The 116,950-nt window shown below is 51.0% G+C and overlaps 5 protein-coding genes across 10 annotated transcripts; 2 read left to right on the forward strand and 3 right to left on the reverse strand.

Moving 5' to 3' along the window:
- Positions 1-3,054: 3,054 nt before the first annotated feature.
- On the reverse strand, positions 3,055-14,588 carry NELFB (negative elongation factor complex member B). The gene is made up of 13 exons (XM_040083543.2): positions 14,393-14,588; positions 14,095-14,258; positions 13,817-13,916; positions 12,054-12,284; positions 10,938-11,123; positions 9,836-9,948; positions 8,933-9,035; positions 7,899-7,994; positions 6,530-6,672; positions 5,570-5,676; positions 4,544-4,685; positions 3,718-3,826; positions 3,055-3,490 (listed from the first exon to the last, which is right to left on the reverse strand). Exons 1-13 carry the CDS (start codon positions 14,492-14,494, stop codon positions 3,353-3,355), a joined length of 1,734 nt encoding a protein of 577 aa, XP_039939477.1. The 5' UTR covers positions 14,495-14,588; the 3' UTR covers positions 3,055-3,352.
- Positions 14,589-16,099: 1,511 nt separating this feature from the next.
- On the forward strand, positions 16,100-28,598 carry LOC120761739 (ectonucleoside triphosphate diphosphohydrolase 2-like). The gene is made up of 9 exons (XM_040083353.1): positions 16,100-16,233; positions 18,245-18,362; positions 19,922-20,072; positions 20,837-20,996; positions 22,420-22,647; positions 23,716-23,985; positions 25,303-25,398; positions 26,411-26,542; positions 27,726-28,598. Exons 1-9 carry the CDS (start codon positions 16,120-16,122, stop codon positions 27,951-27,953), a joined length of 1,497 nt encoding a protein of 498 aa, XP_039939287.1. The 5' UTR covers positions 16,100-16,119; the 3' UTR covers positions 27,954-28,598.
- An 8,332-nt stretch (positions 28,599-36,930) lies between these two features.
- Positions 36,931-39,094, forward strand: TUBB4B (tubulin beta 4B class IVb). The gene is made up of 4 exons (XM_040083072.2): positions 36,931-37,090; positions 37,177-37,285; positions 37,362-37,472; positions 37,888-39,094. Exons 1-4 carry the CDS (start codon positions 37,034-37,036, stop codon positions 38,946-38,948), a joined length of 1,338 nt encoding a protein of 445 aa, XP_039939006.1. The 5' UTR covers positions 36,931-37,033; the 3' UTR covers positions 38,949-39,094.
- CIMIP2A (ciliary microtubule inner protein 2A) lies at positions 39,085-53,583 on the reverse strand. Its single transcript, XM_040083608.1, has 6 exons — positions 53,528-53,583; positions 50,018-50,187; positions 45,761-46,087; positions 42,832-42,926; positions 40,823-40,940; positions 39,085-39,173 (listed from the first exon to the last, which is right to left on the reverse strand). The coding sequence occupies exons 1-6, from the start codon at positions 53,581-53,583 to the stop codon at positions 39,085-39,087; spliced, it is 855 nt and encodes a 284-aa protein (XP_039939542.1).
- A 3,586-nt stretch (positions 53,584-57,169) lies between these two features.
- On the reverse strand, positions 57,170-114,068 carry LOC120761663 (discoidin domain-containing receptor 2-like). Of its 6 annotated transcripts, none has more exons than XM_040083144.1 (17): positions 114,015-114,068; positions 86,993-87,127; positions 82,944-83,046; positions 80,809-81,037; positions 77,788-77,935; positions 77,012-77,117; positions 75,700-75,886; positions 72,114-72,360; positions 71,025-71,117; positions 70,387-70,544; positions 69,940-70,135; positions 68,574-68,818; positions 66,074-66,195; positions 65,531-65,728; positions 62,122-62,356; positions 59,907-60,056; positions 57,170-58,818 (listed from the first exon to the last, which is right to left on the reverse strand). In XM_040083144.1, exons 2-17 carry the CDS (start codon positions 87,054-87,056, stop codon positions 58,678-58,680), a joined length of 2,622 nt encoding a protein of 873 aa, XP_039939078.1. In that variant the 5' UTR covers positions 87,057-87,127; positions 114,015-114,068; the 3' UTR covers positions 57,170-58,677. The 6 variants fall into 6 exon arrangements, with proteins under 6 accessions (XP_039939078.1, XP_058279069.1, XP_039939079.1 ...); XM_058423086.1 differs by having other exon boundaries at positions 86,993-87,124; positions 114,013-114,053; XM_040083145.1 differs by lacking the exon at positions 114,015-114,068 and adding an exon at positions 113,805-113,897 and having other exon boundaries at positions 86,993-87,124.
- Positions 114,069-116,950: the final 2,882 nt, after the last annotated feature.

The following is a 116,950-nucleotide window of genomic DNA, read 5'->3' on the forward strand; positions in this document are numbered from 1 at the left end:
CATTTTCTGCTGTGCAGCATCAGCTCCAGCCTTTATCAGACACTGCTTTCAATGTCCATCTTCCCTCCAGCCACCTGCACCACATCCCATTCATTGTTCCCAATCATTTTCCAGTGAGCCCAGCGCCCACAGCACCAAGAACAGGGGGTTCTGCCAAGGAGCAGATGCTTTGGAGCATTCAGGAGTGTGAGAATGCTGGACAGTGGCTTCAGTTGTCCAGTCCCCACCTCTTGTTATCCTGCAAATCACAGCCCAACTGAGCCTGAAGAGCCTCACTGAGCTCTAAGTTCCTCTGATCCCTCAGGAAAGCCCACAGACTTGAATTCTATGTAAAAATTCTCTCCACAGCGAGGCTCAGGGGTTTGGAGAGGATACACGGTTTGTTCGTGTCACAGGGATCACACCCCTGCTGTAAAGATAAACTGTCACCTCTAAGTGTGAGCAGGGAGCGAGTCCAGCTCCCCGTGTGCCAGTCGGGAGGATTTCAGGGCACGCAGGGCTGCACCACCCTCTAGTGCACACTCACAGCAGCGCCTCTGGTGTCCCCGCCGGGGCACTGTGGGAAAGAAAAGGCGCAAAAGAAAAAAATTCCGTCATCCAGCCCGGCTGAACCTGCCCCGGAGCTGTGGGAGCAGCAGGGAGAGAACTCCTCTGAGTGGGAACCCCAGAGCAGAACCAAGGGGTATCCTGGCCTTGGCACAGGGAAAAGCCACAGTCCTGCACCCCAGCACTCTGCACACGCAGCACTCTGCACCCCAGATCCCTGGAACCCTGATCCCAGGAATCCCAGACCCTGCACATGCAGCACTCTGCACCCCAGATCCCTGTATCCCCAGAATTGCAGACTCTGCACAGCCAGCACCCTGCACCCCACAGCCCTGTATCCCTGGAGTCCCAGAGCCTGCACCCCACAGCCCTGTATCCCTGGAATCCCAGAGCCTGCACCCCACAGCCCTGGATCCCTGGAGTCCCAGAGCCTGCGCCCCACATCCCTGGATCCCTGGAATCCCAGAGCCTGCACTCCAGAGCAGCCAGCTCAGCTCCTGCCATGCAGAGCTTTACCTGCACAATTCCTGGGTAATTCCTGGCACAGGAGTGAAACCTTTCTCATCTCAAAACACAGAAACAGATTTTCACTACCAAAACGTGGAAGCAGAAGGAGATGTTCACTGCTAAAACTGTTTTCTCACACTCTTGAGCAGCACCAGGCCAGCAGAGCAGCCACTCCCTCTCAGCTGCTCAGCTGTCTCCTCCTCAGCCAAACTTGCCACCAGCACTGGGAATGGCCAGTTCATAAGCTGGGATTCAGTCTCTTCACAGATGTGAAAAACTGGGGGAAGTCATCACTGTGAGTGTCAGTTCTGCAGGTACAGGCTGAAACACAAGAGACCTTTCTACCAAGCAATTAAAATAAAACAACCTGGATTACAAATTCCTGCTGCAGGAGAGCACCATGTCAGCCTCGGAATGAGGGGATCCTCAAGTGACCAAGAGAATCCCCAAAACAATCCTAAAATAACCTCCAAGTCTGAGCAGAGCATGGGCCTGAGCAGGTTCATGGCCAAGGTTTGGCAGCAGCCCGAGATGTTATTTTGTCTAAGTTATCAGGACAGTTTAAACAGTTTGAAACCAAAACTTTGCAGGAAATACCCAACTGTTACACCCAAGACCTGCTGCCAACAAATCCAGTATCAGAACTGCTGAGAGGCTCCCAAAGGCAACCCTGACCCTGGGAGCTGCAGTGGAGACAAGAGGAACAAAGGAAATGTGGGCTGCAGGACTGTGCACCTGTGTCAAACACAGAGACCACCTTTCCTGTTCCCCCACAGGATATCACATGCTCCTACACCAAGGGAGAAATAAAGCACCAAGGTGGTGAAGGGAGGGGAGTCACTGCCCTCACACAGCATTTCTGAGCTCAGAAAGAAGAAAACCACACAGAGGGGGAAGGAGCAGCACCAGGAGGGAGTTCCACCTCAACTTAACTACGGTGTTTGGGTTTTTTCGACACAGCTTCAGGAAACAGGAGAGTCTCCTGAGCATGACTTGGCACTCAGAGTGCTCAAGTCCCAGGAAACAAGAGCTGATGGGGGGAAGAAAAAGAAGGAGGTTTAGATCAGGTATCAGGACAAGGTTCTTTCCACAGAGGGTAGCTGGGCACTGAACAGGCCCCTGCACACTCCAGCTGAGGCAGCAGCAAAAGCAGAACTGCAACAGAAACAGGGACACAAGTGAGCCATGAACAGGCCTGCCAGCCTGGAGCTTTGGGGCGACCCAACTGCAACCTGCCAGTGCCTGAAGGGAGCCTTCAAGGAAGATGGAGAATGGACTCTTCACAAGGGCCTGGAGGGACAGGACACAGGGAATGGCTTCCCACTGCCAGAGGGCAGGGCTGGATGGGAGATTGGGAAGAAATCCTTCCCTGGGAGGGTGGGCAGGGCCTGGCACAGGGTGCCCAGAGCAGCTGTGGCTGCCCCTGGATCCCTGGCAGTGCCCAAGGCCAGGCTGGACACTGGGGCTTGGAGCAGCCTGGGACAGTGGGAGGTGTCCCTGCCCATGGCTGGGGTGGCACTGGATGATCTGAAAGGTCCTTTCCAACCCAGGTAATTTCTATGATTCTTTTTCAAAAACTGAATCTCACTCCACCTACTCTCAACCCCTACTGTCACTGAGGAACATCACAGTCCTGCTCTTGGTAACTGGCTTCACTTCAAGCTACTCCTTTGCAGAAAAGCTGGGAGGAAAGGGAGAGACTGGTTCATCTTCTGGCTCTCTTTGTGAAAGCCCATCTGAGAAAAGGCTGCTGGGGCTGGTGGCAGCAGTGGACATCTCTGAGAGTGCAGCACATCTTACCACATGCCACAAGAGCTGGAACCTCAAACAGGAACTGGTTTCAGTGGAACTCATCTCCTCTGACTCTTCCTTCTCTTGAGCATCTTCTCCAGGGACACCGAGAAGGCCAAGGGAAGCCAGGATCAGCCTCAAGAGCCCACACCACCTGCTCAGCCACACCAGGGCTCCACACTTACTGAGCAGAGTTAAACACGCAGGATGCCAAGCTTTAAAATATGTTGTTTGGTTTTTTTGTTTTGTTTTGTTTTTTTAATAAAATGTACAGTCAGATTTTAAGTGGATCTACAAGAAGACAGTCAGCTACCTTTAAGAAAAGTAAACCTTGCAATGCACTGCATACAGTTTTCTAACCAGCAAGAGCCAGTGAGCTGGGTGGGCTGCAGCATTTCCTGAAGGAGCTTCAGTGGCTTTGTTCTTGTTTCCACCACGTGGGCAGAGACACCCAGAAGGCAGCAGAGGCTCAGTTCCTCTCCCCTCAGTCCTGCCCTGCAGCTGCAGCTCAGCGTGAGGCTGGAGTGGGCACAGTGGGCAGCGGCAGCTCCATGGAGGGAGTCTCAGTCACTTCAGCTGGGCTGGGCTTGCGGAGCTCCAGTTTCTCGCTGAGTTGGTTGTAAAGCTCCTTCACAGCTTCCCCACTCTGCAGGATGAGAATAAGGGAAACAGGACAGTCACACTCCACTCTAGCCAGAACACCGAGTGTGCCTTCACTGTGTGTGTTTAACACAAACCAGCACAGAGGAGGAAGCCACAAGGTAATCAGGCCACAGCTTGGCACACTTGGCTCGTGTTCCATTCAACAACGTCCGGTAAGGCAGCTGCTTTCATTTGTAATCAGTTTTCCCTTTCTCCTGTTCCCCTTCCTACCTGCTTGGTGGGCTCCAAAGCTTTCTGGAGAGACTCTAGTTTGGCTGGGGCCACTTTGTGATGCAGATGCAGCAGCAGCCTGAGCACATGTCTGTGCACATTCTCCTTCCTGCAAGAGCCATTTGAAAGCTAAGTAACCAAGACAAACAAACCAGAACAAGGAAGCCACAGCAACAGCACCAGAATAATTCACCCCACCATAGACTGTTACAATTTTCCAAAACCCCTCAGAATTGGAGCTTCTGTAGAGGGTCAACTTAGTGTAAGCACTAACACTGCCTTAGACCTTCAAGGATTCAAGGAATTGTTCCCTAGAGTGGATTACCTGCACAACCATGAGGAGGGAGGAGATTTTAAGCACAGTGTGGAGGAAGCAGCAGCACATGCTGCTATGCCCCAGCAGTAATTTCAGCCACTTTTAGGAAGCTTTCTGGAGGCTGAGCTTGTCTGCAGGCCACCAGCTAAAGGAGTGAGTGGCCAGAGGTAACAACAGACTTCTGTGTGCTCCTGATACTGCAAAGAGCTGAAGTTAACTCCACATAACCGGAGCTACTGCAAAGCCTGAAGGATACTCTCCTTTGCAACTCCAACTTAGGGATAATGAATTGCAGTTTAGATAATAATTCGCAGTCAAGACATAACCATTTTGCTGATAAAAACTTCATCCCAAAACATGCCACCCTTCCTTGAAGGAAATCAGCATCAGGCTGATATTTCCACTGCCTGTGAAGAATCTGGTGAACTATTAAACTATTGTTCAAAGCAGTTAAACCTCTGTCAGGCATTCTGTGAACTCCCTCTTGCCAGTGAGAAAAATCTGTTTCACCTGGAGCAGGCAGTGAGGAAGAAGCCATCAAAGAGACTGGTGCAGAACTCCTCCAGTGCAAACTCATCACTGAGCAGGGTGAGGTTACCAGTGAGCAGATGCAGGAAAATGTCACTGAAGGCCAAGTCACTGAATGTCTCAACTACAAAACATGGGAAGAGACAGAGACTGACAAGGATGTGCCAAAACCTGTCCACACAGCTCCTGTTCCTGCTGAAAACCCTGCAGTGAAGTTTCATCATAGAATGGTTTGGGTTGGAAAGGACCTTAAAACTCATCCAGTGCCACCCCTGCCATGGGCAGGGACACCTCCCACTGTCCCAGGCTGCTCCAAGCCCCCATCCAGCCTGGCCTTGGGCACTGCCAGGGATCCAGGGGCAGCCACAGCTGCTCTGGGCACCCTGTGCCAGGCCCTGCCCACCCTCCCAGGGAACAATTCCTGCCCAGTATCTAATCAAAGCCTACTTTCTTTCAGTCATTCTTTTCTCATTTCCTTTGACAACAGGCAGCCCAGGCAGGTGGCTTTGATCTTTCAGACATAAAAAATTAGGAGCAGATTGCTTCAGAGCTCTCCTGCAACTCATCCCAGAGGAGTCAGTGAACAAGGTAATACTGGTGAAAAAAATTAAGGCTGTGTTCAGTCCTATTTTGTTACCAGTTTTTTTTACCACACAAAGCCAAGCCCCAGCAACTTCTGGCTGCCTGCAATCACTGTGGGCAGCAGCAGAACTGGGGCACCTGCTTTGTTATCTTTTAGATTCATTCCAAAGAGTTCTCAACTGATCTCATTGTTAATGGAGCCCTTGATGTAAGGAACCACTGACCTCAGCCACTGTCCCTAAACTCTCACATCAGCAGAAAACTGCAGAACCCAAACACTCCTGCCAAGACTCACCACTAAGTCACCACAAGAGCCAAAGGCAGGACATTATGTTCTGCCATCCCTTTCACTCCAGGTTTAGTGGCCACCCGGGTGTCCAGAACAAGGGAAACAGCCACAGAACAGATGATGAGACAAAAACTTACCCAGTGCTGGGAGGAGCCTCAGAAAAGCATTCTTGTTCCTCTGTTTGGTGATGTGAAGGATGTAATACAGCCCAATCTCACAAGCTATTCTGTTCTCCTGCAGGAACCTGTTATGGCAGAAAAAAAAAAAGTTTATTCATTAATAAAGCTTTTTTTAAAGTACTTTTGGGATAGTTATCAAGCAGGTACAGCAGTGGCTAACCTCACACCCACTGACAGGCAGCTGTTCAGTGAGTGAGCAGATGGATCATCCCTATGTTCGCTACCACACTCCAGAAAAACTGAACATTCAGCAAACAGCTGGATTTAACTGTGAACATTTCTAATGTATTCATGATAAAAGTGCTGCTCAAAATGGGGTTTAGAAGAAGCCCAAATACTCAAAAATTATATGAAGTCCAATACTGTTTTAGTCTCCCAAAAGTCAAACGTCAACACTGTGGTAGAGGAGAGCACAACTACCAGGACCCAGTATCCCAGATTCTGGCACACAGACAAGAATTGTGCTAACAATCAGTGGAAGATCTGAACACAACAGAGCACACAGAGGTTTTAATTATCTTTCTGACATCCCTGGAGTGACAGTTTACAAACAGAGAAAGAGTGTGGGTGTCAAAAATGCCAACTTTATAACTTCCAATAGTGCTCTTCAACACGGGTACTCATCCAGCTGCACCCAAATATCACCCAAAACTCAACATTCACTGCCTGGGAAGCTGAACAGAAACACCAAATACTCTCATATTGAATGAGAGAATGGTCATCACAGGAAATATTATTTTATGTAGATAAATTTTATTCGAGGGAGCACAAGGGAATCCTGTTTTGTTAAAGTTCAGACTTGATGAATTAGCACTGAACCTTATCCCAGGAAGCCTTGCCTTTACCACAGGCAGTTTTCCCCTGCAGGTGAGGCTGCTTTGGTGCCAGACCCTGCAGTGGGTGCAGCCAGGCACCTACTTGGTGAAAGCCTCGGGAATGGTGCTGGGGTAGGGGATCGGTCCCTTCTCCTCCGAGGGCAGCTTCTGATCCACAGTGAAGGTGTGGTCATCCACCACAAAGGACATCAGCAGGGGCAGGAACCTGGTGATCAGCTCGGCTTCCTTGGAGGGAGGGAAGGACAGAGGGAAGAGAACAAAGCCATCAGCAGTCACTTCATGCCACCTAATGGTCCTGAAGTGCTGTGACAAAAGCAAGGCAGCGTGAGGAACCTCATCCCACACTGAGGAAAACCAGACATCCAGTTCCAGTCAAAATTCCTGAATAATTCACTTCCACATGTTCCGTGGTAATTAGGAAAACTCTACTTCATCTCACTACAGAAATATTCCTGCTCAAACCCTGTCTTTGGACAACTGTGTAGCATTTCTTCTGAGAGACCCTTCCCAGCACTGCTGCAGGCATGGGACGTGTTCAGGATGACATCAAACTGCTGGTAGCAACAATTACAGACTCCCAGCATGGCCCAGGCCTATTTGTGGTAACACAGCCACAAATAAATCAGATTTTAAAGACTGATTCAGAGACTCCCTGTGGAAAGAAACTGAGCATTTTCCCTTATAGGTTCATGAGAGAGCACAAATCACAGTACCACCTTCAGAATGACTGGTCACTCTCACTGCTACAGTCCCAGTGTTAATGCACACCCTCCCTGGCATGGTTTAAACATCCCAGCAGCCAGGAGTGGGTGTATTTTGGAGATTTCAAATGTGCCCCTAGGTATTTATAAAATATTTACTGCTTTATAGTTCAGAACAGAAAGAGCAAATTCCTCCTGAGGAACAGCTCTGCTGTGCTCCTGAGGGTTGGCCCTCCTGCCCTCAGCTGAACTACACCAGGGATTCCTGTAATACTGGGAAAGGATTTCTAAAGCATGGAAAGGTTACAGTTCACTGTGGCACTACACTAAACTGCTGTAACAGAGAGTTGGGAGGGGAAAAACCATTTTCCTTGTCAATGAAAAGCTTCTAAACTGCTACCAGAGTTTGAGACCAGTCCTGGAAATCCTGCTTTCCTCACACACGACATGTTCTACAAACCCATCAGTTGTGTACAACTCCAGGAAAAATGAGAGCAATGAGCAACCAGTGGAGAATTTAACAGAGGAGGATTTTACACGCTGATTTTAGAACAGTAAGGACCAGGCACCCATGGAAACAAAAAGGTAATGGAAGCTCACAGCAAGTCCAGAACAGCTACCACTGTTTTCTCCCAAGAAACCTCTGAAGAGACATTTGGAGAACAAATGCTTAATCAGGAATGCAATAAAATAATAAACAAGTCGAAATTTGATTAATTGTGTTAAATTCTTAACATCCAAAGAGCTCACCATTTTTGGTTCCTTGAAGACTTGGCTGTCAATCATGTCCCAGGCCCCCTGTCCCAATGACAGCATCCTAAGGAGCAGCAGCAGATCCGGGCTTTCCTCGAATTTTAAGAGAAGGAAAACAGCTTTTTTGATCTTCACTTGAAATACTTATTTGGAAGCAGTGGTTTATATTCAAAGCTGTTCTGGATTAGCTTTGTCCAAGACTGCTAAAGGCATTCAGCTCAAATTAATTGAAAACTGATCCTCAAATGGGCATCAAGTAACCGCCACAGCTCAGGGTTTGTGGGGCGTTGTAAATTTATAATGCAGCAGGAAGTCTGCAGCCATCTGAGCACATCTTTTTAAAATGTGTCCAGCCCAATTAGTGCATTGGAATATAATGTGTGAGGGGACAAACCAAGTCACCTCAGCAGAAGAAAGGAGGAGAAACGGTGTGTAAGAATGACAATTTTTTTGTTTGTTTGTTTGTTTATATTGTGTCCTGAAATCCAAATGACTTTCAGTCTTAAATTGTCACAAGGAAGTTACTCCATGCAACAATAACCTTTAACAACTCAGGGATAAACCCAGCCAGCGGCTCCCATTGTTCAGACACCTGTAGGGTGCCCTTCTTTAACACCTCTGCACCTCCTGCAGACTCCACTTACAGGAACTGTTTTACCTCAGCCACCAGACCAGAACTGTGTGAACAAACCCACGGCATTGACCGTGGCAGGAGAAAGGTGCTGCTGTCAGATAAACCGATGGAGGGACAAAGCAGGGAGACACAGATTCTACACATCATTCTGTGTTTGCACAGCTGCCAGGCAGAATGAGCCATGCAAAGAATTTGTGGTCAGTTTGGAGAGCTCCAAAATGCCCATGTCCCAACAGCTCCTGCAGAGCTCTGCAGCAGGTGCAGGAATCATGTTTCCCTTGTTCCAGCTGCCATGTTTGGGAACTTGATGAGACTTGGACAGTGCCAGTCCTTCCCTGATGGCTGTCAGTCAGCCAGGACCACAGCTCAGGTCAGGTACACAAGCTGCAATGCTTACCCTGGGTAAGGTGTCCTGCCCAACCAGGTCTTGCAGGTGCCTTATGGTGCTCAAGGCTAAGGTGTTAATGGCAAAGGGATCACACAGGATCATGGATAAGTCCCTGAGAAGAAGTAAAAACCAAACAATTATCATACATAATAATCAATGTACAGGTCCAAACCCAGCTGTGTGCACCTGATGAACGTTCTCCTGCCTTGTAAAGAAATAACATTCATAGTGGTTTTGATGTGAAAGAGCACAAAAAACAACTGCTGAAAGTCTTCTGCACTGAGATCAAGCACAAAATCTCCCACAGCCAACTGAAGATCTGCTGGGTGACAGCCCACATGCAGTGGAGCTCTGGTGGGCACAGCTCTTTGAGCTGGCAGATTTTGACCATCTCCAGAGATGCTAAGGACAGAAAGGTCTCAGAGGCTTTTGAAAAACAACAGGTAAAAGTGAATTCTCAAATAATTTAAAATAGAGTGGACAAAATCTGAAAGTACCAGCTAAATAAAATACCGTGAGGGCACCTTCCAGAAACATAAGTGTACCAGATCACAGCAGGGGTGTCACTTGAAGCTAATGAAGTATTTCAACTGACAAACATCACCAGCCCATTCTCTGGGGGCTTAAAGCCAGAAAAGTCATTCATAATGAGTTATTCTGACTCCCTAAGAAAGGCTCCTGAATTTTGTTATGAGGCCACAGGGGAGACCCAAGAGTGGCAAGTGAAGCAGTGCAAGCTCTGCCACCAGGACACGCCCAGGGCACTGAGGGATGTTTGGGATGTGACTGCACAGAGGGGCTGCTGCAGGTTTGCTGGCTTTAGGGAGGAATTAACACCTACAGCACGTGTCAGATGTTGTGAGTCCTAGGAAGCCATTTTCAGTTTCCCAATAAATTGCCCAAGTGCCTTACCCCAACACTTGTTCTTGTCCTTTCTTCACCCCATCCAGGAATCCTTGCAATTCCCGAGCTCTCTTGTTGTCCACGAACTTCTCTCGAATGCAGGCGTCGAGGCACCAGGTGAACTGTCACCAAATGGAGGGAGCTTTATGAACTCATTAAACCAGCAATAAATCACAGAGGAAACAGGCTCAGAATGACCTCAAAATATCTGCAACTGAGATGCTTCATTAAGGCACCTGGGCATAGTACCCCACTGGTGACAAACACAGAGGTCAGAAAGGCCAACACCTCAAAAGGAGGTTAGGAATGCCCAGGGAAGTTAACCTGGGGTCACTTTCTCCACTTCCAGGGAAGGCATTTCCTAGGAATCAAGGAGCAGGCATTTATTAAATCCATCACTGCCCTGCACACCCGTGGATTTACATAAGTAGGAGACTAAGAAAGAAGCAGCGTCACTTAGAAATAAAATGTGGTTTATTTTGGCCATTGCAATAGCACTCCCACTCTCTAAATAAAGGAATATTGACAGTGGAGCTGTTTCTGCTTTAGAGCCGTATTACTGAACTATTTTTTAGGCAGAATACATGTAAAACCTAACAACTACTTCAGAGAAAAAGCCTTGTTCCAGGTCAGAGTGATGCTACCATGAACAAGGGGCCAGTAACAAGATCCTGCTGTGACATTTCCACATCTCTCACTTCCCAATATTCTAATTGTTTCATGGTTTCTTATAATTCAATATCCACAGTATTTACTGTCACACACACAGTTTACTGACAGATGGCACATATCCACAACTAAGAGGAAAGCCTGGAGTAAGAACCTGGGGCCAGCTGATGGTTTTCATTATTTTTGCAGCATCTACATAGAAGTCAGATTAGACATTGCTTTTAACACTGCCAAAGTACCCCAAATGTGAATGATTCATGGGTTATGAAATGAAAGCAAACTGCTGGTTAACCAAGATGAAGTTTTCACCTGAATTCCAAGGAATATAAGATGACATTTAGGTTCAAGGTCTGAACTCTCTTTACAGAAAGGACTCATCTTCTGTGGGCTCTTTCCAGAAAATTCTCCATAAATACCCCCATCTGTCCCACATGATTGGTACCTTGTGACAGGGGTCAACAGTGCAGATCTCACTGATCTCCAGGTCGTGCAGCGACATCAGGAGCTCTGCCCTCAGCGTGCAGTAATGGACATTCCTGGTGCGCAGGAACAGCGTCCTCAGGAACTGCAGCACCATGTCATAGAGCTTCACGTTCTTCCCGATCATCTGCGTCAGCTTCTGCACCACCTGAGCTCGGAGTGCAACAATGTGGCCTCAGTACCAAGAGATGCTCTCATTCTACTCACACACAAATGTGAATTAATCATGTCAGGTGATTTACCAAGACTGAAGCATCTGCAGGGACATGAGGTCCTGAAAAGGAACTGTTTACTCCCAAATTTGAAAGAGCATTCATTCAAGAGACGTTCACGAAATCCTCAACAGCCGTAACATGCTTTTTGTCTCAACCCACAAGTTTCTTTTTTCTACCCTTCTGATTCTCCCCCCATCCCCTCGGGGGAGTGACCAAGTGGGTGTGTGGTGCTGAGTGTGCAGCTGGGGTTACAGCACAACTCTGCAGGGCAAACCTGGAGTAAACTGCACCAGAGCACTGAGACCAAACGATTCTGAAACAAACCAGGCCTAAAACAACCCCTCATGTAACAGATGTGCTGTCCTCTATGACATTAAAGCTTTATACTGCCTTATAGTTAATTTAATTCAAAGAGCAACTTTTCTGGATGCCAATTAACTAGAACTTTCTACATACTTTTTTTTTTTTTTTAAAGCAACTTCGGTTGAGCTATATCTACTAAAAAGGTCCCAAGAAAGCAGATTTAACCTATCAGCATCCTCAAACTGATGTTAGAGATGTTTAGCCTTCAGAACAGCTGAAGTGCATTAAAGCCAGACTGCACAACAGAGAAAAAAAAAATCTTTTTTTAAAGTGCATAAACAGCTTAGAACATTCATCATTTATTACACAACAACTAAAATAATTCCTGCTGCCTTCATCAAGATGCATAGGAGAAAATGGCCTGGTGTTCCCTGTAAAAGTTTGTCCAGCTGAACAACTTCAGCAGCAAAGGTGGGCAGGGGAAAACAGACCCTGTTATGTGATGGTTGATTGGAAGCTGATAAATGCCCCTCACATTGTGAGGATTTCCTTGTTCTTACCTCTCCCTGGCGTCTCGTTTTGGGAGAGGGACTGAAGAAATTTTGCAAGAAGGAAATATCATTGCTGAAGAGAATGTTCTCCTTCTCCAGGATGTATTGCTTCAGCAGGGGTGACACCTCATCCCCAAAGAGAGCCTGGTTGTCCTGCCAGATCTGTCTCTTCACCTCCACAGCACAGGCCTTGTACAGGTCCTTATCAGCCATCACCAGCTTCAGCTTCTTCTCAGGGACCTGCAATCCACAGAGCAGTTCCACAGTGAGCAGCACCTGCCTGACTGTCCACGTAACACATAACTGACTACAGGGGGCATCTAAATCATGGAATCACAGAATCCTGAGCTGGAAGGGACCCACAGGATCATCCAGCCCCTGTCCCTGCACAGACCCCCACCAACCCCACCCTGGGCATCCCTGGCAGCGCTGTCCAAAGGCTCCTGGAGCTCTGGCAGCCTCGGGGCCGTGCCCATTCCCTGGGGAGCCTGGGCAGTGCCCAGCACCCTCTGGGGGAAGAATCTTTCCCTGCTCTGCAGCCTGAGCCTGCCCTGGCCCAGCTCCAGCCCTTCCCTGGCTCCTGTCCCTGTCCCAGAGCAGAGCTGGGAGCTGCCCCTCGGGAGGAGCTGCAGCCCCCGGGGAGCTCTGCCCTCAGCCTGCTCCAGCTGAACAATCCCAGCGCCCTCAGCTGCTCCTCGTGGGCCCCTCCAGACCCTTCCCCATCGTTTCAACATTTTCCAACAGCTTTAGACGTTTTTTTATCTTGTGCCCTCAATGTGAGGCTGCCCCAGCACAGAGCAGAGCAGGACAAACCTCTCCATGCCCTGATCCCCACCTCAGGCAGTCTGGGCATTCACCCACCTGGTGTAGCAGTAAACCAGCCCTAAGAGACTTCTTCAACAACCAAATCACACACCCTTCATTCTTTCAAAGAAGAAAAAAGATTTAAACCTCCAATGCTGAGATCTGAGGTGATATTTCCAAATTCAGTAACTTAGTGAAGTTCCAGCAGTGTTTTGAATCCATTACCTTGAGTGTAACATGATGCCTTTAGTAAGGAAACTCCTACTACAGATTTTAGTTTCACAGATCTGATTCTCCCTCCTGCCTACATTTAATTGCACTCTTCAAGTCTTACCTCTCAATTGTTAGAGATTTGTAAATCAGCTGTGGAAAAATTCACCTATCAGCAAAAGCAAACTTGACTTTTTAGGAAGCTGCACAGATTTAATAAAATAGGGAAACAGTCTAATCTGATTATGAAAATGTAAAACGCTTTTTGAATTAGTCCACTGAGTTAACAGCACATACAAGAATGTATTGAATCCTCAGTCAGTCCCTGACACTGAACAACAAACCTGCAGAAGGTGCAGAGGGAGCAGAGCCCACCTGCCAGAGGCACACCAGAGATGTCACACCAGCGACACCATGTCACACCAGTGACACACCAGTGACACCATGTCACATCAGTGACACATCACACCAGTGACACCACGTCATATTAGTGACACTGTGTCACATCAGTGACACACCACGGCACATTAGTGACACCACAGCACACCACATCACACCAGTGACAGTACATCACATCAGTGACACACTACTTCACACCAGTGACAGCATGTCACACCAGTGACAGTACATCACATCAGTGACACCACATCACACCAGTGACAGTACATCACATCAGTGACACACTACGTCACACCAGTGACAGCATGTCACACCAGTGACACCACGTCACACCAGGCAAACCAGCGCAGTGGTCCCACCTTGGGCAAGTGCTTCATGACACACATGACCACAGGCTGTATCGAGGGCATCTTGACCAGGGAAAAGCTCTTCTCTAGGAGATCTTCCAGCTTCTTGTATCTGAACAGATGGAAAAGCACGAGACTGAGTACCATGGAGCAGTAAGGGAAAAAAGTGGCCACCTCAAAGCCACTGGAACTCAGACCCTGAGGAACCCAACCTTCCTTTACAGAAGTCGCCCATCCACTGCATTTTCACACAGAATTCCCAGCTCACTCCAAAGAAACTGCTGACAAACCTCTCCTCGACCTTCCCCTCCAAAGCGATGGCAGAGACTCTCTCCAGCAGCTTCTCCCGCAGCTCATCGAACACGGACTGGTGGAACTCGAGCCGGGGGGTGCCGTGCAAGTCCAGGAAGGGCAGGGCATACTGCAGCGAGGGCAGCAGCACCCCGTTCTCCGTCTGCAACACAACCCGCAGCCGGACCTGAGAGCAGCACTCGGGATAACAAATAAAGCGAGGAAAAGCCCAGACAGCACTGGGGCCCGTCCCGTGCTCCCCGGCCCCGCACGGCTCCTCCGCGGCGCCCAACGCACCTGGAACTGCTCGATGGCCTTCAGCGGCTCCGTGCAGTTCGTGAGGGTCTCCTTGAGGTCCTCGCCGTTGGCCACTCCCAGCTCCTGCAGCCCCGCGTACATCTCGGCGTGGCCGGGTCCGCGGGGCCGCTCCCGGCTCAGCTCCCGCTCCTGATGCTGATCCCGATCCCGGCCCCGATCCCGCCTCAGCTCCCGCCCCGGCTCCGCGCGCTCCGCCCCAACCCGCCCCCGCCGCGCGCGGGCCCCGCGCCGCAGCACCAAGGTTCCGCTGCACCAAGGTTCCGCGGCGGCTGCCGTGGGTGTCCCCGGGCTCCCCGCGGCCACCGCGGACCGGGGAGCTCCGTGCGGCTCGGCTGAGCGCCGGGCAGGGCGGACAGGCCTGAAAGAGCCTTTGGACAGCGCTCTCAGGCACATGGAATCACAGAATCACGGAATGATTCGGGTTGGAAGGGACCATAGAGGGACATCTGGTCCCACCTTCCTTTCCAAGCAGGGTCATCCCAGAGCACACGGCACAGGATTGTGTCCAGACGGTTCTGGAATATCTCCACTGAGAGAGACTCCACACCCTGTCTGGGCTGCCTGTTCAGTGCTTGGTCATCCACACAGGAAAGAAATTCTTCCTCATATTCAGGTGGAACTTCCTGGGTGTCAGTTTCTGCTCTTGTCCACTGCTGGGCACCAGCAGCGTCTGGTCCGTGCTCTGACACCACCCTTTAGATATTCATTGATGAGGTCCCCTCTCAGCTGTCTCTTCTCCAGACTGAACAGGCCCAGCTCCCTCAGCCTTTCCTCGCATGAGAAACGTTCCAGAACCTTGACCAACTTGCTAGCCCTCCACGGGACTTGCTCCAGGAGCTTCCACATGGAGAGACTCTTGGGGGTGTCCTGTGCAGGGCCAGGGGTTGGACTTTATCCTTGTGGGTCACTTCCAACTCAGTAGATTCTGTGATTCCATGTTTCTACGCAGCAAAACTCAGGGTTCCTGGGAGTGTCTGAGGCTTCCCTCCTGGCTGATCACGGGCGGACAGCAATGAAAAGAGGAAACCACCAAAAACAGAGAAGTGTTCTTTTCCCCATTGCTGGTTTGCTCTTCAGATCCATGACCAGGCTGTGGACACGAGCAATCAGCTAATTGCCTCAGTGCAAGCAGCCACAGAGTTTTCTTCAGAATTTCCATTTTCGGGGATGAGACTTTGTGACACTGTCAGGAGAAAGCGGGAATGTGTTTCATAAAGCCTGAGCCTTGGTTCTTTTCCGCAAGGAGGCTGGCAGGAAGGGGGGCTCAGGCCCTCAGAAACAAAGTAAATCCAATGACAAGCAGTTTCCCCGCTTCTAATTTGGAAGCTCACACTGCCAGATGTGGAATACCAAAGGGATGAGCTTTCCCCGCTTTCTTCTTATTACACAGCTGAGTTCACCCCACATTCTGTTTACCTCAGCGCCGCTGCCTGGGGCAGTTTCGAGGTTGCAGCGGTGCCGTGGCAGAGCTCGCACTGGGACGGGCACGGAGCCCTCCTGCTATTTACGGACGGCAGCGATGGAGGGGAAAGAAGAGCTGCCTGACGCATCCAGCCAGGCCCACGCGTCCTTGTGGTCCCTGTGGCTTGGGGCTGGGCTGAAGTCAGAGCCTGGCCCCGACCACGCCTTTCTGCTCTTTTTAAAGGTTGTTAAAGCAGCCGGTGTCAGTTTGCTGCTTCCTCTTTCGTGAAGGGAGAAAGCTCTCCATGTCTTGGCGTGAGCTCCTTCCTCCCTGGCTGGTGATCGTGGCGGGGCTGACGGGCATCGTGCTGCTCTGTGTCTCCACCAAAGATGTGCCCATGGCCCCGCTCAGGACCAAGGTAAGGGCTCTCAAGGGGTGAGACAGGCAGCTGAACTGGGCTGGTTTGTTGCTTTTGACATTATTTTATTACCGAGCTCCTTACAAACCCAGGAGGGAACTGGAACAAGACTGTCAGGACAGGTTGGCATCTTCCAAGATGCTGTAGGTTTTCGAAGCAGAAACAAGCTCACCCCTTTGATTGGTCAGGGAATACAGGCTGGATATGTTCCATGGATCAGTGGAGACGCTCAGGGCAGGCTGAGGGGAGCAGCCCATGCCAGGAGCTGCCCCGGAGCAACAAAGATGTGGTGTCAGTGCAGGGAAAGAGTGAGGTCTCTCTCAAAAGTCAGTAGGAATGTGCCCCTGAACTGCTGCTTCTATCTTAAAGTGTCTTTCATGCCTTCTTCTCTTTGGTCCTACCTTGATTTCAATCAAAGAGCCAGCGTCCTCCTGACAGCTGGGTCAGGTCTGGGGAGGGGGGTTAATGCCCACTGCTCTGTCTCTTGATGCTCCCATTTCTGAGCTGAGCTCAGTGGGACACCATGGTTTAACCCAACAGAAGGAAGTTATCCTGCACATTTAGATAGCACCCTTCGTCCATGTTCCTCTCAGAAATAAAACTGCATTAAAAACCCCCTTATTGCTCCGCGTTCTGTCCTTTCCTGGTGTTGAGCTGGACATAAATGTGGTGATCCCTCCCCTTCTCCCTTGCGCTCTCAGCAGCAGCCTCTAATTTTCTGAAGGAGGAAAAAAAAATTCCATGTTTCTCCACCAATGCCATTCCTTTCTTCCTCTTCTGCGGCAGCCAACATGTCCCTGCTAGAAATCCGAGCTGTCCCTGATGTGGGAGGGTGCCAGCAGGCTTGGGCAGGGAGCTCCATCCTCCTTCCGCATTGCTGCTCCAGCCCAGCCCCACCAGCCGGTGGCCTGGGTGCAGGACTGGTGCATCTGGGAGCTGCAGGAGGGCAGCCGGCAGCCAGCCTGGCTCAGAGGCTGCAGCCAGCTCTATCTGGTGCTGAAACCCTTCTGGTGGCATTTAACATCAACCTCTCAGGAGCTTTCTCCTCCCACACAGTCACAGCTCTATTTGTGTGTGAGATGCAGCTTCGACCACGCACTGCCATGGAGCTCGTGAGTTCCCTTCCCGTCTGTGTAGGAGATATCCCAGACTGGGGTCGTGTAATAAGGGGCAGAGGAGCCCTAGGCTAGCTCTGGAGCTGTCTCTGTGTGGAGACATCCAGAGCTGTGCTGCAGGATAGTCCAGTGGCCTCCTCTAGCTCTCCCTCTTATACTGGGAGCAGCAAGGCTTGGTCAGCAGCAAACAGACAAGCACTGGGGACAGACACAGAGAGCCCTTGGCTTGGGCAATAGCAGAGTGGACAAGGGACTGAGCTGGTCATGTTCACTGCTGCTGCTCTTCCTGCCAAGATATCATCTCTGAGGGGCTGCTGTGCTGTATAGTGTCTGTGCTGGTTCCTGCAGCTCCCACAGCTCTGTCACATCAGGGCAAACCCAGCTTGTGTCACATCATTGCTGCAGCGGGACAGCAAAGAGACACAGGATACCCGTGTTCCTCAGGACAGGCGAGCTGCAGCCCTCCAACTCCTGCACAAAAGCTCAGCAAACCCATCAGCAGCAGAGTCCCAGAATCGGTGGAGAACTTGTATAGTGCCATCTCCCACTGCTTTAGGACCTGTTTTTCCTGAGTTCCAGGTGGCTCAGCTCTCAGGGGAAGCCCTCTGCCTGGTTTCAGGAGCAGCTCCAGTGCATGCCACTGTATGGCTGATGTGTTTCTGGGCGTTCCTCCACTCCTGCTGTTCCTCATGTATATTAAAAAATGCAGACGGTTCCCTGCAAATCCTCATCACCCTCTGGCTTCACCTGCTCTTTGGACGTAACAAGCAAACTCAAACTCTGCAGTGCAGGCCCAGGGGTCACCCAGAATACCCACATATGCTGGGTAACCCTACAATGTCAATCAGCATGCATTCAGTAGTGTTTTTCAGTAGAATGTCTTGGGGTTTTTCCAGTATGGCATTGTTCTGGATGCCGGCCCATCCCGCACCATCCTGTTCATCTACCAGTGGACAGCCACCAAGGCAAACCAGAGCGGGGTGATCCGAGGATGCAGCTCCTGTCCTGTGCAAGGTAAGGTGCCCATTTCCTGCTCTATGGTCTGTGGGACTGGCATGGGATAGATGGAAAAACAGAGACCTGTGCATGGACCAGTGCCACAAATTCCTCGGCTCCTTCATCACCCAGCTGTGCATGGAAATAGTGAAGCACAGGTTGCTTATTTTCAGCATGGCTCTTCTCAGCTGGGCAGATTTAGCCACACACAGCTGGACATCAGGCTCCTGGCAGTAGCAGATGTCAGGATTTTGGGGCTGCTGCAGGCAAGGGAAGCACACAGAGAGGATGAGGCTTGTCCTGGTGTTTTTATGGATCAGTGGTAGAGGCAAGGTTGCTGGAGCTTCTCACCCAGGAGAGGCAGTGAACAGCAATGGAGACAAATCTGACTGCAGGGTGACTCCTGGTTATCTTCTGCCTCCTCTTCACTGTGCCCTGGCCAGGAAGTGGGATAGCTGCAGCACAACACAGCAAAGACTCCAATCCCTTGTGTGGTGTTTGACAGCACAAGCATGAGTTCAGCTTGCCTTTAGGTGTCATGTTTCAGAGAATTTTGGGGGTTTTCCTCATGAATTTGAATCAGTTTGGCCCCACCAATGCCAGCTGAGAGGGTTTCATGCATTAATGCATGGGGTTTTCCTTCCCTATCTCCTAATCTTTCTTTGATGTTAAAGCCTGGTTGTAGCAGGACGCTGGGAAGGACTGAGCCCTCAGCAGCAGTGTGCTGTGGGAGGGCAGCTGCACAGCAAGCAGGGAATGGGGTTTGTGCTCTTGCAGGCTGTAAACAACACAAATCACACACAGAAGATGCAAGAAGGGCTCGCTGAAACCTTGTCTGTGTCCCTCATTCACGGCTGGGTTAAGCAGCAGCTCTGTGAGGCAGTTTGCTGTCAGCAGCAGCACAAGAGGCCCGGGCAGGTCTCCAGCCCAGGTGTGTGAGAGTGGCCCTGTCTGCATGGCTGCACAGCCACAGCCCTGCAGGGGCTGCAAGGAAACTGCAGCTCAGCCCTGCACAGGGCCTCAGAGAGCAAAGCATGTGGTGAGGGAATCAGGAGAGTGGGGAAGGGAGGCTCTTCCTGGGTAGCAGTTCAAAACCAACATTTAGGACCCCACTGACTTGCTGGAAAAATGAGTCAAGGCTGGCACACAGCTTCCCTCTGCAGAGCACTGGCTTCCTCCAGGGCACGGGGGTCTTGCTTGCTGGCAGGGGCTTGGTGGCTGGAGGAGATAGGTGACACATCAGCTTCTGTGTGTCCTTTCTTTATTTTTATAGCAACTTAAGCCACATTTCTTCCTCTGTGGACTGACAGTTTCAGCTGTAACAGCAGTCATGTGGCTGGTATGGATATCTCAGCTGCAGAGCTAGGGGAGTCTTAGTGTAATTTGGGATTTCTATGCACATGTGTTTTGGTCCCAGTTCCATATTGGAGTGGGATCGATACCTGGAAGACCTCCTTCATTCCACCTGTGACAGATTCTGTCTTAATGACATCCTAGGATAGCGATCTCTGGGGTAACAGCTCTCACAGTTCTCCCATAACTTCCCTTAAAATCCCATTCTGTTCTGTGTTCCTCAGGTCCAGGAATCTCCAGCTACTCAGATTCTCCTCAGAAAGCTGGGAAGAGCTTGGAGCCATGTTTGAACTGGGCCCAGAACGAGATCCCAGCAGAGCAGCACAGCCAAACCCCCCTGTACTTGGGAGCCACCGCCAGCATGAGGCAGCTGAAGTGAGTGAATATTGCAAGGCCACATGCAGAGATCAGCACACATCACTGGATCATTGTGCAGGCATCTCACCCTGTGTGCTCTGCAGTGTGAGCCATCCCCAATCTGCTAGTCAGGTAAACCTTCCTCAGGCCCTGAAGAGAGGAGCATGGCATGGCCGTGTCTCCACGTGTTGCCCCAGGCAGCCATGAAGATGACAGTCCTGCAACTGCTGCCAGGCCGGTCGTGTCTCCTTCACAATTACACTTTCACAATTAGTGCTTGGGAAAACACCCATCAGTCTGGAAGCTCAGATGTTTTCAGTTTGTGTGACAGCCCACATGGGCTTGCAGGAGTGTTTCCTGTCAGCAAATTGGAAATGGTGGTGGGAAGGTTCACCTTATTACACACACTTTTGTGGATCTTCTTCTCAGTCACCACATTACTGGGACTTTTATCTCCTTTTAGACACTGGGGAAAAGTAAGGTCTGAAGGGGAGCAGGCCAGTGGGTTAGGGGCCAGAGGATTTCCTCATTGACAGAGGGTACAAAAGTCCTAAATTCTGAAATGGTGGCACAATTGCTCAAACCATCCCTCTGCTGTTCTTGCCTCCAATGCCATGTGTGGGGAGAGGGAAGCAGCAACAGGAGTAGGATTGTCATTGTGTCTCTGGGCTACTACCCAAAGTAGGGAGCACAGCAGAGGCCCTGCAGTGTGCCCCCACTGCAGGCTGCTCCTGGCAGGGTACTGTAACATCAAACATGTCTTCTTTTTCTTTTGTGTTTAGCCTCACCCATCCCATCCTCTCTGACAGTCTCCTTGCAGCTCTGACTGGCACCCTGAAGTCATCCCCCTTCAACTTTCTAGGGGCACAAATCCTGTCCAGCCCACAGGAAGAGGCATTCAATTGGGTTGCTGTTAACTACGTCCTGGAGAACTTCTTTAAGGTAAAGGATGATGTGGAGCACACAGGGCTGGGCTGAGCAGCTCCTGTTGACAGACAGCCACAGAGACAAGTGGTGGGATGGGTAACCCCTGTACTTAAAACAACGTTTCAGCACAACTTGCACTGCCTTTCAGAGGAGGCAGCTTAGATGCAGCACCAGCTGGTAGGTGAGGTGGTGAGGCCCTGGCACAGGTTGCCCAGAGCAGCTGTGGCTGCCCCATGCCCCCATCCCTGGAAGTGTCTAAGGCCAGATTGGACGGGGCTTGGAGCAACCTGGGATAGTGGAAGGTGCCCCTGCCCATAGCAGGGGGTTGGAATGAGGTGAGCTTTAGTATTCCTCCCAACCCAAACCATTCTGTGATTCCATGGTCATAACTAAGCTGAAGAACCAAACCTCTGCTCTGGCCTTCCATGAATGCATCCATGCAGTTGCCCTAACAGATGTGAGGCTTTCTGGCCAGCACATCCAGGATGCTCTCGTAGATGACCTTACCCCCGGCCATGGGGCATCACCAAGAACTCCACTGCAGCTGTGGCTCAGTGCCTCTGTCAAACAGGAGTTGCTGCTGTTTGTGGAGTGCTGTGGGATTGCCACTGGAATCCAGCTGTGTCTTATGGATGGTAGAGAAGCAGATTCTGTTGCTGCCAAAGCAAAAGCCTCTCTCAGCGAGACACCAGTGAGACCAAGGAGGCCTGCACTGTATTTAGAAGGCACCTTCTAAACAAAAAAAAGAAAGTAATTTCAGTTTTCTTGTTTCACCCATCTCTTCTCAAGCCAAAGGGTCTCAAAAAAACTCAGACAGCAAGAGAAAGGTGGGTTAGACTGAGTTATTCCTCGCCAGGGATGTGAAAAGCAGCTCTGATAACCAGCAGCAAACACACACTGGTTAAGGAATTGTCAGACCTGTTGACAGCAACACGGCCTCCCCCAGCCAGGCACAGAGTGTTTACCCCATGTAAATTCTCCTGCCTGTCCTGCCAGCTTCGGCATCGCCAAAGTCAGTTCTGCAAGACTGCAGGAGATGATGCCACAGGGTTCTTCTGACAGAAGGATCACTTTAGCTTCAAGGAAGCACTTAAAACCCATTATGTGCCCTCTTGGAAATGTCCCTGCCACTCTCCAGCACCGTCTCCACTGTCCCCTTCTCCTGCCTGCTGACACCGCTGCCTGGTGCAGCCATCCAGGCTGGGCAGCCCTGTTTGCCCCCACAGGCTGTGGGAAGGCTCTGTGCAGGTGGCAGTGCCTGTACAATGGCTCCTCTGTTCCCTCCAAAGCCACTGGTTCAGCATCATGTCCTGTGGGCAAAAAGGAGTTGGGCTGGGGGCACCATCGAGCTCCTTTCTCCGTGTGTGCTAATGCTGGCACTTGGTTGTGTCCGAGGTGAAGTCTCAAGGATTGACCTCTCCTGTTCTTTTTGGGTCAGTATGACTGGCGAGGACAGCTGGTCCCCTCCAGGAAGGGAATGGCAGGAGTCCTGTCTGTGGGAGGAAGCTCAGCACAGCTCACTTCTGAGCTGGAAGAAGAGAAGCAGGCCCCAAAGGAGGGAGTGAGGCTGCAGCTCTACGGGCAGACACACAGGGTGCACACCCGCCAGTGCCCTTGCCACGGTGCAGAGCAGCTCCGCAGCAGGCTGCTCTCGGTGCTCATCCAGGTGAGTGCTCAGGGGCACAACATCACTAAATGACAGCTGCACGAGGTGTGGTAATGGGCAAAGTGTCAATCACTTTAAAGTCAATCCCTCTTTACTAGAGGCTGTTTGCATGTATTAGAAAAACACAGTGCATTTGTAAAACTTTCTCTTCCTCGAAGCAGACACACAGGCACCAGTTCAAGGGTTTCCTACTTACAGGTTCTATTTGGCTCCTACTTAAAACACAAGGACAAAATTACTCTCTGAGGTGTCAACATCACCTTCAGAGTGAGGAGAGGAAAGGCTTGCCTTGGTTCCCAGGAACTGCTCCTCCATCCTAGAATGGGAACACCCAGGAACCAACTGGGACCTTCCATTTGGGGTATTTCCTTTGCTGACTTTTAGCCTGAAACATCTTTAAAAGAGCATTATTTAATTTTGAAAACATGCAGGTGTTTTTGTTCTTCCAAACTTTATTTCACTTAGGGAGTGGGGTGGAGGAAAAAAGTGGTATAGGATGGTACAAACTCAAGAATCACTTTAGTCCTCATCAAAACTGTGTTTTTCAAAAATTAACTGTCCCCTGCCCATTCACTTTCCTCCCTATAAACCCCATTGCCCTCATTTGAGGCCTGAATGTCACACAGTGGACACCAAGTTCACCACAGTTATACTGGGAAATTGCTAGAGATAAGAAACACAGATTTTTGTGAGGTTGAACCATCTGGAATGCAGATCAGAACAGCGTCCTTCTTGCAGCTAGAAAGAGCATGGGATGCATGAAATTGTATTTGTGCTCTAAGGGAGGGTGGATAGGGCTGGGACTCATCACCTCTCAGCAGATCCGGTCACTGCACTGACCCTGAGCTCAGCAGGAGCTGGGACCTGGCTGGGCCTCGTGATTGACTCGATGCCATAAGATTTGGCAAAGCTTTCAGCGCCTCCCTGCTCGATCTCAGCATTGCTTGGGGAAAGCATGTTACATTTTGTAACCTTCCTAACCGTGTTACATTCTCTCTTCCTGTGTGAAGCACTGGGACACCAGTGTCCTCTCTTGCTACCTCTGTCCTTGTTTTATTCTGCCTCCAGGAGCAGAGAAGTGCTAAAACCGTGTCCAATCCCTGCTGGCCCCTCACCTACTCCCAGGAAGTGCAGTGGCAATCAGTGCATGGGCCTTGTGCTGCCAGTGATGACACACGGGACATCCCTGGCCCCAAGAAGGTCTTCAACATCACAGGCTCCAGCAATCCCACAGCCTGCATGAGCCTCGTGCAAAGCCTGCTCAATTCTTCCTCTTCCTGCAGCTTCTTCAGACATTCCCTCAGCAGTGCTCCCAAGCCCCTTCAAACCAGGTTTCTGGTGAGTTCTCATTTACACTGGGATAAGCAACTGGTATGAGGAACCCATGAAATGGGACCAGTTTGACCATTAATAAATACAGTGGGAACACCCAGACCATGACACTCCTGCCCCCTCTCCCTCATTGCCACACAGCTGTTCAAACATGGACCACTGGCTTCCCACAGTGACTGTGGGGGAGCTTTTTTCATCTATGTCACTTTAGTGTCTGCTGCTGAGACCAACGCTGGGGCTCCAGGGAGCCAGCAGGGATGGGACAGTCAGGAGCCGTGTGCTGAGCAGGTATTCCCACACCAGGTCTGTGGGAAAGCTGGAGATCCTCTGCCCCTCTCTCAGCAAACTTCTGGTCATGCTGCACCACAAGCACCCTTCTACCTGAGAAACTGGATTTAGTGGCCAAAGTAATTGGATTGTTAAGCCAGGAGTAGCTCAAGCTCCTACGACAAGCTGAGTGCATTTCCAGGGAGGGTAACTATGGAATTTTCCCCAGCTCCCTGCTCCTGAGTCTCCCATGGACATGGTGCCAATCAGCATCAGGATCATCTCCCAGTTCCCAGTACTGGTGAGGTTATACCATGAATATTGTGCTCAGTTTTGGGCCCCTTACTGCAAGAAGGACATTGAGGAGCTGGAGCATGTCCAGGGAAGAGAACAGAACTGAGGAAGAGGCTGGAGCACCAGGAGAGGCTGAGGGAGCTGGGAAGGGGCTGAGCCTGGAGAAAAGGAGGCTCAGGGGGCCCTTGTGGCTCTGCACAACTCCCTGACAGGAGGGGACAGCCGGGGGGGTTGGGCTCTGCTCCCAGGGAACAGGGACAGGAGGAGAGGGAACGGCCTCAGCCTGGGCCAGGGGAGGTTTAGACTGGATATTAGGGAAAATTCCTTCACCAAAAGGGTTGTCAAGCCCTGGCGCAGCTGCCCAGGGCAGTGGTAGAAATCACCATCCCTGGAGGGATTTAAAAGCTGTGTAGATGTGGCACTTGGGAACATCATTTAGTGCTGGGTTAATGGTTGAACTTGATTTTAGACATCTTCTGCAACCAATATGATTTTTTGATTCTATGACCAGTCTACTTATCCAGGCAGGGCCAGGAAGGCTGCTGGATGCACACTGGGAACAGACCTGATTCCATCTCCACACAGCAACAGCTCTGCTCATGTCCCTTGAGCCCTGCCAAGGCACTGGAACCAACCCTGCACACCAAGGGCACCCTGGCAGTGCCCAGCCACTGCCCCTCACTTCCCCAGGGGTAATTTCTCGTGTGCAGTGCAAGGACACAGCACAGCCCCACCTGATGATTATTTCTGCTGCTGTTGTAGGTGGTTTCTGAGGCCACGGACTTCATGAGAGGAACTGTACCTTCTCCTGACTTGGGTCAGGCTGTCAAGAGGTTGTGTGGGATGTCCGTCAAAGAGGTAACTGTGGAATGACTCGGTGTGCAGGGAGAGTGGGAAGCAAGTAACAGTTTGTTGCAAAAGCCCTTAGGGCTCAGACTGACAGAGCTGTAACTTACAGGCTCCCTCAAGAAAAAATTTGGATTTATCTGGATTTTGTGGGGTTTGGTTTTTTGTGGGGTTTTTCTGTGATTTTTTTTTTTTTTTTTTTTTTTTTTTGGAGGTGGGGTTGTTTCACTTTAAGGAAACAGGTTCCACTTACTCATTCTTCTCAAATCCCAGCTGCTGCTGGAAACACCTCAACCTAATTAAAAGAAAAGCCACAAATACCTTTTACAGTATTTTAAGGAGTAAACAGAAAGGCTGTCTACTCACTCCTGAACATCACCTTGTTCTTGCTGTTATCCTTCTGTCCTTAAGTGCAAGGGACAAGTCCACTCAGACTCCAGGGTTGTTCCCATTTCACCTGGGCCCACGGAGCCCAGGCCAGGGGAAGTTTGTCAGTTTTTTCCCTCACTTGGTGGTTGTGAGATCACCCTCATTTACACTTACACCGGTGGAACATCCACAGTAACATTCAAATGGGACGGTTTCTCCAGGGTTTTTTAATGAGCCCATAAGCAGTCCCCTAAAGCATGTTCCTCTGGAAGGAAGAGAAAGATCCCAATGTTCCAGTTGGGAGAAAGGCTGCAGCATCAGCTCAACTTAATTAGAGAGCAGGGAATCAATCCTACCAAGCAATTCACCAGCAAGGCAACCTGGCTGTCAGTCCTGCTGCTCTTGGATCTGGCTTAATAAGATGGGGAAAAAGCAGTAACAGATGACACTGATTTCTACCCCACAGCCCAGTGAATGCACGAAATGTGGTTTCAATCTGCACAGGATTGCAGACACAACCTCTCCTCCAGTCCCATAGTCAGTCTCAGAACAGGAAAGGAGAAGCTGTAGCAGGCCTGAAATTCAGCTACTGAGTATTTATCTCTTTTATTTTTCTCCCCCATCTTCTTTTATTTTTTTCTGGAAATGACACCAGCTAATTAGGGAGTCCCAAGCAAGCCTGGATACACTTGTTGATTACTGCACTGTGTCTGCCTTCATCTTCCATCTCAGTACAAGAGGATACACACTTGACTTTGACCAGCCTGCTTGGACTGCATTCCAGAAGGTCAGTTCCTACAGCACAGTGTTCCCAGTTAGCAGGAGGGCTGGTCCCAGTACAGCCAGCCTGTTCCCACACTGACAAGCCCTAACCAGCTGGGCTTCTCCAGCAGGATGGTTTTGCAAAATGAATTCATAGTTGTGATAAACAAGAAAACCAGTGTCAGAGAGCCAGAGATGACACTTGTCCTCTCTGAAAAAGACAGGAGTCAAAAAGCTTCTCTGGATCAACGCCATCTTCAGAAACCTGTGCTGGCACGGAAGGAAGTACAGCTTGATCTCCACTTAATGCTAAGGACAAGCTGCTGATAACATTTCCTGAGCCAAAAGGTGCTTCCCTACCTTTTTGCAACCACCTTTATTCTCATGAGGGTTGACAAATACCTCATCATCATAGCATCCTAGACTGGTTTTGGATTGGAAGGGAAATTAAAGCTCCTCTCATTCCACCCCTAGCCATGAGCAGGGACACCTTCCACTATCCCAGATTGCTCCAAGTCCCATCCAGCCTAGGATCCAGGGGCAGCCACAACTTCTCTGGGCACCCTGTGCCAGGGCCTCCCCACCCTCCCAGGGAACAATTCCTTCCTAATATTGAATAATGTAACCGAATCTCTAATAAGGTCTGAAATTCCTCCATGATCTGGAGGCCCTAAGGACACGGGGATTTGATTCAGGTCATTCCCTTCACAAAAGAAAAGAAAGCCAGACCCAGACCTCTTCACAGCTGACAATCACAGCCATGATCCCACTCAGCATGGCCAAGTAGTGACCATCAGAAAAGGCAAGGTAATGAGGTAGTCCAGGACCCCCAGGGAGCCCAGCCTGGGAAGACAGAGATAAGCAACCTAAACCATAGGTCTGAGGTTCAGCCAGGGCCAGAGAGATATCTATCCACAATGCAGATGTAAAGTAAAAAAAACCCCATCAGTAAGCAGAGAACTGCTCTCCCGTACAGCACAGCTCAGGAGAGAGGGGTGCCCAGGCCAGAGTGCCTGTGCCCATGGGCAAAGGTGTGTGTGGAAGTGCCATTAAGGCCTCTTGGTGTACTCAGGGCAATTCCTAATTGCAAGCCAAATCCGTGGATCAGTCTCAGAAAATACATACAAAGCCTTGGGCCCATGCACAGAAACACAGCTGGGGCCCAGGCCATCTCCTTCTCTTCTCACCTGTCCTTTTTATGTCAACAGATGGGTGATAGATCATCTGGCTGGACTCTTGGGTACCTGCTGAGTCTGACCAGCACCATCCACCAGGACAGCCCAAGCTTCCTCAAGGGGATTGAGCCAGGGGTCTGGTCCTTGCTCCTCATCCTCTTCGTCGTGCTGCTCATGGGCTCTTTCATGCGCATCTCGTACCGAGTGATGGTCAAGGAGAGCGGCTCCAGTCACAGGAACAGCAGTGTTTTTGATGACTGACGGTTTTCTGCGACTCAAGACTCTTGTCAGAGCACAGTTAACGGGGTCCAGACAGAAATCACAGAGGTGTAAGTCACTGGAGGATGCAAGTGATTTTCCTGCAGGGCTCCCAGCAGCTTGCTGGTACTTGCACTACTGTACTTTGAGACAATGGATCCTGCTCCACAGGAAGTCTGTGATTCCTGGTGGATGGCAAGCTATTCATTCTCCAAACAAGAACAGCCTGCATGGCTCTTCCTTGGGCTACAGCTGGGATTACTCATGTCAGACATGAAATGATGCCTCTGCAGGCAGGCAGGCCAGCCCTGAGCTATTGTGAAGTTAATATTGTATAATCCTGTCAAATCAGAAGAGGGGGTGTCTGAAAAAAGTGCTCTGTCCTCTTCTGTGGTCTCTTGAGAGATGATACCTGCAGTACTGCCATTAGTGAAGACTGGAAGGGTATTAAAATACAATCAGAATATAAGAGCCCACTGCTTCCATGTTCCAGGGAAAATGCAGGTTATTTTCTGCCAGATCTGTCTGTGCTTCCATCTCAGTGATGATGGCCATGTCTCCCTTCCTGCTGACCAGGAATCCTTCAAAACCAATCCTCCTTAGTCTTGGCCTCTACAAAATGCGCAGAGGATCAAAGGAGAAACAAAGGGCACAGGCACACAGCTCAGTTTTTGTGTCTCAGATGAGTCACAGCCACACAGGGTTAAAATTGCCAATTTAAACTCTTTAGCAAGGACTCAAATTAACACATTTAATTTTATATTTGCTAAAGCTGAGCTCATGCTGGGCTGAGGTTCACCTGTTTGTTCATTTGCACTGACCTGCTTCTCCTGCTGACTCTGGAAGTGTCTCAGCTGACACTGTACTTTAGACCAGAGCAGACTGAGGAACAGAAGCTTTCCTAATTGTCACTTTCCTATTAGACCATGACCAGACTTACTTTATGACCTAATAATCAGGATTCCCCTGGGACCTGGCAGTCATTCCAGCTCTCTGGTCTGCTCTGCACGTCGGAAAGGTGAGGTGCTGTACAAATTCTGTATTACTGTGAAAAAAAGGGATCGATTCACAAACACTGTCCTTTGACTAAGGCATTTAGAGCTCACTTCTCAACTGCTTCAGAGACTTAAAACACACAGACTGTCAAGAGCCTCAGGGACTAGTGTCTCCAAGGCTTTTCAGACCACTTTAAACAGAAATGTAAATGCTCGCAGATGCAGTGATGTGCCTTGCAAGATTTCTAAAGCTACCATGGCACCTAAATCCTTTTAAATCTGATTATTCATCCCTTGTGCTCCCAACTGATAATATAGGACACACACACACCCCATAATATTAGGGTATTCATGCATTTTCAGGCCAATTAATGAAGGTTTGGAACCTGCCAGTCAAGTTTAGAGGGGTGTGGAAACAGACTTAAGCTTCATATTCATTTCTTTGAGTTGCACGTTAGATATTTTTAATTATATCGTGTCATTAAAGATGTTTTAATAGACTGTCTGTGTTGTTCTTGGCAAGAGATCAAAGCAGGGGGGTTATTGTGAACACACAGTGTTTCAGTGAGCAGGATGGGGGTGCTGCTGCTGCCTCTGCTCAAGAGCCGTTTTGCTGTGTACTTCTGGGGGTACACAATGAGAATCCCTGAAGGCACTTTCTTTCCAGTGAAAGAAAAAGATTTCAGATAACCTGACTGCTGGTATTTAGTTGATGAGAGACATGCCTACACCTTTTGATGTGTTCTTTGCTCAAACCATCTGAAGAAGGTAGGAGGCATCCAGGCAAGGTGGCATAGAAAAAATAAAGAGGTTATCATGAAGTCAGCAATACCAGGGAAATTCCTGAGATCATTCATCCTGCACCTGGAAATGCCATCCTTTAACAGAGCTCTGGCTCAGTGACCTCACAGCATAGCGGAGAGCTCTGGGATTCCTGGCTGAGATTTGGAACCTGCCAAGGAAGAATCCTACCACTGTCAGAAATGAAAACAAGCCAGTGAGGTGCCAGGAACTCCTGGACTCCAGGTGCTCTGGCCTGTCAATCATTGCACCTTCTTGAACTGGAACAGATCACAGGGTCCAAGAGAAAAGGATATCAGACAGAATTTCCCCAAGCTCCTGTTTAGAAGCTTTAGAACTTCCACACAGGTAATAAGTGAGTAATTAGGCAATGAGCTCAGCATGGCCTCCTGACACTTCACCTTTGCCTTACACCTGCCACTGAATTAAATCCCTGCCCCTTGAGCCACCCTGACACTGAACCACTGCTCTGCCATGCAAAGACCTACAACCATTTCTTTTTCTGACAGATAAAAACATTTCTAAATGTATTTACTAGCTGATAAGATAGACTGGGATTTTAAAACTGGTATTTTGGTAACAAAAAAAGGCATAGGGGAACCTGTGAGAAGAAAGGAGACTAATACTGGTAACATATTCCTTCCACCCAGCTCTCTATAGAGCAGCTCGTTCATGTCAGCCCCACAATAAGTCTGCAGAATAAATCCCCAGATTGCCTGGACAGCAGAAATTTACTTAAAAGGAGATTCTAGATGAACTCACTCTGAAACAAAGATGCTTGCAGGCCTTTGGATACAATTCAGCTGTGGAAATGATAAATAATGAGGATTTTCTAACTGTCCGTAAATTCTTTATGTTTATAACTCAGGGTCCTCACTTCTCACTCAGGCTGAACTATGGCTGAGATCTTCTGGCAGATAATAAAGTCTGTTCATGTGCAACTGCAGTTCTGCTGCTTTCAGCAAATACCAGTAAGAAGGAAATAAAAAGTATTAGATACAAAACCTGACACCAGAAAGCACTTTCTCTATTTTAGCTCCAGACACACAACAGGGTGACTGACCCGCTCCTGGCTATTGGGACTCAACTGTCATTTAGGCATCCCAAAGCACCATGAATTCTCAAGCAGTACATCCCATCTGGGTTGTCCCAAGGAATTCCCATGAATATTGAGGAAAATAGTTTGTTCCCTACAGTTCCACTCTGCAATACCCACAGGGCCTGAGTTGTTTCTTTCTTCCCATTCTGACATATCCAGGCTCCCCGTGGTAGGAGAGAACCAAGTTGAGGCCTTGGAATCCACAACCAGTTGTGGTGCAAATTCAGAGGATGAGAGGAAAGCCTTTTACGGATGGCTGGATTTAGTATCAGTATATTTTCATGTTGTTCTTCTATCCTGCCTCTGATCCTGTATCTGAGTGTCTTTCCAGAGAAGCAGGCAGCCATATGATGTTTATATCCTACCTCATGGACTATCACTCCTACTTCAAGAGCTAATTCTGAACACACTGAAGAAGAACGGGTCTGAAGAAGAACTGGGATCAGAAAACCTGCAATTTTTGCCACAGCTTTCTTATATAAAAGTCCTTTCACAACGCCATCAAACCCAGGCAAGTTGCAGTGTTCTGGTGTTTTCTAAGTGCAGATATCACTATGTACTTGTACACTGAGGTGACCACGGTCCCTCCATGTGAGATATTCAGAGCCCTCCTGCAGCCGGATGCTGTCGGATCCCTGTGCAAGTCAGATAAACACAGAGCAGGAACTGCTGCTCCCCGGAGTAGTGTGCAATGCCAGGGATCAGTCACGAGAGGGAGGCTGGCAGAGCACCCCTCGGAAAGCCTTAGGAAATCTCTGGCACAGCCAGCGCCTTCTCCCACCACAAATGACATCAATTAGCGAGGAGACTTCTCTGTGAACGTGTTGTGGATGCAGGGGAAAGACACTGCAGTATGGAAATTCTCTGTGTGGGATGTGAAAGACACTCTGACCAGGGATTTAAGAGGCCATGGCATTGGAAGAAGTCCTCTATGCAGAGAGACAGGCACTAGCCTGGAGTATGGGTGAAGGCTCTTTTGGAAACAAGAGGGAGAAAGAATGATCCATACCAGGAAGAGGAGTGCCTTGGGAATGAAGAGGACGTTTGAGAGAGACAGAGGAATGATAAAATCAACTTTTGTGTGAAGGAAAGCTTATTTTTGTTCACAGCAGGGGTGTCACCATATGTGCACCTCATGACCGAATTAGTCACCACTTCTTGGTGGAAAGTCTCAGGAGGAACAAATCCTCCACATGGAAGAAGGCAGCAGCTATGAGGCTTATCACTGGACAAGGACCAGCAGCAGAGCTGTGGAACCTTCATGGGAGCAAAGGTCAAAGTTCACAGGTTTCAAACACGAAGGAGACGTAAATGACCAGTTAATGCTGAACATTATATACAGTAAAAGCTGGTTTAGCATTACCTTGTCTCACAGTATGATGGAAAATGTTAAACAGTCCTGAAGTGAAAGCTCCAAAGGGATGGACTCACAGCCTTGTGCATGGAGTTACTCAGTGGAAATCATCAAACCAAATGGAAGGAGCTCTTCTTCCATACAGATCATGGTTAAACCACAGGACTCATCAGGACAGGAGGCTGTTTATGCCAAAGTTTACATGGCTGCAAAAGGTGATTAGATAAATTCGTAATAACCCATTGGAGCTATTAAACAAAAAGTTGCTTGCGGCTAAAGAATTGCCCGAACCACCTGCCACATCCATCTGTTTGCCCTGTTCCTCTTTGGTACCTGCTGCAGAGCATTAGAGACAAGACACTGGCCTGGGTGGACTGTGGCTTGATCCCATTCAACTGATTTCCCTTAGGCATGAATCCCACAACTGCACCTCTCACTCACTGGTCTCTGGCAGCAGCCTCTCACCTCCATGACTTCAACATCACAGGAGCAATAATTTCTGGAAAGTAAGACTGTTTATCCTTAGGAGTAACAATCAGACGAGAATGAGAAAACACCTGCACATACCCACGTCTCAGTTCAGTGTTGCCATTAACCTGGAATGACCCCAACACCAAAAGCTCTCTGGTTCTGGAGGCAGCTCCCACCCACACTCATCCTCCAGTGTCCCTCCCTTAACTCAGGGATTCAGGTTTTTACCTACAGAAACAGAATTAGTTCTGTGATTTCTGTCTGGGCTCCTGCCAGCCCCAGGTAGAGTGTCAGTTCTGACTGGATCCTGTTTCAGACACACAGGCTGCAATCTCGCTGGTTAAGCACTAAGAGAGGAACAACAATCAACAGTTGCTGCCTGCCTGCTGAGGGGAGGGATCAGCTCTGTACACACACACAGAGAACTGGTTCAGCAAAAGGGGAAGGCAATATGCAAGAGTAAAAGTCCCTCCCCACTCTGTTCAAACCAGTTGTGTTTACAGAAAATCTGTTTCCAAGCAATCTGTTGCCAAAAGCAATACAGGTAGTTACAAAACCAAAACAATTACAATAAAAAGTTTAAAAACAAATTCTAATACATAATTCAACAAAACAGAAATGCAATTTCCAACTTGTTTTAACTTCCCTGTGTCTATCTTTGGGTTATACCCAGGGTCTTTGGCCACGTAACACCGTCCCAATGTTTTGTAGGACCCCTCTTACTGCATTAATTTGTGTAGCACTTACAGATGGGATCTGCACCGAAATGGGGTGAAACCTCCTCGCTTGTCACTCACAGTAGAGTTTGAGGAGAGCTTTCAAAGTAATCAAATAGCAGCTAAGACAGGTGTCTGCAATGAAAACACAATGTGGGAGCCACAAACATGCAAACTCAGAGCTGTTCCTTTCCCTGCCCTCCCAAACTGCTTTCCAGCATTCCCTACTCTGGCAAGCTGCAGCCTCTCCACCATAAACCAACGGCCATTAGAAATACACTCCAGCATTTGGCTCAGGCAGAACCATGGAATGTGCAGTTTTCTCCCAGAATTTGCCTCACACTCAGTATTCCATGCAGAGGTTTGCCTTGGGAGGAATGTTCCATGTGCGCCAGCGTTCTGGCACAGACCTGCCGTGGCACTTGCCAGCTCACCTCCTGGCACACACTAATTAATGCTGGCCTGCCACAGCATTAGAAATAGCAGGGCTGACATGGTCGGCAGCTCCAGCAGCTCTCCATGGAGATTCCTGACTATGTTCCTTCTCAGAGAGATCTCAGAAGTATTGGCATTTTACCTCAATTTAAAAAATGGAAAAATATTTAAGAGAGAATTGTCATTTCGTGTAGATGCGCATGTAGCTAAGAACAGAAATACTGACTGGGCTAGAATTAGCAAAAATTAATGTGGCACAAATAATTTGAAATGCCTCCTCCTTAGATATTCATGTGGCTGAATCTCCTGGGGAAACCTTTGGAAGTTCAATCAGAGAGCAAAGTTTAGCTCCTCCCTGGGGTCCTAGCCCTGCTCCACTGGGAGCGATCCCGCTGGTGTTCTGCAGACAGGTTCGGGAGCCTTAACCCAGCAGAGCATTTCCACTCTCACATTCCCTCTGGGAATGCTGGGGGTGGCAACAATTGCTCACTCCACACATTACAGAGCAGCTTCCCAAACATGAAAGGCAGTGCAAGCTGGAGTAGAGGCAGTGGGAAGCAAAAAGGCTTGGGATTGCTCCCACAGTGAGGACATGGATGGCAATAATGCAGAGGCCTTTGCTTTCTGGCCCTGGCTGAGAAAAAAACCAAACCTGTATCCGCATTAAATACAGCAGCCAGAAAACCTCCCCCAAGCCCTGCAGTGGCTCCCCTGCTCCATCTCAGGGCAGGTTTTCCAGGGTTTCCTGAGCACACGTGCCTGTGAACGCTGTGCTGAGCACACCTGATGAGAATTGATGCTGAATGTATCTTCACAGACAGCACAACACAGGCCACACACTCTACATTCCCTGGTTTTAACCAGAAAGAAGCCAGGATTCCTTCTGCACATTACTCTGAAGAGATGGCATCACATCCTGCAGGGAAAGCTGTCTTTACTGATTAGCACAGCCTTGTGTGAAATCTTGAGCAAGTCTTCCCCAGATTCATCCTGGCTGCCTTCAGTACCTAAATGATGCTGCAGTTTTTGGAACTGGTCACTTCAAACACCATCACAGAGAACAGAGCGTGTTGTCAGAGGACTGCTCTGAGCTGGAGTGGGCCAAGCCATCCCTTTCCACTGATTCCAGTGTGAACGCTATTCAATCAATGCCTGTAATTAGTGGGATAAATCTGGACCCTAATGCCTCTGCATTACTCAGCTATCTCAAAGGGAACTGCATAAATCTCCTGCATCCTGGCTGCGGATGTGCAGGATGAGCCGTGTGTGTCTCCCCAGACACCTGGCAGCCTGACACAGGCCTTTCCCAGGACCCTCTCAGGTCACTCCTGATGCTCTGGGGCTCCTCCCAGGCTCTCTGGGGCTGCTCCAAGTGCTCCTGGACTCCTTCCAGCACCTCTGCAGGAATATGCTGTTTACATGCCAGAAATATTGATCATCTTTATATTCAGCCGACTACCAGAGGCCATTCAACCTCCAGCTAAAGCCCTCACAGGGCTTCTATACCCCGCCACCTCCTCACCTGACCCAGCCATAGGATTGGATTATTGTTATCCAGGCACAGATTCCAGGATGTGTACAAGCTGTTTGTGTGTCGCACAGAGCTGGCCTCTGTCAGCAGAATTGAGGTCATGGCTGCGTTTGCCTCAGCCCACCCCACAGCAAGGCAGCAGGATAAGACTCCCTGCCTTGGGAGCTCCATTAGGAGCCTCTTTCAAGTTTTTGCTACAGTAAGAAAGAAGAAGAGGTGCTGGGACTTGTAGACCCAGCTAGCATCACAATATACAACAATATATATACAATATACAACCATAAAAAGATTCTGCTGAAACAATAATCAAATATGCTTAATAAAACTGCGACCAATGGATGCACTGTCTGGGCAAGAATGTGCTCACAAAGCTGGGAGGTAGAATAAGCGACAAGGAAAGGCGAGGGTGTTATTTATCCAGCATGGGGTGCCTGGCTGCCTCTTGACAGGTCTGTAGCACCCACACACAGCCCACGATGGAGGTGTTCATGTGGGGAAGCCTTGCTGAGCAACATCTACCTCAGACCCCCTCACAGGAGGGAGCCCCTCACTGGGGCCTTCCCCTCACAACACATGGGCCTCTACAGAGCTGCCACTGCAAGGCTCACAGCAGCCCTAAGCCCTCACAGCAGCCGGACCTCCGGAACCTCCACACTCCCTTCACAGCTGCCAGAGCCCCCATGGGCCTTCACAGCCCCCCATGTCCCCACAGCCCCTTACAGCACCCCCAAGCCCTCACACATCCTTGAGCCCCCACAGTCTTCTCACAGCTGCCAGACCCCCTGAGCCTTTAGGACCGCCCAAGCCCTCACAGGAGCCAGGCTCCCTGAGCCCCCAGAGCCCCTCTCAGCCTCCCAAGCCCTCACACTCCGCTCGCACCGCCCGCCCCAGCCCCTTCCATGTTGTCGCCATGACAACACCCGCGCGCGCGGCCCCGCCACCCTCGGGCGGGGCCGCGCGCCAGAAACTGCTGGAACGTCGCTGCAGCCCGCGCGTGCGCACGCGGGGTCCTGCCCCCACCCGCCGCGGCGCTGCGGCGCCCGCTGGAGCGGGATGGAGGGACGGGCAGGGAAGGAAGGAGGCAGGGAGAGCTGCCTGGAGGAAGAGGCGAGGGGTGGGGGGGGGAAAGCGCTGGGGACCCGCGGGGATCCCGCCCTGTCCCGCAGTGAGGAGGAGCCGCCGCCTCCGCTGCGCTAAGCGCGCACTCGGGTCCGTGAATGGGCGGCTGCGGCGGCCACCGCCCAGAGCCCGCTGCGGAGTCACTGCGACGGTTACCAGGGCGCTTCGTTCTCCGCCAATCAAACGCCGTTAGCTCATCCCCCAGGGCCGGCAGCCAATCAGCTTCGACATCAATCATTCAATTGAGCCAATCGGGAACGCCGTGAGCGAGCTGGGGCGGGCACTCGTGGCTCCCGGTCGCCTAACCGTAAAGCCAACAGACAGGCGGGCGGGGCGAACAGAAGCTGTCGGCTTGAGTGACAGCGACCTGGCCAATCAGATTTTCTCATTTGTAGAGCCTCGCTATAAGCACCCAATCGTTACTGCGAGTGGAAGCCTGGGCGGGGAAAAGGCGGCTGCGCGCGCATTCCGCTGCTATATAAGGGCTGGCGGTTGCTTCACGCAGTCAGAGTCGGTTGGGGGAAAGCTGGGGTGGTAAGGAGCGCTTGGAACCGCCGCCATCATGAGGGAGATCGTGCACCTGCAGGCCGGGCAGTGCGGGAACCAGATCGGAGCCAAGGTCCGGGCGGGGAAAGAGGGCGCGGGGGCAGGAGGGGAGCGCGCCCGGTCCAGCGCGGCCGTCGCTGACGCGCTTCTCTTTGGCAGTTCTGGGAAGTGATCAGCGACGAGCATGGTATCGACCCCACCGGCACCTACCACGGGGACAGCGACCTGCAGCTGGAGCGCATCAATGTCTACTACAACGAGGCCACAGGTAGGGCCCGGACCCGCCCCCCCAGGCTCCCCCCGGCCCCCCCGGCGCGGTGGTCACGGCTCTCCCTGTATTGCAGGCGGCAAGTACGTGCCCCGCGCCGTGCTGGTGGACCTGGAGCCCGGCACCATGGACTCGGTGCGCTCCGGGCCCTTCGGGCAGATATTCAGGCCAGACAACTTCGTGTTCGGTGAGTGCGCGGGGGCGGGAGGAGCCGCGGGGTGGGGCGGGCAGGGCACTGCGGGGCTGCCCCGCCGCACATGCTCCGAGGCACCGGCCCGGACGGGGCTAATCCTGGCGTGGAATACCGGGATTGCGGCTGGGAGCAGCTCCGAGGCGACACCAGAGGTCGTTGCTCTTGAGATTCTTCGTTACCGCCTCCGTGCGTGCCACAGGGAGAAATAGAGTGGCTGCTGTATCATTGATAATTAATGTTTTGCCTGTGTCTGCCGAGCCACTGCAGAGGTGCCTGTGTGAAACCACAGCCCTGCCTGCGCTCGATAAGATGAAAGCTTTCATGGAGCTTGATGGCTCTTAAGCTTTGCTTGCAAGCAATAAGCAGGAAGCAATGACCGTAATCTAATACGAAAATGGCTCTTTTCCAGGTCAGAGCGGAGCAGGAAACAACTGGGCAAAGGGCCATTATACGGAAGGTGCCGAATTAGTCGATTCTGTGTTAGATGTTGTAAGAAAGGAGGCAGAAAGCTGTGATTGTCTCCAGGGCTTTCAGCTTACTCATTCCCTGGGTGGTGGCACAGGCTCTGGCATGGGTACCCTTCTCATCAGCAAAATCCGTGAGGAGTACCCAGACCGAATTATGAATACTTTCAGTGTGGTGCCCTCCCCTAAAGTGTCAGATACTGTAGTAGAGCCCTACAACGCCACGCTGTCGGTGCACCAGCTGGTGGAGAACACGGACGAGACGTACTGTATCGATAACGAGGCGCTGTACGACATTTGCTTCAGAACACTGAAGTTAACGACCCCCACCTATGGTGATCTGAACCACCTCGTGTCTGCCACCATGAGCGGTGTCACCACCTGCCTGCGGTTCCCGGGCCAGCTCAACGCTGACCTGCGGAAGCTGGCAGTGAACATGGTTCCCTTCCCACGTCTGCACTTTTTCATGCCCGGTTTTGCCCCACTCACGAGCCGTGGGAGCCAGCAGTACCGGGCTTTAACCGTGCCAGAGCTCACCCAGCAGATGTTCGATGCCAAGAACATGATGGCGGCGTGTGACCCTCGTCACGGCCGCTATCTGACCGTGGCCGCCGTCTTTAGGGGCCGCATGTCCATGAAAGAGGTGGATGAGCAGATGCTAAACGTTCAGAACAAAAATAGCAGCTATTTTGTTGAGTGGATCCCTAATAACGTTAAGACGGCAGTCTGTGACATTCCACCTCGCGGCCTCAAAATGTCCGCCACCTTCATTGGCAACAGCACGGCCATCCAGGAGCTGTTCAAACGCATTTCTGAGCAGTTCACTGCGATGTTCCGCAGAAAGGCCTTCCTGCACTGGTACACAGGTGAGGGCATGGATGAGATGGAGTTCACAGAGGCTGAGAGCAACATGAACGACCTGGTGTCCGAGTACCAGCAGTACCAGGATGCCACAGCTGAGGAGGAGGGGGAGTTTGAGGAGGAGGCCGAGGAGGAGGCAGAGTAAAGCTATGCAGTTGAACACCTGTAAATTTTGTTTAAAGTTGTATGAACTCTCTCATTCAAAAGTTCTGTTTGTGTTGTGTTATTATTGCTGTTTCCGAGTCACGCCCAATGCTGTACAGGCACCATTAAAGCAGTTTTCACAGTGCACGTCCCCGTCTCCTCTGTTCGCACCGGTACGATTCCCGCGTGCCGTTCCCGTAAGTGAGCCCGCAGATGTCCTGCAGGTCTGGAAGAGAAAAAGTGGGCTTGGCACCAGCACCGTCACCTTGTCCATGGCAACCACCCTTCTCTCCTGCCCTCTGCCAGGTGACACCTCTTGTGTCACTGGCACGGTGGCAGTCCTGCTCCTGCCCGTGTGGGGATTGAAGAAATTGCCTGGTGTTCTCTTACAATCAGGTACTGCTGGAGGGGGGCACATTTAGCAGGGAGGGTGGAATTAACTCCAGGCTGTATCTAAATTTAGCTACCTGCCTGTGCCCCACTGCAGCCTGGCCTGGCAGGAGCTGAGCCAGGGGCCACAGGAGGTTTGAGCTGCCTGGGCACAAAATGGTGCCACAGAGCTGCCACCCAGCACTGGGTGTTCTGCAGCAGCTGAGCTGCTCCACTGCAGCTCCTCAGCACTACAAACCCAGCAGGGAGCCCTGGCCTGGCCCAAGGGTGCTGGGCACAGCTGTGACAAGTGACACCAAAGCTGTCCCATCACAGTCCTGCAATGATTTCAAAAATCACAGTAGAGGTTTTGATAACCAGGTGTTGGTGCAGCCTCTGCTTTTGCGGTGAGCTGAACACCTGCCCAGTGTCTGATGCTGGTTTGTCTCATTAGAGCTCTGTATTAACAGCAGGTTTTTATAGTGGAACCAGTTTGTATGTTTGGTGTCATTTCAAGTGACAAAGCTGTCACCGAAGGGACAGAAGGGAGCAGGCTCCTTTCCTGCTGGGGAAATTCTGTTCAGCATTCTAAATTATAACTGCTTTTGTTTAAAGGTTTTCTGCCTTAATTAATTTTCTCCACCCAGAGCTGGACTGGTTGGAGCAGTTAAAACCGTGCTGACTGGTGGCTCCAGAGGCAGGGAAGTGGGAATGTCTGCAGGAACAGGGCCCAGTGTCAGACCTGCACTCAACATTCTGCTCTGGGCTCAACATCCCCATCAGCCACAGCCCAGCCCTGCCAGGAGAGTTGTTTTCCCCCTCTGCTTTCAATCCTGCCATGTTTTATATCTTCTCCCATTTTCCCCCTCTGCACTGCAGCAAGGACAAAGCAATGAGTTCAGTTCCTCCCAGCTGAGCTCTGTGATTTCCCACCCCCATTTCTGAGCTGTGACCGAACACAGCAATGTTGCTGATTTGTTGAGATTTTTTAGCCTGGTACATTTATGCTTTCAGGTGCATGGACACACCTTCCCCTTACACACAGAATTCCTCCAGACCTCTCCTCCTTTTAGGCAACCCAAGACGTCACAGGGCTCAGGCAGGGACCTGTCCTGATGGCAAACACATTTCACTATGCTTTTTGTGCTTTCTCAACCCCTTCATACCATCTATCTTTTCCTTTTTATCAGACTTCAAGCTTTTTAGAACACATCCCTTTCCTGATACGTGACAGGTGGGATGTCACTGAGCCTCCCTCTTGGCGGGGGCTGGTGGCTGGAAATGTGAAGCCTGGGAGAGGCTGGCAGTGGGAATGCTGGGCTCTCCTGCAGCCAGAGCATGGCAGGGTTCCAGCACCTCTGCACACACCAGAAAAAACCCTGCTACCTCTGTGGAACTGGAATCTCAGTGACTGTTCACTTCTATGCCGCTCTAGCCAGTAATAGCGCTATTTAACCCAGTAATTAGTGTTAGTGACTTTCATTTTCACTCAGCTGATGAACTTACGTGGTACATGGCCTGCGTAGGCAGGGATGAGTCCAGCACGGCTGTAAATTTTGGTGTCTGGCCAGTGTGTCAGGGGGAATCTCGTGCCCAACGTATAAGGTGGATTTCTCTCCAAAAGCTGGAAAACAAAATGAAAAAAACCCCACAACAACATGGAACGATTTATTTTAAAACATACTATTTTTACCAAAGTCATGTGCTTTGACTCTGCATTATATAAAATATTTAAGCCAACATAAAGCAATTCTCTTTCCAGTCCTGCTTTCTTCTAATTAAGAGCTACGTTGCATTGTCCCTTTTTCCACTCCATAAATTTTTCTCCTGGCAGGTGTTGGCAGCAGTCCCTGGCAGCTCATCCCCCATGCCCGCAGCATGGCCCAGGTGCTGCCCTTGGGATCCCTGCAGACCGGGCTGCACAGACTTATTCCTTTGGGGATCATCCCCAAATCCCAAAGGCTTCATGCTCCTGCTCTGCTGTCCCTGCTCCTGTGCTGTGGCTGTGTTTGGGGTTGACCCCCTTTGTGTTCCCATGAGTCCCATCAACCGGAACAGCCTGGAATTCCCAGGCCAGGAGGAACAGGAAGGCTTCGGGAGCATTAACTAAAGGAAAACGTGTGAATCATCTCCTGCCCTCTGAGGGGCTGGGCAGCAGGGTGGGTGTCACAGCTGCGTGTCACAGCTCTGCAGAACCCCAGAGGTGTCCCCGGAGCCGTGCTTGGGATGCGGAGGGGATGTGGGTCAGGGAGCCCAGCACACCGCGGGGCCAGGAGCCCTTTGTGCCCGGGATGGAGCCCGGGCTGCGGCTCCTCCAGGGGATTTTTGCTGTGCCTGCTGCAGGCAAGTGAGCGGTGATCCATGGCACATCTCTCCAACAAAGATTTAGGGCAGGAGATTAGTGGCTTGAAGTCAGAAGCCATCTTAGCTAGAAACGTGGTGTGATTCTCCGCGCAGCGCGTCCGCTCCTCCGCCGCCGCCAGCCCGGGCTGCGCCGAATGCGCGGCGCACGGACACGTCCCGGGCTGATTCACGGCACGGCAGAGGCGGCCGCAGGCACCAGGGACAGACAGCCTCGGCTAACAGCACACTCAGGGAGAAACGCCCGGGTTGTGTTCTCATTGCTCCGTTTCCGTTCCCAATCACGGCAGCAGGGAAGGAGATGGATGCCAGCGCCGGGAAATAATTTCATCCAAAGCACAGCGCTGCCCTGCTGCTCTCCCCGCTGACTCATTTCTCCGAGCTGGGGATCCTCAGTCTTGGGCGGTTTTCCTACATCAGCCCCATATGGTCGGGGATGAAGGCTCGCAGTGTGTCCCGGGGAGCAGGAGGGGCTGGGATGTCTCAGCCTGCGTTCGAGGCGCTGGACCAGCGAGGTCCCGGGGATCTCGCTGCATCCAAGGACCTCACGCCATCCGGGGGGAGGGAGGGACGTGGAGCTCTGAACGCGAACTATCAACTGCTGCGGGAGGGATCTCGTTTTCCCATGCCGGAGGTTTATGTGGCATTGTATGGGAGCTCTTACAGCAAGGGGACAAGAGTTTTTCAGGGGGGGATATTTGTACATCATTTCCAAAAGGAGGAGAAAGAAGGTCGAGATTCCTTTAAGACAAATTGAGTTGGGAAAGGAAAAAGCCTTACAACCAATTAGAAGAGATATCACAGGAAGGCACCAGCACTGCCAACCAGACAGAGAAGATGTATTCCGTAAGGGAAGTGCAGATAGTTGCATCCTGTATTTCTGCACCCAGAGCAACATTTTTAACAGCCACTCTTGACCCAGCCCTCAACAGATTTCCTTAATCCTTTTATGAACTCATTCACCCTCCCTTAATGTCCCAAGGAAACAAGTTACAGAATTTAATTGCTGGTGTTTTTTTCAATGTCACCTAACAGAGTTTGATTTTGCTCGTACTTGCACCCCAGTTCTAATCCTATTACTGAAAATTCAGGTAGATCAGCATTATGCAGATTCTTATTTCAATACTTTATAATAATAATAATCTATAATCTACCTGGCGTCGGTCGAATTCCTTCATGGCTTTGTTCACAGACGGGATGAAGGTCATGCCCACGGTGTCGGTGATGCAGGGGATGAATCCAGCGTACCCTTTGGGTGGAGGCAAAAGAGAACATTTTCTGCTTGAGAACATACGATGATCATTTCAAGATCAACCGCTCTGAGAGTGGAGAAGCCCGGGATGAATATAAAACCTTAAAGTATAGGAAGGAAAAATTAATCTGTTCAAATTGTAAAATTAACTCTTACACGTGAGGTGTCTTCTCTGAAAGAGGCTTTTTTCCTTATGATTCCCAAAGAAAACACAATGACCTAGGCTGATTTTTGTTGGTCTGCATGATGTATGGAAAAACCATTTCATTATCTTAGTCTTTTTTTTTTTTTTAACATCTACAGCTCTTTCATGTTTTCTCCCAATTTATTACACATCCAGGGGCTAACAACGGGATGTCCAACCTTTTTCCCTCATCTGCTCTGCCCATCCAACAAATTCCCACAGCAGAAAATTTATAAAGTCTAAAACTACATAAAACCGAGCGAGGCAGAACCTAAAAGCAGCCCAAACTCCCTCTTTCCAAAGGAATGCTTTGGAGAGAGAACTTTGTACTCTGCACCCTAAAGCATGGGTGCTCTCTCATTTTAACTGAAATATTGTGATCCCTGTACTCCCGTGATCCAGTGCCAAGTGAAGGATCCCTGCACTCACACATTCCTGTGATCCAGTGCAGAGTGAAGGATCCCTGCACTCACACATTCCCGTGATCCAGTGCCGAGTGAAGGATCCCTGCACTCACACATTCACTCTCCACAGAGTGAAGGATCCCTGCACTCACACATTCCCGTGATCCAGTGCCGAGTGAAGGATCCCTGCACTCACACATTCACTCTCCACAGAGTGAAGGATCCCTGCACTCACACATTCACTCTCCAGAGTGAAGGATCCCTGCACTCACACATTCACTCTCCAGAGTGAAGGATCCCTGCACTCACACATTCACTCTCCAGAGTGAAGGATCCCTGCACTCACACATTCACTCTCCACAGAGTGAAGGATCCCTGCACTCACACATTCACTCTTCACAGAGTGAAGGATCCCTGCACTCACACATTCACTCTCCAGAGTGAAGGATCCCTGCACTCACACATTCACTCTCCAGAGTGAAGGATCCCTGCACTCACACATTCACTCTCCAGAGTGAAGGATCCCTGCACTCACACATTCACTCTCCACAGAGTGAAGGATCCCTGCACTCACACATTCACTCTCCACAGAGTGAAGGATCCCTGCACTCACACATTCACTCTCCAGAGTGAAGGATCCCTGCAGTCGGATCCTCGAGGGGGGAGCTCAGCCCCTCGCCCACCACAGCTCTCCTGCTGCACAGGAATGTTCTCCCACAGCAAGGAGTTACAGAACACCCCGGGTAGGACCGAGTTTATGCCTTCATGATGGTGCCCTGTGTGCGGACTCGGTGATTCAGGAAAACATCTGATTTCTAGGAGATGAATGATCTCCCCAGCAGGGTGGGGCAGAGCCCAAGGACCAGCTCTCCTCACCCCCTGGAGCTCGGCCCCGAGGTGGTTCCTGAATCCCTTCCACTGCCCATGGGCACAGGGTGACATCCACAGGGTGACAGCATCCCAAAGAAACGCCCTTGCAGGGAGAGCAGCAGGGATATTGTCCATCCCAAACAAGCTGGAGCCCCTGGGTAATGCCATGAGGTTTCCCCATGGAGGAGAAAGCGAAATTCCACATAATTTCCTCAGAAGTGGCCCGGTGCTGCAGGTGCCCTCCCTGTGTTTTACCTATAGTGACTTTCTGTTGGATGGCATTTGGGACAGGCAGCACTGGCAATGTGTGATCTGCTGTTGCCCCTCCCGGCAGGGCCACACCTCCTGTTTCCAGCTGCTGAAAATAAAAAGAGAAATGAAATGAAATGAAATAAAATAAAATAAAGCACCAGTAAAACCCTCTCCTTCCCTCGGCTCCACTGCTTAAATCACTGCCAGGACCTGGGAATGGCAACTGCCATTTCCAGTTCTTCCCATCTTTGCACTAAGAGCGACCCCAACCCTTTCTGGGAAAGTCAAATTACGAGAAGAGCAAGTAGCAGACCTAGAAGGGGTTTGCAAAATCCCCATGGAGAGCAAGGGGAGCTTTGGGCACTGAGCTCCTGTGCAAATCTGTTTCTGAGGGCAAGGAGCAGGAATGCCCCTTCTTGGGATTTACATCCAAGCCAGCTTTTGACTCCCTGCGTCAAACCTCTAATCCCTGCCTTCAGAGGATTTGCAGAGCCATGGCTGAAGGAATGTGACAAAGGCTGGCTCTGGATGAAATAGAAGTTTTTTTTTAAAAAAACAATAAATATAATAATTTTTTTTAAAAAACTAACAAAACCATAAAACATGTAGGTCTGGAGAGATATTTGGCTGTGCTGTGCCAGCAGTCCCCAGCTCCCCAGGCAAATCCCAGCATCGGTGTTCAGAGGAGAGGTAACGATGGTGGGAAATTCAGGTGGGGGCAGATACAGGGTCAGAAACCCAACCAAGGGTGCTCTCTTTTTGGGAGGAGGAGGAAGAGGAAGGCAGCATCAGGGCTCCAAGGACACCCTAAAGAACCCCGAACCTGGCTGCCCAGCACAGCATAACACAACTTTAGGGACTGGGGTTGAAGCCAAACCCACCCAATTGAGAAATTAAGCATAATTAATGACCAAAACCATCTCCTGAAGCTGGAGTAGATTTGCTGCTGCTGGAAACATTTGTGTGTGTGAGCTTTCTCTACACGAACTCTTTGTGCCCTTGGCACTCGCACGGGTGTGAGATTCTCTCCCCACACCCAGCAGCCCCACGCCCCCACCCAGGGCCGCTCACCGTTCTGCTCCCTCCACAGCTGCACGTTCCGGGCAGTTTTCCCAGCACACCGGCCAGGGGGGGCTCGGCCACCTCCCTCTCCATCTCCTCGGCGGCGGGGTGCAGGGCCAGCGGCTCCGGGGGCACCCAGACCTTCCGGACACCGGACACAGCCGTGTCTGGGGAGCACTGCCAGTGCCTGGGGTCCGTGGGGGTCATCATGGGCTCCTGGGGCAGCCAGCTCTGCTGGACACCGGGCACAGGCGTGCCAGGGGGGCACTGCCAGTGCCTGGGGTCCATGTGGGTCATCATGGGCTCCTCCAGCGCCGGCGTGCTGACAGGCTGTGGCCCCAGGGGTACTTCAGGAGGGCTTTCGATGGGCTGGTAGGTGACATATCCTGAAGGACAGACACTGAGTTAGGGGGTAGGCATGGCCCAAAGGGGGTGAGGGATTCCTGTTAGCCCCATGCCCCTCCGGGGGATGGGGAGGAGCCTGGAGGTCAACGGTGTAGAATCAGAATAGCTCGAGTTTGGAGAGACCACAAGGATCTGCTCCATGCACGTGCCGTGGCTGTGTCCTCAGCCCCGCCAATGAAGCAGCCTGCACAGAAAACCGGCACAAATCCCAGTTAAGTAACATTTATTCCAGCTGTCACCTAAATGGTAAAATATCACCAGGCAAGTTAAAAAGTAATAAAGGGGGAAAAAGCGTTCAATCCTAACTCCATGTGGCTGTGCCAGCCCACCCCAAACACAGCCCCCTCCAAGGAATTCTTGCTCTGGCACCGTTGCCGCTCATCAAGGAAAGGATCTGCTGTAACACTGGCTGGCAAAAAAATTACCTTATATCCAGCAAATGCTAAATATCTTCACTGTGAAGGAGGGACAGAGCCCTGTGATTTGAGATTCTGCAGGAACAGCTGAGCTTGGCAAATCTTGCCTGATTTCCCCTTAAAAATCCCCCATGACCTGGCTCCCCAGGTGCCCCAGCCCCTGTGACCCCCTGGCTCAGGCACTTTCTCTTGCTCTGTGCCAGCAGTGAAATCCATTTCCCCCCTCCTCTGCAGTTCCAGAGGAGGATCACTCCTCCACCTTTTCCTTACTGAAAAACTGTTACTATGTCAGCCTCGTCTTTTTCAAACAAACCAAATTCCTGCCATTTCTGTGCTCAGAGGTCATTTTTTTTTTTTTTTCCCAGGTCATTACAGCCTTCCTCTGAGCTCCCCTTGGGAGCACATCTGCATCCCAGGGCTGAGTCCGGGGAATGAGGCACCGTGTTCCAGCAGAGGCTCCATCTGCAGACACTCTGTTCATCTGCAGCGCTGGATTAGTGTTGGACTCAGTCTTAGAGGGTTTCTCCAAGCTGAATGATCCCATGATTTCTGCAAATCTGCAGAAATCAGCAAAACCTTCTCTGCACAAGTATAAACTTTTGGTGGGTATTTAGCTGTGCAGTCTGCCCGTAAGTACATAATAATGTGTATATATCCTGTATACAACTTTGTGAAATGTATATAATATGCTCTATGCAACTGAATTATCAAGTGTCCAGGCTGGCACCAAAATAAAGAAAAAATCGTTGATTAAAATGATTTTTCAACCCAATGTGCAAATTTTAAGGCAGGTTTATTTTTTACTTCATTATTAATAAGAATGTTGAATCTAATTTCTCCCACAAACCAAAAGAAAAGGAAACTTATGTTGTTCTGTACTTGAGAAATCCGTGTGAGCTCCTTTTTCATGAGCCTGGGGTTTGCAAACTGATTGATTCAAAAGGCTGCACGGTGAGGCATGAAGTGAAAAACCAGGAGAGCACAGTGCTTTTGATTTGAGTAAATATCCACATTTTCAGGTCAGGTTCCTGGGGAGCAGCTGCCTGCACACTTGGCCTGTGCCACAACCAGTGCCAGCATGGATGATGGATAATTCAGCACATCCCTGGCTGATCTCATGGAACCACAGAACCTCCTGAGCTGGAAGGGACCCACAGGGATCAGTGAGTGCCACTCCTGTCCCTGCACAGACCCCCACCAACCCCACCCTGGGCATCCCTGGCAGCGCTGTCCAAAGGCTCCTGGAGCTCTGGCAGCCTCGGGGCCGTGCCCATTCCCTGGGGAGCCTGGGCAGTGCCCAGCACCCTCTGGGGGAAGAACCTTTCCCTGATCTCCAACCTAAACTCTCCTGACAGAGCTCCAGCCACTCCCTGGTCACCAGAAGGAAAAGATCCCCAACAGCAGAGCCTGATTTCACTTCCAGCAGGAAAACAAACGATTCAACTGATAGAAATTAGCATAGTACTTGGTGCCCATCAATGAGACTTCATCAAAGCCAAACTTTGAGAAAAAATCTTGAGACTGAGTTTGCTAAAGGCAATCACAGGCCCGACCCTGCCATGAACTCTTTGATCACCATCATATAAAACACCCAGAAGGACACCAGGCAGCACCTGGCAGGGTCTGAGGGATTGCACAGGGCCAGGTGGACAGCAGGAGCTGTTGGTGACCTTCTCAGCACAGCCAGGGGTGGTTCCTCAGGACCTCACTAACGAACTGCAAACACGAGCGCTGGCATTGGCAACGAGGAGAGAACCAGAAAAATGAGAGAGCAACTCGGTCCAACTGGTTAGTTGGGTCTGTCCAAGCTGTATTTTAGACCAAGGAGATGCAAATTCAAATCTCCAGGAATGAAGCCTGTAAACACCACCTGTGTAGTGGAGGATCCTGGAAAACAGGGCCAAGAGGAGCAGAGAGGCCACGAGTTTGCAAGAAGCTGCACAGCACAAATTCCCAGTGAGAGAGATGAGAAAGCAACACTCTGGTGTGGCCATCCCCAGGGAAATAAAGACCCACATCCCACAGGGGCACATTATTCCTGTGTTCAGCCTGGAGAAAACTCACTCCCACTGCCCAGGGCATCCACAACAGCCACGGCTCAGCCACGGGACGGGACATGGCAGATATGTCCCCAAAGGACAGCAAACGTGTCCCCAAAGGAGAGCAAATGTGTCCCCAAAGGAGGGCAGACGTGTCCCCAAAGGAGAGCAAATGTGTCCCCAAGGGATGGCAGATGTGTCCCCAAAGGAGAGCAGATGTGTCCCCAAGGGATGGCAAGCGTGTCCCCAAAGGATGGCAGACGTGTCCCCAAAGGATGGCAGATGTGTCCCCAAAGGATGGCAGATGTGTCCCCAAGGGATGGCAGACGTGTCCCCAAAGGAGGGCAGATGTGTCCCCAAGGGATGGCAGACGTGTCCCCAAAGGATGGCAGACAGGTCCCCAAGGGATGGCAAGCGTGTCCCCAAAGGATGGCAGATGTGTCCCCAAGGGATGGCAAATGTGTCCCCAAAGGATGGCAGACGTGTCCCCAAAGGATGGCAAATGTGTCCCCAAAGGATGGCAGACGTGTCCCCAAAGGAGAGCAGACGTGTCCCCAAAGGAGAGCAGACGTGTCCCCAAAGGATGGCAGATGTGTCCCCAAAGGATAGCAAATGTGTCCCCAAAGGATGGCAGACGTGTCCCCAAGGGATGGCAAATGTGTCCCCAAAGGAGGGCAGACGTGTCCCCAAAGGATAGCAAATGTGTCCCCAAAGGATAGCAAATGTGTCCCCAAAGGATGGCAGATGTGTCCCCAAAGGATGGCACTCCAGTGTTGGAAGTGCACATGAGCCTGTCCCAGTGTTTGGTGGAGGAGATGGGGCCTGTTGGCAAAGTGGGAAAGGGAAAAGAGGGAAAGGAGGAAAGGGAAAGCGCAGGAGCCCTTCTGCTGAGCCGAGGAGGAGCAGCAAGGAGCAGAATCACTGCCAAGCTGTCAGAGCTCAGAGCAGAGCAAGCTCTGCATCAGGCAGGTGAGGTAGGAGAAGCAGAACTTCCCCAGAAATTTAGGGATTTTAGCCTGTGGAATTGTGCTGGGTTTGACTGGGATAGAGGAAATTTTCTTTGTAGCAGCTAACACAGGCCATGTTTAGGATTTGTGAGCAGGCAGCTGTGTGGGGTTTAGTTGCCAGCCAGGGTTAAACCACAACAGAGATTCTGGAAGAATTGGGGAGTGAGTTAATGATACACCATAAAATCACTAATCTTCATCTACTAAAGATAACCTGGGAACTGAAACTCTCCTCTCCACAACATGAGAATCTCCATCCTCAGGAGCTGAGGCCAAGAGCTCCAACTCCTCGCTCTGCTGCTCTCCAGGTGCCAGTGCTCCTACACCAGAGCTGAGATTGCTCCAAGGAAAATGTCCCATTTCATCCAGCAGCCAACCAAGAGCAGGTGGGCACAGACCCCACTGCTGGTAATTAACGCTGTGCTCATTAGCAGGGTCCATTTGCTTACCTGGATGATCGATGTGGTAATGGAGCTCAAGGAGGTTTTCCTGGTTGTCCAGTGGTGCCAGCAGGGAGCGAGAGCTCTTACTGATGGTGGGATCTAGCAGCAACCTGTGGGTGGTTCTGCCGTAGGTGTCCCCAAACCTGAAGGTGAACTGAGGAACGTAGCCCCCGTAGCTGAGGAGAAGAGCAAAAAGGAGCCGTCACTGAGATGGCACTGGGAGATGTAATCATGGAATCCCAGACTGGTTTGGGCTGGAAGGGACCTTAAAACCCATCCAGTGCCACCCCTGCCATGGCAGGGACACCTCCCACTATCCCAGGCTGCTCCCAGCCCCAGTGTCCAGCCTGGTCTTGGGCACTGCCAGGGATCCAGGGGCAGCCACAGCTGCTCTGGGCACCCTGTGCCAGGCCCTGCCCACCCTCCCAGGGAACAATTCCTGCCCAATCTCCCATCCATCCCTGCCCTCTGGCAGTGCAAATCTGCTGCAGAGCGTTTGTCCCCTGGAAAGGCCCTGTCCAGGAGCCCAGGAAGGTGATGGATGGGATGAGCCCGGGTGGAGCAGCAGCACCAGAGGAGAACTGAGACCACACGTGTGGTTACACAGGAGGCCAGGAGGGAGTGGCTGTGCTTCACACGCATGTTCTCCTCTGGCAGCACGAAAACTGGCTCACCAGTGCACAGGCATGTACAGGCACAGGCCTTTGGTTTGTGCAGAAACACGGGATGAGGTCAGGGAGCAGCACCTGTGGATGTGAACACTCCCAGCACAGCCTGGGCCACAGTGGCTTTGGCAGCACCAACATCCACCATCCCTCAGTAAATTAATACCATTTCCAGTTCAAACTCTGCAGGCCTCTCTGCTTTGACACACCGTGAGTAACTGAGAAATTCCCAGTGTCTTCTGTTCAGTATTGACACTCCAAAATCAGAATGATTCCTCACTTGCACCCTCCTCTCTCTGCTCACAGAGGGCAGTGGGCCCGGGCTGATGACCCACCCAGGCAGTGCCTGGCACAGGGGGGCACAGGGAAGGTGACCAGTCCCAGGAACAAACACAGCTCTGGTTTTATGGGATCTCTCCACTGCCCAGTCCCTGGGATGCACGCTGTGACTTGGTGGCCGAGGGCAGGGCAGGTGCTGGAGCTCTGGCTCTGCTCCGAGTCACCATGAGAAACTCGAGCTGTTCCAGTCTCAGATTTCCTAATGGTGATGCTATTCCAGCACTGGAGAAAGGTAGAGCAGCCAATTGCAACGGACAGCCAGAAATGTTCCATCAATGAGCCCAGCGTGGATCCAGGATAAAGCCAGATGATGCATGAGGATCATAAGATGATGAGTAAGTACTTTCCCTTCCAAATGGTTTAAACAACAGCGAGCAGAGCTGTGCATTTACTCTTGGCAGGTTTCCCCACGCTGCGTGCAGGATTCCTCCCTGGCAGCTCTGTGGCTCATCCCCGGGGATTCTCAATGAGTCTTGCAACACAGATGATAAAACTGAGCAAGGGCACAAATGACACAGCCCAAATAATGACAGGATGGCTGGGAGGGATTTTGGTCACGGACAAAATAATGGCTGGGCTGAGAAAGGGCTCCGTTCCCCTGCGGTGAAACACGAGGGCACCCAAGCGAGTCACTCTGGGTGCACAAGGAGGGATCTGCCACGGAGGGAGTTACAAGAGCTGCTGGTAAAAGCCTGGGGAAGGGCTCAGCCCCAGCAGGGCTCTTTGTGCCCCTGTGCTGGGGTGTTGATGATCCCCCTTTTGGGGATCCCTGTTTGGGGGCTCGGGCTGGGGAGCAGTGAGAACTGAGCCCATCTCACCCTTCCCTTGCTCAGCTCTATCTCCTCCATCACCACTCCCAGGCTGCCACCCAAAGCTGCTCTGCCTCCCTGGTGGCCAGCAAAGCCTTGGCCCTGGGCCCGTCCTCGCTCGTGTCCGAAGCGTTCCCAGCTGTGCAGAGCCAGGCTGTGCCCAGGATTCATGGACTGAGCCCCTCCCTGCCCACCCAGACCCTCCCAAGCCAGCCCACTCGTTGGGTTCAGGCTTCCCAGCACACCTGAGCGCTGTGGCGCCTTTTCAAACTCCTGCTGTGACCACTGCCTGGCCTGAGTGACAACAAGGTGCTCTGGTGCTGGTGATGCCTGGCACAGGCAGGTGCAGCACGTGGGACACCTGGGGACATCCCGGACACAAACCCTCCTGCTGTGACACTCCAGTGCTGGCGATGGCCTTCAGGCAGCTCCTCCTCACCCTCAGCACCCAAAGCAGAGGCAAAGCAGCACCCTCCGCACCCACGGGGGCTCAGGGGGTGCCCCGAGCCTGCACAGCACCAGCAGCAGCAGGATTTGCTTCCCCCTCCTGCCTCCAGAGGTGAAAGCAGCTCCCGAGGGGAGCAGCCCCAGCTGCTGTGTCCGTACCGGGGATTGGAGCTGCTCCTGCAGGCAGGCAGGGCTGACCAAGGGAAGGTGTGGAGGCTTTTGGGGCTGTAATTCCAGCCACAGCTCCCTCCTTTGCTGTCCCCTGTCTTTCCCAAGCCGCTGCCAGCACAGCTTTGATGGCGCACATGGAATGCCACAGCAGATGGTCACAGCAATGCAAAAATGAGTTAAAACCCCCCAGCCTCAGCGCTTATGTAAGTGGGGAGGTGCAGAGATCAGTAATGGAAGATCCTGCTGGTCACTGCAAGGGGAAGGGCTGATTGGGTCATCCCTGCAGGAGCAGCCTTGAGGAAATGTGCTCCGGGCTCTCCCTGTGGATGGGGATCTGCCCCCCCAGACCTGCCCTGCACCACAGCCCGTGGCTGGCATTCCCTGTGCCAGGGCTCACCACAGCCTGGGCTAATCCCAGGGATTTCGTACCCACAGCACCTGATTTCCCTTGGAGGCACCCAGCCCTCCCCAGACCGGGTCTCACCACAGGACCCCACACACAACGTCTGAATTCACAGCAAATCCCTCGTTCCTCCCATCCATATCTTACCTTCTCCCCTGTAACTCACTGCCTCATAGCCAGGGTTTCTTCTGTCCAAGCCCTTAGAGGGGAGTGTCACAAAGAGCTTTGGAAAGAAATCCAACTATTTACGGAGTAGATCACAGGAGTTCCCCGTCCCTGACCCAGCAGCAGGACAGGGCTCCAGCCCAGTGACCAGAGGGTCAATCTGTACAACCATTTAGCCAAAGGAGACTTCCAAAAATCCTTGATGCAAATGTTAAGACAGTTTGGAAGCCAAACCCTGCACAGTAGCCCTGGTGACATTTGGCAGCTTAAAAGAAATGGGGGAAAAGGGGGGCAAAGAACCATTTTGGCTTTGCTCTCCGTGTGCTATGGCACGATCTGCAGCTCTGCCCTTCTGTAAGGTGCTGTTTCTCCTGGAGCTCTGTCTCCTTCAGAGCACGGTTATATGGAATATTGAATAGTGTCTTTAAAAAAACCCCAAGAACATCCTGAGCCACAAATCCTCCTGATCCCAGTCAGAGCCATTTGCATTGGAAATGGATGTTTTGGATGAACTTACCCAGGAATGTGGTAGGGGTTTTGAGGGAAGATGTCGTTTCCCTTGAAGGCTGCCATGGTGTGGTTACATCTCGTGGTGGGGAGGGGGGAAGGAGGCACAGCTCAGCGCAGTCACCAGGGGAGCCTCTGTGATGTCAGCCCCCAGCAGGTTCCACCTGCAGCACAAACCCCCTCAGATTCTCCTGGACACGGCTCTTTCCTTCCCCACAGGGAAGTTTTGGAGGAGCACAGGGCTCTCCCAGCCCCGCAGACAGCGGTGCCAGGCGCTCCCGGTGAGCAGCGGGCACAAACACGTGTCCATGGTCCCCATCCCACCGCAGCACCCCGAGAGCCTGGCTGTGCCTGGCCCCAGGCCGTGTCCTGCTGCCATCAGGGACAGCTCCAGGCTCAGGGATGCTCTGGGCTGCAGTGGAGCTCAGCCACCCCTGCTGTGCCTGCTCCTCGCTGCTTCAGCGTGGGATGATCCTTCACTGCCTGCTTCCTGCAGGATAAAGGATGTGTCCCCATCCCCAACATCACACAGCCTTGCAGCTGCTGCGTTTCTCCCTGCCCAGAGCTGGGGCTCCTGTTTACTGAACAGCCCAGGATCAGCCCTTTGGGTTGGAAGGAACCATAAAAGTCACCTTGTCCCACCCCTGCCATGTCAGGGACACCTCCCACTGCCCCAGGCTGCTCCCAGCCCCAGTGTCCAGCCTGGCCTTGGGCACTGCCAGGGATCCAGGGGCAGCCACAGCTGCTCTGGGCACCCTGTGCCAGGCCCTGCCCACCCTGCCAGGGAACAATTCCTGCCCAATCTCCCATCCAGCCCTGCCCTCCTTCATCTTGAGGCCATTTCCCCTTGTCCTGTCCCTCCATGCTCCTCCTGTGCTTTGAGTTGATCAGCTCACAGATCTTTGGGAAGAACAACATGGAATGCTTTCCATGTGATCTTCGGACTGGTCACTGATGCAGTTTAAACTTCTTGCATATGAGATGTTTGAATTAAAATGAAGTGTTAATGAACGTGCTTGACTTTTAGACACCACACTGCTGAGTGTTCTTCAGCCCTTCAAAAAGTATGTAGTAACTTCTGAAGTTGAAAATCATTAACTTCTTTCTCCCTGAATTCCCCTCCCAGCTGACCGGAATTGCAATTGGAGCTGCAGTCACACTGCTAGTTAAGCAGGTGTTTTCTTTGTATGGTTTCTCATGTGTGGGATGAGATTATTAAGTCTTACTTAATTATCAAGTACTTACTACGTAAGTTTTAAAGCCAGTTTTTCCATCAATCTTGAGTCTTTTTGTCATTTTCTGTGGTAGTTGTTTGCTGTAGAGGTGTGGTTCTTGCAGGACAGCAGCTTTAAAGGATGGAGAATTTATGTTGGTTCACTTCCTCTGGCCTGACCCCAGAACTGCCACATGCAGGCCCTGGAGGTTTTATTTCTTTGGTGTATGAGCAGTGTCAGCCTCAGGATCAGTTGTGAATGATGGAGATGGCTTCAACCCTACTGTGACTTCACTGTCACAGGAAGGAGAAACGATTGAATTCGAGGCTTCCTTCAGCAGATGAAAACCACCCAATCCCTCTGTCTGTTTGGAGAGGCCTTTATCTCCTCTGGGGCTGAGGCAGAGCCCCAAGGCAGCCCTGCCTTGGTCTGCCTTGGCCAGAGCTGGGGAATGAGGGATCCCAGGGTGGTTTAAATTCCAAACGCTGCCCACGGGAGCTGTTCTGGAGTCCCCAAGCTGTGCTCAGGCGTTTTCCCAGTGCTAAAGGTGGTTTCTGATGGGATGCTTCTGTTTCAGCCACTCAGTACAGGTTTTTCCAAGAGCAACAAAGTGAATTTTGAGGGGCAGATCATTAAGAAGGTGAGGGCACCAGGCACAGCGGGAGAGAAGGAAAGATTAAAATCCATTTTGGAAGCTGTAAATTTTGAAATGCTTCACTTGCTGAGCCTGGCCCAGGTCCTTCAGCCTATAAAATCTCACTGGGATTTTGTGGATGTTTCAGAACTCCTGCAGTACTGACTGGATTGCTGATGGAGCAGCAGCAGCTTCTCTTTCTGGCCAAACCTTTCCTCTTTCAAGAATATTTGCAGCCAGTGAAGGCAGTAATAAATTGATTAATTCCTGTATGGAACTGATTAAATATCCCAGAATCCCAGACTGGTTTGGGGTGGAAGGGACCTTAAATCATCTTGTTCCACTGTCCCAGGCTTCTCCAAGCCCCATCCAACCTGGCTTTGGGGACACTTCCAGGGATGGGGCATCCACAGATGCTCTGGGCCACCTGTTGAATATCTGAGGGTTGTTCTTACCTGTTAAGGTGTGTCATTTCTGAGCAGATCAAAATGCTGCTTTGACTCCTGCCCTTGGTGCCTAAATGGAGAGATCTGGTATTTTCAGCCTTTCTAAAATGTATTTGGGGTTGCCCAAATACCCAAGCTCTGATCTGCCCAGGTCTGCAGGGTGCTGGCTCTGCCAGGGGACGATGGCTCAGCTCAGAGGGACACAGTGAAAGCACAAGAGGCAACAGCCACAGGATGCAAGGGAAGGGCCCACCAGGCACAAGGAAGAAGATCTTCATGGGCACAGAACACCTCTGGGACGGGGTCAGGGATGGCATCTCCAACCTTGGAAATTTTCAAAGCCCACAGCACCCCAAGGGAACTTTGAAATTAGCTCAGCTTTAAGTGGACAGGTTGATAAAGCACCTACAAAGGCTCCTCCCAGCCTAAAGCATCTGATTTTAACACTGAGATGAAAAAGCTGCTTATTGAAATGCAGCACCAACCAAAAACCCCAGGCCCATCCAGGTCCCACCAGCACAAGGGGATTTGGGCCGGCACATTTCCAGAAACTCCCTTCAAAACTCTCTCCTTTTAATGATCCGTGGCTGCTCCCTCCAAACCCAGGGGTCACACAGTCCCTGCAGAGCCACTGAACACCCACACCAAAATGCCAGTTCTCAGGGCAGACACCTGGGCACACAAAAAGAAGCGGAAATTCACTTTTGTCAAGGTTATCGTTAGAATTTATTGATATGAGACAAACTTTGTATGTCACCATGTCAATGGAGGAACAGCATGTCCAGGTGTCACAGAGGCACAGGGACACTCCAGGCCCTGGGAGCTCCCAGGAGACCACACACACAGCTGGGGGGCACTGGGGACGTTTCCTGGGGCAGGAACGCTCCAGAAACACCTTGGCTGAGTGGTTTGCCAGACAACAGCACCCAGCAGGCTGCAGCAGGGACCTGCTGGCTCTGACTCCCACAGGGAAGGGCAGCTCACCCCAAGCCCCTCTAGTCACAGGGGGGAAAAAAGCAAACCTGTTTTGGGGTGAGATTCCAGGAATCCCTGCAGAGAGATGAGAGCACTTGGGCCCTCTGGCTCCTCAGCCCTAAAGGGGTTGAGAGGAGCAGCTGGGGTGGGGACAGGTCCCCAGCAGGACAGCCCAGGCACGGCTGGAGCCTTCCCAAGGAGCAGACACAGCCATGCCACGCTCCAGCTTGGCATCTGCCCATTCAGAAGCAGATTTAGCACAATTATCCCTGTGTTGTAACCACTCAGACATTCCCCTCTCAGCAGTGCTCTCTTGCAGCACAGCCAGCCAGTCATCTATGCTTGTGGCTAAGATGAAAATTATCTTTATAATCTTTACTGGAAATACATTTTATGCTGGATTCTACTTTAAAAAAAAAAAAAAAAAAAAAAGCCAAGTGCTGAGCTTTCATCTTCTCCCAGCTTATGAAATATTTGGTTTGGTCCTAAGTATCTTGCTAAATGATTAGAGAGGGAATAGCAGAGTATTCCCCAGGCACCTGGTAAATCCACAATGGATTTATTGTAGAAACACACTGAATTCTCTAACTCGCTCCAAATGGATTTCAGAGCCCTCTAAAGCCCTCCAGAGAATGAGCTGTTTGTGACAGGACACACAAAGCACAACCCCAAGTTCAATGAGTAACCGGCCCGGCACTGAGATAAAGGACAGGCCACAGCAGGGGCCGTGCCAGCCCAGCCCTGGGGACTCGTGTGACAGCAGTGACAGAGCCTGGCCTGAGCTGCCCCTGCCTGGCACCAACCTGCTGCACACCTGGAGAGGGACCTCTGGCTCCAGACACACACCTGTGACCTGTGTGCTCCTCCCGTCCCTCCCGTGGGAGCTGTGACAAGTGACAAAGGGGGTTCTGCTCTCAGCCACCCGCTTCCACCGAACCTAAGTTCCCTCTCGCACGTAACAGCATTGATTCAGAGATCTCATATTGATGGGTAGTTATACAGGATTAATTGCACATCAGTCCATTGTGGCTACAAGTTCATTAGGTTAATAAATCTACGTAGTGACAGTAGTACAGTATCAGCTACTTCTCAATACAAACTCCCTACCCTAACCTTAATTTGTAGGTCGGAGGAAGACCTTTCTAACACAGTGACCTCCCAATGACCTTTAACATTCATTTTAAAAAAACATTTTTTCTAAAAAACAAACATAACAAAACAAAACAAAAAAAATCCAGTGTGGGGAAAACGCACATATATAACCAAAGCAGTGCTTAACAACCACAGGAAAACAGAACATCATCTTGGACTCTTGTTTCAGCATCTTCTGTGGACCCTGGCAGTGTCACTCCCAAAGGGTTCCCAAATGCTCCGTCAGTTCCCAAGTCCATTAAGCCATTTCCCAGCTCCAGATGTTTCTGGCCTCTCACCATTGTCTGTAGCAAGAGCACACAGAAACACTTGCTCATGTGCACAAGACTTCCATCAGATTCCATGGAATAGCTCTAGAAGGCTGCAGTCTTTCCTTCCAGAAACCTGTTCTCAAGTGGCAGCACTCTCACCGACCGGCGCCTTCTCTTCCAGCCAGGAGAGAGCTCCAAGTCCCTCCAAGTTTTATTCATTCCTTTTGCCCCAAGGTGTCTGGGCATCCAATAAAACCCCTCTCACAGTATTCCCAGGAAATGATTCAGAAGAGGAGATGATTTTTCAACCAAATGAGATCCTCTGGTCCTGTGTGTCAGACCATGGCCAAGAGAATGAGCAGCTGCCATGGACGTCCCAACCGGAGCAGGGCCCAGTCAGGGAGGGGAGCGAGGTGGCCTGACTGTGAGGGACAGGCAAAGAGACCCCAAAGTCACTCTGTTCTCGACAGTTGGCCTCTTTCCTGGAGTCAAATGTTTGATTCCATTTGTTCTAGCAGGAACAGGTGGATCATGTCAAAAGTGGGACGATCTTTGATATCCCTGCTCCAGCATTTCAGCATCAGGTCAAACACAGGGTTAGGACACAGAGGAGTCTGGGAGAGATAGATCTGAAAGGAAGAGAGTCACAGTGTTTCAGTGGGGTTCTCACAACAGAACTGAACCTTTACTAAGGTAACACCACAGGACATCAAGACACAGCCACCATGCAGTGCTTGGAATCCCTCCAGCCCCAGCCTGGCACTGGAGTCTGGACAGAGCCTCTCTCAAGCAGCACCACGGACACTTTGCCAACTTGTCTGATGAGCTGGTCACAAAACAGGCCTTTGTCCCCCAGAAAACACGAATGCTTCTGAGGGATTTGTCTCCCAAGAGACGGCAAAACACAAACCAAAACCAAATTTACCACAATAAAATCCAAGTACTTTCAACTCACCGCAGACAGCCCATGAGGCTTTCTAAGCATCGTGACAGCTTGTTAGCAGAGACAGAAAAAACACCTTTTAGAGCTTATCTACAGCACAGCTTGGCAGAATGATTTTACTTTTTAAATATGAGCCTCTCATTTTTTAGGCTCACTTCTTTCAGGCTCTCAGCTAATTATTAGCATTTGGGAGATGGTGAGTAAACCCCTCATCATTTTATTTCCCTTAATTCGCTGGTGCTCAAGGTGAATTTTGGGGAGAACTGTTCTGAACTGGTACTCCATAGCTTTGGGTACTGCACCATCATCTATTGAGGGCAGCAGCAGCGGGGACAAAATGACACCAAAGCCCTTCAGCAGCTGGAGATGGCCAAAGGCTTCTTGGCATATGTGGAGATACCAATCCCCTGGGAACGAACAACTGCTCCTTCCCACCACAACTCCCTCCTGCTTCCTCATCTTTCAGCTGGTGGGAGAGTGCTGACAGAGGAAAGGAGCGAGAGGATTGTGTGGGAGAGCCTGGAAAAGCTGCAGAGGGGGCAGAGCGAAGTGGCTTAGAACAGGAAATAAGCAGGACAGGACCAAGGGATTCTTCCAGTGGGACTCAGAGGAAAACAGGCGTAGGGAGCCCCAGGAAAGGGGGAGGAGAGGCAGGACCCAGGTGAGAAGCTGAGCAGAAGCAGAGACTGCTGCAGGTGAGCTGAGGCAGCAGGAGGCCCTGGGAACACGCAGCTGGGTGGGAGCGGCTGAGGGAAGGGAGGTTGGGCTCCTCACCTGCCTGCCCTGGCTCCGGAAGAACTCGCCCGTGTTCTCGATGACCTGCTCGTCCGTCAGGAGGCTGTAGGGCTGCTCCTTGCACAGCACAAACATCTCCCACAGGGTCACCCCGAAGGCCCACACGTCGCTGGCCGTGGTGAACTTGCCCTGCGGACAGAGAGGATCTGCTCAGCCCTGGTGCCCGTTCAGCAAAGCCCCTTCAGGATGCACCTGGGGAAACGCTCCAAAAAGAGCCAGCACAGCAGCTGAGCTGCTCCCAGCCGCTCCCAAGGGGGTGACAGGGCTGTTTGTAGGGCAGCAGTAGCACCTGGAGGTCCCACAAGCCCTAAGAAGGTGCAGCTTTCACAGGGGCAAAGCTTTGTAACAGGGAGCAGGTCGCAGAGAAGGCCAGAGACTTCTGTCCCTCCTGAGACAGTCTGTTTGCAGCAGAATAAAAGAAAATAAACTGAGGGAGGGGGGATAGTCACTGACTACCTCCACCCAAAACAGCAGAGCTCACAGAAAAGCCTTTGAAAGCAAAGCCCTCAGGGTGAAAGCAGAGCCAGAGCAGACTCCAGACTCTTAGAGAAAGGCCCAAGATAATTTTGATTTTTGCACATGTAAGAAGCCAGTGACAATCTTCTTGCTGTCCCTGTTTTCTGTCTTCAAAAAATGTGCCCAAACTGGCTGTGTTTGGAACAATGTGTTTCTGGAGAAGGAAAAAGATGTTTGCTCAGAAAATAACACAAAACACTTGAGGGGCTGGAGGGCCTGTTTGGGCAGAAAACATCCCAGCCCCACTTCACCCAGGCTTATCTGGCAACCCCTGCAGTCTGTCAAGGTTTGGAAGATGTTCACACGGGGAAGATGGGAGTAATTTATGGTTTAGATGCAGCCTTAACCAGGAAAAGAGGGTGGATTTCAGAGAGCTTGGGACTGTATAGCAGAGGTAACTACAGTTTTTCTGGGTACTTGGAGAGCATGGTGTAAGAAAGTAACTCACCAACTACTTCAAGAAAAAAAAAAATTGTTTAAATATCCTCTAGACTGGATGTATTTGGGCTGTAGAGCAATTTCATGAAGGGAGACAGCAGGACCCTTAATTGTGAAAAATCCCCCAACCTCAAACCAGACCTGGAACCTGAAACTCAGGAAGTTTTGTCCATGCCCCTCTCAGCTTCCCAGCTGGGGGAATAATCAGAAAAAGGCAACTTCCTTAAAATTCCAGGAGGAATGCCAGGCATTCGTGCCCAGATGAGGCCTGAAGGATGTGATGCCACCCAGGGAGACCTGGACAAGCTGGAGCAGTGGCCCAGAGGAACCTCAGGAGATTCCAACCAGGCCCAGTGCTGGAGCTGCCCTGGGTCAGGACAACCCCAGGATCAATCCAGGCTGGGCTGAGCAGAGGGAGCAGCCCTGGGAGAGGGACCTGGGGCTGCTGTGGGTGAGAGCTGGACCTGCCCCAGCCCTGAACCCCCTGCCCTGGGCTGAGCCCGGCCTGGGCAGCAGGGAGGGGGGATTGTGCCCCTGTGCCCGGGTGAGAGCCCACCTGCAGAGCTGCCCCAGCCCTGGCACAGCACAGGAAGGAGCTGGAGCTGCTGGAGAGATCCAGAGGAGGCTCCAGGGGGATCAGAGGGATGGAGCAGCTCTGCTGGGAGGAAAGGCTGGGACAGCTGGGAGTGTTCACCTGGAGAGGAGAAGCTTTGGGGTGACCTCGGTGTGGCCTGGCAGGGTTTGAAGGGGCCAACAGGAAAGATGGAGAGAGACAATTTACAGGGGTCTGGAGTGTCAGGACACAGGGAATGGCTCCCACTGCCAGAGGGCAGGGATGGATGGGAGATTGGGCAGGAATTGTTCCCTGGCAGGGTGGGCAGGCCCTGGCACAGGGTGCCCAGAGCAGCTGTGGCTGCCCCTGGATCCCTGGCAGTGCCCAAGGCCAGCTTGGACACTGGGGCTGGGAGCGCCCTGGGACAGTGGGAGGTGTCCCTGCCATGGCAGGGGTGGCACTGGATGAGCTTTAAGGTCCTTCCACCCAAACCATTCCATGACATTCTGTATTCCCAAGGGCACGCTCCTTGCCCAGGATGTGAATTCTGTCCAACACAACCCCCTGGATTTCTCACCAGGGGCCACATGCAGCTCAGATACCGGCAGTGCTTGGCTGGCACACAGCTCCGTCACTGCTCCAGGGGCACAGTGAAGATCAGAGGAAGGAAGGAAGAGCAGTGCCTACCAGCAGGATGCTTTCCCAGGCCATCCAGCGGATGGGCAGCACGGCTCTCCCCTGGATCCTGTAGTAATCCCCGCTGTAAAGGTTCCTGCTCATGCCAAAGTCTGCAATCTTGATGGTGTAGTTGTTCCCCACCAGGCAGTTGCGAGTTGCCAGATCCCTGTGCACAAAGTTGAGAGATGCCAAGTACTTCATCCCCGAGGCGATCTGGGTGGCCATGTACAGCAGGTTGGAGTGGCTGCAGCAAAGGGAAGTACAACAAAGAAAAAATCACTGGAGTTCCCCCACGCTCAGGAATTTATTGTATTTGATGTGTTAGCGACCTGTTGTTTTATTTTCTGCCATAACAGTGGAACTGAAATGTCTCGTCCCAGGGCATGAACAGCCAGGATCCTGAGCTGACTAAGCAGGAACAGACAGGCTGTCCCTGAAATTCAGGCCTTCACATCCTGACATCCTTTACATTTATTTCTTTTTCAGTATCAAACATTAATCTTGAGATTTTCAAAGAGTTCATGCATCAAAGCACCAACTTTTTGCAGAGAGACAGGAAAAATTAAGCTCAGAATCTCCTATCTTAAAAACCACTTAGCCTGGTATTTCAAACAACACCACTATTGAATATTAACATAAGTGTGTTGCTTCACATTAAAGAGAGTTGGCTTGGTTTTAAATATGCTAAATATTACTGAAAATAGAAACAGATGCATTTTCCATCTAATTTAATTTTAATTCCTCCATTAGCTAAATGAGTTTGGATTAATAAAGCTGCAGGATACAGAGAAAGTTTGGACCATCAGACTCTCAGCATTCTTCCCACACTATTGCCCTGTGCTGCTCAGCCTCTTTCCCACTGCTGCTGTTCAAATGCTTCACACGACCAAGTGCTCATCAGAACACATCTGATACACTGCTCACGGTTTGTATTTTTTCAGTAAAGGTCAGAAAAAGAGGTCTTTGCCATCAGAACACAAAGAAAAAGGAGACTATCACAGAATCATGGAATGGTTTGAGTTGGAATAGACTTTAAAGATCATTTAGTGCCACCCCTGCCATGGGCAGGGCCACCTTCCACTATCCCAGAGTGCTCCAAGACCCTTCCAAGCTGGCCTTGGACACTGCCAGGGATGGGACAGCCACAGCTCCACTGGGCACCCTGTGCCAGGGCCCCACCATCCTCTGAGGAAAGACTTTCTTCTTAAAAATCTAAACTAACCCAGTCCTCTGGCAGTGTAAAACCATTCTCCCTGTCCTGTCACTGTCTGCCCCCTTTTCCTACTTTTTATAGGCTCCAGAGCAGTAACTCTTCCATTCACCTGATAACCTGGCTGTTGGCCTGTGGCACAGGAATGAGCACAGCCTCCAAGACCCCGGGTTTTCCCCTCCCCTGCTCAGCTGTGGTTCCCTCCCTGCCTGGGGCTGCTCTCCCCATCTGAGCAGCCCCACCCTTCCTGTCCCACCTAAACCCTGGCAGGGTCCCATCAGCAGCTTCCTCTTGGCTCCTGCCCCCCTGCCCATGTTCCCAAGACTCCAGACAAGCAGCTCCATGAGCAGAGGGAAAGGATGGGATGGGACAGTCCTCAGCAGAGTCATGGTGGTGCCTGGGCGCAGCGCCCCAAAGGCAGAGGAGCAGAGATGCCTCTGGAAGAGCAGCAAAGCTGATGGAGAAGAAGCTGGGGGGCTGAGCCTGGAGAAAAGGAGGCTCAGGGGGCCCTTGTGGCTCTGCACAAGTCCCTGACAGGAGGGGACAGCCGGGGGGGTCGGGCTGTGCTCCCAGGGAACAGGGACAGGAGGAGAGGGAACGGCCTCAGCCTGGGCCAGGGGAGGTTTGGATTGGATACTGGGAAAATTTCTTCACCAAAATGTTGTCAGGTCTCAGCACAGGCAGTGCTGGGCTCACCATTCCTGGAGGGATTTAGAAACCACAAAGCTGTGGCACTTCTGGGACGTGGTGGCCTTGGCAGTGCTGGGAAAACATTGATGATCTTGGAGGGCTTCTCCAACCTGAATGATTCTGTGACCAGACAGCCAGAGACAGCAGGGAGATGCATTTCAAACACCAAAGAGCCAGAAGGACTTAAGGATGTGTGATCCCTGTGCATGAAAGGGCTGGTCACCACCTCTGAGGCACCAAATCCTGGCTCTGGGACACAGGTGGAGTGGCTGGACCTTGTCACGTCCATCAGATGCCCACGGGCACCAGCAGAGCCCTGCCTTGGGCAGAGGCACTCCGGTCACTGCCAGGACACAGTGCCCAGGACACAACCCCTGCAGAGCTGCCTCTGGGTGACACTCTCTGCCTGGGAGGGACAAAGGAGGAGGCTGAAGGATCAGTGAGAGACAACGAAAAACTAGAGGTAGAGCCAAGTAATGGAAAAAAAGGAAGAACAATGTGTGTGACAGTGCTGAAGTCAGATGAGAAGCAAAGAGGAGATAAGGAAAGAACATTTTGGAGGCTTTGGCTAGGAAAAAAGCCACAAGTCTAGAGGTGAATGAGGTTTCAAGTGGGCAGAAAGGGCAGGAGACTGGAAAGAGCTGGAATCTATTTCTACTCAGATGCAAATCCTCTCTCCTCCTACAGCTCCTGGCATGCCCTGACTGCAGGACACCAGGTTAACACTCTGACAGCACCACTGACGGGTCCTGGCAGCAAGGCTGCTGTTGTCTGGCCATGATAAGACCCAGCCACCTCCTGTCCAGCACATCAGAGCTGGCTCTGCCTGCCTGCCTTGTGCCTGAACCAAAAATCCAAGTAATCCTTGGGAGGAACACTCCAAAGGCCCAGCAATGCTGCAGCTTCTGGTCAGTGCAGGGCTCCTTATCAAGCAGAATATATCAGTCCTACACGACTCTCTTCTGAGGAAAGCATTTCTGCAATAGCAGAGATGCTTTTATGGCAGATTTGATCCTTCCATTGAGGAGGGAGACAAGTGCCACTGCGGACAAAAAGTGCTTTTCTTTGCCAAATAATCTCCTTCTGTTGGCTGCTGAAATCTTCTCCTTACTCAAACTCCACACTCAGCTCCTCTCATGCAATATTTTTTTGGGTACCAGAGAATGTATGAACCTTCTTAAAAGCCTAAGGGACATTCTTGATTTTTATCCCAAATTCTTGCTGTAATGCAACTGATTTTCATATCAATGAAATATTTGATGCAAGCCCACTAACATAAAGAGACGGTCACCTCAATAAATACACCTAAGCTGGTCTCTGTGACCAGAAGAGCTCTGGCAGGGACACTTCAGGGGTACACAGACCTCGAGAGGCCTCAGGAACAACCCCACACCAAGCAGGACATGTGCCGTGGCAGTGGCCAGGCTGCAGGAAGGTCCCCGCTGGGAAGGCACAGCAGATAAAACTGGCAGCTCTGTGCTGCTGATTTATCCCAACAGGACAGGCAGGTGCTCTTACGTGACACAGGGGATGTTGTTTGAAATGGCAAATTTGCTGTAGATCTCCCTCTGAGACAGGAACTGGTTGAGGTCTCCATTCTCCATGTACTCTGTGATCATGCACAGGGGGTCGTCCCGCACGCACACGCCCAGCAGCCGGATGATGTTGGGGTTCTTCAGCCGGGACATGATCTTGATCTCCTTCAGGAAATCATTCCTTGTAAAGCAGAAAACACCTTTGAATCCTCAGCTGGCTCCTTTGTCTGAGGACGGCACGAGTGGTGCGCTCTCAGTGCAGAGTCATTTACGCTTTGCACGCACAAGTGTCGGCTGTTTCCGAGCTCGTGTTCAACACTGACCTCTCCCAGCAAACAGGATTAATGCAGCGCTTCAGGCTGACATTCCAGCTTCCCCTACCCCCACTCCCTGCTGTGCTCTGCTCCTTCCACGTGGAACATACCCCACAGACACAGGACACTGCCACAGCAGTCCCCAGGGTTCACCTGTGCTTGGGCAGTGTTTGCTTTCCTCCCCAGCTGGCTGGCACTGCAGGTGCACTTACCTGGCTGTTTTGTTGACATCTGATCTCAGCATTTTCACTGCCACAAGAACCGGCTGGTGAGTGAATTCTGAGGATGAGACTCCCAGGAATTCCAGCAGGCCATCAGCTTCACAGAGGTGCACCTGTAGGGCAGAAGGCAGAGGCAGCCGTAAGAGCACAGAGAGGCAGAAAACCAGGGGAAAACAACATCCCAGCCAGGTCACTGGCTGGTCACTGCTGGCAGAATGAACAAGTGAATGATCTGGTGACACAGCTGTGATCAGAAATGACCCAAGGGTCGGCCCTAGATCCTGACATAACGTGCCCAGGGCGTGGGAGCACACGGGGATCAGAGCCAGAGGAGTCCCCAGCACATTGGGTTTACTGCACTGGGGCAGCCCAGTTCACCCAGCACCTACTGGGGATGCTCAGGAAGGCGCCTGAGCCTGAATGTGTCTGCTCTGCACTAAAGCATCTTGCACAACCTCAGAACCACCAAACCATGGCCTGGCTTGAGGCATTGCTCAGCCTTCAGTGAGATGCATCCAAGAACAACAGCCAGTTATCCAAAATCCTCAAATTCCAGAGGAGAAAAGAGGAGAAAAAAGAGTGCATGTGTCCCTGATATGAACACCTCACCTGTACATACACCCAGAGATAAACAGATAAATACTCTAATGACTACACACAATTCCAAATTTCTTCCAATGAATTAAAGATTAATAATATAAAATTACTGCCAAGGTTGTACAAGAAAGAGTGACAAGACACTTGCTTAAGAAGTTACCAGAATGTGCATCCAAATGGAGAGCTGGGTGGGGAAAGCAGACAGTCCTGAGGGTGTGGATAGGAAAAAGGACTGGAAAAGAGGAGCAGACTGGATGTGTCAGTCAAAGACTTGCAGCAGTGAGGGGAATGTAATGGGAGCAATAATGAATTTTGCATGAAGAGAGCAGCAAGAACTTATGTCACAAGCATGGTGAGGGGTAAAATGAGACAGCAGAGAAAATGGGACAAACCTGCAGAACGGGAACGGAGGTACAAAGCTGCTGCTGCAGTGCCACAGAGAAAGAATCTGCTGTGGGGAAAGTACAGTCATGAGACCTGGGGCAGGGAAGAGCCACAGCACTAAGCACAGGTAATTCCGAGGTGATGCGTCACCAGGGAGGGGTGGTGGTGCTTCCTTGGGAGCACGGATGACAAAAGACTGAAAGGAAGGGAAAGTGGAGAGCTGAAAGAAGCAATGAGCCCTGTTTCTAGGAGCACACAGAGCCAGAGCAGTGGAGCAGAGCAGTGATGGCCAGTTTGGGAAAGACTATGGAGGTGAGAAGGAGAGACAGCAAAATGCAGCGCAGCACATTTGCAAAAGAGCCTGTGATATATGGAAAGGAGCAGGCTCCGAATCCATCCTCGAGGAAAATGGAGATGAGAGAGCCATCTCCAATCAGAGGAGGAGTTATTACAATTGTTAGAAGGACAGCATGAGAGGAAAGGAGAAACCAGAGGCAAGCAATGAGAAAATCCTCTCTGTTCCACTTTTGGAACACAGAGCAGGCAACAGCAGAAAGGGCTGCACTGACAGCCAGGTGAGGAGACTGAAGATGTCAGCACCTCCTCAGAAAACAGTGAGCCAGAAAGAAGTGAGGGGACAGGAAAGGGGCTGGGCTAGGGAAGGTGGGGTGTCAGAACAGAGGAACCACAGAGATGGGAACATCACAGAGCAGGAAGCAGTCAGTGAAGGGCTGTGCTTGCCAAAATGTAATAGAGAAGCAGAATTTAAGGCTGTGAGTGAACAAAAGCTGGGAAGAAAAAAGACAGTGGGAAAGTGAGAGCAGGAGAGGGAAAGACCTGCTCAGGATGGAGCTACAGATGGTGTGAAAATGAAGCAGGGAGAGAAGAAAAGGCGAGGTGAAAATGTTGACAGCTTGAAAGGAGCTCCAGGAGCAAAGGGAAAGCTTGGCAGATGACAGATGTGTGCATCATCCTGCCTGAGGCTGCTGACAAACTGGGGCTTGAGCAAGCAGCAGTGCCAGAAAACATGAGGGTGCCACAGTGCCTGGGAAACGTCTTTGCCTGGGTCAGTGTGCAGAGCACCCCAGAACCTCCATCTGTGACTAGGAAAGCTGTTTGAGCAGCTAGGATCGGTTTTAGCTGGACTGTGGAGAGTTTCCAAACCCACATGTCCAAAGGTGGGTGACAGCCATCACATTTGAGATGTCCACGGAAGATGAGAAAGTCTGAATTCCCAGCCCTAGGTGGGAATTAACGAAGACAGAGATAGCAAACAGAAAAGTCTGCAAGATCACCTATTGACAAAGACCCCAGCAGAGCCTCACAGCTGCACAAGGCTCAGTGGCTTAGCCTGGGGCATATCAACTTTCCCCAAGGGGCAAGCGCACATTTTAACTAAACCACTGGAATATGCAGAACCCTCAGTCCCACCGGAGCACCACCTCAGAAGATTCCTCTCTGCCAGGCACCTCCTTTCTGCTGGAGGACAAGCAGCAGAGGATGGCTGTACCTCTCCAAACTGCCCTTCCCCCAGCTTCTCCTTGAGGCGCAGCTGCTGCCGGGGGAATTCCCCCACGGAGATGTCCTTCTTGGTGAGCGAGTCCACGGTCAGCGCCGGCACCGCGTACATGTTGTTGCCCGTCACGCCCTGCAGGTGCACGATGTCGGTCTCGGCGTAGTGGGGGACGTTGTTCTGGAAGCCTTGGTGAGGGGTGGACTTGGTCAGGTCGGGCTCAGCGTAGTCCCCGCTGCACACTAAGGGGGGGTAAAGGCAGGACAGTCACACGCTCGCTCCCTCAGAACCACAATGTCCCTGCTTGCACTCCTCCCAGTCCCACAGCTCTGGGAATTTGGCCACCTGCTGCCTTGTACTGAGGGACACCTCCAAGGGACACACTGCTCTGCTTTAACCAGAGCAATACCTGTGAGTGCCAGCAAATTCCTGCTCAATGCAGCCTGTTCTAGCCAGCCATGAGAGCTACAGTTCTTGTCCAGACAAGGAATCTGAAGTGATTTTGTGCTTCTGATTCATCCTAAGTACAATCAGTTCACGTTACCTGATGCAGGGATGTTGTTTGCAACGTCAGACTTGCTCTGGATTCCCTCCTGCAACAAGAACTGATCGAGGCTTCCATTTCCCATGTCCTCAGGTAGCAAACCCCTCTCCCTCTTACAGCTTATTCACATAAATATGGGATAATGCTTCAGAATTAACTCCCTGTAGGGTCAGCATTACACAGAACATTTGTTCTGCTTTGAATTCACACCCTGGCTCAATCCAATCAGTCTCCCTGTGCACAATAATGCTGGATCTTAGCAACTTGTCAGTGTGCGGAATGCAGTGCTGCCCTTCTATTCACTGATGAGCACTGCCTTCACTGAGTACAAAACCCTGCTGGAAACATTCCCTTCTGTGTGGGTCCAAAAGCTCCCCGGGGGCTGGAAGCCAGGACACCACAGACAATTCCCTGCTCTGTTCCCTTCTCATTTTTCTATAGGAATTCCAAAGAGCCCTGGCTGCAGAAAAAGGTGTTAAAGGTCTTCTCCCAGGAGTGCTGCAGGCAGCTTCTCCACAAACGATGTGTGGTTGCTCTGACTGCCCAAAACCAGCTGCTAAAAGATGACCTGGGTAATACATAAACAGTCTTCAAATAAAACAATAAAAGGCCAGCAGCCTCTAGTGGGACTGCTGCTCCAGCTGTCACAGTTCCATGCCAAGAAGTGCCAGTGTTCCACAATACTGCCTGAGGCCCCTGGGCTATTGCATTGCACAGGAGTCAAAGATGGAACTTAGACACTGACAAGTGGCACATTTTACAATCTGACAGAAATAACAGAGGGAGAAACATGCAGCTTCTGGAGGCTGAAGATGTTACCTGAATCCTCTGCACTTTGGGAGAGCTCTGGAAGCTTTTGGAGCAGCGTAGCTGGCTGGTGATATTCCAAATCCAGGGGGAAAGCTCGCTCATAGGTGGGATTTGACTGGTGGATCTGGGTCTGGTTGTTGGCAATGGTGTAGCTGTAGAAGGAGAGGCGGACAGTGGCATCCTCCTCCAGGATTCGACGTGGGGCCTGCAGAGGAGAGAGGAAAAAAAAAACCCAAAACACTGAGGCCATGCTCAGTTGTTAAGTAATGCCTTGGCTGCAACCACAGCAACTTCCAGTAATATCTTGGACAGGGCTGGCATCCTCCCCTGCTGTGAGAGCAGCTTTAGCTCCTCCACGGAGCTGGGCAAACCCTGTGCTTTCTACATAGTTCTGAGCTCATTAGGGTTAATGATTAGTTCTGAACTGGTGTCTGCAAAACAGACCCATTGTTTTACCTTTTCCAACCTTTTTTGAACATATTGCTTCCAAAGAATGATGATTATAATCAGCAGGAGCAGCAGAATGATAGCCACAAGGCAGCCCACGAGGATGGAGGTGTTGGAGTCATCTGCCTTCTCCCCTATCCAGGTGCTGGTTACAGAAGATGTTGTTCCTGCAGTCACAGAGAAGGAGAATCTGGGGTTAAAGAACCCGAGGTTTTCTGTGCCAGACAACTTCCTGCAGTCTGGTAGAGAAAAGATCTTGGGCAGCTCCCTGAACATTAACACCAGGTGTGATCACATTTTGCTCTTACCAGAAATTCTCATTTTGGAGGCTCAAAGAGCTAAGAACTGTGCAGAGAACTTCTGCAATCAAAGATTGCTGTGAGCAGAACAGATTCCTGCAGTGAATCCATCCCGGAGCAGACAGTGCTCAGAGTTTCACTGGCTCCACATGTCTCCAGCCCATGTTCTGAGGCAGCCCTGGCCAGCTGAGGCTCAGGGGAATGTCACACGGTGCCCCGTGCACGAGGCACTGACCAGGCCATCCCCAGATCTCCAGAAATGGATGGAAAGATCACATTAACTGGATGTTCCTGTGAAATTCCCCAACACTTGAGCCCTTGGCATGGCCAAGGGGCAGAAGTCCTTACCCCAGGTGCCCTCAGTAACGTTGTGCTCTATTTCCAGGAGATCCGTGGTGCTTGTGGCTACCGTAACAAAACTGGGATTCACACTCTCCATGTCTGTGGGAGGAAAGGGAAGCGTGTCAGCCCAACAAAAGCTCCTGCCAGCAGTCCCTGCCATCCCAACCCCAGCAGGAGGGGGCTGGGGTTCAGGCAGCAGATCAGGAACAGGAGCAGCTGCTGTCTGCAAGGTAAGCAACAAGCAGGACCCAGGGAACACCTCCCTCAGGAATAGCCTCTCACTACAGCTGATTAGAGACTTTGGAGGACAAAGCTACAGCCACACCTTCCCCTGTCAGTCCTGGTGGTTTTCTCCAAGACTTTTGTCCTTTTCCCTTTTAAAGCATTTCATGGCATTGACTTCTGCATCATAGTTAAGACTTAAGGAAAAAAAAGTTAGCCTCTCTTTTTTAATAATCTGCTAAACTTCATCTCATCATCTTCAGATATACTTGAATCATTCCAAAAAAACCCACTTGGTAAAGAGGAGCAAAAATCAATGTCATAACCAGCAGGTGGCTGGGGAAGGGGAGGCAGGTGCTGATCTCTTCACACTGGTGACAGGACTCAAGGAAACAGCTGGAGCTGGGCCAGACTCAGGTTGGATTTCAGGGAAAGGTTCTTCCCCCAGAGGGTGCTGGGCACTGCCCAGGCTCCCCAGGGAATGGGCACGGCCCCGAGGCTGCCAGAGCTCCAGGAGCCTTTGGACAGCGCTGCCAGGGATGCCCAGGGTGGGGTTGGTGGGGTGTCCGTGCAGGGACAGGGGCTGGGTGACCCTTCCAGCTCAGGATATTCTGTGATCTGTTTCAAAAAGAACAACTGCCCTACAGTGCAATTTTTGATTACCCTGGTCATGCTTCTGCTCATGTGCATCAGTACCAGCTTGGAAAGCACCCACTGGACCTTTCAGCCCTTTCACTGCCCTTCCAGCACCTGTACCACCTCCTCCTTCCCACAGTGCCACTCCCCTGTCAACCCCACATGTCCTGCGCTCCCACAACCAGCTCTTCTGCTCCCCGTGCTTCTCCAGGTGTGCCTGAGCGCAGGAGCACCCACCTGACTGGAAGGAAATCTCGCTCATCATCATCCAGGTGTCAGCGAAGAAGAAGCGGCACAGGATGGCCTTGCCCACGCGCTGCTGCAGCGGGACGGTGACAAACCTGGCACTGGGGTTTTTGTCATCCAGGACCGTGGCCACCCCCACGGGCTCGGGCTCCCAGTCTGCGATCAGGCGGGGTTTGAACAGGCACTCCACCCTCTGGAAAATCTTCACCCCCTTGGAAAACATGTTGTTACAGTGTACCTGGGAAGAGGAGAACGGATCCGTCAGAGAGGAGATTTACTGGCACTTAAATCAAGCCCCAAGGATGTTCCATTCACAAAAATTTTCCGTTCCCGGTGTCTCCCTGTGTGAATGCAGAATGAGGGATTTCTTCCACTGTGCAATGAGAACACAGGGCAAAAACGGTGAAACAACTCTGAATTTTACCTGCAAAAGCTACATAAATGGTCAGGTTCTGGCAGGCTCTTCAAAAGGCCCATATAAAAATCAATCAAGCAAACCCTGTACTAATCTAAAGCCTTGCAGAACAATTCTCTTCCAACATTTAACCTAAGAAGGGAAAGAAAAAACACACCTAAACTGTAAGTGTTAAAAATTTGGTATTATTTGAATTGCTTGATATAAGTAGCTGGAATTGTTAGGACACAAGTTGAACTTTATCTGAACTAGATGGTTCTGTTCTCCAAGTCAAAAGTGAACTCTGGAGCTAATAATCTGATCATTAATAATAGTAAAGATGGATTGTAGTGAAACTTGTAACAATCTGATCATTAATAATAGTTAGAATAGACAAAGCTGCAGCTTAAATATTACTCAATGATCAATAGCTGGAGTGGACAGCCCATAGACTGTGGTCTGTGAACTGTAACAACCATGTCAAAAAAAATGAACTTCTGAACACACCAAAACCCCCGCAGAAACCAGTCTGAGAGGCCAGGGTGGAAACAATGACCCAGCAGCCATTTGGTAATGAAACAGTGAAGCAATGAAGAGCATGGAGAATCCAGGCCCTAACACTGCTCTTGGAGACTTCTTCTATCCCTCTTGGCACGAGGGATCCCGGGGATTTCTTTGTCCTTGGTCCCTCTTTTGAGGTACCAGCCCGAGCTATGGCATATCACAACCGATCTCTGCCATTAGATGTGAATTGTGTCCCAAATTTCTTAGCATTTAGAAACTTTCAGCAGCTGCAGTCTAAGCTAATTCCTCCCAAAAACCACAAACCAGGACAACCCCAGGCAGATACTCCCCTGACACACACCTGCTCTGGCTGCACCTTGAAGACAACCAAGGATCTGAGTTGTAGGGAAAACATCACCTGAGCCTTCCTCCATCAGCTTGACTCTGTTACACAGACCTAAAGCTCAGGACCACAATATCTCAGCACTGTGACCACCCACCAGGAACCAGAAGAAATCAGGGGATTCAAAGTCTTCAGTGTCCCTCAGCCTGCTCTATTCTCACAGTCACGGCGCTCCAACCCTCCCCAGAGACCCCAGGAACCATCTCCTAGTGACTGTGGAGTATCTGCCTCTGTGACAGCAACAGTTCCCAAACCACCTACAGCCTTGAACCCTATTAATTGCCTGGCCTCTGAGGTCCTGCACTGAAAAGCAATCAAGCACTAATGAGGACGACCAGCCTGATGAGCAGCAAAAAGACAAAAGGAGGGTATTTGCATGTAATTATGACCAGATGAAGCTTAGACAACATTATTCAATAAGGAGAAACAGTCATTCATAAGCAGGCAGGAAAGCCTGATGCCTGGATATACAATTTGTGCCATATTTGGACAGGAGTTGGATGTGTTTCCATCCTGGACTGATACAGAGACATTTTCTATTGCAAACATCTCCTACTAAAGTCCAATTTTACACCAGGCAAGCCTATGAAATGCAGTTGCAATGTTGATAACATTTATTTTTAATATTTTCTTGGATGCTGGGAAAGCTCAGAGGACTGAGATAAAGCTAACAGGTAAGGGGATGCAAAAGTTATCCACAGACCACCTGGTCTGTACAAAAGAAATGCAAAGCTGAAGGAGGCAACATTCAATAAATAGTGAAGATTAATTTATGCTAATCAGAACAGCTTTCTAATTAGATGCTAGATGAAGTAGCTGCTCTTATGATCTGATGTGTTTGGTTTATCAGGATGGTTGTGTTTACAAAACAGATTTTTGGAAGGCATCTGTCCCCAATTAGCATAGTGTGGGCTCATGTATTATATTAATTTGATTAAACATTATGAACTAGCATGTCTGTCAAATTTTAAGGCACAAATTCTTTGTTTTTCTGACAGGAATGCATCCCTAAATCAAAATTACTCGCTACTTTTTTCAATGACCTGAGGGAGACAGCAGAATTGCTAGCAATAAGCTGAACTAAATGGGAGGGAGGAAGTTTCCTAAAATAATCTCAAGGACTGACTCATGTCAGGGTAGTGAACTCAGGGACAAAATCTAAGCGATGCTTTCCACACTGGACTTTTATCCTGGACACTAATAACTTGGAACTGATTTTTAGCACGATCCCACAGCCTTAATGACCACTGGCTCCCTCTCTCTTGGCCTGGAGGATTAATATCACCACAAGATTCACAAACAAAGAGGAATCGTCCAAAAGCAGGAAATTGGTACCATTCTTTTATGCAATTTGATGGAAAGCCTGCATCCAGATCCAGATTCTGTACCTCCAAAAGAGCAATCAGCAAAGAAAGAAAGGATCGGGTGACTGCTCCGAAAACGACCCTTGGTCTCACCAGGAAGGCATTGAGAAATCCTGCCAACTCAGTTTACTGAAGCAAAGATTAAGAGAGTGCTTTAATCATGGTTTAGAAGCAGAAGATTTCTGAGAAGGCAGAACTCTTATTTTTGCCAGCAAAAGCAGGCAAAGAGCCAACAGTTGCAAGTTAAAAATAGACAAAATAAAACCAGAGTAAGTAACCACCAAAACAATTTATTTAAGGATGTGGTGGGTTCTCCTTCATTTGAAATCTCTACAAGAAAAGCCACCAATCCTTTTTTAAAAGATCCTGCTGTTTACTACAGACTCAAAGTTCAGCTCTTGCTTTTCCTGTGTGTTTAAATAATTTCCCACAGCACAAGCACAGGCTGAGGCATCCAGAGAAATGTTTGGTCAAAATAGAAGCACAGCCACATTCCTTTATCTCAGGGGTCAGTAAATCCTACATCCTAAATCCATCTCAGCTGCCTAAATACTGCTTCAGGTGTCTGGTTTTCATTCCTTCAAGCCAAATACTGGAGGGAGAGTCTGAGCTCTGAAGAAGCAAGGGCTCACCTGCTTCACACCTTTCTACACTGGAAAACTTGGGATATCTCCTGCTCAAATTCTGCTGTCAGGCACTTCCTGTATCCTCCTGCTTTGGGAAGAGTACTCAAGGCCAGGTTGGATGGGGCTTGGAGCAACCTGGGCTAGTGGAAGGTGTCCCTGCCTGTGGAAGAGGGTGGAACGAGATGAGCTTCAAGGTCCCTCCAACCCATCCAATGCCCCAAAGAGGCAGCCTGGAAGCCCCCAGATCCAAAGCCTGTCCCCCTGGAGAGGCCCCACGCTGAGTTACCTTCATGGAGGTGAAGTTCCGTGGGCGGTCAAACTGGAACTCCATTTCCACAGCGCCTGTGCCGAAGCTCTCGTTCCTCCAGCCCACGTAGTCATAGCCCGGCCACACGCGGTACTGGTGGCTCTGGGTGAAGTCATCCAGCCCCAGCACCCCATCTGTGAGCTGGCCCAGCCCTCCATACAGGTGCCTGGCCAGGGAGAGCCAACAGTCAGCCAGAGCTCCAGTGGGAAACCACATGAGTCTTTCAACTGGTGCCAGCAAAACCTCATTTTCCTACTCTTGACCCATCCTGAACAAGGACTCGCTCGCTGTTCTTATGCAGCACCACCTTGATGTTGTTTGGGCTGGGATTTTAGCATCATTCACAGTTTGGGAAAAGGCAGAAGTTTTTTCACTGGTGTCAAGGATCAACAGCAAAGCTGAGCTACAGGCAGAGCCTCTGGAGAACAGAAGCAGACACTCTGGAAAATGACACTGTGTGTTCTCCCAACAGAGCTGGAGCTGCAGCATCTCACCAAGCAGCTGCATGGCAGGAACACTGCTGCATCCTGTGCTGGGGGAAGCTGTGGGGAAAGTCCTGCAGGCAGGCACAGAGGGGCAGGAAAATGGGAAGTGAGACCATGGGCAGCTCATGAGCCACAGCCAGCTCTAACCAGGATAATTTCTGGCATTGCCCCTAAGAGAAGAGCATTACTGACTCTTTCCAAGGCTGACTGGACTCTTTGCCAGGACCCTGCCTCATTCCACTCCTGTGTGAGGGTGCAGAGCCCTCAGTTTTCCAGCCCTGTACCGGAGTAGAAGATGCCAGTGTGGCACAATTCTGATCCCCTCTGAAAGTCCTTGGCTCTGCAAGTCCACCCCAGGTGAGCCTCCTGTCACTAGAGCACAGGTACACTGCAAACCAGGATTGACTGCAAACCAGGATGAACAGCCAGAAGAGGCAGATTCCTACCTCCAGGCCAGTCAGGCACATGAGCTAGAGGTTAATTAGTTTCAAAGAGTCCTTAGCAGGTTGTGTTTAGTGCCTACATCTGCAGCCCCTGACACTTCCCAGCAGAGCCAGGTTCCTAAGTTAGTGGACAGCTACATGAAACAGCAACTCTGTACATAAAAACCTTTTTTTTTAAATATCCAAACTCTAGTGTACCAGCCCAGCTTGAAACCATCAGATATTAATATATAAAGACATTGTTACCCAGCATCTTCTAACATCCTACAAGCATGAAGAAGTGTTTGGGATACAAGGTATCAGTGACAGGGTGAGTGGGAAAGAATTTGCACAGCGACAGGGAGAGAACAGAACTTCTCCCACCTGCGTTCCTGGTAGCCATCGTAGGTCGAGTCATTCAGATAAACGATGGGGAAGCCAGGAGCTGCTATTGTCCCTCCTTCAGGGATGCTGTAGGATGCCAAACCATCTAAAAAAGAAGGCCATACACCTCAGAAATACAGTAGCAGCAGCCTCCCATCCATGTGACACTTTTATTTATGACACAGACCCCCAGAAGCAGTTCCAGGGGCTGGGGATTGCCCCTGCACAGGTGGGGATGCAGGGGAGCCCCAGTGCTCGGCCTGCACAGGAGGAGCCCAAGGGCTGGGCCTGAGCCTGCAGCTGCCATTCCCAGAGAGCCCACCAGCAATGCCAGGAGCACCTGGGCAAGGCAAGGAGAAAGAGCTGAGCCTGAGGAAAAGCCTTTCTTTCTCCGCCCAGCCCCTGCCAGGCAGCTCCAGCGCAGGACAGCTCCCTCCGGCCCTGCTCAGCAGGAATGGGCACATGGCAGGAGAGATGCCCTTCATCTCTGGGGCTGCTCTGCCGGCCCAGGAGGGGACTGAGGGCCCCGAGCCCCCGGGCTGAGGGCTGTGCTGGCTGCGAGGGGACACAGGAGCTGTGCTGCTCAGGGCAGTGTGTGCCCTGCAGGGCAGGGCTGGCAGGTGCCACATCTCCCCTGCAGCAGGGCTTCCCTCAGCGCTGCCTCTCTCCCTCCCTGCCCGCGGCCCTGCTGCTGGAGCTGTCCCGGCCCGAGCTCCTCCCCGGCCGGGGCTGTGCCAGGGCTGCTCCGCGGTGCCAGGCGCGGGCAGGGCGCTCACCGTGCCAGACGCAGCCGTAGAGCTCCACCCTCATGCACACGGTCATGGGCGCCTTGGTGACGGGGATGAGGCGCACGAAGCGCGCGATGATGGGCGGCCGCAGGTCCTTCAGCACCACGTCGTAAGTGTCCGTGTTGCCGTCGATCACCTGCAGGAGAAGGAGCCTCAGCAGCAGCTTCTCCCTTGCCCAGGGGCCTGGCACCAGGGTGCAAACAGGCAAAAACACCCCTCTGGGTTAGGGTGAGAAAAGCCTCCCTCCCCCACGGGCCTTTGCAGCCACACGATGATATCTTTAAAGCTCTGTTTATTATTGGTTTGTTACGTTTATGTCACCCTGTTCACCATATATTCTCCCCTCCTAGAATGTTCTTCCTTCCCTTGAACCCCACTGGCTCTGTCTTCCTGCAGTGTTCCATCCCTGTTACCCTGTTGCTTCCCCCCCTGGTCCCTATTTACCCCTCTGCACCACCTTTCCTTACCCCTATTGAATTTTGACCGTCAGATCCATCCCATTTGTCTCATTTATAACCATGTGCTCTCAGCCCCCACCTCATTCTCATCCCTGGATTTTATTTGAGACTGTTCTGACCCCTGAACCTCTGTTCTCATCCCTGGACCCCCTTTGCTATCCCTGCTTGTGTCCCTGAATAAACAGTCTTGGATATCCAAACGAGAACCTGTCCCTTTGTCGGTGCCCTCATGTCCTGGGGTGACTTCATGATGCTTTGTATCCCCAGTCTGTGTTGGATGTTACGTTCTGTACCTTTGGGGCAGGTTCTGAGAGCAAAGTGAGGAGAAAGAGAAGCATGCAGTTTGTTTTCAGAAACTTCACTCCCTGCTCACATTCCACTCCCGGACTGTGCTGTCTGCAGCATGGACAGATAGCAGGACAGATCTCCCGTGCTTTTAGTTAGTTTTTAGCTGGCTGAGGCAGAGAAGCTCCCTGGACTGCTTTATTTCCCCTCTTTCTTGGAACTGTTTGGATCTGCTCTGGACTGAAAACCCAGAAGAGCACCAGGAGCTCACACCTGTGGCCACTGAGGCCCAGGACTGCATTTTCCAGCACCAGAGGGACTGATAAGAGATGGGTGAGCTGAGCTACAACCCACAACAAGGACTTTCTCAATTTTGCCATCTCTCTTCTGAATGGTGAGAGGTTTTATTGTTTCATATTATTCATTTTTTATGCTTGTGGGCATTTTGTTAAGTAAATATTTTTTCCACTTTTCTCTGAGGAAATTCCTTCCTGGGCTGGTTAGGGAAGGGGCCATTTGGGTTTGCTTTCCAGAGGGACCCCATTCAGAGGTTTTCTCCCAAATTTGCCCTAAACAGGGACACCTCACAATCCCGTGATCCCAGGCTGAGAGACACAAAGTCACTCTTTAGGACCCTGTGACTGCCCCTGCACATTGTAACACTCCCTGTTGCAGTGTGGGGCTGCAGTGGTGCTCCTGCACCCCTTATTTGGGACTGGGGAGCTTCCCCAGGTGGAATCTGCAGGGCAGGAGCCGCTGCTGCTCCCATGGCTGATGGGGTGTGAGGGACGCTGCCATTTCACCTCCTGCCCACTGCAGACCCCCCCAGGCAGCACTGAGGGAGGAGAGAGAGGCAGGTGAGGGTGAAGGTGTGAGTGGATGTTGCAGAGAGTTCCAGTTATTGGATGGAATCCCTTTCTTCAAGGGATCTGTGGGTTCCAGCAACAGGTAACAGCTTGCCCTCATCACCAGTTGCCTGGTGGAGAGTCCTGATGTCCTTTCCCCTCAAGCCAACACAATTCCAGAGGTGCTGCAGTGTTTGGAGCTGCACTGGAGGCACCTTGGACTGATGTGTTCAGCATCACCACAGCCACCCCACCCTGCTGCAGTGCAGTGACAGGGCAGGGACCCTCACCCTTCCCCTCAGTGCCACCATTGTGCTGGGAACACTCCATTGTTTATTCTGACCTCCCCTCCCATCCCACAAACACAGCTTTTATAGCACACGCCAAAATGTGAGGGATGGGCAATATAATGGTAATGGCCAAAAAGCTGATCAAAGGTCTGAGTGAGCAAATAATTCATTAACAAGATAAAAGCTGTTACCAAATATTGCACTGCAGACCCAGCTGGGACTTCCAAAGCACCCCCAGTGCAAGAAAACATCACCACACCCAGTACCTCTCTAGTCTGGCTTAGGTTTCAGACTCCACAAGCCAGCCTGAGGCAGGGTGACCAGATCAGAGGAGCTGCAGACCTGCAGGTGAGATTTCCAGGAGAAGTTTAAGAAAGGCTTGTGAACACACAGCTCAGAGCTCTGTGCTTGGGTCTGGAGACAGCGTGAGACAACTCTGGTGAGCAGAGGGAAACCTCTGAGTGTGTGGGCTCAGCACATTTCCTACTCTCTGAACTCCTTCCCCCTCAACATCCATACACCAAGCACTGCTATCAGACACCCAGAAACTCCCGAATTCCCTGCCGCACCTCCAATTTTAAATCCCAAAGCAAGAGTCTGCTTGGCAGCTTCCAATCTAGAAAGATGTGTCTAAGAGAAGGACGCCCATGTGATGTTTGGGACAGGCACAGACAGGCAGTGAAGAGCCACAGTTTTCCTGATTTGGGGGATCAGGTCGGGGGACATGGACAAAGAAAGAAAACTTCAGAATTCCCTCAGAAAAACAGCACCCATACACCAACTCCACAGCAGAAGAGCTGAGAATCCTGCCCATCTTCTGAGAGGAGCAAAGGAGATGATGCACCTTTGTTACGTGGCTGCTGTTCCTGAGCATGCCATTCCTCAGGGCCAGAAAACCCAACTCAGCTGCGTGGCAGACAAACCCTCCAGCACTTTCCAGTCCTGGCCACTGCTGATCCCAGTGCTCCCCACGTCAGGAATGCTGCAGCGCTGCTGGATGACACGCAGCAAGCACAGCCCCGAGGCAGAACACGCTGCTGCAGCAGAGCCAGGATGAAGTACGACGCAGCGAGCAGGATGAGGAGGACACGCATTGCACAGTGCAGCTTTCCAAGCAGACCCCAGGCTCACCTTCCTGCCCTGGCGGTCCCTCCAGGAGATCCAGCGCTCCCCGTTGCGGCTGTAGTCGATGCGGTAGGCGCGGGCAAACTCCTTGCCCGTGGCGCGGGCGTGCCGGCCCTGCGTGCCCACCAGGGTGATGAAGAACAGCTTGTGCAGGTCAATCTGCAGGAACTGCACGTCTTCAGGCTCCAGCAAACCAGCTGGGCACCAGGCTCCATCCCCCTCTTCCCTCTGTAACCTGAGGGGAAAATCACGCGCATTAGAAAGAATCAGATTTCCAATGATTAATTGAGGAAACACCCGGGACTTTGGTTGCTTCCTCCCAATCCTCAAACAACCAGTAAAGGCTACCAAATACCTCTGCCCTTTGGGATGATGGTCAGTTGAGAGACTCAAATCCTGCAGGTAGTTTTACCCTATGCAGAACAGCTCCTCAGCCCCACATATCTTTCTTTAACTACCTGGAGTAATTTCTTCCCCAGACATGAACTTCCACATGGAACAGAAACAACTCTGCTGCTCACTGCTCTGTAACACCTTGTTGCTAAACCCCACATGGTAGGGTCTGAACTTCTGCTTGACCACCTCCTGCAGCTCCACAAAGCTCAAAGAGGTGTCATCTTAAAAACACATTTTAGTGAGAAAAGCTCTGCTTGAAATTATTCTGGGCCATTTCAATGCATATTGCACAGTTCCTGCAGTCATCAGAGCTGCTGGTGTAGGATGCTGCCAGGAGAGTGGAGAGAAGGTATCTGCTCCTAAGCTGAACGTTGTGAAAGCTGTAGCTGTGAAAAATTTACCTGCACACCAAAAAAAAGAGTGTGGGTTTTTTAGCAACAGGGATTTCTAAGCCAACAGCAAACCCTTGAAGTGTCCTTGGCTGTCAAACAGCTACCTCACCTCCAGCTGATGGGATCAGGGAAGGTGGTACCCAGGAGGAGACACTGAGTCGAGGCTCAGGCCAGACAAGGTTTTAATCGCAGCTGTTCCTGCAAGACTTTCTTACACTGGAATAACAGTAAAAGAAGCTCTAAAAAAGGCAGAAAGGGTGACTGAAGTGACAGGGACAGACATCTGCATGGGACAGCTCTGACCTCTAACCAAATGAGGTCAGTTTCCTGCCTTCACCCTGTGGGCATCCAGCTGCCCCAGCAAAGAGAGATGGCAAGCGATGCCCAAAGCGTTTGCAGCACTACTCAGAGGAAAACCCTCCTAGCTTTCAGACCCACAGGCCTGTTCAAACAGAACACACAGCATCACTGCTCCACCACAGACTAAGGAAAAAATAGTATTTGAGCACTAGGAGAATTTTATGATTTGGGACTGCCTGAATTCATAAAAATGTAAGTATCATAGTTAACCTGAAATTCTTATCTGACTTGCACCAAAGCTGTAGGAATATTTGATATCACCACTACAAACAATTCTAAGGAAACTCACATTTGCAACTCTTCTGTGAATCAGTTAATCAGCTTTGAGAGAAATAAAATGACCAAAAAAAAAATGAAAGGCAAAGCTTATGATAAAGACTGTAGGCCTCCTTGACAGTGAAGAAAATCATTTAGCTGCTTGCTTAACAATTCCTTAACTCTGCATTTCCAAGGTTTTTGAGGCAAAGTGAGCACAACCCATTTCCTCAATTGCATGCTGTTGAAAAGTTCATCCTTGTAAAGGATTTCCTATGATTTAGATTAAAGCACTCCACAAGAATCCCAGGGGTACTGTCCCTGGCTGACCTGTAAGTCACAAATCCTTTGGAGATTTATTCACAGAGTGACTGAAAGATGGGGGTCAGAGGCAACCTCTGAGCCCCCAGTCCAGCCCCTGCTGATGGCAGGGCCAGCTCCAAGGCTGCCCTGTGCTCAGGCCTGGTACAGACAAGTCCCCAAGTCTCTGGATCACCGTCCCACTGCTTCATTCTCATGGAGAAGGATTTTTTCCCCCTCAACATTTAAGCAGAATTTCCTGTCTCACAGCTGTGACCACAGCCATTGCCTCCTGACCTTCCACTGTGCACTACCCACCCAGATTGAACATGGAAGCAGCAAACAAGGTTTTAAGGGTGGGGGATCTTCTTCCTCAACCACATATTGGGTATTTAGGGGGGAAAAAAGGACGAAATTTGTCGTCAGAGGTGAACCCACCGTGCATATTGGGGCCCTGTGGAGTCGTACCACTGGCTGGAAGCAGTGATGTCCTCATCCCGGATGGTCCCCTCGTGCATCCCCAGGGGGTAACGACAGATTGCTGTGAGTGGGAACACAGGCAAGCAAACAGCAAAGGTCAGCACTCATTTCCTCTAAAATCCCCAGGCAAGTTTCATTAAAAGGTTATCACACCCAGGGAATAAACATGGTGATGCTAAAATAAAGAATGCAGGAAAAAAAAAGGATTAAATACTTCATAATTATCATAAACTGAAATGATAAGTAATGCATTAACAGGATCATTCAGCAGGGCCCAGGCAAGGTGAAAATTTTACAAAGAAACATTTTAAGAGTATGAAATCCCAAACCATATTATTGTTACTGGTTGCATGGGCCCGTTTTACAATGACAAATTATTAATCAGTAAGGATGTGACATAAAAAGGAAGCTTTCGTTCAAGATTTTTCTTCCCCTGGAATAAACTGGATACTTGACTTCAAATGGGAACAATTATTACCTTCACCAGATCAGATACAAGGGAGAAGTTAAACATCCATTACAGATGACACGTCATGGAAACATCTGCTCTGTCCTGTCACTGCAGCCTGGAGTTCATACCTGGCCATGAGCCCCTGTCCATCCACCCTGCCTCATCCCAGGCTGTCCCTGCCTGCAGCCTCAGTGGAGCAAGCATTTCTCCCCAGCATAGGAACACTCCCAACCTTGGTGCCTCCAGGGAGCACAGGCACAACTGGCTCAAGCCATGGATCTCCAAAAGCTCCCCACACCAGCACCCTGCAGATGCAGCTGACAAATCCTAGCTGGCCTTGAGGTTCTCTCTCCTGACAGATGTTTTTAAACGTGTCCTGGAATACTAGAGATGTTTGGGAAAATCGGAACGTTTTCACTGCCACGCTGCTGCAGCCACAGGAGCAGTTCTGGCTGCCTCTCCCTCAGGCAGGACTGTCCTGGGTATCCTCCTGGTTTCCCAAAATCCCAGATTGGGCTGGGTTGGAAGGGACCTCGGAGATGATCTCCTGCCACCCTTGTACCAAACCTGCTCAACAGGAGTTGCACTTCAAGAATCCTCGTGGGTCCCTTCCAACTCAGGAGATTCTGGGATTCCATGAAATCCATTCAGCAGGCTCAGAAGCTACAAGACAAGACAGAGGGATGAAAACCACCTTGCTGTTATCACTGCCCAGAATAAAGCACCTGAGGCCTGACAGATCTGATGTAGAAATGCTTGCAAACAGAGGGTGGTGCTTCAACAGGGTTTGCCTGCAGCTGTTAGGCACTGTATCAGTGAATGTGTGATGTGCTAGTTGTTCCTAAATCCCTGGATAAAGGAGACAGCTGCTGAGGTGACATTTGCTAATGATACCAGCTTATTTAATATTAAAAAATATTTAATTTTTTTTTTTAAATCGTGGGAATACTTATAAAACAAACTAGAATTAGCATTACAGCACTGCCTGCATTCATGCTCAGATGCCAGGGCGATAAGGAATAAAGCTCTTGCTCCTTCCTTCCCTCATCAAAAGGCAGAGAAAGCAACAGAGATGATGAAGAAGGAAAGATCAGCAGCTTCACCTTTACAAAAGGGATTACTGAAGTATGACAAAAATAGTTTATATTGAATAATAGATATCCTCACTGTCTCTCAAAACACCAGAACCAGGAGGCATCAAAAGGTCAGGCAGGAGAGTTCAAAACCAGAATATAAATCCTTAACCTATTAAACACTCCAGTGCCACAGTTTCTTGTGGGTTTAAAAAACCAGCTGAACAAACTCACAGCCACCACAAGCAAATAAACACCCAAGCACTGGCTCTGGAGGCTGCAGTGATCTGAGGATACCCCTGGGGTAAAGCTCTGCTGGTGCCAGCCCATCCGTGCACCCTTTCAGAATCAGGGATGGGGCCCTGCTGGAGTCAGACCACTGAGCTGGGTGGGCCCTGCTGTCACCCACAACATTCACAGGCCTGGGGTTTGTCAAGAGGCCCAAATTCCCTAGGAGGAAACTGCTGCCTGCCTGGGATCAAGAGGAATTGTGCCTGCTGAAAGCCAACCAAGAGTTCCAACTACTGCTCTTACAATCTCACAGTCAGGTTATTTGGGGAAACAAAAATAACCAAAATTTGGGGAACCTGAACTCTCTTCACTATCACCTGTCCCACCACAGACCAGTACAACCTGATCTGTTGCTGAGCTATGGCTAAATACATGGACATTTTCCAAAAGGGTGGGGTCAGTGTCTGAAAGCAGAAAGTGCTTTGTGTGCCCCTGCAGTGGGAGCCCTGTGTGCTCACACCTTATTTAAAGGTGAGACACACGCTGGCCAGCAATGCCAGATGGAGAGCTAGGTGGGAAGGACTCTGGGGGAACTGAGTCTCCCTACAATCCTGAACAAAACCCATTTGTTCACAACCCCAGGGCTGGCAGCAGAACCCAGTGTGTCCCTGGCACTGAGGGATGCATTCTGTGGGGGGCCACAGCTCTCACCAAAACCAGCAGCAGGAGGCTCTCACCAAATGCACCTATCTTGAGCAAAACCATCCTTGGGTTCTGTTTAGGTGCCATCAGGACTCCTGACCCCCAACTCAGGAGACACTGAGGCTCAGAGAGGTGGCTCAGCCCATCTGTCAGCGAGGTCAAACAGCTGCTGCAAGACAAGAGGACTCCCCAGGACCCTGCTACACAAAAAGGTCTGAAATCACCCCCAAAGCAGCCCCTGTGGGTTATAGGGCAATGCAGGGCATGCTTCAGGCTGTTCCTGGAGCAGGTCAGGAGGTCTGGATAGTCCATGGAGCTTGTGGCATCACAGCCAAGAGCTCCAGCTGGGCCATGGTGCTGGAATCTCTCTGGGAAGAGCAGGGCCAGCCCCAGGCAGAGGCATCGGAGCAGCTGGGGGAGCTGAGGAAGCAAAGCTGCCTGAAGATGTCCCAGGCAGAGCTGAGAAGTGTGAGGGGTTGTTTCTCGATGGAAGAGATTCCTGTAGGCGGTGGGACCACAGACCTGTGCTCACCCACCTCCCTGGAGCTGGTGTGGGAGAGCTGCTCCTGCACCAACCACCATCCAAAGGAATGGCACAGACCCTGCAGATGCCATCCCTCCCCTGCTCTGAGGTTTAACCACCAGGAGCAGATGGCAGCCCCAGCTCCACGCTGGCCGGTGCACAGCGCAGGGAATGCTGTGTAACAGGAGCACAGGAATGCTGCTGAGCTCCCCCACAGCCCTCACTTCACTTCTGGCTGGTTGCAGCACAACCTCAAACCTCTGCAAATATCCACAGGCCAGAGCAGGATCAGAGCCAGCCACAAAGGGCTCCAAACAAACAGAGCCAGTCCCAGCACAGGCCCTCAGGGTAGCACTTCTGCCTCACCACACCTTCAGCCAAGCTGGAAAAGGATTAAACTCATTCATTTCACAGACTGTCTCCAGCTCAAAACACTTCATTACAGGAATTTTTGCAACGCATTGCAGACCATTATCTTATTCATCTCCATCATGACTGTATCCTGCCAAATGCTGTAGGATAAGAAGTCCTGCCCTCCACAGGGACTCACGGGCTCATATCCCTATCCCCACCCTGTCTTTGTGCCAGCTGAGGTTTTCTGTCTGTCCTCCCACACTTGTCTCTCCAGAATGCCCCTTGCTGGCTGGAGAGCCGTGCCTGATGCTTTGCTCACTGCTGATTTGTTTTCCACAGCGAGCACAGAACCTCTGAGCCGGTCTGGAGCGAGGTTTGTCCTGCAGGCCACACAGCCAAAGCGATGGAGGGATATTCAGAGCTCGAGACAGGCCTGGGTGGGCAGAGAAAGGAGGATGCCCATGTGCCTGGGCCTTCCTGGGACTGGCAGGAGAGTATCCCTCTCCAGCACAGCTGGCCAGGAACGTCTCAATCCAGAGGACATTCAGGAACTACATCAGGGATTATCTCTACATGCAACCTTTACACTCAATCCCCACGAGAGGCAAAGAAAGGTGAAAAGGAGCACACAAAAGGTGGGAGTTGAGTCCTCTCCCAGCCTGGCAGCTCCTACCAGGGTTGACTTCGGCGCCGGAGGGCTCAGGCAGGGAGGCCAGCAGCAGCATGCAGAAGATCATGGTAGCAACTGGAGGTGCTGCGCAGGGTCAGACGAGTGCTTCAAAGGCAGCAGCTGCCATCTACATCTCTGAAAGACAAAGCAAAGAGAGAGGATGAGTCCTCCAGAGCCAGGACTTCTCTGTGCTGCAGCGTTGCTGTGTGTCATTGCCTCGTGACAGGCTGGGCAATCTTCCCTGCCTTCAAGAGAGTCTTTGACCTCAGCCCTGCTCATCACCAGATCAGAGCTTACTGAAGAACCAATGATCACTGGAATGTCTGCACCACCCCTAAAGCTACCAGTGCAGCCCATCTTTCAGGCCCTCAGCTGTCATGACTCCTGGGTGGATGGATGCACCCTCTTAACTGCTCTTAAACAACTCCAGCACAAAGAAATCGCTCCCTCATCAATACTTCACTTTCCTTAGTAAATTAACAAGTAGTGAAACTGCAGCTACAAATGAACCTGGGCAGTCCAGCCAGGCTCCCCAAGCAGGGATCCACCTAAGCCCTGGCACCAAGTGGCCAAGTGGGCACCTTGGAACTTGCCACGCAATTTTAAGATAAAGGTCTCCAAAACAGAGTGAAGTAATCTCTCCCTGCACATGCACAGTGCTGCCAAAAGCGCACGTGCACTCACACGGGTGAGCACACTCCATTTCCTGTTTGGAAACAAGGAAAATAGCAAAGGCCTAAACACTGGCAATTCCACTGGAAAGCCACAATAACACCTAAAGGAACAGGAGGTCAGATCAGCAGTTATGTGAATTTTTTGTGTCCACATTCACTACAAAGAGCCTTGGGAGGCTCCCAGACTGGAGGATAATTTTACAGAAGGCAGGTTAGAGGCTCTGTCTCATAATGGAACGCCAGGAGAAAAGAAAACAGAACAATCAATAAATGTAAAGTTGCCAGGACCAGACTGCGTTTGCTCAAGAATCCTCAGAGTTTTAGTAAAAAGGCAGCACTGAATGTTGGGATTTGTCAGTGAAGGAGGAGAGGCTATAAAAGGGCCCATCACTGTGCCTGTGCATGCATGCATGCATGAGCATCAGATGCCATTAGCTCAGAGACTGGTAACAAAAGGCTCTCTTCTTCCACCCAACATAATTAAACTGTACAATCACAGCCCTGAGCTGCTGTGGATACCCAAAGGGCTGGACATATTCACAGCAGACAGACACTTAAATCCAAAGGTAAAACCTTTGCCTTGGGAAATCCCCCAGCTGCAGATTGCTGGACACGCAGAAGCTAAATCGGGGTTAGAATCACTGGAGCTTGCCCTGTTTTTATTCTCTTTGCTAAGGATATGCTACTGGCCATTGTCCCTGCTGGATTCCATCAGAAAACATGGCTCTGAGCCCGAAAAACAACTAAGGGCCTTCTTGGGAAGGGAGCCAAACATGCAGGCAGGAGGGGGAGCTAATGCTGGGTGGCTGTGCCTTGCTGTGCCCAGCCAGGCAACCAAAAAACACCTTAAAATCACCAGGTGCCTCCTGCTTCAGCCACCTCCTGGCTCCCTACACGAGCACCCTGGCCAGGGCTGGGAAGGGGCTGTGATCCTGTGGCGTTCCCTGTGGTGAGCCTGCAAAAGCAAAGCACAAGCCCAGATCTCAGCAGGAGGGTCTGGCGACCACAGGAGAGGTTTTGACCGAGCACTCTGCAGCTGTTTGTGCATCCAAGGTCATCCTTCCCCTCTGGAATGGAGGGAGGCGGTGGCTGCTGAAAACACATCGATTCCCACCATCCCAGGGCAGACTGCAACTCCCACAGAGAAGAGACTTTGTGTACTCAGCTGGAGGGAGACTCTGCAAGGGAGCTTTGGGGCAGAGTTTGAAGACAGACTTGGTGGGTGCTCATTTCTGCAGGTGATTTGCTAAGGCGCCCTGGGAGCTCCCAAAGCTGGACCTGCAAAGGGAACTGCAGAGAGTTCAGCACTGGAGAGACAGTCCTGCCACAGGACCTGAGAAAGGGACCTGTTGTCAACATGAAGGCTTTAACTTGAACCACCTTCCTGGAGGAGCTGATGGGAACTCAGCAGAGACCTGTGTGGTGGTGACCATGACCCAGATCAGCTGCACCATGTGGGTAAAGTCCAGGATAGATCTTTCCTGTGGGTGCCCAGGCTGGACCAGCCACTGACCAGAGCTGCAGCTTGTGGAGGAAGCCCTGGAAGGAGAACAGCAGCTTGGAGACATGTCCCAGGGGATTTCTGAGCTGCATGTTTGAAAGCTCCCAACAAGGAGCCCTCCAATGGCATCACACACAGACTGCACAGCCTCATCTTCCCTCCAGAGCCTGGCAAACTGGGTGGGCTTCAAGACTCAGGCTGGCTCCACCAAAACACACAGGGAATTCTTTCTAACTTGTCCAGGAATACAGATGTCTGGGAAGCACTGAAATAGGGACTGTGGTTAGGTTGAAGGCCCAAGCCCCAGATACCGCTAAGTGTTCAGATGCCTCTGTTTCCCATTTGGGCCAAAAGCCCAGCAAAGAAGGCTCAAGAGCAGGGGCTCATCCATCCCCTACCATCAGCACAGCACTCACAGCCCAGCTGGGATGGGCTGCAGGCACTGGCCAGGGGCTCACCTCAAGACTTAACATAAGGAATTTCCTTTGACAACAGAGTAGTGGTGCTGTGCCTCCTTATCCTCTCCAAATGACCACAGCCACCAATGTCACAGCAACTGAATAAATGCACCACAAACAGCACCATTATCTCATCTGAACAAGCCCCATAACATAAGTGCCCAGGCGTTATATGCAAATATCAGGCCATGTTCTGAATGACACCTTTTGTACTGCCACAGAGCCAGCCACACCATTTAACCACCTGAATGTGATGAGAAGAATGCAAAATGTCAGGAGGAAAGAAGGAATGAAGTGTGGGGACAGGGGAGGTCACACAGAAATGCCCAAGCACCATTTCAGCTCCTGGCACTGAGCCAGCAACCTGCACTGGAGAAAAGGTACAAACTGGGGGCACAGAGTGGTGTAGGTGCCACCCTGAGAACTTCTCAGGCTTCTCAGGGCCTGATGGGCTCATGGACCTCTGCAGGTCCACAAAAATAGCATGGCTTGGGGGAACTGCAAGCCAGAATCAGAAGATGTGGCCACAGAGACCAGTCTGACCTCCAGGAAAGGGAAGGAAAGCTCCAGAGCTGATCCAGAGCTCACCTGTCAGCAGCTCTGTGCCTATAAAAGCTGGCTTTGAATTGGGCCCTTGCCTAAAGAGTCTCCAAGACAAGCAGGATGAATCCCCTCTGGATGTGTCTCCATTGTTGGCAGAGGAAAAGGCTGGTCTGGACTAGTCCTGTCCCTGCCAGTTTGGTAACATGAATTCTCACCTCTGTGTGTGGCAGTGGTGAACTATTTCCAGCAGTCCAGCCCTGCACAGGCACCTCAGCAGCTGGTTCAGGCTCTGCTGGGTTTGTTCCTCAGTCCTGGATCACCGAGGTGCCTGGCAGCGAGCCCTGGGAGAGGTGATGCACAGAGGGAGCAAACAATGCCATTTCTCAACCTTTAGTGCTCCTCGGCAGCTGCTGTTCTCAGCAAGGTCAGCAGGAGTGTTTTCACACCTTCAGAGGGTGAAACATTTTCAAGGAGGTTCAGCCCCACTCAGGAGTTCCAGCTGCAGAAATCACTGTTTGAAGAGCAAATGATATTGATTGGTGCTGAGCCTTAATCTCATCCAGTAGACTGGATTCCCAATTCGCACACTTCCCAGAGCTAGGACACAATGGAATTACTCCTAAATACAACTCTCTGTACAAACTGCTTGGGAATCATCTTACTAAGGACTTTTTCTGTCCTTAGTAAGATGTCCTAAATGGCTCAATAGTTTTCTTTCAGCTGCATTAGAGTCCTTTGCTGTACTCATGCCTATCTTCCCACCCTGCCCACACATACACACCAAGTGCCAAAACTACAGCACAAGCCCAAAACCAGCAAAAACAGGATTAGCAACATCCTCCGAGAGGCAAGAAAGTGTTAAACTCTGTTCCCAGGCCCAACTGGATCAAGTTGCTAATTGCTAACAGCTGGCTGCAGGAGAATAAAATCCTGTTACAATCATTGGGAGAGCGGGAAAAAAAAAAAATAAAAATCGACTTGTTGAAAAACTCGGCAAGAAATGCAAAAGAGGGCACTTTTCCCCAATAAATCCAGCAGATACCATGCCTGAAAAGCGAGTCCATGCCTCCACAGAGAAGCAGCTGGCTGTGAGCCAGCGCTGTCCCCGGCACAGCACAGGCTCAGCGAGCACAGGAGGGAGCTATTCTTCAGTGATGTGCATGAAGAAGGTGGGACTTGGAGCTCCTCCAGGTACTGTTCTCCCTCCAGAGATCCATTACCGAGGTCTGGCATGTTTGCAAGCCTCTCTAGATCCCAGCTGAAACAGGCATTTGTTTTAACTGGTTTCTTTGCAGATCATTACCCCGGAGTGGGACCTGAGGGTTTGCTGCAGGAATCCCGTTCCAGATGCCCAGAGCCACGCCAAGAAACTCCACGGTCGTGGGCAAGACACAGAGTGTATCACACACAGAGCTCTGTGTACAATAGGAGGAGCCAGCCTGAACCAAAGCATCCTCAGAAGAGTCCAGGAACAATCAGGAGGACTGGATGGCATCTCCTAGCACTCCTAAAGGAATTCAGTGGGGAAGAAGTAAAGCTAATAATTGGGACAGTATCTGATGCTTGAAGAAAAAAGAGGCTGGGAAGTGTGATTTCCATTTTTCTGGCTCCAAAACAATAGTAGAGCATTTCTCTTTGCCTCAGAGTTGATCTGAGAGACCCCAGCCCCAGCAGTCTTCCCCTAGAGCACACACAGCTCCAGCTTGGACCAAACAGAATTTGATGATGATGAAAACGCTTAGCAGAAAGAATTCTGATCACTTTTAAAAATGTTCTGCTTAGTTTACAATTCAAATACTGGCAACAAGACTGAAAAAACAGAGCAGGGCTGCTGACCAGAGAACATGGCCATCCAGTCCAGCAGAACTGCTGGAGGGTGAAGGATGGACCAAGCCTGGCTGTGGTGCAGGAGCCCTGTGAAAATAAGGCAACAAATTTCCCCCCAGGTGAACTCAGAGTGTGGTGTCTCTCTCCCTGGATTCAATCAACCAGGCAGCAACGGAGATGTCTCTACATGACACGTGAATGGCACCTGGACAAAGCAAGTGCCAACAGGGACACCAAAAATCATTGTGTCAGAGGAACAGGAGAGGTGGGCAGGGCCACCAAGATCCTGGCATGAGGTGCAAGGCTGCAACAGGAGATTTGGGATTCAGGCACCAAGAGAGATGCCCAGAAAGACAAAAAACCCATTGCAATGTCAGGAACATGGTGGGGAACGATGGGCAGAAATAGTGGCACCACTAATGATGTCCAGAGCAGCAACAAGGCTGGACAGATAAAAGCAAACAGATTTTAGCTGAAAGGGTTGGGTTAATCAAGATACAGGTGAGAAATCACAGGAACAGGGAAATTGAGACAGGAATAGGCTCCAGCATCACCTTTGAGGTGGCATTAGGAGACCTGTCACAAGAGACACAAATGTGGGACTAAAAGGACATCACCCAGGAACGGCACTTGGGGTGGGGACAGGGACACCACAGAGCTGAGGCAGTGGCAGAAGAATGGGATCACCAAGGCCTGGGTGTACTTCTTGAGAGGTGGGGGATAGGCCTGCCCTGAGGCTGAGGAGGGTTTGAGCCTTGTCTTCTATGTTGTAGACAAACATCTTAATGGGGTTTTGAAGAAAGTGACACCTCACTCCTGCTAGACTTTAGGAGAAAAAAACAGCCCTGCAGTCACCCACACCATAGCATTTAACACTGGGAGGAGATCAGCCCAGGGACTCAAACATGAGGCAGTGCCTCACCTACAGCCCAGAGAGATGCTGGTCTTTCTGCACAAGACCAATAAATCCTCCAGCTTTTTCCCACTGCCTGACAGCCTGTCCTACAGAAGTGGGTGTCCTCAGTTTGTGAAACTGCCCAGAGCGCTTCTGTCAAAAAATGAGGAGGATAAATGAACGTGCATTAAATGTAATTTAATCCATCCAAGTAACAAGGCCAAAATTAGAAACCATTAGAAAGACAAAGATAAGGAAATGCAAATTCACTGCACCACAATGGTGAGTTTTAGCTCAGCTAAACCAAAACCAAAGCTTCCCCACCAACCCAGGGCATGGGAACTGCTCATCTCAACTGAGGAACCTGGAAGCACTTCCCACCACCCAGCCAGACCTGCCAGGGCCCTGCTCAGGACATGGCCAGTCCCCAAGAACCCCCAGGGCAGGGAGGGCAGCAGGGGAAGGGGCACCTCCAGCACACCCTCCAAAATACACATTCCCTGGAGCTGCAGACTCCAGTTCCCAGCTGCAGGCTCCAGTGCCGCTGTTTCTGTAGGACAGAAGTGGCAGGAAAACAAGATTGTGCACAAACCAGCAGCTCCAAGTACCTCCCTTCTCCCTGCCCAAGCAGCAGCATCCCTTACTGTCCCTTTCCAGAGCTTCCCTCCCACCCTGACAGGCCCAAAGAGCACTCAGCACACTGACATTTTCACTGTTCCTAGACACTGGCATCTCTCTCCAGCTTTTTTTCCTATTTTTTTTTTTCTTAACAATCCTTAAAACACATCGACTAAAAGTCAGCAATAGTTCTCTCCAGACCTGCAACCTTCCACTGCAGTCTCACATAGCAACCATCCCCACGACACGTTAACCACAGAGATGACAGATGGGGTATTAAGAGCACTCAATCTAAACCACCTTCCTCCCTCCCCGTCCTCAGGGGGCTCCACCATAACCCTTTACTTAACTGTGCTCAAACTTGCACTCAGAAGGAGATCAGGTTGCTGAGTCGCAGAATTATTTGGGCTGGAGGAGATCCCCAGGAGAGCATCTAATCCCACCTCCTACTCCAAGCAGGGTTAGCACCAATTTCAGAGCAGGGCTCTGGGGCTTTGTCCAGCTGTGCCTTGGAAGCCCCCAAGGATCAAGGCTCCCCCCCACCTCTCTGGACAACCTCTCCCACTGCTCAGCTGTCTGAAGAAGGAAAACGTTATCCCTCTACCACAAGGCAGAAACTCCTGTTATCTCATCTGACAACCACTGCCAATCCTCCTGCTGGGCACCTCCTCGATAATCTGCTCTTGGGGATTCCAGAGCCTCCTCTGGTCCCAACTAAACCACCCTGACTCCATCAGCCTGCTCAGGGAAGCCAACATCCAGTATTAATTTACTTAATGTTTGCTCCCAGGTTTATCCCCGGTGAGACAGAAGCTCCTCTAGGCAGTGAGACAGCTCTAGTCAGATTTTGCCATGACTCCCACTGCCTTGTTCACAGGGGAGCAAGGGAATAACCGAGTTTGTCCCGCAGTGATGTCAGAGCGTGGCAGGGCACAGCTCCTCGGCCCTCTGCTTACGGACAGCAGGGATCACATTCCCACTGGTAACTATTTTCGAGGGGTATCGGGTGGCACTTTCTAAATCAGCTTGTCCAACACGGTGCTGAGCAGCGACAGGAGACTGGGACTGCCACCCTGGCAGGGACGGGGCTAAGGCTCAGAGCCCAGCACAAGCGCTCAGGTGGGTGTTTCTCAGCTCAGGGCCCACCAGCAGCGCTGAGGCATGCAGGACAGCATGAAGGACGCTCCAGGGATCAGTCCCTGCCCAGGGGATCCAACACAGTCCTGCTCCCAAAGCAAAGCCTCCTCTGCCTCCTGGAGCAGCAGCCTTTGGTTGACAGCAGGGTTGCCCTCCTCAGAATCCAGGTATATGATGTCAATGCAGCCACTTTTGGCAACCAGCGCTGGAATCTCATTAAACCCCCAGTTTGAGGGGGTGTTTTTGGACATGATCTGCTTTCCATCAGAGCACAGGGACCGCTGAGCATGCTCCTTCTTTAACGTGACAGAGGTTGGTCTCCACTGCCCGCTGGTTACCTGCTCCCTTCCCCACTTTAAAACACTGCTACAACATTTATGTTTTCCCAAACTTCTGGAACTCCTTTGGTCTTCCCAGATTTATTACAAATTGGCAGCCAGGATTCAGAAAGCTGCTTTGCCAATTTGTTTTAAACAAACAGGTTCCAGTGTTGCTCAAGTTTCAAAAGACTTTGAATTGTTATCTTGGGTTTAACACTCTCCCTGGTTACCAGTGCAACGGGAGGTATTCTAAGAGAGTATCATCCAGCTTCTCCACAAAAATGGGAAAGAAATGTTTTACTTCTCTGCACTGTTATCAGCAATCAGTTGGGTTTGACCTTTCCCAACAATATAAGCACTGCTGATGAAATTTATTTTGTTTTACAGATATTAGAATATTTCTCATTGCCCCATGATATATTTGCTGTGCTTTTTCAGTTATCTTTAGCTTTCCTTATCAACTGCCTACCTTCAAAAATACTGACTTTACAGTAACAGGTCCTTATCTGCAACCTTTGTTTTGCAAAGTGCTCATAGCTGAGCCTATTTAAAAGGCTCAAAATTTAAAACATGATTACCGGGGCAAGCTCTCTGCAAAACCAGAAGAGAAGCAAACCTTTGCATAGAGCTGCATGTAGTACCTGAAAACTGCTGATTTTTGAAAGGGTGGAAGCCAAACTCCAAGAGAGAGTTCAGTGAAAATCAACCCAGAAACAGGATTTTGGGACATCTCCTAACTGAGCTGCCCATCTAGTCTCCCTCAAACCACCACAAATGCCGATATTATCAAAAGCTACCTTTTATGAGTTTTGCAATTTCTCTTCATATTTGTAAAAATAAAACTCAGAGCACCTGTAGCTGGCAAAGAGCCCCTGCCCTTTGCTTGAGGAGCACTATGGGCTCTGCTCCAGTGGAACAAAAAATGTTAATAAAAATGAAGATCCATGCCCTAGAGCCACAGGAAGATACCAGACTTGAAGAAGCTTTTCCAATATCAGAGAGAAGCATAACTTGTCATCCTTCACTGCATTCCACAGATTGCAATAACTCCAAACACCAAAATGCAGTGAGTGGGAAGTGCTCCAGCCCTCCCACAGCACCCCAGGAGCCAGAGGGGACAATGCAGGCTGTGACCTCAGTGGGTACCATTTCTCCAGAGGCTGAGCACAACCTCCAGCCGAGGCAGCCAAGTCTGGGTACACACAGCTGTTGCATTTGGCTTGAGCAAACTTTGTTTATGACCCAAAGTGGTTTAAAAGTTTAATTTATGAAGTGCCTGGCAGAGATGGGAGCAGTGAGTGGCAACACTCACACATCACCTGAAAAACAGCACCGAGCCTGGAGACCCCAGTGAGGATTTCCAGGCAGGTCCAACCATGTTCCACTGGGTTTACTATTTACTAGCACAGCTCTGCAAGATAAAATTTAACTTCCCCTGCACAGAGATGAAGCTGCCATTAATTAAACATTCCAGCAAAATACCTACCACGACTAGAGACAGCTCAGAGAAGATCTTTGCTTACCACAATGTATTTCAAGCAATCAAAGCAAATGTTCTGCTTATAAACAAAGGAAAAGCCAAGAACACAGGAAAAAAAAGCTCAAGCAGTATTTCACAGCTTGGGCAAGGCAGAATGACCAATTCTGATTAAATTTTCTTGAGACAACGAAAAACAGAAGCCCGCAGAGAGGTAATAAGATTTAGCAATTACACACAACGCAGGTAGCAGTAGGAAAATCATGGTATTGTTTGAGGCACAGGCAAGAGAAACGGGAGAGATGAGAAGGGAAAAAAGAAACATGTAAAACAATGATGCCTAAACCAAAAAGAAAAAAAAAAAAAGGACCCCATTTACCTCTTTTCCATATTGAAAAGGAACTGAAATTAAAGAACAACAAATTAAAACTGAGGAAATGAAATTCCACAGCATACCATGTGCATTGAGCCTCTGGGACATATTGCCACAGAGCAATGTGGGAGTAATTCAATAAAATATTGGAAGTAGATCTCCATAATAAGAACATCTGCGATTCTATTAACGGAGTGAAAGAGAGCACACTGGAGATAAATTTTCCTCTAGCCAGGCATAAGCAAACCAGTAACTAACATGACCAGAAAGTCACTGCACGGGCAGGTTGTTCCACAGCTGGCTGCACTCAGGCTCTGGGGCTTTCCTGTGCCTGTGATAAGATGGGTGCCTGGGTAGGTGGGCTGTGATCCCAGCCAGTCTGGCAAGCTCTGCCTCTGTGGATAGAGATCACATTTCAGTTTTCAGCAGCTTATTGTGCAGCTTCTCAAAAAGAGAAACAACACTACCCACCTTCTTTTCTTTTTTTTTTTTTTTTTTTTTTAAGGAGATTATCCTCTGTGACACAGAAAGAGCAGATGAAATTTCAGCCAAACCTATTAAAAAAATACCTGTGGAGCAGTGAGCGACCCTGTGGAAACACAGCTATTTCAGAAAGTTCTCAGCACCTGAAAAAAATGGGTTTGCTGAGGAAATAAGATTTTACCTGAAGGAGCTGCTACCAGAGAGCCCCATGGTTAACCCTAACAATGAGGATTCCCAGGAGCACCTTCCTGCACATTCATACTCCCATGTTTCAGGGCAAATGGGAGCCTGAGCAAGTTCAACAGTGACCAAAGTCGCAGTAGGTGCTTCAGGAGGGGCCAGGGTGTGCCTCTCCTGGGGAGAAGAGGTGAGTGAACACAGCAGCGCTCACCCACGGAGCCCGTGTGGGGCAGGAGCTGCTGGGCTCAGGGGACACGAGCACGTTCCCTCCCTTCCCCGCTGCCCACAGGAACTCGCTGCCAGCCTCAGCCCTGGCACATCCCAGCAGCACCTCAGAGCTCAAACGCTGCACGCGCTCCCCGAGAGCCCCCGAAACCCCTTCTGCAGCCGGCAGCCCGTCTGTGCCCACAGAGCACCCTGCGTGTGCCAGAGGTGCCCAGGCACGGGTCCCTGAGGGAACACCCACATCCGTGAGCCCCCCCAGAGCTGCGGGAGGGAAAAGGGGGTGCAAAGAGCCGCCCCGTCCCCAGCAGCCCAGGGGGAAAAGCCTTCACCTCCCAGCACTGCCACCTCCACAAAAACCCTGCACCGCTCCCAGCAAGGCTCCAAAGGCTTTACCCAAGGACAGAAACAGGAGGGGAGAGAAGGGAGAGAGCTGACACCAAGCTGAGAGCCAGGTTAAGCTGGAAGGAGCCTACCTGCCTCTGCCAGGGCCTGCTGAGCACAGGGAACAACTGCTGTGTCTCTTTGGAACTTCACAGGTCGAGCCAGGCTGTAGTTTCGACATTCCTCGCAACTTTCCACCAGCACACACATGATATGTTCAAACTTGAGTAACTCCTCCCTCCTCCCTCCCTCCACACACACAGACAGGCCCAGGAGATGGCCCTGCCTCGATCATCCCAGTTCCTATAGCAACTCCTGACCCAGCAGATGGAAACAGAGCTGTTTTCTAGGCAAATCTGCCTTCTTGGATTCCTCTGCTCTTCCCTGCTGTTGGCCCCTCCTTGCTCCAGTGCTCTCCCTGGGGGCTGCTCCGCTGGCACCTGGCCCAGACTTTGCCTGGAGGAAGGCCAAGCTTTGAATTCATTTAGTAAAACCACAACATAAAGCAGCTCTCCTGCTCAGGAAGCAGGGCCCGTGTAGTCCCAGGGGCAGGCCAGGCACCGCAGAGCCAGCCCGCACCTCCTGCTTTCACGCTCGCCAGGAGGATCCCGGCGGGAACATCGCCTCTCCTCACCCTCACCCTGCCCCAGCCTGGGCCATCCACGAGGAAAGGTAAAGAGTGACAGAAACGGTCATTTATTAGCAAGTCCAGCCAACAGAATTATTATAACCCCGGGCACTTCTCAAGACATTTGGACTCGTGCTACCAAAGTTCTTTCCTGGAAGAGGGAGAGCCCAGCTGTGACACGACAGCTCAGGGCCCCACAGGAGGGGAGGTCACCAATGCAGCTGCCTGGGAACAGCACAGCACCTTCGGCGCCTTTTCTCTAAAAATACAGAAACGGAGAGAAAATAAAGAGCTCAAACCAGGCTGGGGCATTTCAGGGGAGATAATTACCAAGGGTGACAGTGGGAATGTCATGAGCAGGTGGCTCCATGGTGACAGGACCAGCAGGGCCGCAGCAGGACACAGGACCAGCAAGTTGTAACTCTGAGACCACCCAAACCCACCTCAGGGGCTACAAAAGTGCTCTTGGGCTGCACAACCCTGCACAGCCCTTCCACCCCCAGCACCCACTGCCATCCCTGCCCACGAGGGCTCTGCTGGAGGGCCCTGGAGGGCACAGCAGGACGGGGCCACGCTCATGTGGATGAGAAGGGCACTGGGGCTCGAGAGGAACCTCTGAGGGCACAGCAGGAACCACGGCAGCACAGGGAGACCAGAGAGCAGAAGGAATGCGCTGACCCTGCCTGCTGGGAAATGCAGGTGCCAGCCTGCCTCCTGCAAGGGAGCTGCTCAGCAAGGGAAGGGCTGCAATGTCTCTCTCACACACCTGGCAGGGGCAGGACTCCTCCCAGGGCCAGCAGAGCCAGGGTGGGAAGCGATGCCAGCGTTGTACAGGACTCACAGGGACTCCACAGCAGGAGGGTGAAGAGAGGGGACAGCAGCCATTCAGCCCATCCTGCAGAACCCCACAGGCTACACCAGCTTCCAGCAGGAACCCCAGCAAAGCCCCAGCAGAAGCAGCAGGTATTTGGGGTATCCCAAAGGAAAAGAGGAAGCAGACACGAAGCACGTTGTGCCCATACTAAGTCCTAATTGGAAAATACAGCTGCGAGCTGCAAGATTCCACCTTGCTCCCATTTTCCTCCCTGCCCCATCCCAGCCACACCATCCACTTCTGGTCTGAGAACAGAAAACTATGTTCTTTTCCCCCCATGGTGATTTTTCCATGCATCAGTGGGGTAATCAGCACAGAGGGGTGGGATAGTCCCTAAGGCTCATGGATGGCTGGGACACGACCAGCAGTAGGGTGGATGTGGGAAGATATCAGGTCCCTCTCTGCCTGCTCCAAAAGGGTGTTACTCATTCTGATAATGCCCTTCCAAGGCACTCTCCTCCCAAAACAAGGATGCCTGCCCTGAGAACATAATAGCACATGGGAACCAAGGGATACGGGCCCCTGGGGTAAACTGGGACCAAACAATTCCCTTTGCAAGACACAGGGCAGATTGTGGCAGCAGGAAACGCTGGACGTCCAGGAGCATGGAGTCCAGGAGTGGCATCAATAAAAGCATCAAAGCAGATGCATATCACACAAACAACATCAAGGGTCTAGAAAAAGCTCCCAATTTCCCAGTGGTGTTGGGAAGAGCAGCAGCTCAACTCACAAACAGATCTGAGGAGCTCCTTTCCCTGGGGAAGGACATTGCTGTGGAGGCACAAAACACTGCTGGAAAACTGCTGACCTTGCAGTCAGACTCACTTGAGCTGTTCAGCACAGAAAAAGGCTCTCTGTTGGGTGCCCTCTGAGATGTAACTTGATCCCACAGTACACATCCACTAATCAATCGAGGCATAAAGCAAAGCAGAAAACAGTCTTTTTTTTTTTTTTTTTACTGGAATGAGCCCAAATATGCACAATAACAGATCCCACTCAGAGCTATTGCAAACTCAAGTACTTGGGAGAGTTTTGCATCTCACATCGCAGAGGGAGCATACTTCTGCAATAACATCATCGCTTCTCAAATTGGGTATTTGAGAGACTTCCTAATGACCTCATAGCAGCACATGTGACCACTAAGTCATCTTCTCAAAGGACCAGGAATAACATCAACAGGCCCTGTTTTGGTTGTGCACAGGACAGCTTTCCTCAGCACAAGCAGGTTCCTAACGAGGGAGCAGAAAGGAGCAGGACCCAGCTCAGGCCAGAGCTGGCATCCTGATTGTTTCTCCAAAAGGTTCTGTTTGGCCTTGGAAAAGATCCATCCAATTAACAGATGAAGACCCATTAGCACATACTAAATTCCACATACAAATTTAGACACAAAAACTTGTTTATCTCAAAGCAGGCCAAATTCATTGGGTTTAAGGCATCTATACAATGTGAGTCCCAGAAGCATTCCGAATGCATTCCAAGAGACCAGAGGTGAACTCACAAAACACAAAATAAAGACTTGAAACAGTTTCCAATTTTTATTTTTTCCCCAGTGCTTAAAAATAACTTTCTGTGCTGAGCAGCAAAGTAGGAATTAGGAATTTGTGGGTGATGAACTGGTGAGCTGATCACATTGGAGTAGGGAAGTTGCCTTTTGCTGACCCCAAGCCACCCCCAGTCAAGTGGCACTGGGAGAAATGAGTGAACACCTGTGATTATGTTAACACTGGGGTGAAGGCAACTGCACAAACAGCTCAAGACAGACTGATGGCCTTGAACACTTGAGGAGATCCCTCCTCTGTACCCAGCACAAGGCTCCTGCAGAAGAAAAGTGACAAAATCCCACTGTGGAGATGTCAGGAAACCTGCACCAGACAGTTTCCCCAGTTACCAACAGTGATAGGGGAACACACATCCAAGCAAGAATAAGGAACATCATGAAGCAGCATCCAAGAGCCTCTTCTGCCAGGTCTCTGCTGCAGCAGCAGCACAACAGGTCCACAAATCCTCCTGTCCCTCCCCAGGGACTCTGCTCCATGGGCCTTACAATCCTTGCCTCCCACCCAGCCCAGCTCTGCCTGCCTTATCCCAGGAGGCTCCAGCAGGAGCTGGTGATGCTGTGAGCACCAACACCTCCTGCCACACAGGACCAGGACATCACCTAAGTGGCCTTGGGCTAAACACAGACACGGATGAGGAACACAGGACAGCTCCACTATGGAGGCTGGACCTGCACAACGTTAAAGCTTTTTATTCTTTCAGTGAGAGGTGGTGAAAGCCAGCTCCTGCCTTCACCTTTCCAGGAACTTTTGATGGAACACAGAAGCCTGCTGTAAAAGTGCTCTGTTTACACCCTGCAGCCCGGTCCTGTCTTTACCCAGTGTGTGTTCACTCCCACTGACTGCCCCACGAAACATCTGCTCAGCCCAGCTCTGCTGGAATCGTCCTTCCACTGCAAAGAAATCCACTTCCAGCCATAAACCTGTGAAAAAAGGGAAGTGAGGCATGATGAGGAGGGCAAGTTTGAGACATGACATCTTCCAAGAAACACTGACAAACCATCTCCACATACCAGGTGCTGTCTGGAGCTGCTCTGCGGGGTAACAGAAGGCTCAGAGCTGACAAGACAGAGCATGTGGTGACACCACAGACACCTGATGAGGGTCACACCCTTCCCAAGGGTTGCAAAACCAGGGCTGCAAGGGGAACAGTTACCTTCCACCACATTCCCCCCATCCCGTGCCAAGGAAGCTTTTCCTGCTCTGAAGGGAGATGATCAGAGTCCTCAAGAGGGCAAGAACCAGAGCAGAACTTCTTTGCCTCTCAGTCACTTCCCAGACCACCAGGATAACCCCTGGCCCAGCCATGGGACAGATGCATCCTCATGTCCCCAGCTGATACAGTTCTGCAGCTGTGCCAAGCTCCCTGCCCCCGGGCACTCAGGCAGTGCTCAGCAAAGCCCTGTCCTGCTGGGACATGGGAGCAGAGGCCTCAGCACCCCCTTGCCACCACAGCTCCCTCTTCCAGGAGTCAGAATGGCCATAAAGGTGGAAACAAAGGAACAATAACTCTTCCCCAGCTCCAAAACTCTCTCTCAAAGCTCTAATGTTACCACAAAAAGATCCAAACAGGAGCAGCCTCCCATTTTCCCTCTGTTTAAACAACAGGGTCCCCATCATGGGCTGCCCCAAAGGTGAGGGTGAGGAGGGGTAAGCCCAGGTCAGAACCAGGGCAGTGAGCTCAGCTCAGCCTCAGTTGCTGCAATGACAAGGGCCCAGGGAACACATCATCCACGAGGACTGAGCTGCTGGCACTGAGCAGTGCTCAGCTTGTAAACACTCTCCCTGGCCATCGTCACTGACGCAACCACGAGAAAGGGGCAGAGAAAACCATTATCTGCAAACAGACATCCCTCCCTGTCCCTGGACACTGGGACCAGCCCAAGCAAGACATCTCCAGCCTTTCTCTTGTCTGCGTGTTGAGCCAAAAACCCTCTGGCTGCAGATGAGGATCACGGCCACATCAAGGAAGGGCTCAACACCCGCAAGCCAGAAAACCTCTGCTCTGGGGCTTTGACCCCTAATCTCTGGAAGCAGTTGGCATATTCAGCAGGCACAAGGCTTCTTTCAAAGCTGGCCTTTCTTCTTGAAGCACTAGGTAGCACCTAACATCCTGAGCATTGTCCTTCACCTGTTCCTCCCCACCACAGCAGCAGGCAGATCTTTCTGTCCATCTTTCCTGTCAGGAGTTTGGAGCAAGGAGTTTGTGTAAGGTGTTCTGACAAGCAGAGCTACACGGGTCCTGGGACTGCTGGGGACAAAGTCCAGCTGTCTCTCTTGCAGTGATACATCCCCATATTTCTTCCTCTCTCCCACAAGTTTCCCAGATAAATCTATATTGTCATATCACACCTCAAAACTACAAGCAGTGGGGATCTGATGAGACCAATGTCTGAGTAGCAATTCCACACCCAGCTCAGAGAAAAGCTAATCAGCATCCTTCACCAGAGATTTTACTGCAGACAAGTGGAAAACAACAGGAGAAAAACCAAAGCAAACCATAAGCACTGGCTGCAAGCTTCATCAAGGAGGAACAGCGCAAGGGAAGGGAGAGGTTCAGCACCAGCCATGAGATTTTCCCATCAAGGAGCACCAACCCAACCGAACCATGGGATGGGCAGAGCTCAGCCTGTGGGAGCAGTGCCACTACAGCTCCTCCCCCTGCAGCACACAAAGACAGACCTCTGCAAAAAAGAGCGGTGCATGGAAAAACTGGTGGCAACAAAAGAGCTGTCAGCCAATGTCAGGCTGTCACTGACGCCCCAGAGCCCTTTACAGCTGCTGCTCCAGGACCCTCTGGCCATATAACCCCAAACCTGACCTTTGCACTTTGGACCGGAGCGAGCACATGGAGAGCAGCTGACAACAGTGATCCCTACATTTCTGTGATTCCTCAGCAAGGACCCTCATCTTCAAATAACCAGAGCACGCAGAAGCCCATGCTCCCAGCCCTTCTGGCTGCCCTTGCTGGCATGGAAACAAAAGGCAGGAGCAGTTCAGATGTGCAAGATACCAAAGGGCCCCTCCACAAGTGAGAATTTGTAACCCACCCAAGGACACTGCTGCTCACTCCACATCAGATTCACGCTACACAAGGACTGGTTTGCACTCTGACAGGAACACAACGCAAATCTCTGGAGCAGATGGCAGTGCCAAGATCAGGACCAGACCACAGGAACTCTCCTTTTCAGTGCCCATGAAGCATTCACATAATTCCTGTTGCACAAGGGGATGCACAGTCCAGGGATCCAGAGCTGAGCCTAGCAAAGAGGCCTTGGCTAGGGAAGCTTTCACCTCCTCAGCAGCTCTTTCCATCTCAGCCATTTCCCTTCCAAGCAAGGCTTCCTGGCCGGAGCAAGCACGAGGGGTGTTGCAATCCACAGTTCTGTCTGAAGAAATCCAGCCCAGCCCAGACACAGCAGCAGACCTCTGGTCTGGCCTGACTACGTGCCATCCCTGGACACCCACTGTGTCCAGAAGCTCGTGGCATGTCGGAAGGCAAGTTTACTCCTTGGATGTAGATGGCTGTTCTGCTCCATTTAACACACAGGACCATGATGGGGAACTCAGATGTGCACACATTCATCTCATGGGAGTTTGTCTGAAATAAATGCAGCAGACTCTGGGGAAAACCCTCTCCCTCCCATGGCAAGGGGCTGGGGAGGATGGATGAAAGGCAACTGTGTGCCTTGTGCATATGTGGCCTCAGTCTGGACAGCACCGATCCCACACTCGGCCCTGGAGCGAAGGATGCTCAGGGGTGCTCATCCTGTGCCTCCTGACAAACATAATTCCAATGGAAAAACACCCATGAGCTCACTGCAGCAACAGGACATGTCCTACAGGCACTGTTTGATCTGCAATTCCCCATGCAAACGCAGGAAAACCACCTAACAGGATCACTGCCTTTTCCTGCAGAAACAGCACGAGTGTCTGCTCATGTTTCCCATGTTAGCACGGAAAAGACAGAAGGATTTGGATCCATTACACATTACATTAACCCTGCTGGGACATTTCCCACAGCTCACTTCAATGTTTTCAAACCTGCAGGATGAGATCATTCCAACCTAAACGCCTAACCCACTTTCCAAGGTGGTTCACTAGGTATAACTGCCAAACAAAAGCTGATCTGGTGTGATACCCTGCTCCATCCCCAACATGTTCAAGACTTGGCCAGACAAAGCCATGGCTGAGCTGATCACTCACATGCTGGAGACAATCCCACTTCAAGCAGGAGGTCAGGCAGAGACCTCCAGATATCCTTTCAACCAGTGCTTCCATCACTGTGTGACAGCAAATGAGAAGAGGCAGAGTAATTACTGCCAACAAGAAATGCTTGCATCGAGTTGATCTGGAGAGATCCCTCTAGATAATATTGAAAGCTTGGTTAGCAGCGACCTCAGCACTGACACAATGAGGGCTAATTCTGTACTGGCAGGAATACTGGAGTGCCAGGATCTGAGCCTTGACATATTGCATTGGTCTCAAACAGGGTCAGCACACTGCAGCACACTGCCCTTGCTCAAATTAATACTCGCCACAAGAGATTCCTTTTTGGCAATTTAACTTCAGCCATGCATTCAAATACAATAGCCTGCAATAATGCAAAAATACAGGTTAAAAGCCAGAGAGCCAATAGCTCTCAAGGCATTAGAAGCAACTAGAAAAATTCATTTCTCACTTTAAGTCTTTACTCTAGGGAGGTCTCAACAGTACTGCTGCTATTTGGTGTCCTTCCAGTGCTGGGAGAAGGCCAAAAGAATGCTGTAGCAGAGACTGAGCCACACTAATCACTGGTGGGTTCAGTCCTTGGGAAGAAGGCAGAGTGTCTACATGAGATTCTGTCTGGAGGGTGATGGGGAAGCAGCTGCTGGCACTCAAAGAGGGTTGCTGGTCACCAGAGGAACTGCAATTGGTGCTGTTCCTTCCTGATGTCCATCCATGGTATCCACACATGCCACTGGCCAGCAAAGCTCATTCTCTCAGAGTAAAAGCCTTGTGCAGATTGCCCCAAAACATAAAAGAAGCACAAGACTGCTGCTAGCCAAGTTTGCAGATGGAAGGCGTCAAACCCATGGAAAGAGGAAGGACACTTTGTGAAGTTATCAGAATAATATCCATCACAATCCAGAGAAAGGCAAAACAAAACACTTAAAAACAAAGAGTGCACAGGATGAATTCACAGCATTGGGACCCTCACTCAGGGAAAAGCGAGGGAGCTCTGCATGGCAGCTCTGCTGCCCTGGTTTGTTCCCTTCAGCAGCACAGGGGCAGAGCCTCAGCCCAAAAAACAACAGGGCATTGGAGACACATTCCCAGCACCCCCAGCTCAGCTCCACTACAAATGCAGAAATGAGAGATAAACATTCCTGGAAGATCACATTACCCAGCATGAAGAGATGACAGCTCGTCAGGAGCAGCAGAAACAGGCTGAGCTCAGTGAAAAGCTCATCAGAGGCTGACATCTTCCTATTGGAGAGTACTGATACTCCAGCTATTTCTGCTACAGTATTTATTTTTATATTTTTTAACCTTTTGATAGGCAGAAACAAACAAGCACAAGTGAAAAAACATAACAGTAATCAAGATGGACAACAAAACCCGAGGCTTGGCTAGTTTAGCTCTCCATGGGAGGGTAACAGAAGTGACGGATGCCACGACCAAATTATAAATGCAACAAAAACATGCCCAGATTCTCATTCTTCAAGGAAAAAGAAGAGCTGCAAAGGCAGTGTGCTCTGCAGGCTCCATCTCTGTATTTGCTTGCTCTTGAGCAGCTCTTTGTTACTGATGGGTGGGACGTTTTAACACCTTAAATGCTATTCCCAGAGAAACTGAACTAACTCCTCATTTTCACAGCACAGATTCAGCTGGTTGGAAGAAAATACCCCGCCCTATTCCTCTGGCCTCCAAACTGCAGCTGGCAGCCTCAGGACACAGGACAGTCTGGGGGAAGAAACACAACTCTTTACTCTGTTTGTCTGTCCCTCCTCCCTCCCCCAGGGCACACAGGAGCCCAACATCTCCCGTGCCATCTCCTGACAGGAGCTGACTTGTTTCAGGTTCATTACGCATCGCAGTTCTGCACTGCAGAGCTCCGCAGACGGATTTGGGCACAGCACCCAAACACCAAGAAAGAAAAGTCAGATCAGGTCAGGAGAGCATCATCCGTGCTGGGAGCAGTTCCAAGCAAACACCCAAAGCTGCTGCATTAGGAGAAGACAGGCCCCAAGTCCAAATTTTGGAATGACTCCACCCAGTTTAATTCCTTGGTCATGCATTCTGCAAGCATTAGCTCTGAGTGGGCTGGGGTTCTAACAGCTCCACACTTGAAGCGTCATGGACAAAACAAGGTTTAGGCAGCACATTGCAGAGTACAGATCATCACCTCCCACACGGACCCTGCCAGGTCTGGCATGACCATCAGCCAGGCTCCAGGTGGACAGACTCAGCAGGATCCCATCCAGGAGCAGAGTGAAGGGTGAAATGGTTGAGCTGCTACAAAAAATATACAACCTCACTGCCATCCATCAGGGCAGCTAGCGTTCTACCAACCAGTCCTTTCATCAAAAGGAGGAATTATTAGCCAGTAAAGGCATGGAACCAAAGCAACTTGTGTTCACAACTATTTTACCTAAAGAATAAAATAATACCACATAAAAAGCAGATATTTAGTGTATGTAGTAATTGCATTAGTACACACTCTCAAGGAAGCCAAATGAAGTTTGATAACCTACATACAAGAGTTTTCTACTTTCATGTGCTTGATTTTCCACCTCTGTGAAATTAAACATTGGAAGAAGCTTCTGATAAACTCCCATGGAACAAACATGCTGAAGTGACAGGGAAAAAATACCACCAAGCCTGTGCTGATCTGTAAATTCTACTTTCAATGATTTATTTCAAAAAGGCAGCTCACAGGAATGACCAAGAGGAGACTACAGGCAGAAGGTTTTAATACATCTTGCCTCATGCATTCCTGTCTTCAAGTTGCACAAAACGCTGATAGATTTAAAGTTTGGGATTTGAAACTTTCCCCTCCTAGTCTGACTCCATTGTTAATTTTTTTTAAAGAGAGATTAGGATCAAGTGGCTCTTTGTCTCCTATTTCAGCAGCCAATAAAAGCTCCACCCACCCCCAATCCATTTTTTGCATAATTAATGCCTTCATGATTGGCAAGAAGTGATTTCAGGCAAAGAGAGGCTCTGGCATCAGAGAGATGCCTGCCTACCTTGCCTGTGAGAACAGGTTGTGCTTTAAAGCTACTGGCAACAAAAGCTCCCTATGCTGGGAACAGCACCCAGCATCACCTCAGAACAGCTTTGCTTCATTTTCAACACTCTCAAATGATGGCCATGATTATTTTGGAAGAGTAACCCAACTGCCATCGAGAGAAACGGAAACCAGCATCCCTTCTGAGAGTGAGACCAGAGATGGCTGGGATCCTCTGCAGCAGAACATTACCATCAAGCCTTCCCTGTCCAGAATGTTCTCATGCATTAACAGAAAAAAACACCATCAATTCTACATAAATTCCTTTGCTGAAGCCAGCAGCAAAACGTCTGTGGAATTAAGGCAGATGAGAGCCTTCCCTCACTTGGGCTTATCCCAACCCCACACACGCTAAAGAGAGAAACAGAGCTCAGGAAAGATGAAATACTTCCTTGCCATCATCTCCTGCTGCTGTCCAAGCAGCAGGGCCCAGCACTGGAGAGCATCCCTGGGTATTGTGCGTGCTCAGAAAGCTCCTGCTGGAGCACAAAGGCACCCTGAGCTCACCCTGCCGCAGTCTCCGGGGTTTTGTGTGTGCCATGAGGACACCGGGCATGTGACTTGCGTGTTAAAACTTTCTGGCTCACCAGTCGAAGCTCAGATTCTTTCCCTGCAAAACACACTGCATGATCTCATCTGCAAGCAATCAGCCTGAGAAATCAGCTTGTTAAAGGAAGCTTCTAGGAAAGGAGAGAAGCCTCTGGAGGATTTTGGGGCCTATATAATTTTAACCATTTTGTTTAACCCCGGCTGCTCTTCTTCCCATTGGGGTCACACAACCAAGACACCATTTCTCCTCCCACACAACTCCAGACAGGACAGTTTGCCAACACCTAACTGCAGCATCCTATTTGCAGCCTCCATAGCCTGAAAATGCTCACATTTTCAAGCAAAACTCATCTCAAGCAGGCGCTGAAAGAGTGCAAAGACAAACTCAGAGCTGCAAGCTGAGCAGCATCCAGAAAAGCAATTCATTAAACATGCAACAGTGATCATCTCTATGTATAAACCAGAATATGCCCTGAATTTCAACATTTCCTCACAATTCTCACGGGGACCCAAGACATGGAATAACTAGTGTACAGTGGGAGCTCTGCAGAAAAGTAAGGAACAAGCAAAAAACTCCCTGGAATTCCAGCTTTGTCCTAAGATTGCTCCAAGTGATGTAACAGAGCTTTACCTGAATTTCTGGAGATGCTGCAGGAGCCTCCAGCAGCCCGACATCCTCCCTTGTGTTACAACATGCCCAGATGGCAACACCTTTTTTTACTCCCCAGTTTCCCTGAGGAAGCAGCACTGCGGAGTGTAGGACAAAGTGCAGCGTTAGATTGCCAGGCTGCACTCCCAGTTTGGCTCTCCAGGGCACTGTGGTTAGCAGAACGAGTCCTGCGCTCACACACTCGGTCACATTTGCATCCCCCCAGCTCCCAGAAGCAGGACCACCCCTCCCGCACCCAGCAGGGAGGGAGGGAAGATCAGAGCAGCATCCTGCCTCCTTCGCTTCCTTCCCTGCTGTCACACCCAGCCTCGGCTGCTCCCAGCAGCATCTCCCAGGCAACCCTTCCCCAGCTGCCCCTCGCTGGTCATTCAAGCGCTTTGAAAGACTTTGCTTAAAATTCTTGCATAGAAATCGCTGTTTAATGTTCAGAGCAGAACACAGGAGGGAGGGGAGGGATAGCCAGCCTGTCTCTAACAAAGGAGATCTGGAGGACTGAGCCCTTGGCTCCTCGCAGCTGCGGATTATTCCAAGTGAAGTGATTATTCACCACTTCCAGCACCTTTTTTTCAGTTCAACTTGCAGAAGTAACTCTTCTAAAGCAAACAGAGGGCAACAAAGATCAGGCAGCACACATTTATTACCCCGAGAGCAGAGGAAAAAGTTAAGCACGCTTGGTTCTCCCTCAATTTGTACCCTTACAAAAGCTACTTTATATATGTAAAGTAACTTCTTCACAAAAGTTACTGCACATAAGGATTCGAAATACCTCAGCCCACAGCTTTTTAAGCCACTGTGAGGGGGTGAGGGACTTTGCCCTGGACAGTGCAGGATCACATTCGTGCTGTAACTTCTTTGGTCAATGGTGGCACCTTTTAGCTCCAACTGACACTGTGATGCTCACAGCAATTTGAAATAACTGCCTTGAAAAAGCTTTATGCTTTCTGTGTCTTTAAGAAACACATAGCTCTGACTGCAAACATTCAAGCTAAACAAAATGTTATGAGGGGAAAAAAAAAGCCTACTTCAAGCTTTTTACTCCCCAGCCAAATTTCTAATTTTACCAGATTAAGAGCAGACACCCCCCTCACCCCACCCCCAAACTGATGTGCACTGCTACAATCAAGGTATAGGACAACTGCCCCCAAATTCCTTGAAAACCACAGCTCAGAAAATTCAAAGTATAAAGGGAGGGGGGCAATACTGAAGGGCTCAGCTGCTGACTCCTCTGGTGCAGCTTCTCAACCAAATCATGAGAGAAAAAGGAGACTTTCCAGCTCAAGTTCCAAGTCCTTTTTAAAAATCAGTTTATAACCACTAAAATAAACACAGTAAGAACAACTGTGCAGTAACTGGGAACCTGCAAAAACAGCTGCAGTTTAAGAGCAGTTTAGGCAACGTCTGGCAAACACCAGCAGATCCAACAGCCCAGGAGGATGGCAGCATAGTGGGAAATGAAACAGTGAGTTTTACCACAAGCTCATCAAGGAACTGCCCAAAGTTCACCCATGCTGGGCAGCAGCAGCTATTCTGTGCTGCCTACCGCCACAGTGAGTGTTTGCTTCCTGTTAGAACTGCCCCTCTCCCAAATTCCATCTCCTCCTGGATGCACAGGCTTCTCCCACGCCCCACCTGCCCCGTGCTGCCTCAGCCCAGCCAAGAGCTTCCCAATGCACCCGACACCTGGGCGGGCACGCTGCTCTCCTCTTGGGCCTGTCACCCAAAAACCTTCTGCTGGTCACCCCAAACCCTTCCACTAGTCACCCCAGGGCACAGGCCCCCACTGCACTCCCAGGAAACAGCCACCTTGAAGGGAAGGAAGGGCAAGAAACCAGGAACAATCAGACTTCTCCAAGACACCATGACTTGGACACTGCAGCTACTCTAAGTCACTTTAGGACATCTCCAGAACAACAGCAACCACAGCAGATGGGGCAGAAGGACAGCATCAGGCAGCACCTCTGAAGGAAAGCCGTCCAGAACCCTGCTGCCATCCCACCTTTGGGCTCCAGCCAACAGAACTCCCCGGGATCTGGACATTCTGACTCTCTTTAGAAGAGAAGATCCAATTCTCTGCTCGGTGTTATCCGAGGAGCTACCCCAAGCCACATGCTTTGAACATCCTCCTTCGCTGCAAAGCTGACAGTTTTCAATTACAGCCAGTTGGAGTTGTTCTTGGCTCTCCGTCCCTCACCACAGACCTGTGCTCTCCATGGCTGGGCTTCTCAGTGTGCACATAAAGCAAATTCAGGAAAGATGCGACAAATAAAAGCCTTCCTGGATACTGACTGGAATTGGAAAGACAAAAACTCCTAGGAAAAGCCAAGAGACAGGGCTGGGGGAGGAGGAGATGACCTGGGCCATTTCCAGGGGAGGAAAAGCCCAAAAAGCCTCAGGTCTCACTCTTAGAAGCTTTAAAGTTTTTAAGTGGGACAAGGGGTAAAGCTTCCAAACTAAAAGAGGGGGGATGTAGACCAGATATAAGAGAGCAAGTTTTTTGAAACGAGCGTGGTGAGGCCCTGGCACAGGGTGCCCAGAGAAGCTGTGGCTGCCCCGCCCCTGGAACTGTCCAAGGCCAGGCTGGATGGGGCTTGGAGCAACCTGGGATAGTTGAATGTATTCCTACTCACTGCAGGAGGCTTGGACTAAAAGAGCTTCAAAGATCCTTTCCAGCTCAAACTCGGTGGTTCTAAGATGTTGCAAATTTCAGACTGCAGCCTGCTACCATCAGAAGGATAGAGATCATTTCCTCGCAGCAAAAGCAAGCCCACACCACCTGATACCTGCCCAGGGGACAAGCACACACCTGGATAATAGATTTAAGGCTTCTTAAAATACAATTACTTTCCTAATTATACACCAGAGGCCAGAACCCACAGGCTGAGCAAGCCACGAGCAGCCCAGCAGTTAATTCACAGAGAGCTCCTCTTGATTTCCACAGCCCACATTACCCAGACATCAGACTGAACGGACATCGGAGCCTTTCTAATTTTATAGTCCACAGAGACAAGGCAGGAACGGCTGATGGAAGAGCAGCAAGGCCTCTCTGCCCACACACACCACTGCTGCTGGCTCCACAACTACAGAACTGCCTCTACATTTTTTTAAAAGACTTTTTTTTTTCTTTAATGGAGTCAGCTGAAGAGAAAATGAAGAGCTCGGCATTTTAAACCAAAGCATTTCAAAACGCTTGTTTATCTTTCAGCCTCAAAAGAAGAGAAATAAAGTGAAACAAAATCTCAGCCATTCCTTAATAAGTTTTTCCTCTCTGCCTCCAACAAAGCAAAATGCCCTGAGCTCCACTTGATCACTTTTTCTTTTCTTTCCTCTTTAGCTTACAACATTTCAATTAGAGAAGCTGACACAAAACAGTCCCGGATTCTCATATTTTATCTTTTCCCCATCTTACCTCTCCATTAAAGAGTATTTAGAAGGCAGAGCAGCCAAAGGAACAGCACATCCAACACCAAAAAAAAGGATGGGGAAACACACCAAGGAACGAGCAGTGGCATAAACCAACAAAGGCTACAATAAAAGTTTAAAGACAAAGTTTTCACACAGAGGTCTGCTTAAGGAAAAGAAAAATGGAAAGCTCTTTTCTCACAAGGGGAAAAAACCCAGGCAAATGAGCCATGAGAGCCCGACTCTCAAAGTTGCGCTGAAGAACCAGGTCCCGGGACCCGAGCCGAACAAACCCGACCGCACCGCACCGGGGCTTCACTCCCACCTCGCACAGCCCCAGCAGCCGCTGGCGGGGCAGCGGAACCGGCCCGGGCGTGGGTCGGCTGCGGGAACCAAAACCACGGGCGGGAAGGGCCGGAGCGGGGCAGGGGAACCAAAACCACGGGCGGGAAGGGCCGGAGCGGGGCAAGGGAACCAAAACCACGGGCGGGAAGGGCCGGAGCGGGGCAGCGGGATCCGCACCCCGGCGGGAACCCCCGGGCGGGCGGGGGCCGCTCCCGGCGGGGCGGAGAGGCCGAACAAAGCCCCGGCAGTCGCTTTGCTTTGCGGGGCTCCCTGGCACGTCCCCGCCCCGAGCCCCGCGCGGTCCCGGGCAGCGCTCCCGAAGCTTTGGCGGCTCCGGCGGGACCGAGCCCAGCGCGGCCGCGCACAGCCCGGGGCACCCCGGGGCACCCCGGCCCGACCCCTCCCCGCGATCACCGCCCCGGCACCCACCGAGCCCCGGGCGCGGCTCCGCGATACCCTCGGCACACCGGGAGCCCCGCGGGGGTTCGGCCAGCGGCGCCCCGGGGGCGGCCCCGAGCTCCGACCGCGGCGGGACCTCAGCGACCGCGGCGGGACCTCAGCGGCCGCGCCGCCCCCGCTCCGTCCCGCGGGGAGCCGGGCCGGGAGCCGGGCAGGGCGGGGCGGCCCCGGCGCTTACCTGGGCAGGCCGGGCGGCGGCGGCGCGGGCTCGCGGCCCCTTCCGGCGGGCGGGCGGGCGGGGGCGGCCGCGGGCGCCGCGCTCTTAAAGCGGCCGCGCCGGGCCGGGGCCGCCGGGAGGAGTCGCTACGGCAACGGGACAGCGGGGCGGGAGCGCGGCGGGGCCGGGCCGGGAACACGCGTGTGCCTGGAGCGCCGGAGTCCTTTCACGTCCCCTGTGCCCCAGGGCTGGGCAGCCGTGTGTGTCCTTGTGTACCGAAGTCATTTCATGTCCCCTGTGCCTCAGGGCTCGGCAGCAGTGTGTGCCTGGGGCGCCGGAGTCCTTTCATGTCCCCTGTGCCCCAGGGCTGGGCAGCCGTGTGTGTCCTTGTGTATTGAAGTCATTTCATGTCCCCTGCGCTCCAGGGCTGGGCATCTCTGTCCCCTGGGCACCAGAGTCTTTCCATGTTCCCCTGCGTGCCAGAACTGTGAACTGCCAGCGCTGCCATCCATGTCCCCTGTGCTCCAGGGCTGAGCACCCGTGTCCCCTGTGCATCGGAGTCCTTCCATGTCCCTCCCTTGCGCTCTGAGGCTGTGCAGCCGTGTCCCCTGGGCTCCAGGGCTGAGCACCGTGGCCCCTGAGCATCAGAGTCCTTTCAAGACCCCCGAGCAACAGGACTGTGCATTCATGTCCCTTGAGCATCGCAGTCCCTCCACGTGCCTTGTTCTTCATGGCTGTACACTCATGACCTCTTGCATCCTGTGGGACAACCGTCCCCTGTCCCTCCAGGTGCTTCACGGCTCCTCCATGTCCCCTGTGTGCCTCCATGCCCCCCTGTGCCTCACAGCCACTCCGCATTGCTTTTTCCTCAGGGCTGAACCACGTTCCCTGTGTCTCATGGTCCCTCCTTGTGCTCCAGGTGATGCGGTTCAGTGGTCCAGGGGTTACACTGGTAGTGCTGGGTGGACAACAGGACTGGATGATCTTGGGGGTCTTTTCCAGCCGTGACGATTCCATGTCCCTGTGTGCCTCACGGCTGCCTGAGGAGCTGTGCCCGTATGCCTTGGGGCTGAATCATGTCCCCATGTTTGTCAGGGTCCCTCCATGTCCCCATGTGCCTCACTGCCACTGTGTCCCCGTGTTTCTCAGGGCTGTGTCCCAGGTTCCTCAGGGCTGAACAGTAGCCCCTGTGTGCCTCCATGTTCCCAGGGCTGTGCTGTGTCCCCTGTCCCCCTCCATGGCCCTGCCACATTCCCAGGATATCCCCTGTATTTTACAGCCCTGCCATGACTCCCTCTTCCCCCTTACACCTCAGGTCACTGCCATGTCCCTGAGCCCCCCTCGCTGCCCAGTGACTGCCACCCAACCCAGGTGACCACCACATCCACAAGGGACCCTGCCCACCCACCCACGACCCCCAGCACCCTCCCAAAGCCGCCTGGTGTTGTCAGCCACCCCTGGGACGTGCTGGTGGTCTGTGGATGCACAGGGGCTCCATCACAGCAGCCTCTCTTCTCAACAAACCATGGTGTTCCATCCTCTTTCTGTGCTGCTGCTGGTGAGGATGGGCCCTTCCCTGGAGCTGTCCAGACACGTGGCCAAGAGAGCAGAGGCAGAGGGAAACTCTCCCAAGCAGGAGAAAGGGAAGGAAGGAAATTCCAGTTACCAGGGAATAGGTGTGCTAGAGGTTTCCAGTACACCAGGTGAAAACAGAGACAAAACATTAGGCCAGCAACTAACTGGATAGAGCTCCACACCCCTTGGGTGTAAAGCAGATGGACTTTTTGGAGATACTGTTTGAGAGTAAATAACATTGAAGAGCGTTGTTTTGCTCCAGGAAGCAGAAACCCTGGGTGTTCAGCTTCACGAGGTGGTATGACTTTGTGGTTATAACAACCAAACTTTCTGTCTCCCATAAAGAATTTTAATTCCTTTTTTGTTATATGAGTGTACGCAAACCCGTTTTCAATATCATGGCTTTTAGCTCTGTCAAGTGGCTCTCTGTTGCTATGAGGCAGAGAGGCACAAACGCTGCAATGTCTTCACTAGACTGCTCATTGATTTATTGCATTCTTATCATTTCCCCTGGCTTTTGTCTCCGTTCTAAGTCTTGTTTACAGCAGCATTTTCAGCCTCCCCTTTCTCAGACAGCCGTTGTGCAATGGAGTGGAGCAGCACGCAATACCCAGGTGAGGCAAAGCAATGAAAAAACACTTTAATATGTTCGCCACTGTGCTGCTGAGACATCACCAGTCTGACTGAGAGTGAGCCAGGGGGTGAATAACCTGCCTGAAGAAAGCAGCCGTGTTTATAATTCCCATGGCACTCCTCTGCAGGGTGCAGCTCTGCGCCCTTGTGTCGCAGGAGGGGAAGAGGGGCCAGCTCCTACACTTGATGGAGAATCAAGAAGCTGCCTCAGAGCTTTCTCTGCTAATGAGGGGGTGAAAAACCTTACATCTCCCTGGGAAAAACTACTGAGTGTGTGGATGGGCATGGGGGCAGTCAAGCATTCATGTTGTAGGAGTAGGGAAATATGGAGCAAGGTGCCCCTTCAGGAGCATCTTTGGAGTGCTGAATACACTCATACAATCATTAAGGGTGGAAAAGCCCTCCGAGATCAACCATGAACCCAGCATCACTCTGTTCACCACTAAACTGTGCCCCCAAGTGCCACACCTACACATTTTTTAAACAGGGATTGGGACATCAGCTCTGGGCAACCTCTTTGAATCCCTGACCATCCTTTTAGAGAAGAAGAAATTTTTCCTGATATCCAGTCTAAGCAGATATTAGGATCGCCAGGGTGCCTGGTCCTGTGGGACACATCTTTAGTACCAAATTAAGCCACCCCTGAGGACACTGCTGGGTCACAGATGTGTTCACACATGGCAATCTCCCAGGCTGGTCCCTGGCCTGGCTTTGGGGTATTGCATCCCTCACCCTCCCCAGGGGTGGTTCC

The sequence above is a fragment of the Hirundo rustica genome, chromosome 20 (genome assembly GCF_015227805.2).
Source record: "Hirundo rustica isolate bHirRus1 chromosome 20, bHirRus1.pri.v3, whole genome shotgun sequence".
NCBI classification, from domain to species: Eukaryota; Metazoa; Chordata; class Aves; order Passeriformes; family Hirundinidae; genus Hirundo; species Hirundo rustica.

What these genes read in the sequence shown, in the direction of transcription:
- NELFB (XM_040083543.2), bottom strand. Translation starts at nt 14,494, where the DNA reads ATGTACGCGGGGCTGCAGGAGCTGGGAGTGGCCAACGGCGAGGACCTC. An exon ending in TCATGAAGCACTTGCCCAAG is followed by an intron (nt 12,285 to 13,816) that starts GTGGGACCACTG and finishes TGTGGATTGCAG; the next exon opens with GTCCCTGAGAAGAAGCTGAA. An exon ending in GGACAAGAACAAGTGTTGGG is followed by an intron (nt 9,036 to 9,835) that starts GTAAGGCACTTG and finishes ACTTCTTCTCAG; the next exon opens with GGACTTATCCATGATCCTGT.
- LOC120761739 (XM_040083353.1), top strand. Translation starts at nt 16,120, where the DNA reads ATGTCTTGGCGTGAGCTCCTTCCTCCCTGGCTGGTGATCGTGGCGGGG. An exon ending in TGGCCCCGCTCAGGACCAAG is followed by an intron (nt 16,234 to 18,244) that starts GTAAGGGCTCTC and finishes GGGTTTTTCCAG; the next exon opens with TATGGCATTGTTCTGGATGC. An exon ending in CCCTTCAAACCAGGTTTCTG is followed by an intron (nt 23,986 to 25,302) that starts GTGAGTTCTCAT and finishes CTGCTGTTGTAG; the next exon opens with GTGGTTTCTGAGGCCACGGA.
- TUBB4B (XM_040083072.2), top strand. Translation starts at nt 37,034, where the DNA reads ATGAGGGAGATCGTGCACCTGCAGGCCGGGCAGTGCGGGAACCAGATC. An exon ending in CTACTACAACGAGGCCACAG is followed by an intron (nt 37,286 to 37,361) that starts GTAGGGCCCGGA and finishes CCTGTATTGCAG; the next exon opens with GCGGCAAGTACGTGCCCCGC. An exon ending in GCCAGACAACTTCGTGTTCG is followed by an intron (nt 37,473 to 37,887) that starts GTGAGTGCGCGG and finishes GCTCTTTTCCAG; the next exon opens with GTCAGAGCGGAGCAGGAAAC.
- CIMIP2A (XM_040083608.1), bottom strand. Translation starts at nt 53,583, where the DNA reads ATGGCAGCCTTCAAGGGAAACGACATCTTCCCTCAAAACCCCTACCAC. An exon ending in AACCCCTACCACATTCCTGG is followed by an intron (nt 50,188 to 53,527) that starts GTAAGTTCATCC and finishes TCTTCTCCTCAG; the next exon opens with CTACGGGGGCTACGTTCCTC. An exon ending in GGCCGAGCCCCCCCTGGCCG is followed by an intron (nt 42,927 to 45,760) that starts GTGTGCTGGGAA and finishes CTCCACCCAAAG; the next exon opens with GGTACGCTGGATTCATCCCC.
- LOC120761663 (XM_040083144.1), bottom strand. Translation starts at nt 87,056, where the DNA reads ATGATCTTCTGCATGCTGCTGCTGGCCTCCCTGCCTGAGCCCTCCGGC. An exon ending in GGGACCGCCAGGGCAGGAAG is followed by an intron (nt 77,936 to 80,808) that starts GTGAGCCTGGGG and finishes CTTCTCCTGCAG; the next exon opens with GTGATCGACGGCAACACGGA. An exon ending in GATGTCAACAAAACAGCCAG is followed by an intron (nt 65,729 to 66,073) that starts GTAAGTGCACCT and finishes CTGCTTTACAAG; the next exon opens with GAATGATTTCCTGAAGGAGA.